Source organism: Saccoglossus kowalevskii, chromosome 6 (genome assembly GCF_978046115.1).
Source record: "Saccoglossus kowalevskii chromosome 6, keSacKowa6.1, whole genome shotgun sequence".
Taxonomy (NCBI): domain Eukaryota; kingdom Metazoa; phylum Hemichordata; class Enteropneusta; family Harrimaniidae; genus Saccoglossus; species Saccoglossus kowalevskii.
This window is the reverse complement of record NC_140646.1, coordinates 21,991,520-22,113,936: the sequence shown is the minus strand read 5'-3', so window position 1 is coordinate 22,113,936 and position 122,417 is coordinate 21,991,520. Positions and strand designations below refer to the sequence as shown.

Genomic DNA, 122,417 nt, shown 5'->3' with positions numbered 1-122,417 from the left:
TGAGGAAGCCGGTGTTCTGATTAATGCCACTGATGAAGCTGGTGTTCTGATTTATGCTAATGTAGCCGGTGTTCTAATTGATGCTACTGAGATAGCCGGTGTTCTGATTGATGCTACTGAGGAAGCTTATGTTCTGATTTATGCTAATGGTATCCGGTGTTCTGATTGATGCTACTGAGATAGCCGGTGTTATTCTGGAGGGCACTGCTGAAAGCAAGAGATCGCAGAGCAGTTCATACAAGTCTCACACAATGATGGTTAAAGCCTGTATCACTTGTCTCACAATATCACAGTAGCTACACACGGGATACTAAGTTGAAATAATGGACCCCAACTGTCCAATTATATGCATGAATGGCCCAGATTCAGGGACACCACCTGGGTTTCCACATGAGCCAATCAGAATGTGATCTTGCTAGCAGCTGTGTCACGCAACTCAGTAGATCATAGACATCTTTTGTTATTCAAATAACAGCCCACACAGCCCACCTGGTAGATTCCAATTGTCTTTCCATAGTTGTTAACACCCTTTGTTATGTAAATCACAAGCACACCTGGTAGAATCCAACTGTCCTTCCAAAGTTGAAAACAAGTATGACCTGTCAATCACCTTAATGACAGTTATCACACGGCAATGCACACCATTTCTTCCCATGATTCCATGCGCATGCTACTGTTGTTGCTAGTGTTCTGATTGTTGCTACTGTGGTTGCTAGTGTTCTGATTGATGCTACTGTGGTTGCTAGTGTTCTGATTGATGCTACTGTGGTTGCTAGTGTTCTGATTGATGCTACTGTGGTTGCCAGTGTTCTGATTGATGCTACTGTTGTAGTTGGTTTTCTGATTGATGCTACTGTGGTAGCCGGCGTTCTGATTGATGCTTCAGTCATTAGCACATATCACATATTTTATCAACAGAGCAAATATACGATTCCTTTGATTCCTGGAAATGTCAAAAAGGTACCCGTGCCCATTTACAAAAATAATTCGCAGTCCCAAAATATCAAAAAATATCATGTTGGCGATGGTTGAATGCAACATGCAGTTTATTGTGATAGGTACATAATTCAGGTGTGATTCAGTCAGGCCAATGGCCTAATATGCTAACGCTGTGACTACATGCAACTTGTGATGGGGCTGCAGAAAACCCATCTGAAAACTGCGAGAAATCTAGACTCTCCACTGACACAAAAGGTTTCAGCTTGATATCGGAGTGGCGACCCCCCCCCCTAATAATTGCTTCTTGCTATATTTACTAGTTTGCTTTTACCATGAATTAAATATTTATATATTGCAATCTTGGGAAGACCAAAATAGATAGTATATTAACGTTGAAACATATTATTCTTTGGTCAATGGGTGGTTTTCAAGAAAGGTAATGAAACCGGTATCTCAATCTGAAATCAGAAGATAACAATGATTAATCATGTGCACAAATGCCGATAATTCTGAGTTATGCCTGATTTTACAATCTGGAAAAATGTCCTCTTGATATTTCAACCAAAAATAACATATGATGATAAATATGCATTGTGCCCGGCAAAGAGTATTTGCATACGAATATCCCTAGGCTATTAAAGTAAATATCATTCCTGGATCCATGGCGTTGACATAGTCGTCGATATTTAAATGTTTTATTTTTTTCTTTGAGACTCGGTCGAACATATAATAATAATACTTGTGTTTGGGCACTTGAGTAGAATATAGAATTATTGGCAAACTACCAAAATATCAAACTACTAACAGCTTAACCGTTCACCCATGACGACATCACCTCCTTCCCCGCAGAAAAATAAATAAATTGATAATTACGATCGCATCTGATATGCGAAGAGAAAGACCCAATTGATATGGGTATGGGTATCAACAGATTGTAATTTTTTTGAATAAATATATAAATGGTTGGGAAATACGATAACATGTAAACGTATACGTCATAATATAATGGGAAATGAAATCCCTTAAATATTCCCTAATGGTTCGTGTTACCAAATTAATGCATATTCGATACAGGTATTCTAAACTCTGTAACTGACACCCATAAATATTTCCGAAATTATTATTTTATCAATATGAAACTATACCCGTATTTTACTCTAGCTGATTTTATTTCAATAACCAAGGAATACGTCATGAAACGTCGGCGTCCATTTTCATTTAGGATCTAATATTATTGGAAATTTAAATTGCTAAAAAAATGACAAACTATACATTTATGATGATTCTCTGATTTATATTTGCATGAAGTTTAATGGTGTGGTCAAGGTTAATATACCAACACCAACAAATAATCATTTAATTGTTATCATCTTTTGATACTGATAACTCATCATCTATGATCGCACCTGCTTTTAAATTACCTTACCAATATTGTCATTCTCGTGTTAGTAACAGTGGGGACCATCACCATGACTTGTTTCTTTTTACTGTAGAAAATCACCAGCTGTGACGCTATTACTGACTGGCTATTTGCGCTGTCAATCACTTGGACATTGTATACGACGAACATGACATAGTAATATACTAATGTAATGTAATGTACATGACTTGAACATATGAACACACGTGGGAACAAATGGACTAGCTACACGTCATGTCGTGACTTCTGTTCGACCACAATGTACCCCCTTCACGCCAATCTAAGCGACACATGTACTGCGTCGCCTGACACAGAAGCAAATGCAGGCAGGCTTGAATTTACCTGAGCTATATATTCCACCTCAACTGATGCTTCGATGTTAACATGCAATGGCAAATTTACAATCATTCATGTAGGCTTGTATAGTGTTTTCCATGCAGACACTGATAGATTTATTGAAAAAAAATATGTGTTGTGTTCAGTATTCCACCCTGGTGCAGCAGCCACTCAACTGCAAATTAGCAAGGTTTTTTGCTGAGACTTCAAATTGATCCTTTTTTTTAATCTAGTCATCACTCATATCCTGCATGGAAGAGACATTGGAGTTTGTTACAATCTCTGAGTTCGATACAGTGTATTGGACATATGTTTTGATCATACATTCTCGACAGTTCTCAAAGGAAATTGACATTACAACCTTCCAAGTTAAATCGCTCTCTGTAAAGCTTTGCATATAGATTTGCAATCAAGTTCAATGAAACAATTCTGTTTTACTGATTCACCAGATGTCTCAGTGGTGGATTGAGATGCTAATAAGCTTTTTATGATGCTATTTGATCTACTTAGAACATGACGAAGTCCAGCAATAGCATTTTAAGTTTTTTTGCCAAAACTACACAAATAATTCATCACCAGATCATTATCCAATGGGTTACCATCTTCATCGTGACTGAACGCTTCCTGTGGGAATAAATATGATTTTGTTATTATATTTGCATGAACGAAAAAAACACTGAATAACTACATACTTCAGTTACATTATAAGAAAACTGGTCTTAAAAATGTGTAACTGTTTGTATACTCAGATCATTTTGAAATGAAAGACTATAAGTATATAGAAACCAATGTTTTACGACACGGTGTATTATGGTGTTTGCAAACCAATTAGAGGAAGTACCTCAGGTACACTGGGTGTTAATAATTACACTTAAGTGATTCTTTTGCCCGGATTTCTTTCTATAGATCATTATATTTAAAGTACATGATTTGCATCTTTATTTTCAACCAAACACTTTTGGAAAACTAACAATAAAAGTACTTGACTACTAGTATAATATGGACAGTACACAAATCTTTGGATGAGGAAACAAAATCCAAACAATCATAGGTAAAATAAAAAAATCATCAAGATACATGAATTCTACATTATAAATTAACACAAGTTTTAGCAACTTACCACGATAACACAGCCGTGTCTTGCACTAATGTATTGATTTCCAAAAAAAAAAAAAAATAGATGACCGACTCTCTCTGAATCAAAAAATGTCCACTATCGTATGCAGTTTAATGCCTAATTTCATCTTTCATGTTTACATGGCGAAGGCTGGACGCGGACTAAGACATCGTCACGGTTTGATATCTGATTCGCGCGAAACATGAGCAGGCTTCTATATATTTGCGTGTTTGGTGTTGGCACCGTTGAGTGAACTCGATGTTGGTAAATCACGTGATACAGTTATCATCGCTTGTCATTCAAAATAACAAAACAATGATTTACTATTTTAGAATGTACTCATGGTGCTGGTAATATAACAGGCAATGGCGTACGAGTGAGCCCAGCTGAAAAGTTCATCAATTTACTAAAATTACAACTGATGTAACCACAGAAGGGGGGGTAGCTGGTACAGTTTTGCAGGAAATAAAAAAGGCTTTTTACAATTTACAAGGGAAAAAAAGACGTTTTTACAGTTTACAGTGAAAATTTAATGATTACAGTTTACAGAGAAAATAAAGGTTATTTTACATTTTACGGAAAATTAAAAAAGAAAACCTAGAAAATTCTTGTACGTACCGGAAAACTTAAATCATATATTTTCACAGTGTACGAACAAAATATTTGATTGATTACGTTGTACGTCTAGCCTGTGATTACAGAATTACGGAATATATTTTTTCAATTTACGTTGTACGAGCAAAAAAAATATTGCAATTACGTTGAACGAAAATAACCCTTGCCCCCCCCCCTCACAGAACGTTGAAGCGCGTGAACTGCGCACGTCGGTTTATTTAATAGTTCACGGGTGAGTTGTGCGAAATTCAAAATGGCGCCACGTACGACTCTCAATCAATCTCAAACAGGCAGCCTTAAATACTGTAATGATTCCCCTAACTAGGCACATTTTCTTCGCGGTTAATTTGCTTGATAAGGTACTACAACTGCACTACAACAAGTAAAAATGTTTAAGACAAATAACTATTTGTTAATTTCTGACAGGAGTGACATGGCACACGTCATACACCACAACTGGAGAAAACTGACGCTCTATTCAGGGCTGGGAAAACTGGTTTTACTAACGAAATGTCTTAAAATACCCGTTTGTCTAGATTTATTTGAACGGGTCGGATATTCCACGTCTAACACCCATACAATGCAAATCACTTAGACATTTATGAAGTTGGTCATTTATTGTACAATTATTATGTATTACACTGTTATAACGCCATTTCTGCATGTTTTATATATTTTAACATTATATTCAGATTTGGGAATAAATCGTTATATTAAACTGATTGAAGTAACTGGGCGATTTGAATATAACTGTGTTAACCGATATGCACTTGAAATGTTATCTAGAGCGATCTTTGCGATAGGTTCCCGGTCACCCCCGCTGTGCTCGCTATCAATATGTAAGTAATTAGCATATGACGACAGAGAGCAGCTGAGTAGTTTTGATTTATAAAAATAATCACAGCATAATATAACAAAACAAAACAATGGTGCCGTCCATGGACCGGAAGTGCACTATGTTCAATCTCTTTGGGTATTTAGATTTAATTCATACTCCAATGGAAATCTGCACATGTTAACAGAAGAATATTCGATTCAGTTTTACTTGTATGATATGTTCCCGATATGGTGCACAAATCACCTTTGAAAGTAGGCTCGTACAAAAAACTGCGTTTTCTATCTGAGATATTTTTCATTATTTTAGGTTTATTTTCTCCTCTTATAATAATTAGACTGTAGATGTCTTTGAATGACGGGCCGAGTGCATGAGAACGTATCAAAACCATTCTCTCAAAATCGGGTACAAGCCACGTCATTTCGGCTACGACTCATAATGTATCGGCCTTAAAGTTATGTTTTGCGAACATAATTAATTAACGTACATCGGTGACATTGCGATGGACAGTCTCGAATCCGACAGTGACACCGGGAAGTAGCGTCGAAAATTAATTGTATTGCAAGGGGTTTTTTCCAGTATTATTTCATCGACAGTAAACAACGTAAGACCACCCTAAATCAATAATACGGTCCAAATCATAACCACCATTTCGGATTTGTTCAACCATGTGACGAACAAATTGATAGTGCTCGAATAAAAGAAATACGGGAATGGAAACCGTGACGCGACCAGATCAGCACGTTGAAACAGGTGGTTCATTTTTTTGTTGCAATAACCAATCACGCCATGTAATCATGCTGAACTCGTTTGGTGGACTGTGCGTCGCCCACTTGTTTTATGACGCATAAACTACCAAAATCGTTGATTATCTACTAGTATTACGTACTAGTATGTGATTAACATATTATGAAACAGGATATTGCTGGCGATTGACGGAGCGCAGCTAAGCGTGACAATATAATTGATTTAACCTTAGGACATTGAATCATGTGAACTTTGTTTTATCACGAGTATACTGACACACAATTGCATAATTCTTTTTTTTTTAAATTTCAAGTTCATGGATATTTTGATTTCTCATAAAAGTGATTTGAACTAACGATTTCGAGACGAACCAGTCAGCAACTTAGATGGCTATGTTGCTGTTTTGGTGTTCGGAGCAATATGACGCATCGCGCAATAAAGGTATACAAAAGTATACAAGTTACCAGCTAGAAATGGATCGTGTAAAACGAAAGACAATATATTAAATTGCCTCATATTAAAAACCTTAAGGGAGCTAAATCGGCGAGACCCGATTTATTAATTCTAGATTTTTTTTTAAAATCAGTCGTAATTCTTTTACTATTGTTACATAAGAAATCAACCCCACTAAACCCGTGTATTACAGAGCGATCACATTACTCAACATATTTAGTAAACTTTTCAGAAACATTCTAAACAACCGTTTAAAAGCATGGGACATTTAAATTATCCAAGAATGCTAAGCTGGTTTTCGGGAAGCTTATTTCTACTGTTGCCTTCTTTTTAACACTCCATGCAGTTATACAGAAGCGCCTGTGTGTATGCAGTGTTCAGAAACTATATTGTCTGTTCGAAAACTTTTGAAAAGCTGTTGATTCTGTAAACAGCACAATATATAGATTGGCTCTAGGTGGTCTGACGGGAAAGGTGTTTTTGATTATAGAATCAATTTATTCCCACGCTAAAACATGTGTCAAGACAGAAATTAAATATCACGTTATTTTGAGCTTCAAAAAAGGCTTTGACGTGGCTGTATGTTCAGTCCAGTTCTTTTATGTAAATGCATTGGAAAACATGTTGCAAGATTGAGGTTACCGGGGTATAGAGATTTTATCGAATGATATGTATAACCTATTTATGTTATTGTATGCTGACGACATCATTATATTTTCTAATACGGTAATATGTTTAAAAAGATTAATCAATGTACTATATACATTCACTAAATACGGCCGAGATAGAAGTAGTAGTCTATATAGAAATTGACGACACATAGATAAATATGTGTGCAGGTATATATGAGAACAGTACATGGCAATTAAAGCAGTACGTAATGACGAGTAAGATTTTTTTTATCTGTTACTACAAAACATCTAGCTATGTCTATTCTAGGGAAATGTGTGCCAAATTTGAAATTCTTGCCCGAAAACATATATTTAACCTATTTGATATTCTAATTTTACCAGTTGTCTGTTATGGTTCCGACGTTTTGGGATTTCCCCAGAAATCGTATTTGCATGTTAGTCTAAAAAGTGTTGAGTCAAGATGTGCTCGCCGGTCGTAAAATGAGGGAAGATTGTTGATTACTGTTCTACTTTTAGTGTTAGTTTAGTGTATACAGCCCCAAAGGATGAAAATAATCAAAACGTCAAAAATAGTTGATTACACGTCATAGTGACGTCTAGATAAAAAAAACGACGCGGAATACCCGTGAGGAGGGGTATATATAATTGTCATGATTTGTACGTTTGTTCATTTATTTATTCAATCAATCAGTCATTTTTGCCCTGCCGTTTTATCTTGAACGTAAATGAAGTGATGGAGTTGCCACTCAAAGTTGTATTCGTTAAATTACTTCTTTTAATAAATAAGGCCTCCCAAATCGCCCCCCTAATGTATATATGCACTATAATCTAGAAAATGACTCGCATTGGGACAATAGGTCAGAGAATTCCCCGTGAAGCTCACGTGTAATATACATGTTGAGCGAGCATTCAAGTCATTACATTCCTGCTCCAAGTTTACTCATAGACACTCCAGTAAAGGGACACGAAACTGCGTTGTTTTCTTTGATGTTAGGTGGTTTTGAATATTGTAACGTTTATTTGCTCTCTAGTGGAGAGTCTATGGTTTACTCAAGATACTCAATTCTATGAAAAATATTTAACATAAATGAATTATAAAAATTGCAATACTTACTCCAATAGTATTCAAGAATAGTTGAATTTCAAAAATCAATTGTGTGTTCAAGACGTTTGTTGATTTGTGCATTCGAATTTTCTGCCAGTCACTGATGAAATAATCACGTGGAGTTAAAAATTGCGTTAAGCGTTGCAATATTGCGACGGGACACTTGAATAATATAGTGGCGAAGATTGCTAACTTTGAAATGCTACATAAGGCGAACCATATAGGCTGGTATTCAGCTAAGAGTAGTAGCTTATAAGCATGAATAACGTAATAGAAACTATGTAGCGAAGTCCCTGTTCACACTGTCCGTCCATGGAGCTAATTTAAATACCCCTCACTGTGTGTGTATGTATGTGTGGGTGTTGTGTATGGAATAATACCCTCAAACGCGCCTACTACGCATACTCGCCAATTATTCAGGGGGGGGGGGATAAAGGTATACAAATAAAATAAAATAACATTTCACGTTATTCGTGAATTAAAGCTTATATCTAGAAACAAACACAAGCTCACCTATTTTAGAGTCGTCTAAAGACTTGTCACATCAACGTCTCCAACAGCTTGTGACTGAATATATCATCCAAACTTATATATACTTCATTTAGAGTATTCTCCATTAACAAAAGATGGTGTACAACACTCGCCGAGGGCGGGCGATATCGATCGGGGGTCACGTGATAGGATTAATATGACTACAGCAAACTCTCAAATCTTTTGACCATAAACTGCGTAATATATATATATGAAGAATTGAAGATAATGATGGGTTATTTGTCGGGCCATGACAATTGGACAATCATATTCCACAAGTGAAACAAAACAAATAATTTCAATACAAGGTCCCTTGCATAATGATTTGTAAGATATTACCATTCAGTATATAAAACGAGCACTATTGATACTAAACTCGACCATATGTTCAGCGTTTCCATCCATTTCAAATGTTCTATATGACGTTATTACCGGGGAATAGATATTCTCTCCAATTCCCAGTGTCGATACGATGGAATACGTGCCCTCCAGGTCCTAACTTCAGAAGGCAACAAAATCCGAATTCAGTCAATTATGGCTTGTCATATACCTTATCTATTCGATTAGAAGAAATGCGATAACTATAGACGAGTCGAGCTACTGGTGTTTGTTCAGTCCCTGTCTCTAGTTTATGTTAATTATTCACAGTACTATGTAATACCATCTACATATGAATATGTGTGGACATTGGTAAAAAAAACACGATGGACATAAACCTGCACATACTATAAGATATCGTATAACAACGCGTATTAAGTGACCGATGTGACGTCATTCGCTCATCATAATGATGATAATATTTCCTGTTTTAGCAAGTAGTAAGTCATCTCATCAAATAATAATGGTGTTGTACGTTATATGAAAACACTTGTTTTGATGACTGTATTAACAAAACCAGTGTCATGTGGATCGAGTTAATCTATTTATACTAAGCACTACGAGAACAAACTGGCAGGTGTCTGTGTCGTTAAATAGGCGGGGAATTCATGATTTAATTCAGTATTCATTTGAAGACATGTCATCAACTAAACTAAACTCAGATTGTAAATTTTAGGAAATTTTATGATTTGTTTTAATGGTCATCCCAAGGGTGACGTTATTGCTAAATGTAGTTTCATGTTGGAATGGGAACAGAATATATCTTCCTCTACCGACTTCGAAACTATTTATGTATGCAATGTCTTCTGTCGTTCGGTCGTGAAATCGTTTAGAAAATAGCAAAACTCTAAAATAAAAATGTGTGCAATTTATATGGATATTAATATAAATAAGGTCGTTGACGCGGAAATTAAAGATGCACCGTCTCACTCAGGATTTTTTTATTGTTTGCTTTGTTCTGCTTTTAAATGGTACGCTCAATACGGCCGTTAACACAACGTTAGCCTAATTGGCGACGAGGTCCAGAAGGGTCTCATATAAGCAACTAATGAACACATGTGTAACAGCATTAAATTCTGTTAAATCATCTTTGAAAGACACTTTTCACACGCGAGTATGTCCTTGTGTGGGTGTTAAATATGAAGATTATAGCGCTTTATTTCCGCTATATAATCTCCATCGTACGTCAGGGTAAGGCATGTCAAACGTCAACCAATCATATTACGCCGGGCTCATTCAAAGTAAATTGGGGGTAAACTAGTGTCCCTAGTAGAAAGTGAACGAATGACTCATTAAAAATGTGTTTATTCACGTATTTATTTTTATTTGTTAGCTATGAACAACTTTCGATATAAGGGTTCACTAATTTTATTCGCAATTATCTAGTGCAAAGTCGAAATTCGTCTTAATTTTCCTTTCCCATGTAACAAATACTCAAATTGTCGGTTTTCAATATAGTCGACACATTTATTATATTAATATTATATTATATTATATTATATTAGTTTCTTTTCTATGCCGATAAGTGCAAAATATTAAAGTTATTTTCACGTCAATTCTGGAAAAAATATATAGATTACAAAAAATGTCAATTTCGATCAGGAATATTTTGGAGACTATACAATCACAAAAACATTTCGACTTGTAAAGATATTCGAGAAATGCTTTTGATTCCCCGGGAATGCAGGTGTTCCGCGTAAAATGTTGTCGCAATACACACTGTGTGTATTCATTTTAACGACTTTTGCAAATAAACGTTACGCAGGTAGCCGAAATCGCCCCCACGTAATCGTATTTGTGCTTAACAAAAACGCAACAATAAACAGCTACGCGTGTCTTTGTTTTCCTTCGGACCTCATTTATTCGTTGTCTGAGTTCAGACTTAACGACGAAATTGGTTATTTACAGCGGATTATACAAATCACTGCCTCCTTCCCGTTGATAAGTTCTGCGCATGCGCCACGCAGCCATATCATCAACAGCATTGCATCGATAGATAGTCGTTTCATCTGGGCAGGGAGTTGAGTAGTCTCCGAAAAATCTCTAAGTTGACTGTACGAAAAAAAACTACACAAAACAAACGATTGGTGCAACTGCAAATTGTAAATTGTAACAAGGCAGTTGCTGGTTGGCGACCCCATTGTCACTTTGATGTCAGTCCAGGAATCTATGATTCTTGACTACTTCCGCCAGGTTTTGAATTGTCGTATTTGACACGTGTTGGTTGTCTTTTCGTCTTGCGTCTATTTTGCGACGTCACCACCAGATAGCCCGATAAGTAATCGGGAATAGCACGACTCGATGACCACTGTATAACGACCATTTGGGTACTTTTCCGGGTTACGTTTCTGGTCGACAATTTTTTTCCCACTCAGCATCATTCAGATTGAAATCATCGTAGCAGGGAGGTAAAAAGAGATTGTTTAGCTCCATAATTGCAGCAATGCGATCCAAAAAATTAATGTTACACGAATCGACGTCTTTTTTTTAGTACAATCCATTTTGTAATTTATATTCGATGGCAGGCAGCTTACATTGGTGGCGCAGCGGCACATAGCTGTTTACACTTTCGATGGACACGACAAACCGGACGCCACAGGACCGAGGACTAGACAGGGTTTCCGGATCAAGCTCTATTAGGATTTCTCATATCATCCTACGACAAGACCAACGTGAATTTTTGGTTTAATCCCAAGTACCCATTACACTTTACGTCCAGATTTGAGATAAGATTAAATCGTTGTTAGTTCCATATACCTTAGACTACTACTACTATACCCCACTAAAGCAGTCAAATGACGCCATTTTACCTGGCGGTTTCCGAAAAAGTGACGTTGTTGCAATTGCATTTTTTGTCAAAATATCCGTCACAGTATGATTATTTTCGTTGATCAGAATGTCAAACGTATTCAAACGAATTGCCTTGAAAAAAACAAAACAATCGTTTCCATTATGTTTCATTTTGGCACCTCGCGCAATAGACGTTAACAGACGCCGAATGAATGGAACAGTTCATATTTTCACAGAAGATTCTCATCTAGCATACCAGTAAGTGTACGTATCGCACTTTGACTCTTATTTTAGTGAAAACTGGGACTCGACTTACAATCCGGACACTGTCTGATTCCAAGTTGCTGGCCAATTCATAAAAATTTACAGGGGGTATGCAACTTTGTACATTTTCCGTATGTCTGTTTTGAGCGAAAACAAATCAAAAAGTCATATTTTGAGAGAAAAACACGCATACAATTTCACACACAAAGCTAACTAAAACATATAACATGTAGGTAGTCAAATGATATCTTCACTATAAAATATAGGTTTAATGATCACGTGATCGAATGGTTCTTTTCAAATTTCATATAGATGTCATTCACTATCTGTAAATATCATCCTCTATCACTCTGTAGATGATTCCTAGCAGTACAAATACAACAAAACAGTAACAGTATAATTCCTAAACTTACTACTACGTACGCAGCTGTTATTTCTGGTTCTCTCTTTACAGTCACCATGACGGATAACGATTAACACGTTTGAAGTCAAAGTATAGCTCCTTTCAGTTCACACATATTATGTTTTGCCTGGGATTTTCCCATTCATATAGAAAGTGAAATAAATTGACCAGCTAAGCACCGGCGCTGAGCCTGCCGTTGTTCTGTCACACGTTTTTTTCCTTTCCTTACAACCAAAACGCCAATCAAAGAAATTAGTACAATTACAGCCGTTCCAATAATCGATCGACAATATTTACAAGACTTATAGCTATGGATTTTGGAATCCAAACCCCATGCTTAGGTTTGTTCTCCACAACAGTTATGTTGTAAGACATGTCCGTTCCACTGTACAATATTGGAGATTATTACACAAAATATTCACTCTGGATATTCCTATATATTACTGCAGCTTTTGAGGAATTATAAGAAAATAATGTATAAATACAACTACTTCTTATACCGTGGTTAATCATAAAGTAGTTCACATTTCTTGAAATAAACTCCTATTGACTCTGTGTTGTACGTTTCATTAGAAGACCCAATCGAATAACGGAGTAATCACGGACTATATTGGTACATCTTTACAATTACGAAATGGTGTAAAAAATAACAACGTTCTCATTAAAAAATAATCTTATAATTGCTTTCGCAACAAAATGCAACAAAATACAACCTAACAATACAACCCAATATTCTGGTTTGAATTTGATTGGTTAGGTCGTTTTATATCAATTTGTGTTAAATAATATTACAGATACGTGATTACGTCGTCTGGGACTGAATTACTTGAGACAGTGTGATCTAGACTGAAAACAACCAGTATTCAATCCAATAAATTCACTATGTTACTATACTTTACATTTCATTTCAAATTATATTAACCAGACCGTTTTATTTAGATATTTTTAAGTCCATAATAATCTAAATCTTCATCATAATATAACATTCTGTAATTCTCTGATTGATAGGTAATATAAAATTAAGTAAATCATTATTTAACTACAGTAACTATACAGTTTTGATCCTTAGAGCGACTTGAGTATTTATTTGCTGTGATGCCATGTTATTAATTTTGGCTTTAAGATTTCAAATAATCAAAGCGTAATTTTAGTCAATTTGTTTTAATATCATACTCACTGATTTGATTACAGAAATTGACGTCGTCATCAAACCATTTTTTTATTACTTGATTATAGCTATTATTATTGATATATGTTTGATAATATTATATTTGCAAGCAATTACACTACTTAATTATGTAATTAACTTGTCAGTTGAATCAATTGTCATTCCGCCAAATTATACATAATAATATATATGTAAACCAATTGACCATTAGTCTAATTGTCCACATCCCACAGCGGAAGGGTAGAAAAAGGAAGTGATCATGTGGGCCATTAATATCAAATTATCTTATCTACTTTGCAATTGAACTACTTCTTGAAACTCGAAAACAGTTTGAGCTCAAAATCTGAGGAAATATTTTGCTAGATTACACACAGTAATTACACGATATTTTACCATGCAGAATTCTTAATATTAGCATTCTTTCTTTGGAGCAAATACAAAATCCTTAGAAAACTAATTCTTAAAAACTCATCTAACGTTTACTATTATATCTTTATAAAATATTTCAATCATTCAAAACTGTATTGATGACGGGGAAGATTGCGTTACATATCATATCTTAATAATACCTAAAATTAAATTAGGCTGAGATTGTTGTTTCTATGGCAACCAACCAATCTCTATTTCTGTGAGTGTCTGTCCTTGCCTGGTTGTCATGGTGTCCATCCAATAACGTTTTTGCTCTTACTTTCGCCTCTAAGTTGTTTTAGGGCGCCCTAGTTTTCTACCTTCTAGTGATAGTGCGAGATCTTTATGCAATGGCAGTTATATTCCATTCTTAGTACATGGCCAATCCATTTCCATCTTCTGTATTTGACTTCATTGCAGATATGTTTTATGTCTTCACTACGTCTTGATAAAAGATGCTTTGTTGATTCTGTTGTTTATATAACCCCCCTCACCTCCACCACCACAGTCTTGGGGCGCCTAAATAGGTAAAATGATTCACTTTATTTAACTGGTTACCGTCCATGGCGTCTACTCTGCAGTTGGATTTGCTATTTAGTCAACACATTTGTTGGTATTAAGTTCAATCTTGGTTGCAAACTTATTTTATTTTAGCTTAGATACTACAGACTGCATATGTTTAGGTTTGATGAAAAATTCCAAATCTTCTAATTTTGACATGAAAATCCATCCCGTGTTATTTCTCTTTGTGACATCCTTCGTAATTCAGTCAGCTACAATTAGGAAGATGAAACCAGACATGACGTCACCCTGCTTCACTCCTGTCTTTATCCTGGCTCCTCTCCGTCATCTAATACATCATACTTTGTACAAGATTGAAATCATATTGATTAATTTTGGTGGAACTCCATAGCTGAACATTGTCCTGATGTATGGAGTCAAATGCGTTTTCCAAATCCACAAATGTAACATATAAAGTAGACTGCCATCATCCACAACTTACTCGATTATATTGCAAAGCATGAATATCTGTTCCACTGTACTTCTTCTGTCCTCTTCTCAAAATATCAAGCTTGTTCATCTCTCAACTTGTTGTTCACTCCACTTCTGATGATATCAGTTATTACTCTTCTAAATGCTTGAGACTGATATTAATGTTATGCCTTAGATCGCCTTTCGTAGGTAATTCAACAATAAACGCCCGTTTCCATGCCCTGGGTACTTCTTCCTTGTTTCAGATTGTGCCAAACAGATCAGCTAGCCAGTAAAATGTGGTGTCTATGTCCATCCTCATCTATTCGGTCGTAATTTCACCTTTTTCACAAGATTTTCAATTTCAATCTACTGATTGCGGCTCTCATTCCTGCTTTTGAGATCGTGGCTTTTAATAATGGCTTAAATTACGTTATCAATGTCATTACAAAGTATACTTTCAGTCTCAAACAATTCTTTCATTCGCCCATTCCGAGTAACCTGTTCTGCCCAAGATGCCAGATCATCGGTCCATTTTTTTTATCCTTCCTCATACTTCTTTTAACTTCCTTATCCTTTCCCCGGTAAGCTAGATTCTACAAAAATTCTGCCTCCTCAATATTAGTCTTCAGTTTCTCTCTCCTCAACCAGGTTCCATGACTCTTTACAGCTGATCAATGGTTTCTGATCCTTTTTTATATCCTAGAACCTTCTGTACAGTTTCCTTGTAAGCATCCTCCAGATGTTGCCATTTATTTTCAATACTGTCCTCAATATTTTCATAATCTTTAAGGACATCAAATTTATTACTTAATTCAAGTGTAAATTTTGCCTTAGTTTGAGACTGCTGAAGCTTGGCTGTTTTCTTCGATATGTTTTACATGTTTTATTTTTAATTTCACGTTTTTCATTGTTCCTTCCCCTGGAGAGACCCATGTTAACTTGTGTATTTGTCGATATGAAAAGATGGTAAAAATAAACACAGTATTGAGACTGCAGAACTCAATTAATCTGTCATCATTTTAGTTTTCACTTTAATTCCACGCTTTCCCCATGACGCTTTCACAGGTCCTATTTCCATCACCATTTCGACGTAGTTAGCCGTTGAATGTCCTTTTGGCTTTGGTTCAGAAGCGTCATGATATCTTCCTCGAGCACCTGGATCGTCGCCTCCCAAGAACCACCAATTCCATTGTCAACTGGTGTTTGATTATCCTTGCAGTTTCGGTAACAATTGATTGAACTATGAGAGGAGTTGGCCCTCCACAACAGGTTTCTGTTCAGCTTTTCAGGGTTTTGCTTCCTAGCGTACTAGTTACAAAAGTACATTACATTAAAAAACAAGGTTACTTGGTAATCCAAATATGTCATATATTTCAAGGGCGTTGATGGTATACCCAGATGAAAATGTTGTAAAAGATATTCATGTCATTATCCCGAGAAATGCATAGGTTTAATGGTATGACTTATGTCGCATACGACTTGTTTACCACTTCCGTGTGACTGAGAATGTTCTAGAACCGTACTGTGTCTGGGTGGAATTTTTAGAAGTTGGTTGAATAGGTAATAGGGCACTGTAGAAGGTAATGGAACATTCTAGAAATTTGTAGTAAGTTCCAGACTCATTATGTATACTGATGTAATGATCTATTTATAGACAGTGTGGGTATATATAGGGGAGTTGTTCAGCACTGAGATCAGATCGGAGATCTCGTTGAATTGTATTGGAGTTTAAGTATCTAGTTATTGGAGTAGTGGAGTTTTATCGCGTTATTGTACTTGATGTTTGCAGAGTATAATAATACCAGTACCAGTTGAAACCTCATCTGTTGGCTCCGTGTTCGTATTTTATCACCGCCGCCAGGGAATTCTTTTTGTTACTGTTGCTATTTTGGTATTTGAACCATCACACCTGTACTATACCAATTACGGTAATATTACGTTGCGTGTGACAACTTAATGTGGATATGTTGGTATAGATGAAAATTCGAAAAAAAACACAGAAAAAACTTAGATTGGACCCCTGCCAATAATTGAAGAACCATCACATGATTTTAATACATTAATGAGCAACTCTGTTGTAGAAGAAGATACTTGTTCCAAGCTAAAGTAACTCTTTAGCGTAGAATAACCACATTGGTTGTCAAATGTACATGTTTTAACCAAGAGACCACCACCACCCCTTTCACTATAGGGAATTTAATTGCTGAAGTCATCCGTAAAAGAAGGATCCTAACACCACCCCCATTCAGCAACATTTTTACAGCATTCTGGTTAACTGCCAAAAGATGTTCATGCTTTTGCATAAATCTTCCCTGGGTTGGTGCGTTTCCTGGTTTCATTTCAAATGAAACAAACCAATTAAAAAAGTCTTGATATCCTAAGATGTATATGCATTTGCACTTTAAGTTTTCTTGGCTGACGAAAAAACTCAATGATGTCTCTGGCGAGACTCATCTTGCGAAAATCATAAAACCACACACAATGTTGTACGTATAGAAAAAACATAAGCACAGATGTACTAGAAACTAATTTTATTACATATACAGAATATATAAGCAAAGTGATACAATTATGTAAATGAATAGGAACCTTGAAACCGTTATGGTTTAATGTACCCAAGACTATAAATGCAATCATTATTCATACTGTCAGTTAACCACATTCCTTGGAATAACAAATCATTCATTTCTGATACAATACCCAATCATTGACAGGTTTACCTGTGTTCAGTCAAATATAAAGAGATATTTTTTTTAAAAGTAAGTTCAATATAAATACATTATCTCAGAAAAAATAGTTAATATTTACAAGAACTATTATCCTAAATGTAATTGTATATAAGTTGTAAGTCACAATCTTTTTTTCGAAATTATCTGATTTCCCGATGCATGCATATACTGAAGCAAAGTATCAAACGCATAAATGACACATCTAAAATAATATGATACCCAGAATACCAATATTAAATTTTGTTGTTAATAAGAATCTGAAATGCAATATTAACAACAACATAGCATACTAAAATACAATTGTTACGTACTGCAACCTCGTGTTCAGCATTAAGATATTTAAAAAAAAAGAAGTCTATGACATTGAAACACAGGCATATTTTATACTAATATACGTTAAAACGACATGCTGAAAACATCTTAACTGAACACAGTTCCGCAAAACATTGTCAAACCAGGACAACTGAATTAATACAATTATTAAGTACACAAGTTAAAAAACATGTTTGGGTTCAGAGTGAACCATACGACAACAAGACTTTGAAGGAAATGCGCAGTAATTTACAATGCTTGGCTGGACCACTTATTGGCACATTGGCATCCTGAATACATTTAACTTTGACATTTAGTCAAAATGTTTTTCCCTTTCACAGTGACCTTCGAAATATTTTGTCATTATAGTCATTTTCAACTTTTTACTTCAATGACTATTGGTATGTTTTATTGCATTAAATCGTCAAATCAAAACAAAAGAACATCTACATATAAATAATTCAAATGACTGCAATACATGTATGTTACAATGAAGAAATGTATAAGCATACAAATATAAGAATAAATCTGTTTCTGAACAACTCACCCTGTGTTTGGACTATATAATTATGTTTATATGAACAGAATTGCTTTATTTTAATTAAAGGCATAATTTTGTGTCACCAAAAAAAAGGGCGTTGGTAATCACGCAGTACGTGTTCGTATTTCATTAAACAATGTATTTGACACGCGTTCTGCATTTCACTATAAGACCCATATTAAACAGGATGTGGCACAACGACCACAGCCCTTTAAACCCTGTGATGTACAGGACAGTGTCAGGTGCAAATTTATCGAACGTTCAAATTAATGAATGTTAATTTTAATAATTGAAGAATTGTTAACACGATTAGGTAAAACATTATTGTTGTTTTTTATTAATGGCAAGATCCAAGAGGTGACACAAACTATTATTTCATATTAGATGCTCTGAATTTTCTTTTTTTTTAAATGAATGAAGAAGATGTCATCTCCACTGTCACAAAAACTAAGTACTTTTGCACACCATCCAAACACAGGCACAGTCCCTGCCATAGAAAATCCTTGCACAAACAACATTACTTGTTGTATCTATATAGTATCCTATGATTTCTAAGAAAAGTATTTATCTATAGAAAAAAATATATATTCGTCACTTTATACTATTTTTTTCATATTTCGTTTCTTTTAGCATATGAAAACAAAAAAACTGGCATTGAAAAATTAGAAATTATGATTTCTGTTTGTAAAATGATGATTGAGAATGCAATTATTGGTTAATATTTAGTCAAAAAATTAAGAGCTACAAATTAAAGCAACAAATACATTGTATGTAACTACTTCATCATGATTATATTAGGCAATATTTATACAGAAACATTATAGCAAAATATTTTTTTATCACATTTACTGTGCCTCACACGAGATATAAGGCTACAACATATAATCCATGTACAATGTGGGGCACACCAATATATGGATACACTTTCAAAAACTTGTTTTCTTCAACATTTTAGATACAAAAACATGAGCGATACATTACAAGAAAATCATTTTTCGTGTTTGGTATATAATAAAAATGACAAGACACACCAAATTTAGTATTGATAAAATATGGTTAACAGGATGGACAGGACAGTAGAGTAAATGATAAATGTCACATATCCAATCATTTTGGGTTTGGAGCTGGTACCAGAATAGATACATCCGTCACAGTCATCACAGACATCACATATGTTGGTGTTTTGTAATGTTTCTGAGGAATACATTTGGGCCACGTTTTTCTCTGTAAAATAAAAAAAAAATGCTATTATTACCAGACCACTTTTTCTATGATTATATCTTGTTATGATAAGATTGTGATGACACAAACCCTGATGGGTCAACCAGTCAATCTATGGGTTCCAAATGTTTCAATTAAAGAACTGAAGATATAATTAGAAAATGAACTAATCTGAGAGTGGGCTACCTGTAGTACCTATATGTGTAATATTGTTTTCAACAAGAAGTCGAAAATATCAATTTTCACCAAAAACGACAAAAATATTCATCAAAATTAGAGAATTGAAGAAGTCATCACGAAATGAACAAATCTAAGAGAGGTCTGCGAAAGGTACACATACACCAAGTATCAAAGTAATAAGATGGATGCCGGACGACGACGGACAATCACTCATATGATGAGCTCCGCTTGACAAGGTCTACAGCGGAGCTAAAAAGTTGAGTACACCACAAAATGGCCGACATAATAATATAACATGGAACTTAGGTTGAGTGTTAAATCAAATGTCTAATGGAGCTGCATAGTTTCAGGGCTCTGCAATGTAGCAGGGATATAAACAGTGCTGCTTACCAGGCTTATAATAATCAAAGATCTCTACAGCAGCTGGTTGACTGTTAGCAACGGCTTCACTTCGGCTCATTCCAACAGTCACGCAAGTCTGAGTCTTGTTGAGAATCTAGTGATATAACCAAGAAATGAAGGGGTATTAGATATGACTAGATGATGCTCAAAGTTATTTTATGTATAATCCATTATATCACTTCCACTGACATGTCAACGAGTTTTTTATAAACTTGAAATGATGTATACTTGTGTATAAATTATTTATTTTCAGCCGTTACATTTACCTCATCAAAGTAGAAAACGACCTTGGAGCCATCTGCATCAAATCTTTTTAATCCAGGGGTAACACCAACCATATTTAGCAGATCATCCTCCTTAGCAAAAAATCCTGATGGTAAGCCCACCTGCATTACGGACATACCACTAGAGCCTTCACCTAAATAACTAGTGCAACAAAATAAAACAAAATCAGTATCAACATGAAATGGGTTTTAACTAACAGATAACGGAATGTAGTCAACCTAAACTATCCACATAGATTTTGCAAACTTTAGTTTGTTTTCTAGTCGTTTATAGTGTTTTTTTAACTGACAAATTGGTCTTTTTCAGTGTAAAGTTGTGAAACTCTGGTAACAGAAATTAGTATTACACAGAATTGAAAGTAAAACTGTTCGTTTTCTTAAAAGTCATGGAATAAATGAGGACATACAATACTGCCAATACATATGACGAAATGTCATTGTATTACCGAGATCCATTAATTAGAAAAACTTTTTTACTTTGAATAGGTAAATTAGTAACAAGATATGGACAATTTGGTTTACTTTTTTACTTATTTGATATGTTTAATATTTTGCTATAGAAAATGTTCACAATATATGAAAATGTATGAAGATATAGGCTAAAGAAGCTAAACAATACATACAGCAAACCCGAAAATATGCAGAGTCATTAATCTCAGAATGTAATTCAAACAGACATACCTTCCACATGCTGCAAGTGAGATTCTGTTCTGGTCTATGTCAGATACAACCACGACAAGATTGAAAGCATCATCCCCTCCAGGTTCTTGCATGTTGTAGTCCACTTTTAATGATACCATGGCAACACCTGATCCAATACCTCTGACTATTACATCACCACTAATGTCCTTCAGCTATAAAAGATAAAGCGACTTCCAATGATTAAAACAAAGCAATCATACAATCTTATTGAAGAAAAGTTGAGAACAATTACAACAAGACGTAAAAGCCTTTTGTATTTAAAGACCCACGTGTTCAGCGTGGGTACCATGTGACATATGCAACAAGTGTAAAATATATTCATTACTTTGTTTACAAAACTAAATGTTGTTCAATAAAAGGAACATGTAATATAATTTTAATCCATACCAAATTATGGCAACTTTGAGTGGCAAAAAATGTCACAATTTACTGTAGAAAAATACAACAGAGGATGATAGAAAAATTGAACTTCTTGTATTATAACTTTAATTCATCATATATACTTGATAGATAGAAACAAATCTGTGTTATTCATCAATCACATAGGTTCTTGATAGTGGCCTATAAAATAGCTTCTTGATAGTGGCCAATCACAAAACTCTTTGTAATTGGCCAATCACATAACTCCTTATCATTGCTTAATCACATAGCACCATATGATTTGCCAATCACATTAAGCTCCTGGTTATTAACCAATCACATAACTCCTTGTTATTGGCTAATCCCATATAGCACATTGAATCACATAGAACCTTGTTTGTAGCCAGTTACATTGTATCTTCTTAGTGGCCAATCACAGAAGAGAGACGTATGATATCATAAAATGTAAACAAACCTGAATTTGCTGGAGAACAACAGAATTGTCATTATTGACAACCAGTGTATGCTGAGAGGTGGACAATTCATTTGTTTCAATGACCAGGGTAATATCCTTGTCCCCAGAGCCTGTCATGATTGCGAACTCGGATAGTGCCTCGAGCGCAATAACAGTGTCCTGCAGACAGAAGACAAATACATCCATGCTTACTTTGTATATAAAATAATTTAATGAGAATGACAAAAAATAGAAAACAATCAAAGTCATAAAAATGTGGATAATATTATTACAGGATTAACTGGATTAGATCAGAAGCAAACACATGCAAACCATTACATCTCGTCTTTGTATACTAACACAGCAAGTTCAGTCAAAGAGTGCCTGCCATAAAGATGTATGAGCTTAGAATATATATAACAGCTAAATGTTAAACCAAATAGACACTTTGCATGTTATGAGTGCTCCACTACGTCATGTTCATGCATTTGTATAGAGAACTTTTGCCAAGGCACCAATATAGTCACCAATATCTAGGCAATAGCATTCAAAAAACCAAATATATAAACAGTATATTGGCCAATATCAGGATAGGTTTTAAGTTTTTTGCATTTTTAGAAACAAACTGGTCATTCGCTATGTTTGATTAGCTGTGCATATTTATCAATTCTACGGTTAACTTGTTTTTACAGCATGATACTGTACAATGACAAATTTTCAGTGGGTTTAAATTTCACTGATTTAGCATTTCAGGCATATTCAATGCGTTTTAAATTCACGGTTTTATCATTTAGCTAATGTGTTTTATGCTCAATTTTACATATTCACTGGGTTTTAATTTTGCTTATTTCGCTGACTGGAAAATGCGTGAATACAATGTAATTAACCCTTTTACAGTAAGCAGACAGACTTTGTTAAAATGGTGACTATTCTATTCAACAAATAAATGGATGTTCATGGCCAATCACATTAAGCTCCTGGTTATTTACCAATCACATAACTCTTTAATATTGGCTATGTAAATGAATGACTGACTGATACCTGAGTTGAAGAGTAACCACCATATCCGTTGCTTTGTTTTGTCAGCCATCTTACAATGGGACCAGCACCATCCAAATCCCTTCGGAGATTATACGTCAGCAAAGCATACCCAGTGATTTCAATGTCTGCAGAGGGTGGCATGTAGTACCAGTAGTTCTGAGGTTTATCATCAACTGGTCCGTTATTCTCACTCCAGAATGCAAGTCCATCTATGCAAAAAAAAATAGAAAATAAAAAATTTCTTTTATAACCACGTTATGGAGAGTTGTCAATAATATAGACAAATCAATAATTCTATATTATACATTGTCATTTATGCTCCAAATCATTTGGCCATGTATTTAAGATCGGTTATTTAGGTAAGAAATGAAAAGTATTTTTGCTCTTGTTATAAAAACCTGGAATGAAATTTATGCTGTAAGGGTTTACAAAGAGAAAACATTTTTTTCAAAATGACCAAAATAGGGAAAGTCACAAAAGTCATTGTTTCCATGGAAATTTAATCTTTGTCATTTATTTGATAGAATGTTTATCTCAGCAAAATGTAAAGAATTTCACATTTTTACATTTTCGTTGCTAGCTAAATCCATAAATGTGTTATATAAGGGTAGAAACATATGTCAATGGAAAAACAAGATGGCCGCACATTTGCATTTCTTGTATAATCTTTTAACGCCAAACCCAAGTTTTGTCACGTTTCACATAGAAAAAAAAATGCGATCAATATACCAGTAGCAAATACCAAATTATGTTCATTTGGTCTAAGATTATAAGCAATCAGAGAAAATTACATAAAATAAAGCAAGTGTGCACCAAAATTATTGAAATCTGAATGACATCCCTCTCACCTTGTTCTGTCTTGAAAGTATTGAGTTTCTGGAAAGCCATATCCCTCCATGAGCTCTGAACAAGATGTAATGCATAGGACACGATAGCAACAGAGTACAGATCATTGAGGGAACTGAAATGACTCTCCAGATATGATGTGGCGCTGTTCTTTGCACGAGTAATGTCACTTTTCAGGTCCTACAGAGAATTTATTTAAAAACATTCAAGTCTGGATCATTAAATGGTTCTTCACAATTTGGTGTTGTGAAGAACATTGTGTTTACCATGAATATATTCACCTTGGAATAATCACAAAATGTATTTAATTTAATTCCAACATTTGTTTCAAACATAATCTGTTACTCATCTTGATATAGCACTAACATTACTTTATAACTAATTTTTGAAACTATATGAAATTCAATGAATATTTTATGATGACAACAATGACAATGACAGACATTTTCCCCGAAAAGTAATTTGGAAAAGAGACCAATGAAGGTTGGAGAGTGTGACCCCTAAAAAAGTATGAACTGTTAACACTTAAATTTACCGGTACATGTTGACAGTACTTTGTTGACGCCCGTTCAATTGTAAGATTACTTGACCAAAATCTAGAATTTCAGTGACTGAAAGTTATTATTTGCCTTCACTACAGTAATTCATGTCAGGCATTGCAGTCTGATTACTGCTATAGGATTGTGCTGAACATAACTATAACTAATAATGTTGTATGTTCGCAGGGGAGACATGAATAAAATTGTTCTGCTATCAATGAAAGGAACTTTACACAGCTGTACAGAAAACAACTCAAAATCTGGTGTGAAAATCATACTATCTCAGTGGGAATCGATTTTGTATTAAATAAAAGCCATCTTTGATCATTATACAGAGGTCCCACGTGTGATTCGGTTACTTGATGACACCTTCAGTAGGTGATTTTCTGCTTAACTGCGAGAACTCGCGTATTGTGCGAAAGACGTGGACCAAACGTCTGCTTCAAAAATCGAACTATTTGATTTTGAACTTGAATTTCCTCTCTCATAGCTCAATTTCGAAGGCCAATCCTTGACTGGGGAATATTGCGTTTAGATATCATTACTTCATAGAAATTGACCATCATCAAATGTGTACAGCACATTATTATGCGTGGAAATACCCCCAAAAATACTTTTTTCAAATCCCACGCGATATTTGTCATCACTACAACGCTATGACCTTTATTTGTCCTGTTTTATGCTCGATTTCACACATAACGCTGGATCCCGCAGTGAACAGAAAATGATCTATTACAAAGCTACTGCTCCGTGATGTTTGGTTATTGGCCAGGAAGATATCCGATACCGTAGCTGTTTTTATTAACAGAACACGCATATAACAGTCAAAGCTTTCAAACAAAATTGTGCTGACAATGCAACTATAAGATATATACGCTCAATGAAAGATCATAGTAATTAATTCCTTGATGTGTTTTCAATACTTACCGCAGGAATTTCGCCATCCAACATATCATTCTCTTGCATCAGCGCAATCAGTATGTACGCTGTGAGTGAAGTTTTACCACTTATCCCACCCTGAAACACAGAATAACACAACTATAAATAATCTGATCTAATCCAACCATACAATACGTGAACATGAATATGAAGTAGTGGTGTTCAACTTACAGGTAAAATAAAAATGATAATATATTGATTATTTTTTTATCAACAACTGTCAAAATATGCAAGTCAGGACTAAAACAAAAATTAAAATTATTGTTAAGATTTTGATAAACTGTATTTTTATCTGAAAGATCGCCCTGGGTGATGTTTCATATAATTGATCATATTTTAGGAGTGGTGTTTTGGCACTCTTCTTTTCACCCAGGAGCTGACACATCGCCCATAGTGATTTTTTGTAGTAGGCAATGTTTCATATTAATACAGTGGTATTAATATCTGTTATTAATAATAGTCTGGGGTCTAACAATTAGAGTCATAAGGGTCCATGGGCCAACCACAATGACAAATTCTGGAAATGTAATAGCACATGTATATATCCAATTCACATGGTTTCACTTAAGCATCTTTTCATAGTCATTCTTAAAAATCTGTGCGTGATTGTGTTAGTAAAAAGCTGTATTTGACCTCAGTTAAATTGAATGATTTCATTGGGCATGCCAAGAAGCTGGATCCATCAATCAGTGTTTTTGTAATAACAACGCAAGTCAATTCAATTTTGAATTTAACACTAGAATTTGTCAAAGGATAGCTTAACTGAAAAATTAAACAAACATGCGACTTTGTGTTTGATTTCCAAAGGAAACACATCACAACACAACTTTGTGTTTGATTTACTATGAAAACACATCACAACAAAACTTTGTGTTTGATTTCCAAAGGAAACACATCACAACACAACTTTGTGTTTGATTTCCAAAGGAAACACATCACAACACAACTTTGTGTTTCATTTACTATGAAAACACATTATAGAGCATGCCATTGTTTATTTCGTTGGCGGTGAATACAGGTTTACAGTGGGAATTCTGCCAAGGTATAATAGCGAGCTGAATAAATGAATCTTGACTGGTGAAGATGTTACATATCTTACACAAATAAGAATTTATAAAACGGGGAAATGCAATGTCATATGAGTATGAAATGGATGTATGGAAAGATTTGCTGGCTCAAACAAAAATGCACATGCCGGTACCTTTAATACAAACAAAAACTGAACAATACGACCACAAATATTAAGAATTAAGTAAAATGCCAGATATGCACAAACCTGAATCATGGCTCCATCCACCACTTTGCCGACTTCAGGGAATGAACCATCGTTGCTTTGTGTATCCACCAACCAACTAGAGGCATCAATAATAATCTTAGGATCGATAAACACGAAATCCATTGCTTGCACGAAAGATTTGACAACAAATGCAGTCAGCCAATTACTGCCAGAGTCATCACGAGCACCAAAAGCACTGAAGGAGCCATCTTCGTGTTTGTAGTTAAGCTCACGCTGGTAACCTGCCAAAATATACGAGATGGAGATGAAACCTTTACCTCCAAAATACCCCAACGTTTCAATCAATATCTTCTCATCAATTGGTTGTAAGATAATAATTGCCTATTAGAATCCTTTTCAAAACTCATTGGTGTAAGTATACTGTAGAATACTTTATTTTCGCTTGGAATTTATTTTTGCTATTTTCGCTGAAGGGATGATTCCGTGAAAATATAATCCAGCGAATATACTTTATTTTTTCCTATATTTCACATTCAACTCATCAAAAAAATCAGTGAAAATAAATTCCATAAAGAATGCCCAAAAAGCCTTTTCAGCGAAAATTAATTCCAGCGAAAATAAAGTATTCCACAGTACTTAAAATATACTTCAATATTTCAAATTCAATGTACTTAAAGAATATTTCACATGATGCAGCAAGTATACTTGGTGGTCGTCGCGCAGCGCGTGTTCGAATTTCATGTAAATAAACAATGTATTTTACACGCGTTGTATACGTCGCTATGAGTCCCATATCGAACAGGACGCGGCACGACGACCACCGCTCTTTAAAGTATGTATACTTTAGTTGTATTTATCGCTATAAGTATACTTCAAAATAATATAAATTTTGATAAGAGAATACATTTATGGATGGCATCTTCACACAGATATTATTTTTAATGAGCTATAGATACATAACAAATTACATGGTTGTGGTTGTTTTTAAAAAATTACTTGCGTATATCGAATCACTCAAATGAAAATCCAGAACGTGACTGTCTCATGTGACCACTGTCACATCACCTACAGTTATATATAGTCACCCCATTCTTATGCTCCCTAAATAGATGATATAGTAGAAGCCCCCCACCCCCCACCCCCACTTCCCAGGGACCACCGATAATAATAATATAAAGTTCATTAAGCAGTTGCTTGTTTAGGATTCCAGAGATAGAATACAATGTAACACCAACACACTGTGAACAAGATGCGCAACTTAAAGCTAGATGAATGTGTTGTTTTTTTTAATTGACTGAAATTTACAGATCAATGCGTTAATCCTATCATAAAGAGAAAGATATAAAACCACTTCATCAACTCATGGTTTTGAGTTTCTATCCATCATATTGATACATAATTATAAAGTACGAGAGTATCACATAACAACATTGACTCGTTACTTTATCAGAAACCTGCATCCTACATTACCCTTAAGAGTCATCAAATGCTCACATTAACTTACAATCATGTCATAGTTACGTAACAAATTAACAAAATCAGTGTCTAACCTTGTGTCATAAAATTAAGCGCTTTCTGTTTAATTTCATTATTGTCCTGATTGGTATTCACCAAGTATTTATATATGAACACGTCTGGTGCAAATCCAATCATGTTCTGTTCACCACATCCAGTCGGCATTCGTAGTAACTGTTCCAAGTTATTCATAGCTACTCCTAACAGATCACCTGAAAACGACAACAAATAAAATTATTATAAGTAAATGAGGGGGGACAGTTGCATTGTTTCAATCTACATGTGATCTAATCCAAATGATTTATACTAATTTCTGTAAAAAAAAATGACTCAATTTGAAAGCTGAAAGGCAAAAATTAGAAAGTTAAAATTAAAACATTATAAGGTTAGAACTAGAAAATTTGAGGCCACAACAAATGTTTAATGATGGAAAACATCGTGTAGACAAAAAAAGAAAAAAAAATCTGTCCAATACCAAATTACCAAATACAGAATGCTGAGATACTATTTGTGAGAATGTTAAGTGAAGTCATTACTAACATCAAAATTGCAGAATTCTGTTTCGACAAGAAAAAAAAAAGTGTAAATGACAGAGTTAATTCAAAACAAGCCATGCATGGCACAGTCCCCGTTAGTTATCAAATTTAAGATATATAGTTTTGTTTATAGTAATATAGCTGAAATATAACCATGTCAGGAATATGATTTTTTTAACATTAAAATGATTGACATTTGTATCTGATCGTCAAAAAAGTACTTGTCCATATTGAGAGATATTGCTCTGGAACAGCATTCAAAATCAGCCATTTTGAATACATGTGTATATATATATAACATGATGTATAACGAATATATAAAAATTTGAATATAATCAGTCAAAGCATATGGCTCTAGAAACCCAATCATTAAAACCAAAATGGTCACCAGTCGGCCATTTTGTATCTTATCTTAAAAACAAAATGATGTGCATCAAGGTCCTATAATGTCTAATGTATATACCAAGTTTGAACAAAATCCATCTGTAAACAGCCGAAAAATGCTTGATTTTGATGATTTTGAGCACAAAAATGGCCGCCATTAGGCCATCTTGAATCATATCGTGAAACAAATTGATGTGCATATGTATAATATCATGTATGATATATGTGTGAAGTTTGATTGTGATTGGTCCAGGCATTTCTAAGATACAGGTCCGGACGCTCGCACGCACACACGAAGGTCAAAACATAAGTCCTCGTTTTCGAACTGCATCCAAACGGGAACTAAAAATATGAAGTTCTTGGTGGTTGTTATTTTATTCTGACATAACTAAAATTATTACATATGTAAAATTATTACATATGTTTATTTTGATTTGTCCCTGAAATCAAAATCAGTATTTCCACACCCCATATGAAAATGAGGTCTGAGAGCAAAAAAAGTAGTCCCTTCAGGAGTACTGGTTTTCGAAACATAGTAGCAATAAACAATCTTTTGAAGAACAATATTTTTCCCTTGGGGTACATGAACAGTAATGGTACTTTTAGGCAGTCACTTATTTTGACTAACTAATTTTCACGGTCAATATGCAAATGAACATGGTATTTCCAGTGGCTACCGAACTATTTTTATTTTGTAAACACATTTTCGTCTGCTACTTTTATCCGGTTCAAATCGTTCAATAGGTGTACAGCACATGGAATAATACAATTAGGAGAACTTTATGTATGTTGACAAGCTGGAAACTGAGTTTTATAAACCTTGAAGGGCTCTTGGAAGATCCACGCGCAGAAAAATCAGCGATTACTATGGAGCCGCAACCATCAACATTGAGATACAAGGAGGTTTCTGCTGGCGATATTGCGGCGTTACTCAGTTACTCGCCAAATGAGCAACATTTTAACTGGTAACCAAGACTCATTCAATCCACAACCAGCAAGCAACATCGCAAATGAAGTTGTAGCGTGCAGCTCAGTGACGACCGTTGTCAACAAAAGTCATCCCGTCAGTGGAGTACCGCAGTTGCATGGCATGTTTCTCAATGCACAATTCTGTGGAGCAACTTTTTACTTCAACATAAACTGTGTTTCATAGTCATCCAGTTCAAGTTCTGGTTCTGTCGTGGCCTTAACTAAATGTCCACAAGTTATTTATTCGGACAGTGACTCAGATTAGAGGTTTGATTATTTTATTTTCACACAGACAGCGACACTTGTCCTACATTGACACGCGCTGCTAGGGCGTGACACTATCTTGGAACATATTAATGGGCAATAATGAGGTTCCCCGACCTAAATTCCATCCTGGTTTGTTGCACGTTCTTCTTTAATATAAAATAATCAAGTATGGAACATATGTAATAATAACAGAACCCTAAAACCTCCCTGTGGCTTTCGTTCCATATGGAAGTTATTTTCACTTGAGATGCGGTGTATTCTGCTGCATTTTCACTAGCTTCACTGGTGACAGTACGGCCAAGGGATACACCGCTTCACTCGTGAAAATAACTTCCATATGCAACAAAAGCCATGTGTGAGGGAGTGTATTATTTTAGTATCACATACCTGTAACTAAAAGTTCAGCTCTGACGGATCCTTCTACTACACCAACAGGAGGTAAAGATATGGTGAAGATTTCCTCAGTTTGGTCTGTAGTAATCAGTTCTATCATGGCCGATTGTGTACTTGACACTGGCACTCCTTCAGGCTACAACAAATTAATTAAAAATCCTAATTATCAACCAGTCACAAATATCCTATACATTTACATACTAGTACATTTCATAAACTCTGACAAGTCATCCTTAATTTGATGATTCATTGCTTATGTGTGCAATTTTTTTTTTTATCATGCAGGTGCCTAATTTACTAACACAGCCAAGTTGCCCACACACTTCTTTAAGTCCCTATTGTAAATTTATTTTTTAATAATAATTAATTATTTTTGCTATCACTTCTTCAAACGTCATACAAAACCTTGTGCTTAATCTCTCACTCTCACGTATTCCCAACCGTTATGAATTATGATTTGCGATTCGTGAATCACCCTAACCCTAGTGTACTAGTTCCCAGTAATATATTTCGAGACGAGGCTCTTCATAGTCTACTAGTAGTTGGACACTAAAAGGAGGGTCCTCCGGAACGTCTGAAAAACACGAGTATCGAGTTCATGGTTTCCCCGGGTAATGTACTCGTTCTCAGTTCGTACGTCCGTATTCCATTTTCTCATTCGTGTAGCTTAGTGGTGTAGGCCACAGTGGCTCGTATATGCGGGTGCCAGCTTATACCAAATTTTCAGTTCATCGCCATTTTGACGATCGTCTTCACATCGTTTTTTATAGGGTTGACCCTTCTTGGGTAAAATCTGGGTTAGAGCTGAATCATCAGACAAAACAACATGAATATTAAAGTCCCTGTGTTTGAATGAGTGTTTTTTGAAATGAAAATTAGAAAAGAATATCCACATTTATATGCATTTATACAGCTATCTTGTATAACAGTTAGTCTGCAATGAAACTAACATGATTCTGAATTCTGAATATTTAAATAGTCGTTTACCATGAATAATGAATAATTGAATAATTATTATTCAATATTTTTAAAAATGTGTTCACCAACACAAATCAACATGAAAGCGCATGTAATATCCACCACCATATATGTTCAAATAAGCTCTATCCTGCTATGGAAAGTGAATGGAAACTGATATAATGTCATGATGAATATGGTCACAGCCAAAACTTGTGGGATGTGGGCTCGGTGGCAATATGCTCTGAATGTCGGCAGTCACAATTACCACATAAAAAAAGTCGATACAGACAACAGTTATATTCAATGTTCGAAAGTGATATGTAACAAAAAAAAAATTGAAAAAAACAATTGTGATAAGATATTAATGACCATGTCCATACAAAATCCTGAGGGTCTATAATGGTTCATCACATAATACAGACCAGTTACTTGCAAGGATAACCAACAGTTTAAATCTTACCTTAACTAACAGAAGCCTAGTGACTGCGTCGGCAGCATCAGATGACTGTGCAGAGATCGTCACCTCAATGAAGCCAATATCACGTGGGGTTATTGGGAATGAAAAGGACACTCCTTGTCCGGAATTCACCATTTTTGTATAGGTCTGTGAAACATACAAGAATCAGATTGCAAGTAATGTACATGGGAAATGTATTACTGCTAGATTTGTTATTGGGTCGATGTTTGTTTGGGAGCAGGGTCACCAACCAAATCCAAATACGCAACAGAGACAAGGATTTCATGAACAGATTAGAATTATCAAATTTACTACACGATAAGATGAGATACAAATATGGGTCAATTACTGATGTCCCAAGGCCACCTGTGGCAGTTTGATAATGCATGCTTAATTTTTAATACTTGTTATAATCACAGTCAAGTCAAATCGTAGAAAAATCAAAATTTGAGAACCTGTTACTATTCCAAGCTTTTATAATGAAGAATAATCAACTTCTACTTTACATGGTGAAAAATAAAATCTAAGTTTTGTTAGAATAATGACAAATTGATGGTTTGTACCTTATCTTCTGATGTGTACTGAGGCTCCAATTCGTTACCAGATGTAGCTGTGTATTGTATATTGTCATACTTATCAGATTTTGCCAGCGTCACTACAACCTACAGAGAATGGAGAAATATGCCCATTTAATCCAAAATAAACAAAAAAGTTATAGAAAGATACATAAAAATGTGCAAAATTTGAACATAATCAGTCAAAGCATGGCAGAGATATGGCGCTAGAACTGCATTCATTAAAACAAAATGGCCACCAGTCGGCCATTTTAAATCTGTTCTGAAAAATAAAATGACATGCATCAAGGTTCCATAATGTTCAATGTATGTACCAAGTTTGAACAAAATCCATCCATAAATGCTTGATTTTGATGATTTTTTAGCACAAAAATGGCAGATCGTTAAACAAATTGATGTGCATATGTATAATATTTCATAAACATGAAATTTTTGTGATTGGTTGTGATTGCCTAACAAATTTGTTAACAATAAATAATAAACACAAGAAAAAATGAGAAAAAACAAGCAGCCTATCGGCTGAGATAGCTCCGCTGTTAGCAATGCACATTTCAATTAAAGAACTGAAGACATCATTAGAAAATGAACAATATACATAGTATCAATGCAATGGGACTTACAGTTTTTAACAAGAAGTCGAAAATATCACTTTTTACCAAAAATGACAAAAATATTCACCAAAATTAGAGAATTGTGGATATCATCACGAAATGAACAAATCTGCGAAAGGTCTACATGTAGTATCTATATATGTAATATCAAAGCAATTGAATTTTTGGTTTTTAACAAGAGGTCGAAAATATCACTTTTTACCAAAAATTACAAAAATATTTACCAAAATTAGAGAATTGAAGATATCAACATGAAATGAACAAACCTAAGAGTCTCCCCAAGGTACATATACACCAAGTATCAAAGCATTCAGGCTTGTAGTTTTCAAGAAGAAGTTGAAAAAGTAAAACATTGACACAGACGACGGACAATCACTCATATGATAAGCTCCGCTCGACAAAGTCAACAGCAGAGCTAAAAAAAAATTTGTCAAATTCATTTTGCATACAATATATTCCTGAGAATCACATGTTTGAAATACTGAAACATGATGCAGCACAAAGACTGTGGTGTTTTTGGAAAGAACAGTGTATGTATATTAATGCAAATATAGGCTGCAGTTACATGTGTACGACTTTCCATATACCAAAAGAAAAACAAGCAGCCTCTCGGCTGAGATAGCTCCGCTGTTAGCAATGCACATTTCAATTAAAGAACAGAAGATATCATTAGAAAATGAACAATATGCATACCAGGGTAGTATCAATGCAATGGGACTTGCTGTTTTCAACAAGAATTCAAAAATATTATTTTTCACCATAAATGATTGTGGTTTTTAACAAGAAGTTGAAAATATCACTTTTTACCAAAAATGACAAAAATATTCACCAAAATCAGAGAATTAAAGATATCATTACAAAATGAACAAATCTGAGAGAGGTCCACATGTAGTACCTATATATGTAATATCAAAGCAATTGGACTTGCGGTTTTTAAAAAGAAGTTGAAAATATCACATTTTACCAAAAATATTCACCAAAATTAGAGAATTAAAGATATCATTACAAAATGAACAAATCTGAGAGAGGTCCACATGTAGTACCTATATATGTAATATCAAAGCAATTTGACTTGTGGTTTTTAACTAGAAGTCGAAAATATTACCAAAAATGACAAAAATATTCACCAAAATTAGAGAATTGAAGATATGATCATGAAATGAACAAATCTGAGAGAGGTCTACCCAAGGTACATATACACCAAGTATCAAAGCATTCAGGCTTGTAATTTTCAAGAAGAAGTCGAAAAAGTAAAACATTGACACGGACGACGACGGACGGACAATCACTCATATGATAAGCTCCGCTCGTCAAAGTCGACAGCGGAGCTAAAAATGCATAGCATCACCCAAAGTCAGTCGTATCACCAAAAACAGCTACAGCACCCCAAAGATAGCTGCATCATCAAAGAGCGCTGCATCATCTGAAGACAGCTGCATCACCAAACACAGCTGTAGCACCAAAACACAGCTGTAGCACCAAAACACAGCTGTAGCACCAAAACACAGCTGTAGCACCCAAAAACAGCATTTAATTAAACACTAGGTTTTGTGATGTCAACTGCAATGTAAGTGATGCATACCGATAAGTCTTTGCTCATATAGTTGAACACCAAGGCTTGCAAAACTAGATCTTCACCTCGTACCACAGAATACGGCATATTCAGCGTGATGAAGAACGGTTTGAACACTCGTAACTGCAAAGTAATAAACAATTAGAGCATTGTTGATATCATATAATGATATTATTTCCAAGAATATAATTAATTATTTGCATACTGTATGTAGTAATAATTAATTTTCACTAAAGGAATGATTCGGTGAAAATAAAATCCAGCGTATATACCTTTTTTCCTTTATTTTACATTCAACTCACCAAAATCAGTGAAAAAAGGTCTATTTAGCAAAAATAATTCCAAAAAGTATTTTACAGTATTTATGCCAATGATCATAAAGAAAAATACATTTATATTATTGTTAGATTTCAATACACATTTAATATTAAAAGAGAACTATTACCGTAGCTGGGGATGGAACCACACCGATTCCATTATCTGAGGACACAGAGAGAGCACTGGTCACCCATGAAGTGATGGTATCTGGAACAGTGCTAGTGAAGACTGCTTTACCATCATTTCTAAAATAAATGTAATATTCAAATTTCAAGAGGAGAAGAATAAAATCCAACAAGGGCTCAAATGTATATATACATTATTTTTGTGAACATGTGGTGTAGTGGTATTGGGTTTTACTTAATATATATACATGTACTTGTATGAGAGTTGTTTACACACAAAAAAGCCAAAACAGGCTTTCTATTTACATGTACATTATAGAGCAATGAATAATGCCTAGATGTACCACAGAGATGTAATTGAGGAGAAAACCATAATTGAGAGGGGTAGGAGTGTGAGTTAGTTATGAAAGTCAGCAGAATTGTCTGCTATTATAATAAATAGGTATAATTAATTTCACTGCAAATTAATTACATTTGGAGCATATACACCAGTCCCACATACTCGATCTAATAAGTATTGTAATTTGGCAAAAGAAAAAAATGTTCCACAAGACAAACTTTCAGGGATTCTTAAGACAACAAGACTTTGATAAAAATTTGCTGATACGTCTTCTCTATTTGTATCTTCATTTGATTTCTTCATGTTTTTATTGTTCATAAAGCCACCACGTTATCTCTATGCAAAGATACATTAACCACTATAAATTCTGGGAAATATTGAAATAGTGGTGTTCACAGACTGAAAGTTAAATGTTTTCAAAATGAAACTAGTATAATAATTAAAAGAAAAAATAACAAATCAAAATTTGTCAAGCATTGGAGGGTTCCTTGAAAAATTGTAATGGTATTTTTGTTTTCTGAAATGTTAGATCAGAACATGACCCCAGAACCACAAAACCACAGCTAATTTTACTCAACTGATATCTTCAAAATTAATATTTACAAAACAGGTAAAAAGAAAATGCATTAAATACTTTGAGAATTACTATACAGTACAAAGTCAAATACCCATCTTACCCTGTGATTTTATCTTCCCATAGCCATGTTTCTGGGAAGAATTTTCGAATTCGTTCTACTTTTTGCAGTTCACCACCACCACCATCTCCTCCTGCTGCTGCCTCTACTTCCGCTGTGTCATCCATCACACCATTGGCCATTTCAGGAGCCATGGCGAACAACATATCTTCGTCAGACCCTAAAGAGATAATGATAATGATAGTGACAGTTATGACAGTGGTCTGACTAAAGCCAGACAGGGGCTATGTGTTCATGATATGACAGTGGTCTAACTAAAGCCAGACAGGGGCTATGTGCTCATGTTATGACAGTGGTCTAACTAACGCCAGACAGGGGATATGTGCTCATGTTATGACAGTGGTCTAACTAAAGCCAGACATGGGGTATGTGCTCATGATATGACAGTGGTCTAACTAAAGCCAGACAGGGGCTATGTGCTCATGATATGACAGTGGTCTAACTAAAGCCAGACAGGGGATATGTGCTCATGTTATGACAGTGGTCTAACTAAAGCCAGACAGGGGATATGTGCTCATGTTGTGACAGTGGTCTGACTAAAGCCAGACAGGGGCTATGTGTTCATGATATGACAGTGGTCCAACTAAAGCCAGACATGGGGTATGTGCTCATGATATGACAGTGGTCTAACTAAAGCCAGACAGGGGCTATGTGTTCATGTTATGACAGTGGTCTAACTAAAGCCAGACAGGGGATATGTGCTCATGATATGACAGTGGTCTAACTAAAGCCAGACAGGGGCTATGTGTTCATGTTATGACAGTGGTCTAACTAAAGCCAGACAGGGGATATGTGCTCATGTTATGACAGTGGTCTAACTAAAGCCAGACAGGGGATATGTGCTCATGTTGTGACAGTGGTCTAACTAAAGCCAGACAGGGGATATGTGCTCATGTTGTGACAGTGGTCTAACTAAAGCCAGACAGGGGATATGTGCTCATGTTATGACAGTGGTCTAACTAAAGCCAGACAGGGGATATGTGCTCATGTTGTGACAGTGGTCTAACTAAAGCCAGACAGGGGATATGTGCTCATGTTATGACAGTGGTCTGACTAAAGCCAGACAGGGGATATGTGCTCATGTTATGACAGTGGTCTAACTAAAGCCAGACATGGGATATGTGCTCATGTTATGACAGTGGTCTAACTAAAGCCAGACAGGGGATATGTGCTCATGTTATGACAGTGGTCTAACTAAAGCCAGACAGGGCTATGTGCTCATGTTATGACAGTGGTCTGACTAAAGCCAAACGGGGGATATGTGCTCATGTTACAATGTATGACAGTGGTCTAACTAAAGCCAGACAGGGGATATGTGCTCATGTTATGACAGTGGTCTGACTAAAGCCAGATAGGGGCTACGTGCTCATGTTATGACAGATGACAGTGGTCTGACTAAAGCCAGATGGGGGCTATGTGCTCATGTTATGACAGTGGTCTGACTAAAGCCAGATAGGGGCTACGTGCTCATGTTATGACAGATGAAAGTGGTCTGACTAAAGCCAGACAGGGGCTATGTGCTCATGTTGTGACAGTGGTCTGACTAAAGCCAGACAGGGGCTATGTGCTCATGTTGTGACAGTGATCTGACTAAAGCCAGACAGGGGCTATGTGCTCATGTTGTGACAGTGGTCTGACTAAAGCCAGACAGGGGATATGTGCTCATGTTGTGACAGTGGTCTGACTAAAGCCAGACAGGGGCTATGTGCTCATGTTGTGACAGTGGTCTGACTAAAGCCAGACAGGGGCTATGTGCTCATGTTGTGACAGTGGTCTGACTAAAGCCAGACAGGGGCTATGTGCTCATGTTGTGACAGTGGTCTGACTAAAGCCAGACAGGGGCTATGTGCTCATGTTGTGACAGTGGTCTGACTAAAGCCAGACAGGGGCTATGTGCTCATGTTGTGACAGTGGTCTGACTAAAGCCAGACAGGGGCTATGTGCTCATGTTATGACATAACAAATCAAAGAAAGCTTAGAAGTTTTAGAGACGTATACAAGTTTAAGATTAGCCAATCAAACAAGAAGCTTGGCTTCTAATTTTGTCTGCTATTTGAAAAGCACAACATGCAAAAAATGTGATCTATATCATTGAAGTTTATAAAATAAATTTGATTTTACACATCTGTGGTTTTCAGACAAATTTATTCCAGAGCACCTCTACCACAAGTTCAATTTAAATCTTATTTTTTGAGATACCAGAAATTATCTAATAAAAGTTAAAGATTCAATAAGAATGTTTTTCAACATTAAACTAATTATGTCTGATTACCCAGAGCATCAAATTTCAATGAAATATGATGATTATGCACATTAGCAATTATACTAATTGAATCTTTAGTATTGTTCCCAGGTACTTCATATACCAATTCTTATTGAAATGCAATAATTGTTTTTTGAGATATAGGTAGAAAATTGGGTAATTATGCAAATTAACTAATTATTATGCATAGATATCTTAATAGTACTTGAGATTTTGTTTGGAAAAGCCAAAATTATTACACAAATTAGGTAATTAACATGCATAGAATTTTACCTAAAACTATTCAGGTCTGCAAATCTTTCCAAATCATCTATGTATCCAGTTTCAACATAATCTATTAAACCGTTCTTAAAATGTCAGTGGAACAGCTAAAAATTATCATGCAAATTAGGTAATTAATATGCACAGATTTAAACCAAAAACTAATCAACAAAATCCAATAAGACATTCAAACATACATACAGACGCATTAAACTGCAAAGACAAGAACAATAATAGCAGAAATAATATGTATGAATACATAGGAGGAAGGGACATGCAAGGGTGTCAAACATGACGCAACATACACAAGAGGTATTTTTCCCCTTCAATAAAGCTGTAAGCGCTACCACATTGCGCTGTGCATTTCAAAATGGACTAGTTACAATGAGAATTATAAGTATTCTGGCCATAATTACACATCAAGTTCATTGTCTGTTTACATAATCAGTGAAACGTAACAATTCTCTTTTATCTTGCAGCAGCCATTGCTACCTACTGGTGATCCAGGCCTTGAGTTTGCATCGAATGGAGATGTATCAATAAGGAATATTGTATGTACGATACATTGCAAAAGGAGCCCAAAAGCGTGGCTTGGAACAAAAATTAATCAGCAATGATCACTGCATAATAACCGCAAATTTGTTAGTATATGTCACAAGGTCCAAAAATAGGTGATTTTCCGTACAATTGCGAGATCTTGCGAGATGCATGAAAGACGCGCGTCGAACGTCTGTCGCAAAAATCGAACGATTTGATTTTGAACTAGAATTTTTTTATTTCGTAGCTTACATTCACCGGCCGATCTTCGACAGAGGAATATTGCTTCCGAATACCCTTACTTAATCGAAATTGCCTATCATCAAATGTGAACAGCACATTATTAAGCATGGAAATGTCCCCGAAATACTTTCGCGTTTGTCGAATCCCACACGATGTTTGACGCGACTACGACGCTATGACCTTTGTTTGTCCTGTTTTTATGTTCGATTTCACGCATAATGCGTGATTCTCGCAGTGAACGGAAAATGGTCTATTGAGAAGTAGGCATGCTAGTGGTTGAAAAGCATGTAGATAACATGTATAAAATCAGAAATCGTGTTGGGTACAGTGGTCATGTAGTTTATTTGACACCCTTACAAACCTTTATAGGACTTACTCCAATTATTTGTTGGAAATGCATCATACACCAAGGCATCTGACAGCACCAATAAACCAGCATTCTAATTAGAGATAATAATTCAGATAAAATACAGTCATTATAATTGTGTCAAGAAATTTAAACAAGATATTAACCCACCTAAATATTTAACGATAAAATGTTCAAAATTCAAATGAATATTAAATTAAAATTGAAAAGCGATTATAAATTGATACATACTATATGCAATTTGAAAAAAAATTGGACTAATAAATTTCTGGGAATATCATTAATTAAAGATGTTAATGACAAAAACATCAGCACACACACACATGTACAGTGGCAGATTTATTCAATTTGTTTTTGTATGATATAAAAAAATTATTAACTTATCTGGCGATTTTAAAGTTTGGCCCTCCCGATAAAAAAAAAATCCTGTATCAGCCCCTGATGCAGAACCCCATGCATTAATCTATTATCATATCAGAAAGCGTGAATAAAAAAGTAACCTTATTAACCTATTGAAACCACTGAAGCATATAGAGACGAAAGAAACTAACCGCCAACTTACACTGAATAAAGATGCAGCATCATTTCCACCCGGTGACCAATAACCTGGCCATATCATTCTCTTGCTTCTCTTCAATGCAGATCTTTTCTTTCTTCTAAACATTATCATATCATTCATCGGCATTGGTCCACCACCACCCCATCCTAGTGTTTCTTCATCTTCATATGTCCTGATTTCATCAATTACCTGGAAGTGAATACACGTAGGACATTTAATTTACGTCAAAAAAATGGAACTAATAAAAACAAGATATTTTCATATCATAAATAAGGATGGTGCATTTAAGCAAAGAAAGAGGATATGGTGACTATACATAAATGACAAACCTGTTGCTGTGTAATGTCATTGCCGCCTCTCAATAACAATACACTTTGATCCACAGCTAGAATAGCAACATAGGAATTGGGGCTGGAGTTCACAACGATGTTCACTTCATCAGCCGGCAAGGCTTCATCTGTACTCAATTCTAAGGCAACCTAAAGTTGAAAAAGAAATAAGCAGTTTAAATAGTAATCAATATATGTAGCTAAAGGACACTTCACTGAAGTGTTTTGATACGAATGTGTTGATCAACAAATATTACACCACAAAGCCCTTAGAGCAGGATGTTCACAAGTAAATGTTTGGGGAAATCTTGAGATTGGACTCCACAATAGAGACTATATCTGAGTGATGATGAGTGAAATTACACAGGTGAAAGATCTATGTAATAAATATGACAAGACATGAATGTCACAGCATAGAGTGGAACAAGTCATTGAAAATGACACAGTCCCCGTTAAATTTTTGAAAGTTCTCTTTGTGCTCGTCATATTAAAGCGGAGGGGTTGTCGCGAGCGTGTCCTTTAAACTTGAGTTGAAAGTGCAGTGTTCTCCCCAAAGCGTTTTAGCGGGGCCGCTACTCTATTATTTATGCCGCTACTCTGAGAGATTGCCCACTACTCTGAGAGATTGCCCGCTACTCTGTGGCATTTCCTGTTACTCTTTGTTTTAGCTTGTAAATACACGTGTGAATCTGTTAGTCAGCGTCATCAGCGTCCGGTACTGTGAGCCAAATCAGGTGTGAATGGAAACATGTCAGTGATTACGCAAAGACAATGGACTAATACAGCTTCGTACTTTGACAATAAACACTTTCGCCCAATTTAATTGGGGTAATAGCGAGTATTTTCTCAGTAGCATATTCGGCTGGAAGAAGCAACGATGTCAAACAGCAAAAATATTACGTCGTGGTTCCGCGTAGAACGCCCTGCTGGGCCCCTGGTTGCGAGCGATAAACCCACCAGCAACGCGGTCACCGGTACCCCTGTCGGCAGTGGTACTAAACGTGTCCAAGATGATGTTACAACGAAAGGTGCAAAAAATTAAACTCTGAATTTGATGCACAATGGACAACAAAATATACGTGGCTGAGAGAAACATCCGATGGCAAAGGTAAAAAAAAGTATTTATTTGTAGTGTTTTACTTGGAAGCGTATTTTGACCTAGTTTAGTAAACTTTTGTATGGCTTCATTTTTTGCCGATCGTCGAAACATTTTTTTGAAAATGACTTTCTTTCTGGAAGTTCAAAAATTGTTGGCTACGATTTATCAAAATAACTACTAGTAGTATTGTGTTTTGAAATAGTTGGGTAAATTTTATCGTGGCAATTTTTTAGTTTAGCGACTTTTCAAAATGGCGGCAATTTGTTTATTTTCGTGTTGATCATGACGATATTTTTTAAATACAAGTATTGACTCGCTCCTATTTCTTATCTTTTAGGAATGCTGTGTCACATATGTGGAAAATTCAACTTAAAAACATCCAGAAATAGTTCTTTGGTATGGAATTCTATGCCATGTATAAATATTACGAAATATGCTATCGATAAACACGCACACTCGGAGATGCACAAGAAGGCCATGTCATTAGAAGTGGGAAGCAAAGAAAATCACGGCGTTCTCAAAAGCTGCAGATCACTGGGCTTCCATGAAAGTCCGAAGAATCAACATTACATAGAAATCACACAGCAGCAGATTCATTTAATCTTGTACATAAATTTGTTAAAAAATAAAGACACATTTTCATCCATGCAAGCCTGTCATTATTGTTTTCTTTACCTCCAGACATATGCTAATGATATGTAAATTATATGCAAATTAGCCGCCACTCTGATACATTTTTCTGGGGAGAACACTGAAGTGGCGTATACAACAGATTGTTTATTTACATCAAAACACATGTTCCGTGTAGTAGTAATATGGCCAAAAATAAAAACAGCCGTTAATCGGCCATCTTTGATCTGATTATGAAACACACTGATATGTATGATGTATGTGCCAAATACGGATGAAAATGGTACATAAATTGTGGAAATATAGTAGTAAGGCCAAAAAGTCAGATGGCTGTCAATCGGCCATCCTTGACCAGATTTTGAAACAAATTGTCATGGACATGCATCCTAACATGTATAAAGTACATGTATGTGCCAAATTTGACAGAGCACATCCAAGATACCACATAAAAAAAAAACAAGATGCCTGCCAATCAACCATCTTTGATCCAATTGCAAAATAAATCGTCATGGACATGTATCCTAACATGTATAATCTATGTACCAAATTTGAATGACAACTGACAAAGCATGTCCAAAATACAACATTTTCAAAAAACAAGATGGTTGCCAGTCGGCCATTTTGAATAGAATCGCTAAACCACTGCATGTGCATATGTCCCACATAAAGTACTAGGCACATGCAAAGAATGAACTGAATCGGTCAAAGGGATTCTGAGATACGACTCCGGACGGACGGACGGACGGACGGACGCACAGACACACAGACGCACGGACAGAGACCGAATTATAAGTCCCCGTTTTCGGACTTCGTCTGAACGGGGACTAAAAAGTCATCTATGCATACAGCAAAGCATATGTACCAAGAGTAATCATCTAATTAGAATGTAGAAAAAAATATGGAAGTTACTTATAATGACTCTTTAAAGAAACAATTTAAAGGAATAATTCAAAAACAGATGTAAAGTAGAATATGCTGAAGTTATTCATGCAGTTAATTTATATTGAATGAACTAACTCTCATATTCACAAAATTTATTTTATCATGAACTTCGAAATCGACTTGCATATCCCCCCTATTTTGATGAATGGTTTAGCCCTAATTAAACATAAATATGATTTTGCAGAGGGTGAGAGACGTTGGCAATGAAAGATTTGACAGTTTCTCAGTTTTCATGCTTACCTGATTTTCAAATGTACCTTCCACATTAATATTCATTGTGTCCACGACAACCTCTCCATCATTACGAACATAGTAAACGACAACTTTGGCGGTAGGAGCCATTTCGTGAGTGGCAGTCAAATGGAAATCCATTGTTGACGCGCCAGCTGCATTGACAGTACCTGTTGTGACAATGGTACCACGCGACTTGACCTGTAATAAACAATTATCACTCTAATTAGAATAATTATTCAAGGGCAAATAAATCTGGGGTCTACAATTTCAGTGTGGGGATATATAGTAAGCTCTAGCTTAAGAACAAATCTTATGTGACATTACATAGGTTGGTTCTACTAAAAATAACAATTTACTGAAATCATACTTGACACTATCGAGGTTACAACATTTACACAATATATTCAAATACAGTAACTTTACCTCAAAGACAAAGTTATAAATGGATTCTGTTGCTCGAACGGTAAATGCGACATTATCACCAGCTGACAGACTGTCAGTTGCTGTCGTCAGTTGCAAGTAATTACTGCTTGGCGACAAGGCTTTTTCTGCATATATATTTGATCTCTGCCATTCATCAGTATTGTCATAGTACCATGCCTAGTAACAAAAACAAAACAAAACAAATACTATACACATAACCCTTTGAGCTCCTAATTTTTTTTCGCTTAGATTCATGTAAATTTGTTCACTTTTTTAGTAATTTTCACAGAAATCTATCTTAAATTTGGCCCAAACTGATAAAATTGCTTTACATTGCTTTTAGTTTTTGATAACAAATTTTGAAATTTTCGCAACAGCACCTGGCTTTTAACAGACATAATTTGTCAAGACGACAGAGGATAATGGGCGACTGAGGACATTGTAAAAAATGCAGACCCAATACAAGAGAAGTCAATCACTGGACAATGAAGTACTTTGAGACTTGTCACGAGTGTGATGACATGGAAATAAATATTTCATGACTAAAATGAGCACGCACAAGCACTCACAAAATGGTAATTATTCTGTCTGCACGACCAATAAGAAATCAATATTTGTGACTGTTAAACAAGTCGTCCATATGCATAGTTAGTAATACTTACTGAAACTGAAATAGACTGTGTACGAGGAGGAACATCAGGAATGGTAATTGTGACGAGACCAGTGTCAGGAACACTCAATTCAAGTTCGTTAGCGGAATTACTATCATACTTAGTAGATACTTGCACCTGTCGACTATCAGACGCTCTTAATGGGGTACCATCTTGTAACGTGACAGACACCTATGGAGAAATACATTAGGGATGGAGACCACAATTTTGATTCAATCAAAAAAATGAAAAAAAAAAAACGTAATGTCCACAGCTTAGAACTCATTGTCCAATGACACACTTACAAACAAACGAGAGTTAACCAACTGAGTATAACAACTCTATGCACTGTTTTCAATAACTTGTATATCTTCTATGTCCAGTTTTACAAGAAAAATCACAAACTTACCAATTCTGATTTTCATCTTACATGTATATACTTTACCTGTGATTTAGAAATGATTCACTTTTCGTAAAAAAACGCAAATTTGTATAAACACTTACAAAGGCATTAAATGTTAGTCCGGGTTTAAAATTGTCAGGAGTCATCTCCAGGAATTCCACTTTAACTGGCTTATTATGACAGGTTACAGTTGTTGTCGTCTCCTGGCTTAGACCAGTTAATGTTTCCGTTACCACGGCAGTGACAGATAGTTCAGATGCATCAGGATAAATGCCATTGTTCAGGGATTCCAAATCAGACTTTTTAATCTCAAAATCAGCGCTGCCATCCAGCTGTATTAGAAATTAGAAATTATTATAACCCAAGCATGTGACAGATAGTTGCAGCATCCACATGACTCCCCAGTCTAAGCAGAGGACAGTAGAGCTTTGTAACACAAAAGTTTACAATCAATGCTTAAAGCGAGAGGGTCGTCACATGTGCATGTGCGGGAATCGAGTCCCAAGCGACGATAACAACACACGCTAAAAACGCAAAGGCTCATGGGTAGACGCTTGTTTTTAAACAGTGACACGCTATGGCCATTTGAAGCATGGGCAGGTGACGACTCCCCCGCTTTAATCAAATGGGAATAATCTCAGTGTAAATCTGGAATTTGAATTGAATTTCAGGAAAGTCACATGAAAAAATAATATGCAGTGTACACACATGTTAAATGATTATACCTTCATATACAAATTTTCCAATTAGCAAAAAATTGTCTCTCAGAAAATTAAATTGATTCACAATATTTTTAAAAAGTACGACAGTTTTAACAACATCGTTACCGTGGAAATGGTAATTTCTTTACTCCTTCCATTATTATATGATTCCTGCATGAAACCTCCATACAAGTCAACCAAAGACAGAGTGATTAGGACAGAGCCTTTAACTGGTTTTCCATACGTGTATCTGAAATATAATACACAATTTAATCATACAAAGACACATAGGACAAGAATGAGACTTATAGACGTATGATTATAGTCCATTATAATCCTGACTGGCATGTGTAAATACAAGTTGTTCCCACCATAAAATACATGCCATCTTGAATTCATAAATAATAAATTCTGTGTATTTTTGTCTTGTGACCCGGGAATGGTGATGATCTGAATCAGATAACTAAAAAAATATTTGTGTCTTGCCCAATGAAAAATGGTTGACACTTTTGCAGCTATTATTGGATAAATTTACATTTATTCATCAAAATCTTTCCTTGCAACTTTTGAAAAAAAAATTTTTTGAGGGAAAATTGCTGATGGCGGTTGTTGTGGCTTTCCTAACAATCATTAGAAAGTAACAACTTCAGTTGAAATGAAAAACCCAGTGTGCTGTCTAACGGGACTGATTTTGTAAGGATCCTTAGTCAAAATGGAACTCCCTAAAATCAAGATGACTGAGTTCGTTAATTGACTGCTAGAGAGAACGGACTTCAAGAAAAAAATAAAATTGTATGTGACTATATACCGGTAGATGACTTGAGACAGGAATAAAAATCTTGCGGCTCCCGATTTTCTACATTCTTACACTTATTTTGTATATAAAATGTGAATTTCATTTTACTAAATTACAAATTCCACAAAAATAATAAAATGTTTTCAAACTCACTATAACAATTTACAATTTTTTTTTTGCGTCAATGATGCGCCGAATTAGTACAAATACATATAGTTGCATCACAGCAACTGTTTACGCGACAGTTAGGCGTCATATCAGCTTAGAGGGCACACTGGAAGAAACCATACAAAAAAGATCATAAACAGCAATTTTTCTTCACATCATCATAGTTACTATAGTTACTATGGAAATCAAAGTACCAAGTGTCACATCACCAACAATGTTTGTAGGAATATTGCAATGGAAACCAAAAATCAGCAGTTTTAGTTCTAGTAAGCCCAATGTAGAGAAAAGTTTTTTTGCTAGTCTTCCAAGTTTGCTACATTTTAAGTCAAAATTAGTGGTTAAGTCACAGAGCTTGGCATAAATAAACAACACAAGCATCAAGAAAAAAAAAAGTTTTGGTCTAGTAACTTATAATAAGTTATACACATCGCTAACTAAAAGCCCCCGTGGATTGCCAAAATAGAGAAAAATAATGTCAGCAGTCCAAAAAGTTGTTCCTTGATGATTAAAAAAATTCTAGTTTATATTTCACTATTTCACTGGGAAATTAGCAGCCATCACAATTACACAATGAGTAATTAGCTGATGTAACCATGGCAACATAATATTCAGCTATATATTGAAATACTCACTCAGCTTTGACTGTAGCTCCAGCGATGGGGACAGTGGCGTCCAGGAATGATGGCAACGTCAAGCTCACCTCATACTTGGGTAAAACTGCAGAAGCAAAGAGGGATAACAATTCAACCAGGCATTAAAATTAAAAACAATATCAGGATGTCAATTGAGGAAAGTCACCCCACTCTGAAAAACTGGATGTCCACATTAAAATATGGTTGTTACGTTTAACATGAATTTGCATTACCTTTCTCAAATAAACCTAAATAATATTTACCAAACAATAAGTCCAGAAATTGACTATTACTATGACAACAGAATATAACACAGTGATAAGTGAATTTAATTTCACGGTTGTTTCAATGAGCAACTGGGGTTCATATTTGGTTACTCCATGTGGTTGCCCCTGACAACACTATCAATTTCAGCCAGAAATAGACATTTGTTTATTACACTCAGTTGATGTCATTTTTTAAGCATCCTTAGTTTCTAATTTGAAAATGTTGAACAAGTTGAACAATTAAAGACAAAACATACCATATTCGTCGATGACAAACTCCTTTTCTTCAGAAACACCCTAAAAAGAGAAACGGAACAAAACCTTAGATACTAGTACACTGCTATCTTACAACCTACTTTTTACAGGATAATATCATCTGACCATAGGGGGCGCTGTAACCCAAACTAACCAACACATAACAGAAAATATTTTTTTATTTTTTTATATTTTGTTTGAAGAATGCATTACCCACCAGCAACGAGAAGAAGCAAATCTTGTAATAATACATACACTTTCTGTCGCAGTTACATCTATTATCCATGTGCCAAGTACTGGTTCTTTTGACGTAACCATTTCGTTCTGAATCACACCAAATCCATCAGAATCCTCAAGATCCTTCCATTGTTTAATGACGTTACCATTGGGATCCTACGGATGTGAACAAGGTCGGAATTACCCTGTGGCTTCAAGCAAGGATTAGATTGGATCAAAAGGTACATGACTTCTCCGATTCAACAAGGTGGCCAATAATAATGACCATAATTAAGATCCCTGAGACCGCACCATGGAATCTTGGGATACTATTGTTACATTAACAATGTAATTAAAATGATTCAATGTTCCCCTATTAAATGCAATACAGTGATCATATGACAACTGTATTTACAACTTTCCCTTGGTTGTCATGACAACTCAATACAACATACATGTGCATACAGTGAATTTCTGACGTAACACAGTGTACATGACAGAGCCAATTACATGTCGCTATAAGTGGATGAAATTAACACCTACAATTTTGGGTAATTATTCTCTTTAAATATTAAAATTTGAAAAAAATGTGTGGATACTGGATTTTGAATGTTTGGGTTCAATTCTCAATTTAAAACGGTTGCCAGGGTCGGGGCTTCAATGCAATAGGAAATTTACAAAGTCATTGTTTAAATAGCAACATCTTTTCAACAAAAATATCAATAATTTGAAGTGCTGCGAAACTGTTTGCATTGTTTAAATAGCAAATAATTAATAAATAAACGCTGCTCGGACTGATAAATATGATATATACATTGTAGTAGATATGGCTCTTTATCGATAGCATAGAAATAAATGTTTAAACGTATAGGTAAAACATAAGAACGTAAATAGCAACATCTTTTCAACAAAAATATCAATAATTTGAAGAGCTGTAAAACTGTTTGCATGTTTACAAGATGGTATGGAAAATGAAAAGACAAAATTCTGATATTTTGCGGAGATAACAAAAGAAAATACTAATTTCAAAGCTTGTTTCCATGGATACTGTAATTTGGTGAATACTCCATATTGTTTACTTTGGTAGCCATGGAGATTGAAAAATTGGTCCAAATTGCTATTAAAATATAAGGTATCCCAAGTTGTTTATGTCAAACAGTCATACACATCAAAAGTGAGATATAGATACCAATGGTTCTGAGAATGTCAAAAATAATAAATATAAGACAGACAAACAAATGTACAACTATAGAGGAAACACAGGTTATTAAGTTACATACTACCCAGTAGTAAAATTATAGGTTATCAATACCACTTCCACAGTCTGATTTTATCATACCAAATTTTTAAAGTTTTATCAACATTTTGATTTTCAAAAAAAAGTCTATCTTTAATAGTCAAAATTGTTAAACATTAGTAAAAATATCAGTCAAAGCAATCCTACCTTTATCTGTACATCAAATGTTCCAGTATATGTATTCAAACCAGACGGAGAAATAGCCAAGGCACGAAATTTCACTGTGGATAAAAAGATTTAAAAAAATTTACTCAATGTGCAGCAATTCATTAAAATAAATAATTGATTTAATTTGGTTGTTTGTTTATGTACTCTGTTTTGAACTCAAAAATTAAAACCTGATAGATATAAAACTATAGAGTGATTTTTCATAACTATTTTTTTTTTTAAATGTTTTAGTATCTATTACAATTTGGTGTGCATTTGTTAAGTAGTAACATTTTTTAGAATGCAGAAATTTATCAAACATCATGCACTGACTGAGATATACTTCATTTATACCATGATATCTCTGACACAAGTGAAACAAATCTGGTAAGTTTCCTCTGCGTAGTACTGATTCGATCTTTATTTTTTGCTTTCTGAATTAGAATAAACATATACACTAATTTGCATATTGATTGAGGGATAGCAGGGCTACATTGATTTGGTAATTTAAATGGTCATTTTCTGTGATGAATATTTTGATGTAAAAAACAAAACAAAGATTTAGAAAGTGTGATTTAATAGTTAATTGAAATTAATGTGAATATGCAAACTTAGTCTGAAATTTATTCTGATAATTTAATGGAATAATTAGAAATAGCTATGGATTTTTTACTGCTTATCCGGTCAAGTCAAAGTAAAAACAGCTGGGGCTGGCTGGATAATGGATAAAGTATGAAATGTCCATTTTAATTAACAGTTCCTAAAAAGAGTCAACCGCATTAACGTAACAATAAAATACATGACGCAGTGCTGTTTTTTCTGTTTTCAAACCATATGCTCAGTGTTCATTCTCAGATTTTACATTTCCAGTGCGACGGTGCAATTACCACCCCAGTCGCGACGCTAACAACAAGGTCAGTGATCAAAGATGGCACCGAAGCCCTGAGGTGTGTTTAACAAAACATTTTAATTCAATAAAATAAGTATGTAGCTGTTCTAAAAACTGGGCAAAAGTTTTGAATGCCTTTGAGTTTTTATTTATCTTCAGACGTTGATTCAGAAGACAAAACATTTTGTCAAAAACAATGCTATTTTAATCTTTCCTTTAGGTGATGACGAGAATAATCTTACAAGATCTGCGCCTTTGGGTATACATATAGTTATGTTCATGGGAAAATGCCAGGAACATTAGACAGATTAATTTGTTGCACATACAGGTAGCTAAAAGCTAGTATTTCATGGTATCAGTAGGTGATATTTCTTTAAGTTGGAACTTGTTTTTATGGATTTTTTCGTATCTGGTCTATTAGGTACAGTACAAGCACTTACATAAATAACAGACGTATTATTTACGCACACTGCACATATTTACATGAGGAGTGTTTGATTCATACGTACAAAATGGTTCTAATTTGAGTGTTGCCTGTTTATTTAAAAAAAAATAATTCTCGTATATTTTTTAAATTTTTATCAAAATATGTGCGCATTGTAAGGTTCTGTCTGTTTGGTCAAAAAATAACATAATATTGATAAAATCTGATTTTTTACAAGAAATTAGGGTTAAGCTAAACATTTTTTTTTCATTTGTTTATCAACTTGAAACAGATACAACATCTGATCTTGCACCATTATTTATCAACAGGTTGATTTTTCACAGAATATATATATTTTCAGTGAACATCGATAATAATCAGCTATGGATATAAAGAGTTGAAAAGTTTAACATGATGTTGTTCGTGCAAATCGGAATAAATTAAAGCTCCTAGCAAACTGAAACTGGGATTGTATGAACGCTATACAAATTGCAGACAGTTGAGTTCATAGCTCGACCTTAAGTACGATAACCGACATATGACAGAAGAGAACAATTATGTTGTCATGGTGAAATACACCAACAAAACTTCACCCTTGCCTCAGGCACAATAGGTTTTCAGATCTATGACATTTAAGGCAATCTATTTATTTTTCACCTTTGAATTGAACGTCAACTGAACACAATGAAGCAGCCTATTGACTGTTTTTACATGTTGTGTGCTGGCTAAAATCAAAACAATTTTTTTTATTTTTTCCAATGGTGCCATCTTTATTTTATGCTGTTGCTCAGGGCATCCAGATAAAAAGTATGGTCACCAGACTAGTTTCTGCACAAAAAATGGGTTGAACACCCAGGAAAATGTCCATTTTTATTTTACCATTGGTTCCTATAATAAATAAGTATCATCATTAAATTTTGTTCACGTACAAAAGAAGAAAAAACCTTGAAGTATAGTATAGAGATTTTATGAAATACATGACATGTAATGCTTTAACATGTAAAAAATTATAAAATGACAATTTTTGCAAATTTTCAGACAGTTTTTCGCCAAAAATATATTTCATAATGGGTGGTATACACTTGCTAACACCAAGAAGACATGCACAAGAAACAGTACTGTGTCAAATAATACTTTTTCACACTTTCTTAAATGTTTCCACACTAATGTATACACGACCATTGCAGAAAATAGAACGTTAAATAGTTACTCAAGTTGGTATAACCTCCAAAAACGTTAAACATGAAGACGACAAAAACGGATATTTTACTCTTGAAGATTGTTTGCCTACCCGTTTGTCCTGGCTTGTAGATCCCTTTATCAGTCTGAATAAGAACTGACATACTCTTTAAATCCACAGTCACCTGTGTCTCATTAAAAAATGAGAGACCTCCTCCAGATCCAGAAATATAGAGATTCATCGGGCCTTGGCTCGGGTTATATTCATAGTCGGCAGGAAGCTACAAATAGAAAAATAACAAAATTTGTAAAAAATTTACTTCACTAATTATTGATTTAGATATTTCTGTTTCAAAAAATGATATTGTTCCACACAAACATATTTTTTCAACCTGTGCACATGCAGGAGTTCTACATAACCATAACACCACATTCTAAAAATGCAGAGACTCATGGGTAGACATTTATTTGTAAACAGCAATATGCTATGCCTGTCTGCACGCGTGTAGCCGACAACTCGCCGGCTTTAAAACAAGTAACTGATATTATATTTTAATGTCACAGTATTTTTAAACTTTGTGTATAACCGTGCATGGTGTATGGTTGGTAAATAGCATACAGTTTATTAACTTACACTTAGTTCCAGCTCTTCAGGTATTCCTTCCATGCAAGATGCTGTAGTTGTATCAACAGGATTATTTTGGTCAGTACCGAGAGATGCTGTTACTGCTACCGTACCAGTACTCTCTAGGATATGAGCGCTAATAGTTATCGGAACTCCCGGTCGTACTTTTTTAGGACATAACACAACGTACGAGCTGAAACAAAAAGACACAAAATGTCAACATCACAATAAGCAACCTAACAGTCAAAATAGCTCTGCTGTTTTTGTAGAGCGTCCTCCTTGAAACAAAGTTGATAATGTTATGCCATATTTATTAGTGTTCCCGCAATGTTGCAATAGCACAACCATGGCAGTTTCATCTTGTTACAAATCTCATGGAGGTCAACCCATGGAACACACATACCAAGTATCAAAGCAATTGAGCTGGTAGTTTTCAAGAAGAAGTCAACAAGCCATGCATGGCACAGTCCCTGTTTTGTAATATAGTTTGACCATAGACATGTCAGAGATATGGATTTAGAAGCTGATCCTTGATTATAATGATTTTTTAATATTAAAATGATTGACATTCAGTCATCTTGAATCTGAATGAGTATTTGTTCATATAGGTAGATATTGCTCTGGAAAAGCATTTGGCCATTTTGAATCGGATCATCAAAACAATACATCTCTAATGTATGTACAAAGCTTGAACGAGTTCCATCCATAAACGACCGGTTCTGTAATGCCTAAAATGCTTGAATTTCGATGATGTTTTAGTACAAAAATGGCCGCCATTTGGCCACCTTGAATCAGATTCTAAAACAAATTGATGTGCATACCGGGGTATGTATAATGTATCCATATCTCCACCTAAGCTTCACACAGTGTCTCGCTCATGCACCAACATCACATTTCTACACGAGTTTCATTCAACAACTTTGAGAGGTTGTTGCATAATCATTGCATCTCTGAATGGTAATTAAGCCCAGGGATAATTTTGTTATACTGAAAATTCTGAAGAAATCAATATGGAAAAAAAAAACAGTGCATGTCTATCTAAAGAACCCAGTGGAAGTGGGTTCCAGTTAAAGGCACACTCATACAAGTGTGGTGCTTTAATTTTCCAGACCTATCGTATTCAGTTGACAGTAAATCATGTCTAATTATTACAACTTGAATACATCAATGTAGCGACAGATCATGAAATTAATAAACATACATATATGTACCGGATTTGGCTGATACCCCGCCCATTCTAAACCCAGCCCATGGGTGGTGTTTCAAATAGTGGGCGAAGTTTTGGTCCACACATTGCCTGACTGAACCAACAAACACTTTAACAGAATCCAATTTTGCCGTCCGACATCTTGCACGCTATTTCAAATTTATGCTAAAAATAATAACTGTTAAGTAGCAACACATTTGAGAAAACATGACACAAAAAAATTTTTCTTAGTATACACTTTTGTAGGAAGTATTGGCCCTGAAATTGGCCATTTGGTTTGATTGGTAATAAAATTATAGTATATATACAGAGTAATTATACGATGATTACATCAAATGAAGAGTTTCGTAATATTGCTCGGATTTTATATGCCTGAGTCTTCGAATGAAATCACAAAGCGATCAAGAGAGACGTAGAGAGAGGTATATCTTCAGTTAAAAGTGTGACATAATATGGTACATCATATACATCGATATATTTTTTATCATTTCATGTTTGATTTGTAAATATACCAGTAAAACAGAATCAGTCAATTTTTCGAAATTAGAATACAGTTTTTGTTAACACATCGAAAGCCGCTGTTGACTTGTTAATAACGATGTCAGCGGGTGATGCATAAATTTAACCTAGTTATTAAAATAAATTATTGATAGATGGTTTATTTGGAGAAATTGTTTAAACAATAATGAGCATTATTGACATGCCAAGATGATTAATGTTTCATGCATTATTAACCAGAGAAAGTTTGATTATTGAAATAACATTTGTTTTGAAGTAATTTCAATATTCTCGTGTGAGTTTTATAATCAATGTTTATAGTAAAATTTGACTAATACATTTAAGGTGAATGATAAGAATCAATTTTAACCAATGACTAACAACTTTGCAAAATAAATTAATATAAAGTTAAAAAGCTATTTTGCTGAAAGTATAAAATTTTTGTACAGCATTAGAACTTACTTTGTAGCAGCAACTGTACTCATCCATAGCATACAAAACAATGAGAGTGGAATCCAAATGGATACCATTTGTGTTCTGTCCATGATGCCACCTGCAAAAAAACATAACTATTAAGACCTTGTCCATTGAGAATCTAGATTAAAAAACAAATGGTTGGATGGATACAAACTAACGATGCATAAAGGGACTAAAGTGAGTATAAATACATCTGAATATTTTGTGTGAAAAATACTGGCGAACATTTAGGTGCGAACTGAAAGCTATAAGGACAGGAAAGAGGACACTGTTGTTCTCCCATGTTCCATGATCACTTCAATTTATTCAAATATTCTCATAATTATGTGAATAATTAGCATTAAGCTCGGAAGCAGTCAGAGTTTTTCCAAAATCACACAACATGACCAAATCACAGATCCTTGTGAAATAATATTCTATGCAGGCTTCTAAAACCATAGTTCACACACAATGCGTATTTAGAAGTCAGTTTGTCACGAATTGATCGGTAACAAAAAGTCCAAAATATATTGCGTAAAAGACACGTTTCAGACATGTAATCGACTGAGCTTATCTGAAAGTGTCTGGTACAAAGCCCCACTTAGACCTTTTCAAAAACTTTATGAGACGACCTGAAGTGTACTTATTCATTTTCAAACTGAAACAATTCTACTACAGGAACGAAGCAGTCCACTTACGGTCGAGATTGGTTTTTCAGTCACAGAAATTGTGAGTCTAACCTGTTTTGTTGAGTAAATAAGCGGAATAAATGATGGGTTGAAAGGAAAAATAGACAATGGCGATACGACTTGAAACAAAGGCTTGAAACAATAGAAACAAAAGAAATAAATCAGATTAAAACTCGTCTTCCAGGGTTGGAACAGTTTGAATCGAAAATAGACAAGAATAATGAAGTCATCATAATTACATAAAATAATATTGTATAATAATTCATGTACTGTATTAATCTTGATGTCTCGTATAGAATAATTAATGTGAATGTGTAAAAGTTCCAAAGACAAGCAAAGCAGCCAGTCGGCTGAGATAGCTCCGCTGTTAGTAATGCACATTTCAATAAAAGAACAGAAGATATCATTAGAAAATGAACAATATGTACAGTATCAAAGCAACGGGACTTGCTGTTTTCAACAAGAATTCAAAAATATCACTTTTCACCAAAAATGACAAAAATAATCATCAAAATTAGATAATTGAAGATATCACCACGGAATTAACAAATCTGAAAGAGGTCCACATGTAGTACCTATATATGTAATATAAAAACAATCAGACTTGCAGTTTTTAACAAGAAGTTGAAAATATCACTTTTTACAAAAAATGACAAAAATATTCACCAAAATTAGAGAATTGAAGATATCATTACAAAATGAACAAATCTGAGAGAGGTCAACTCAAGGTACATATACACCAAGTATCAAAGCATTCAGGCTTGTAGTTTTCAAGAAGAAGTCGAAAAAGCAAAACATTGACACGGACGATGACGGACGGCGACTGACAATCACTCATATGATAAGCTCCGCTCAACAAAGTTGACAGCAGAGCTAAAAAAGTGCAGTCACATATACATGTACAGTGTATAAGCGAAATCAAATATGGCCAGATTTGAAAAAAGCGTGAAACTACACTTTTCACTTTTTTTACTTATACCCATAACAAAAACAACATATGGGTGTACTACATCTGTGTACACTTAACTACTTCACAGATCTAAGAGAGCATATTACTAACATCTGGTTTGCATTATCAAACAATACAACTATCCACTTATTTCTACATCTAACAAATGTTTTATTTCAGTTAAATTATATCCCATTATTTGCACTTGTTACACCAAAATTGAATTTGGTTGACTTTTTATACTGATTGATAAGGTTCCCAAATTTGAATTTGATCAGATAAAAATCGTTTTAGTTGCATGTATTGGATGGACCACAAGAAGAAGACAATTTTAAGTGAAATTTAATCAATATCTTGAAAAATACACCATAGAACATGAACAAAAATCAAACTTAGCCGACATTCCAAATTGGTTAATATAATATCCAGGTTTGAAAGTAATTGGATAAAAGCTGTTTGAGTTATTGTAATCACAAGAAAAGTTGGTTACCATTAACATTTATTTATCATGACTTTTATTATATGGCTTTAGCTTATACACAGAATCCTGATAAAGAATCAATTAGCAAAATTACTATTTCTAGTTACATACCATTTGTTCCTAATATAAAAAGGTTTGGTCATATCTTAAAATTTTGTTTTGGCACATCCAGTGAAAAAATACAAGTAGTTGATTAATCATGATTATTTCCAAATAATAGGGACAATCTGTTGAATACTAAGTTTATACTATTTTTTATACATCTGACATATGGTATTTACCTCAAGTCTGAGTCGTGAGCGAGTTTTCTTATTTCTTATTAGGCAAAAATTGGAGGATAATTCCCCCGGGCAATCACGACAATTTCAATTCATACAGTTCATGATGGGGAAAAATAATAAAGTTTTAATAAATGACATCATTTGACATGTTTTAACCTTATTCTTATCATTTGGTTTTATAATTTTTAGTTAATTTTGGACTAAACAGTCATAATTTCCCAGTGACTACAGGGGTTGATCACAATTGTTATACAGAAGTAAATTATGCAGGCTTAATTAGTGGATGGTGACTTTGACATAAAAAGGATTAAGCTGAGTTAAATTAATTAGCACAGTATGCAGATCAGCCGTTACAAAGCGGTATCGTTAAAACTCTATTAGAAGCCGCATCCCTAATATAAGTCACACCATTTCAAACAATTGAGAAGCAAAAATTCATCATTTCTTATTTGTGCAGCTGCTCTAATAGGAACCGCATCCCCTCAGTTACATTGCGTCATTTTAATAGAAGCTGCAGCTTCTAATACAGATTTTACTGTAAGTAAAGAATAAACCACTCATTCCCTGCAGATGTACATGTTCTATTGTGGAATCTTTTAATAATTCCATTTTATGGTTGTTGTGTATGTTCTTACGTCATTACGTTCTACTTCTACCTAAATATTCAAAGATTTTCTTATATGCTACCAATAAAGAGACATTGCTCGAAACTTCTAGCTATTTTTTAATAGTTACTTAGGACTACGATTACCAAATATTATCTACTATGTATCACTACCACAGTCGGTTAATATCATGAGATAATGCACACCTTTTATAGCAACTTTATAGTAAACAGATTTCTGAGACATGAACATAATTTTAAAGCACTAAAAAACAAATGTGACAAGCATATTAAAACTGTTCTACTTGCACCCACAGTCAATTTAAATGGAATCAGCATACAATGAGCATGGTATGGCAACGTATGGCAACGCAAATGCCGAATAGTGCCATAAGCCTGATTATGTTTTGAGAATCCCTGCAAGACTGCAATCATTTTGTTGGCGTTGTTAGTGTAACTGAAAATTTTGTAATCTTATGAATCCAAATACAAAGGTCACAATGCTTTTCATCAAGATCTATATGTCTATAAAACCAACATTTTTTTAGCTGATTTCATTTCATGATTTACTCCTACTGTTGTCTACTCATGATTTTGACTTTATGATGTTGACTTTCACGATCTTTCAATTCCTTTCATGACTAATAAATATTCTTTTTAAAGTTCAACATTTATATTATAAAAACTGACTTAAATTTTATTTACATTACATTAATTAATTCACAATTAGTCACCATGGAAACCTGGTCATCACTGACGTACCAATCCTTTTATGCCAGAGAAAGAAGCCTTACACTTACCCTACAGTTTTTTTTTTAATTTCAGATATCGTTTTTTTTTTCAATATACAGCAGCAGTATTCAAAGTTTTTTTTTTGTAGTAGTGACAATTTTGTTGGTGTATTAGCATTGCTTATGTCAATTACAATATAAGTAATATTTTAATGATTCTAAATATAATTTTGGGTTTATATACACTAATACTAATAAACTACTTCCAATAGAGCCAATACAGTATGATAACAAAGCTTGAGTTTTATATGGGCCTCAAAAAAACCCCCAAAATACAGATTATATAGGGAGGCCCCAGTGGTTGAAATTAAATCCGTTAAACTTTCACTGCATTCAAGTTTCAAGTCTTAAGGGTGAAAAATTTTTGTCAAAGTAACTGCGATTGTCACCAAAGTGACTGCTACACCATCTTGCAATTTCTTAGTAAATATTTTTCAGTACCGGTAATTCGAATTGACAAAGATAGATATTTTAACAGGGCAGTTATGGCCAGCAAGTACCAGCTGTCCCCTAAATAAACCACATGTGTGCATGCCAATCATTTGCTGTAACATTTTTTTACACAAGTTATTATTACAAATTTGTTAGTGAATTTTGGACCAATTGAACATAATTGAATAACCCCATTGATTTGATCAATATTTTTGAAAAATATAGAACAAATTTATGCAAGTTGATGTTCCCACTGTAGATTAATATATTCAACTTTCGATTTAAACAACTCACATTTCGGGGAATTGTCAGCTTACACAAATAAAACATAGTGCTGTTTATCAAAAAATGTAAACATGTAGGTGTGTATTTGGGTGTTGTTTTGAACAGGAAGTGACGTTGCTGTCTGTCAATGATACAGAACCTGAGGATTAATATGGTTAATTCTCAATATTACATACATTTTCCATTTGAAATGTTTCTACTGAACAAAACACACTCTAATAAGTAGTCCAGTCGGAAACATTTTTTTCTTCTAAAATTCAGCTATCTGCAAATATAATTATTTGTTTATTAAGCAAATAATAGAATAATAATGATAACTTGTAACCAGGATGTTCAGTGTAGGATGTAAATTTGAGACATGTATATAGTAACCAAAGTTAGAAATAACTGTTAACGTATTGTGCGATTACAATGATATCAAGAAAACATGGGGAAATGTCAGAATGCTTACAACAAAAATTAGCACAGCACACCAAAGCACTAGTAAGTCGGTAGGGATAGGGATGGTGGCTCATCTCCATGATCAATGCTAATAAATGTAAATAACCTTTAACCTGATATTCCATGTGACAACAAAATAGTTGAAAATTTTCTATTTCTTAAAAGGCAGTGGGAATGGTGGCCATTTCATGAGGGTAGCTTTTCTGAATCTTTAGGGTGGAGTATATCTTTCTAGATTTTCTGAAACACGCATTTTAGTTTGAGGAACCTATTTGAGACTGGTGAGAGCTAGGGTAAAGCATGAATTGGGAAGGGGGGTCATTTCTGCATTTAAAATAACAGACCAATATACTAAGATGGAGAGAAATTAACAGAAATATTTTGCGGGCAGGGGAATAAGTTGCCAAAACGAAGGGTCTGATAAATTCTCTAACGGGAGGGCAGGTTATGAACGGCTTACAATTTCCCCTCTTTAGTAATAGTTTTTCTAGAACTAGTATTTTGTCTTGATAAGAACACATTTACGGTACAGGACATGATTGCTGCAATATAATCTAAAGCTACAGATAGCCCACAGCTGTTAATGTCTACACGATTGTTTCCAATGAGCCTGGACTCAATGCCTGGAAGACAGGATGACCTTATTGCATCTCATTTCACAAATACGCACCCTATACGTGCATTGTACTGGACTCCCCAGACAGATACAATAGGTGTTGTCATTGGTACCATTCAGTGTTTGGCACCGCTGAACAACACTTTCCATAACAATGATATATAAGGCTATTGCGGTCACCTATAAAATAATTTAGGAATATATAGTTCTTATTTATTTTAATATTTTCACTTAGTATTTATTTTTGATGTCGCTGTCATACTTGCTTCACAGCAGTATTCTTGTATATAACAATCCTTATAGTTTTTTTTTTTTAATATTTGAACCTGAATTGAAATTGTCATCAAACATAAATTCTACTTAAAAGTTAAAAAAAAAAACAGAATGCCAAAACTAGTGTTAACGTTCACACACACACACACACACACACACACAAAAAATCAAAAAAATTTGTAATCTTTCAAATTTTTGCTCAAATTTAGTAAAGACCAAACAAAACAAAAAAATTTGGGGAAAATTTACAGATAACATCAATATTTTGAAGGAAATATTCAATTTCCGATATTTATCAACTGGCTTAATAAACAATTGTATAATTCAAGAATAAAGTTTACTTTTAGAATTCAGAACCTGATTTGCTACAATAGATAATGTGCTTAGCCAAGAATGAAATGAAGTGTAGGGTTACTTTATTTATTAATTTGTGACACCCAATACTGAATGCAATTAACTGAGGGTAAATATTTTAAGGTCAAAGCTGTTAATTTATGTTTATTGTTTACTTTTTGTTTGGCCAATTGACTATCTATGTGAATTAATATAAGATGATAGATGTAATGCTTTGTGATGCCATTTGTAACTCAAACTGATCTGCCAATGAACCCCCACCCCCACCCACCCCTGTTGCTGATAGTTTAGTATCAACTGTATAAAATAACTTAATTTATTTATTTAATATTAATATACCAGACATGGCAGGCCTACTACTGTCAAACTATATAAAATTGAATATATCAATCAATGATATTGATAAGTAAGTGTTTTACATTTGGAAGTTATGTGAAAAAGCTGCATTACATCAAAATTTAGCACGTGTTTTTCAACAACAAAAATTAAAATGCAGATTAAATAACACCAAAGTCTATTGAGATTGACCCTTGAGGTACTACCCTTTTCACCATCAGTTACTCTTTTCATCACAAATTCACAAAATAGTCCTGTATATAGTCTGTACTCTCCTTCAGATGATTGGAACAAAAATAGCCAAATTTTTTTGAGTTAAAACTTAAAACTGACTCAAATTTTGTCTGTTGGCTCCAGAATTAGAGTTCATTTCCAGAAATATCGAAGAAAATAAGAAAAAAGTGCAAAATAATTTGGGCGAGAAATTCTATTCATGTCACTTCAATGTAAAGTGTCAGTTGAACACAATGAATTGTTACTACCTGTACCGGTACCATTCCGTGCATAGGTACAATAAACACTTTTGCTAATTAACTTATTCAAGCATGAAGACATCAAAACTCATTATTTTAAAAATACCGAACTTAAAAGTTAAACATACTATGTCTGCCCCCCCCCCAAGCCTCAATGAGTTATTCCCCTCACACCTGCAACACTACTACTTTCATTAGGATTGTTTCAGAGAGTTTAGGTTTTTGAAAAGGATACATATGGCAGAAATAGTTTTTAAATCTGTTTAAATTTTTTTTGTAATCTTGGCAGTTTACGGCAAAAGCTTCATGAAAAGGTCCCTGGGATATCCCACTTTATATTCCATGTATGATACATGTTCCATGTGCTACAGCACATTAGATAGTTTTGATAATGGGCAAGATATGAATCATGACACTGGTATCAAAAGATCACAGTTGGAGATCTGTACATGAAAACTCATTGAAATGTGAGGTTCTTTAACTATGAACCACTAAGATATTGCCATTGAGATTGCTCTTGATGTTATAAAATTAGAAAAAATGATTTCCTATTTTGCTTCTAAATATTGTTGACTACCTACAGACTTCTATCTACATATTTACATTATTCTATGGTTTTCACTGTATTATATTGGTGGTTAAAAGTGGAATGGTTGTTTAGTGTCCGTGAATAACCCGACGAACTAGAGGAACCATGGACAAAACTACGCATGGGGTTACCAGTAATTTGACGCAATATTGTAAGGTTATATGATAGTGGTCCTTCGAAAAAAAAAAGACAACAACACGTGGAACTAACAGACCAAGAACAATTGAAAGATATGTGCCACAGAGACAGCGTTGAAACTAGAAACAATACTTGTGTACAAGGAGTTGAACGCCCAACTCTAAACTTGACCCCGAGATCACAAACAAACAAGTCTGACAGTCAATGTTGTATAATAATACATGTACAAGTGTTTGTGATATTGCAGCCTATCAATCAACGACAACCGAGGTTACTGTAGGATACGCCTTGTAAGCGGATCGTCCCGTTCAAGTACATGGAGGTGAAGCAAAATCGAACTTGAAACATAATTATTTGCAATCAATGAATCTGACAATGTTTAAAATTAATATACCCACCTGAACTAAATTTTGCTGTGAAAAAACGCCAAGGTTGCAGTCTACAGAACAACGATATATAACTGGCCAACTTGTCAGCAAAAACACGCAGTTCTGACTGATACTGCGACGCGATGCCAAGGTGTATTTGAGTGTTGTTTCCGGAAGTGACGTTTTAACATTTCAATAAAGACCGTGAAGATTAATAAGGTTAATTCTTAATTTTAGTTGTGTAAAAACAATGTATTAGCCTGCCGGGATCACAAACACTTGCAAGGGCGTGTTGGGAGTTTAGGAGCTTAAGTCAAAATAGTTTGTGGTCTGGGGTTATAAATATTGATGGGAACTACAGGTGATATGTGAAGTTATTTTATTATTTACCACTTTATATGTACATATAAAATGAACATCAGGAAAGAGTTATTGAATTATTCTGCAGATATAGGTAAAATATAGGTAAGGCTTTGGCGAAATTTGAAAGAGCAACTAATATTCTTCAACCTGGTATTTTTTATAGATTTTATTTTTCATTCTATTCGTCTGTTTTTTTCCAGTTTAAAAAATGTGAGCTGGCTGGAGCCTTCATTCCTTGTCTATTTCTTACACTAGATACCAGCCGATACCCCCCCCCCCGCTCATAGGGAGTGCGTACAGTTGGCCATAGTTCCTGTGCTTCACTGAGTCAACTGAGTCCTGTAAATTAATTTTGCACAAAATTCAAAATGGGAAAGCGAACCATACCCCAAATGAAATATGATATAAAAGTCCTCGGATATTTGTTACGCAATGCGAGCATCAGTACACGATTACGTGAGCGTTGATCTTTCCGAATCTGTGGTAATTGTTCTTGAACAATATTAGTGAAATGAATGGACAGTCCAAAAGCAACAATAATCCATTTCATCATAACGATTGTTTTTCATATTTCAATAAATTATTAAACTCAAATGTTTCGAGTGAAAGCAACAAAGGCGACGCAAACTTGAACTTGGATGAAGAAAATAATGTTTGCAATAATGGGTTGGGCAGACCTTTATCATGATGAATACAATACAATCTGCGAAAAACAATGAAGCATCAGCGGAGAATAAAATATGTACCGAAATATTTAAAATTGGTCAGTTTTACCTAATAGTGCCATCCTTAAAGGGCGGTTGTCGTCGCGCCACGCTTGCGCGAGATATATGAGTCTCATATAAACAAAAATGTTACCAAGCTTTAATGAGATACGTTTTAGGTGAATGGAAGGTATCGAAGGAGTCACCGGTGGTAATTGGTGCAAGTCGCGCCCAGGTCAAAACTCGCATTTGTGATTTTCATTAGAAGAGCGCATTGGATTGTGGGAAAATCAATGTTATCAACACAAATGTCGCACATGCGCAGCGCGATGACCACCGCCTTTTAAATTATTCAACACTGTTTATGTGTCCAATAGCTCCCAAAGTCTTGAAGTCCTGTTATACTAGTTCCATTTATCGTATTTATCTTTGAATACTATCTGTATCATAACGAATCGCGGGGAATTGAAAATAACATGAAAACAGAAGAGTGGGAAGCAAAACCTACTTTCTACATACTCCGTGGACCTGACCGCGTCTGGTACGACGGTTTATTCAAAAAGTTATTAAAATATAGCTTTACAGGCAATATGTATGAAACAATACTGTAACAGTGCACAGTGATGCATGGAAGGTACCGTTAGTACCGTTAGTACTTTCCATGGTTACATACTAGCACAAGGTAATAAACCAAGGTAGAACTAACAAAGAGATTTCATCCCCAAACAGGAGTAAAACAAGGCTGCAAGTTAAGTCTAACATTATTTAATCTTTTTATCAACGATCTGCCAGATATCTTTGATTCAAACACATGTGACCCTCCAACTCTCAAGGAAACACCAGTCCGCTGTCTTATTTTTTTGAAAGCAGCGAAATAAACCTGACTAATATAAAAACTATTTACTTAACTCGGAGTCACCCTGAGCTCTAATGGAAAATTTAAAGAAGCACTAGCAAATATAAACAGAAAGAGGCAAAAAGCTGAAAGTAAAATGTGGATATAAACTAAATATAAAAATAACTCCATTACTTTCCCTGATTGATAAATTAATCCGGCCAACTCTACCATAGGACAGCAAGGTTTGGGACATGAATGCTCGCACAAGTCTGCCATTGAAGGGATCCATACAATCTACCTCAGATATCTTCCAGGTTTTCCCAAAAATACACCAAAAATGGGCATTTGTGGAGAATTGGGTTGATATTCGTCGGAAGAGTTCGTGAAAGAGGTCTAAAAAGAATCATTTAATTAATTACAAACAATTTACTACTCCAAGAGGCAACAGCTGGGTCGGCGAAGTAAACCCCAACTAGTAACAAAAATAATTCAAACTGTAATTGTAAACACTGATAAAAAAAATGTCCAACGCAGGAAAATAAAAAAAAAATCAACTTGGGGGTTGAGAAAGAATACAACAACTAGAGGAAAAGAAAAATGAGTCATAGGATTAACAAAAAAATAAAACCACAAGACAGATACACCATTACATCTCCCTGGATACACCGACACAACCGAACACATTCGCACACACATAGACAAGCAAAACATAGAAAACGGTTACCTGAGATTGACATTGATGCAAACAAGAAAATTACTCGAAACTAATTCTGGTAACTAACCTGGCAAGTGTGGATTTACCCCCCCCCCCTCAGCCCGCAAACAACAATTGACAAATCAATTGACAAACCCAGCCCACCTGAGATACGCGGACATGGCATTCGGCCACGCCACCCCCTACCGAATTTCTGGATTCGCCAGTGCCTTGGATATTTGGTATTGGAATTATGAAATCCTAGTATTTATTGCATTTGATAAGAAAATGGTTTTCATTTAACCTTTCATCGGGTTTTGATTACACAGATTCATTCATAGGGATTCTCTGGTGGCCACTTCAATGAAAATTAAAAATAAAATAAACTGCTGCGTGTGGCATGTGAGACTTTCAGAAATGTTATAACATGACGGATTTAATGAATTGAAATTGTATTCATGATGGTAACTAATGTGTTTGTATTATCAGTACTAACAACAATCCAAGTCATCCACTCACTTATAAGTCAACTGGCCATACAGATACGACGGAGTGCATGCTACAAACAGCCCACAAAATAACTTACTGAACCAACATCGTTCTGTGCATTCAAAAAGTATTCACAATAAAGAAATAAATGGCAATATGTCAAATAAAGCATTATGAGTATTTTTTAGTTGACTACAAATAAATTCTAAAATGGCAAACAACTAAAGCTACTTTAAAATCGCCTTCCTGATTTTCTGCCGAACAGGCATTGACAATAATGCTCATCACATCAATTAACAGGTTCACTCAGACAATCACTGGAGAATCAATCTATTTTTAATGTTTGAGAATCTAGACGGCAACACCTTCTTTACCTTCTCCCTTTGATGACCATCCGAAATCTTGATTTTCTCTGTGTTTTGACAGGACTAACGTTTCTTGAGAAACCGGAACGCTTAGAGAAAACAAGTAAGAGTGCAGTAAACGAAGAATAATTATTTTCGCGACCTCGCGATCGAGAGGCTGCAAATTCGTTCATCTATAGTTTCCGCACAAAAATTACAAACGATATCGACTCCTAAGATCCCATCGTGTTTAATAATGGAACGTAACTTGAAAAGGGCGATAGATGACGTAATTTCGTTAAGGATCGAGTCCTATCGAAGCTCAACTCCGAGATTTGACAGTATCCGATCCATACCGAACGCGTTTACACGACGATTTTCAATTAGCTGGCTCGAGCCGATTCGTACATTAAATACTCTAGTATTTAGTTAGAAATCTCGTCTAGTATCGTCTAATATCTAAGTTAAACTGCGTGTAGGGGGAGTGTTTCCCGCGTACAGCTGGCTCGAAAATCTCCGATATTATCGATAATGTCGTCTAGTATCGAAGTCAGACTGCATTCAAATGAATGCCAGGGAAGTTTTTTTGCATACATCGGACACTGAACATCTCCTGTAATATCCGATATTATAGAAAACCTCGTCTGGAATCGTCTAGTCTCGAAGCTTGACCATGACTGCATTCAAATAAATGCCAGGGAAGTGTTTTCGCGTACATCGGGACTTGATATTGAAGTCTCCCGATGACCATCCTAATGTTCTGTCATGACAGGGACATACATTCCCATTCTGATTAAAATAAGATCCAGGTTTGGGCTTTATTTTTTAATATGTTTTAGTTATTTATTTATTTTTTATCATACACTTCTTTAACTTTATTTTATTTTAATTTATTATTAATTTGCTGGTAGTTTTTTTAAAACGTTTTGGGAATCGCGAAAGCCCACGTGATGGGCATAGTTAAAGTAAAATAAGATGTACGCAATAATAATAAAAGCAATTACAAAATATTAAAAATATATAATAAAATTTAAAAATGTAAATATATAAAATATATAAAATATATAAAATATATAAAATAAAATCAGAATTCCTTGAGAAAAATGTACGCTTGCTCTGCTTACTAAGTATGTACTTTTCATCGAAACACTTGAAAACAGACTGTGTTAGAATCCGAGGAGGGTAACTAGTTCTGGTAAATAATAAATAATTGCAGGTGAACGAACGTCTATTAGATAGCTGTAGTTGCCATGGGTTTTCTGTGTATGTGTTTTTTTAGCTTTGCCATTCCTTTTATTATTTTTTTCACCTTAATTCAACCTGTACTTACCTATGGGTCTGCAATCTGGGGATATGGTCAATATCAACATTTAGAAAGTGTATATATACATCTTATTGTAGGCAATACCTCGGTGTAGGTAAAAATGCTCCAACTTGTACAGTATTAGGGGATTGTGGGAGGCTACCCTTATTTTGTTACCATGTTAAAAGATATGTGAAACATTGGTTAAAAATTACTAGCATGGAAGAAAACAGATTACCCCAAAAAGCTTACCGGATGCTACCTTCACTGGACAAAAAAGGACAAAGGTCATGAGCCACATAAATTAAAGAATTGCTATTTAAATATGGATTTGGTTATGTCTGGTTTAATCAAGTGTTTTTTAATCAAAGATCAAATGAGAATAACCTAATAAGTTTGTATGCATCACATTATTATATAGTGGTTATATCATCTATATTTTCATACATATTTTGTAATATAAATTTATTTCTTGTCAATAATTAATTTGTATGATTGTAATGAACCGGAAGCCACTATACAATTAATAAAAAAAATATTATTACTATTATTTTTTTTCATTCACATTCCAAAAAATGTTAAATAAACAATCAAACGCAGTGAACAGAGGGGGGGTATCTAAAAATCTTTGTATTGCCGCAATGGGGGGGGGCACTTATTATGTCGAATTATATATCTAACTATGAATACACTATTCACAAAATATTTCTTGACGTAGATGGCCACAATGAGGGCCACTTATTATGTCGAATTATATATCTAACTATGAATACACTGTTCACAAAATATTTCTTGATGTAGAGGGCCACAATGAGGGCCACTTATTATGTCGAATTATATATCTAACTATGAATACACTGTTCACAAAATATTTCTTGATGTAGACGGTCACAATGAGGGCCACTTATTATGTCGAATTATATATCTAACTATGAATACACTGTTCACAAAATATTTCTTGATGTAGAGGGCCACAATGAGGGCCACTTATTATGTCGAATTATATATCTAACTATGAATACACTGTTCACAAAATATTTCTTGATGTAGACGGTCACAATGAGGGCCACTTATTATGTCGAATTATATATCTAACTATGAATACACTGTTCACAAAATATTTCTTGATGTAGAGGGCCACAATGAGGGCCACTTATTATGTCGAATTATATATCTAACTATGAATACACTGTTCACAAAATATTTCTTGATGTAGACGGTCACAATGAGGGCCACTTATTATGTCGAATTATATATCTAACTATGAATACACTGTTCACAAAATAAATCTTGACGTAGATGGCCACAATGAGGGCCACTTATTATGTCGAATTATATATCTAACTATGAATACACTGTTCACAAAATATTTCTTGACGTAGATGGCCACAATGAGAGCCACTTATTATGACGAATTATATATCTAACTATGAATACACTGTTCACAAAATATTTCTTGATGTAGATGGCCACAATGAGGGCCACTTATTATGTCGAATTATATATATAACTATGAATACGCTGTTCACAAAATATTTCTTGACGTAGAGGGCCACAATGAGGGACACTTATTATGTCGAATTATATATCTAACTATGAATACACTATTCACAAAATATTTCTTGACGTAGATGACCACAATAAGAGCCACTTATTATGTCGAATTATATATCTAACTATGAATACACTGTTCACAAAATATTTCTTGACGTAGATGGCCACAATGAGGGCCACTTATTATGTCGAATTATATATCTAACTATGAATACACTGTTCACAAAATATTTCTTGACGTAGATGGCCACAATGAGGGCCACTTATTATGTCGAATTATATATCTAACTATGAATACACTGTTCACAAAATATTTCTTGACGTAGATGGCCACAATGAGGGCCACTTATTATGTCGAATTATATATCTAACTATGAATAAACTGTTCACAAAATATTTCTTGACGTAGACGGCCACAATGAGGGCCACTTATTATGTCGAATTATATATCTAACTATGACTACACTGTTCACAAAATATTTCTTGACGTAGATGGCCACAATGAGAGCCACTTATTATGTCGAATTATATATCTAACTATGAATACACCGTTCACAAAATATTTCTTGACATAGATGACCACAATGAGAGCCACTTATTATGACGAATTATATATCTAACTATGAATACACTGTTCACAAAATATTTCTTGACGTAGATGGCCACAATGAGGGCCACTTATTATGTCGAATTATATATCTAACTATGAATACACTGTTCACAAAATATTTCTTGACGTAGATGGCCACAATGAGAGCCACTTATTATGTCGAATTATATATCTAACTATGAATACACTGTTCACAAAATATTTCTTGACGTAGATGGCCACAATGAGGGCCACTTATTATGACGAATTATATATCTAACTATGAATACACTGTTCACAAAATATTTCTTGACGTAGATGGCCACAATGAGGGCCACTTATTATGTCGAATTATATATCTAACTATGAATACACCGTTCACAAAATATTTCTTGACGGAGATGGCCACAATGAGGGCCACTTATTATGTCGAATTATATATCTAACTATGAATACACTGTTCACAAAATATTTCTTGACGGAGATGGCCACAATGAGAGCCACTTATTATGTCGAATTATATATCTAACTATGAATACACCGTTCACAAAATATTTCTTGACGTAGATGGCCACAATGAGGGCCACTTATTATGTCGAATTATATATCTAACAATGAATACACTGTTCACAAAATATTTCTTGACGGAGACGGCCACAATGAGGGCCACTTATTATGTCGAATTATATATCTAACTATGAATACACTGTTCACAAAATATTTCTTGACGTAGAGGGCCACAATGAGGGCCACTTATTATGACGAATTATATATCTAACTATGAATACACTGTTCACAAAATATTTCTTGACGGAGACGGCAACAATGAGGGCCACTTATTATGTAGAATTATATATCTAACTATGAATACACTGTTCACAAAATATTTCTTGACGTAGAGGGCCACAATGAGAGCCACTTATTATGACGAATTATATATCTAACTATGAATACACTGTTCACAAAATATTTCTTGACGTAGAGGGCCACAATGAGGGCCACTTATTATGACGAATTATATATCTAACTATGAATTCACTGTTCACAAAATATTTCTTGACGTAGACGGCCACAATGAGGACCACTTATTATGTCGAATTATATATCTAACTAAGAATACACTGTTCACAAAATGGTTCTTGACGTAGATGGCCACAATGAGGGCCACTTATTATGTCGAATTATATATCTAACTATGAATACACTGTTCACAAAATATTTCTTGACGTAGATGGCCACAATGAGAGCCACTTATTATGACGAATTATATATATAACTATGAATACACTGTTCACAAAATATTTCTTGACGTAGAGGGCCACAATGAGGGCCACTTATTATGTCGAATTATATATCTAACTATGAATACACTGTTCACAAAATATTTCTTGACGTAGATGGCCACAATGAGAGCCACTTATTATGTCGAATTATATATCTAACTATGAATACACTGTTCACAAAATATTTCTTGACGTAGATGACCACAATGAGAGCCACTTATTATGACGAATTATATATCTAACTATGAATACACTGTTCACAAAATATTTCTTGACGTAGAGGGCCACAATGAGGGCCACTTATTATGACGAATTATATATCTAACTATGAATTCACTGTTCACAAAATATTTCTTGACGTAGACGGCCACAATGAGGACCACTTATTATGTCGAATTATATATCTAACTAAGAATACACTGTTCACAAAATATTTCTTGACGTAGATGGCCACAATGAGGGCCACTTATTATGTCGAATTATATATCTAACTATGAATACACTGTTCACAAAATATTTCTTGACGTAGATGGCCACAATGAGAACCACTTATTATGACGAATTATATATATAACTATGAATACACTGTTCACAAAATATTTCTTGACGTAGAGGGCCACAATGAGGGCCACTTATTATGTCGAATTATATATCTAACTATGAATACACTGTTCACAAAATATTTCTTGACGTAGATGGCCACAATGAGAGCCACTTATTATGTCGAATTATATATCTAACTATGAATACACTGTTCACAAAATATTTCTTGACGTAGATGACCACAATGAGAGCCACTTATTATGACGAATTATATATCTAACTATGAATACACTGTTCACAAAATATTTCTTGACGTAGATGGCCACAATGAGGGCCACTTATTATGTCGAATTATATATCTAACTATGAATACACTGTTCACAAAATATTTCTTGACGTAGATGGCCACAATGAGGGCCACTTATTATGTCGAATTATATATCTAACTATGAATACACTGTTCACAAAATATTTCTTGACGTAGATGCCACAATGAGGGCCACTTATTATGTCGAATTATATATCTAACTATGAATACACTGTTCACAAAATATTTCTTGACGTAGATGCCACAATGAGGGCCACTTATTATGTCGAATTATATATCTAACTATGAATACACTGTTCACAAAATATTTCTTGACGTATATGCCACAATAAGGGCCACTTATTATGTCGAATTATATATCTAACTATGAATACACTGTTCACAAAACATTTCTTGACGTAGATGGCATCATTTCGCAAGAGGGCGCTTCTCTTATACGTGACACATCACACGGCGTTATTGCTGGCAACATGCGTTGTTGTCATTGTAAATATCTGTTGTTTTTAAGCGTCAATGGGGTGCACATGAACGCCTGAAGAGTGACTATCGAAGGTGCACACTGCTTTAGAGACGATGTCAAAAGATCGATGTCGGATAAAAAAACTTATTTGCTTTAGTTTGGGTGTGGGGGGTGTTTGACCTCAAAAAGTTTCCATCCTACAAAAACGATTTTATTATTTAATTAAAAAAAAAAGTTATGCAGATGCAATTTGGATTTCTATTAAAAAATATGAAAGGTAATGGTGACATTTACTACATGAGAACATGCAAACAATGTGTAATGACAATTTCATTGTACTACCTACCTTTATAAATTAAATGTACTTCTTAAAAGAAAGGTACAAATAAAGCTTGTTTTTCTTTGTTATTGGTTCTTTTGTAAAGTCTTTTTACACCCACCCGACAACCAACTGCTATGCCATACTACTGTCCAATTACCAATTTGTATTTAATGATGAATGTAGTCTGCACCATATTATCAATTAAGTTTCAGTGGGGGGGGGGGGGCTAAAGGAAGTAATTTTTTATCCTACATTAAATTGAACTTTTGATGTTGTCCCTTAAGCTAGATGAAATATTCAATTCCGAAGAGAAACGGCAAACATTTTCATTACAATCCCGAGACAATGACTGATTGAAATAATTAAAGAAAATAAATTATTTATCCAAGAACAAATGGGATTCATGCCAAAATGCAGCATTCATACAGTCAGAAATGTGACAGAACTCAGCAAACACGTCTGGTCACTCAAAGAAAAAGATATTGAATATAAAATACAATTGAAAATTCTTGCTCGCGGTAGCCCGTATAACAGCTCCAGTATGATGCCGACACAGATCAAAAGCTCTAATATGTAACAATTAAATTTGCTATTTAATTTTAATTAATATGTTAATTTGCGAAGCTTATAATGTATGCTCTTTGGTGCAGTGAATTAATAAACATAAAGCTCCTGATGAGTGAGGTACTTTACGAAACAGTGCTGTCGAGTTTCAATATTCATGTAGTTGTGTATTAATAATTCCTCTATCACCGTATTCACCCGCTCTACATAAACTTTGTATTGAGCACTTTTGTTTTGGAATAATCGACTTTCGTATCTACACTATATATACATATATTATAGTATCAGCGGGGCAATCGACATATAACCAACATTATCATGTAGTACTAGTATCTCGTGTTGTCCAGCCTCTTAACGCTGTAGAAAGTGCGCCCTCATTTCAGGGCAATAATCTCCGCGCTTGGCTTTCAGTTTCAGTTTCATGCGTCATTCTAAAATACGTCATGTGTTTGAGGGCACGCCGCGGTAAAAATGTAATTACTTTCATTTGAGACAGCGCTTCCCGTGACGACACAACGCACGAGTCAGTCTCCTGGCTGAATATCACAAGTGTGCATTGACGCTGCAGTTCGGCGTCTTCTACACCGATCTGACGCATATCGCGCTAGGTGTGCCGGGAGTTTGTTCGAAATTTCGAACGTTTCGAAGTCAATTGTCGATTGCCACGTATTTTACGGATATATTAAATCGTTTCAGAGACCTGTTTACTAAATAATGATAAATGAAACTTAGAAAGCTTGTAAGAACAAACTGGGCCCAAATCGCGCAAATTGCAATAAGTTTACGCTGGTTCGGATGGAGTTCTACACGTGATTTTATTGCGCTCAAGGACGTTCTATTTTCGAACTAGTTGAAACCGGAAATAACGCAACTACTTTCGAACTTCAAACACAAATTTGATTATCGTTATTATGTGTTAGTTTCTGTTGTTTCAAAGATTGAATTATGTATGACAACAATATTTCACTAAAATATGTGATTCAAAGGCAACCCAAATTGTAAAAAGCAATATCAAGTTCCGCGTATAAACACTGTTGTAAAGAGGCGGCGGAGCGGAATTTTAGCCAAAATCGGCTAGTAAGGCGTCATATGACACAGGTTTGTGCTGGGACAGCGCTTCCGGTGACGCGCCATCCTCCGTGGGGCCGATGGTAGAGAATGACTTGTGCATTGGCACAAGTCATTCTCTACCATCGGCCCCACGGAGGATGGCGCGTGACCCTTGTTACGCAGGATGCGCACAAGTGTGATGACAGCGTACGGTACGATTCGCATACAATTGACGTTCGATTCGCATACGATCGGTGTACAATTGAAATTGCTATAATTTACACAAATGTTTATATATAGCAAACTTTGTCTAGAAAGATATGGATCAATAAAAAATTTTTTGGAGAAAATCATGGTTAAAAATAGTCTCACAGTCTCATTCACATCGGAAGTCACGTGGGCTCAAACAAGTATAAAATAACCATAGAAACAGACGTATAAATATGTTTAAAAGAACATGAATCGTATGTAAAAAAAATATAGTTTCAAATTATCAAATTATTTGAAACAGGTACGTCGACGATGTTTTTATTAATATTCATTGCCCTTTGACCTTCCGTGCATTCGCAAACTGGGCGCGCCAAGGAACTGCTATGCACACTATAAAAGTATTTATAACTTATTTATAAAATACTAAATTAATTCCTATTTTTTCGCAAAAAAAAATATTGTTAAATTGGCTGAAATTTCTATATATCAACATTCGCCGGAATTATAAGTATTTCAATGGGAGTATCAATCAAATCGAACGTGAATCGTACGCGAATCGAACCGTACGCTGTCTTCACACCCGTGAATAGACACAATCGTTATAATATTCTGTTGGTTCACTTTGGCATTGGCAATGACATTTTTTGGTGATTTGTAACAACGAATAACGTGGTTGAAATGGATAAGTCATCACCAATATCGGGCATTCCAGATGAACTATTGGCTCATATACTGTCATTTGTACCAGACAGTGACCTTTCGGCGTGCGTCCGTGTTTGTAAACATTGGTGTAAAGTAATTCAGCTACCATCTTTCTGGAAAATAAAGTGTTTGAAATGTGGCCGAGACATCAAGGAACTAGTTACGATACCTTCGAGGGAATGGAGGATGGTTTACTTCAAGAACCCGTATGGTAGAAATTTGGTAAAGAATTCATGTGGAGAAAGTATGTAATTTAATTAAATAATTTAAATTCATGCAAATGTTGGATGTGCATATGTCAGAGCGAGACTGTGATGGGTTCATACTTATATAGTTAGAGGGTTCCGGGGTCCGAAGGTACAATTTTAATTTAATTTGGTATAACGTTAACCATGGTGACCTCAGGAAAACTATTCTTTCTTTTTTGTGAAAGTATAGCTATCACAGGTCTCAATATTCAAAATGTCAATTTTAATAATAATATTTTTTTATGATCACTTTTCACAGTATACAGTGAAGGGAAGAAAGCCGGGGATGCTAGAAACTTTTCATACATAATATCATTATTAAAAGTCGGTAGTTGTTATGCCATGTATGCGTGAGATATATGGGTCTCATATAAACAAAGATGGCAAATTTGACTGTAGCACAGATCAATTAACGAGTACAAACTGAGATGTAACCAAACTTTAATTAGGTGTTTTTTAGGTAAATTGAAATGTCATTGGTGGTAATCAGTGCAAGTCACCACAAGGTCAAACATCATACTTGTGATTTCCATTAGAAGAGCGCATTGGATTGTGGGAAAATCAATGTTTATTGTCACAAATGTTGTACTTGCGTAGCGCAACGACCACCGCCCTTTAAGTTTTTTAATTTGAATGAATGCTGATGATGAGCATTTACATTTATAAACTTAGGTATTAACAGCTTTCTGGCTTTAACTGTATTAATTGCAGTATCTTTAAGAATACTGTTAAGTTATATAATTAAACACAATTGAATCCCCCATGATGCAATATTGGATGATGAAAGGGTCTATGGTAAGATAATGTGTTAGACAAAGCCAAACACATTATCGTATCTAGTCCTTTGTTCAAATCCAATATGATGCTGTGGGGAATTATTGTTGTTATAAATCATCACAATCAGAATTAAGGTAACGAGACTATTATTTGTGTTGAAAATTATGATTTTCACATTTATTTATTAATTGATGAAATGCACTATAAACTTTCATGTGATAAAGTCAACATAACATAGAATGTCATGTAAGTTGGTTAAAATGTAGATTTTCTGAAGGAAAGCAAAGCAGCTTCAGTAGTGTTTTCCAAAATCAACAACACAGGTTTAATCTGTGTGCCTATAAGTTTCAAAGATAAACTCAAGACAAAGCAATGATAGGATGTGTTATCAGTAGCTATCTGACACACAATTAGTGTTTCCAAACATTTGAGTGGTTTGTCTCCGCCCCGATTTGTTTCACAGATTAGTTATTTGCATATGAATGTGTCAGACACAAGGTCACACAGCCACTGAAAAAATCATTGATTTTGGTGTTTTCATCTGCCGATTTTATCCAATTATAGCTACTAGTATCCCATTCCTTTATTTTTTTGGTTTCCAATAGCCTTACACATTTGGATGTCCCTACACATGTTAAAACAGACCTTGATGGGAAAACAAATTGATTGTGCCGATAAACAAGCTTGAAAATCTTTGCTGTTACTTCATGGACGTTTTCTAGGAGTTTATGTTTTTCAAAATACAAGGTCTTTAACAAAAAATAACGTATACTTATTATCGTTGGATTAACACCAAATTTTCACAGCTTTAAGGTGACAGTGAGAGGAACTTGAATGTGTCCAGATAAACTATTTCATCGATTATTTACCAACGAGTTGTGGTTTGAGTTGGGGGCAATGCGACTAAAACAGTAATTGAAATTCAGCACACTATTTTTTAAAACGCGTTGCTTGAATAAAACTGACCAGACACATTCAATTTACTAGACTAGGAAAAGTGAAAAAAATACTTCTTATCGCCAGCATAAATGCGTAATTATTTTTTTTACAGAAAAAGTAATTTTTCACCTTTGGTTGAGTAACGCGTCGTAGATTGCAGATACGGGCATGCAAAATACACTTGTGAAAAGCTTGAAGTCTGGCGATTCTAAAAATATATACTTTCCTGGGTCTATTTGTAGTCATTTAGTCACAATTAGAAGATGAAAACAAGTATGCAAATAATTTATTTATTTATTTATTTATTTATTTATTTATTTATTTATTTATTTATTTACTTATTGACTCTTGCACAATCCCCGGAGGGAAAGAAAATGGTCACAAAGTACAAGGAGAAATATATATATAAAAAAACAAAAACAAAAACACAATATACTAAATAACAAATAACAAATACAATCACTAAATTACTAAATAATACAAAATCTCTAAAATACAATCTAATATAAAATTACAAAATTGACAGCAGGCATTAAGATGTCAAGTAAGACCCTGCTTCCTGACTTCAAAGCTTTTACTTATGAACTGTGCTACTGGTATAATAATGTTTTCATTCTGTAACAATTCCATGAATTTTTTCTCTGCAGGTTTATTTTCAAATGCTGGGATCATATCCTTAGCTTTATTGAACAGTTTGGCACGCAACTCATTATATTTGTTGCATTCCAGCAGAAAATGCATTTCATCCTCAATTAGACCTTTGTTACACATGTAACAGTCCCGCTACCTTAATCAGATTTAGTTAAATACCATTCACAGCTGGCCCTTGAACTAAAAATATATCCAAGACTATATACCAGTAGAATATATCACTCAACCAATACATTATGATGATGGGGCGTCATGTTACCATGGTTGCTGTTATGACTTTTTTAATTAGACATATGCACATGCAGTGGTTTACTGATTCAATCCAAGATGGCTTACTGGCAGCCATTCCCTCTTTTGAAAATGTGATATCTTATGATATCATGCTTTGTCAGTTTTTTGTTTAAATTTGGTACATACATTATACATTTTAGGATGCATGTCTATGATAATTTATTTCGTGATTGGATCACAATATGGGAACAACACGCTAATAACCTAGCCACAAAAAACCTGAGTTGCTGAGGCAGTTACTTGGGCGCGATAAAATGTCAACGTCATCCGGAGTTTGTTTACTTTTTTTGGATATGGGTCGTAAAAAAGTTAGATAAGCTAGATTAGAGGGCAATGCCTGAGACGAAGTACTCATAAATACTTTCTTACGCGTGGAACTATTTTTTTGTTTTTCACGATGTGTTCTTTATATACTCTATATTTGTGACAATAAATATACTGTTGAAAATGTTATTTAGTTTAGAGCTCCGTGGAGTTTTCATTATCGTCATATTTTAACATGAGTATTCAATCTGGAACGGCCTCTTCACTTCGCTCTTACGCGTAGGGATATGCAAATGTGACCTTTATGCAGTCTTAGTCTTATAAAAACAACTGGTGTCCAGTTGAATTTTCAGTTACGGCATTTCGTCGAACTTTATAGAAGCGTACATGATTTGCTAATTTTTCCCGTAAATGTATCAGTATGGCCACTTTCACATATAAACAGGGAGACATCATCGAGCTGGCGGGCAGTCGCCAAAGTACGACAAATCCAGGCAGACGATAACACGAAAGTGATTTTTCCAGGGTGGACGAAACGTTATGATGTGTCTCGCCTGATATGGTGCGCCAGAAAACTCTTGTAATTGAGAGTAATACTCGTACTCTTTTCCGTTTATTTTGTTCTATTGACTTATTTTACATGATCACGAAAAATGTTTATGATTACTGTACAATCGTGCTATAGTAATACAAACGCGTACTCCACGTGATTTTCTAAACTGGCAGGTCAATCGATGTCTAAAAGTAGTTTCAGTCAGTACACATTTGTTTACACATTGTTATGTGGCATAAGATAACAATCGTTATAACTAATTAAATAAGACTAATGTCCTGATCATAAACTGATAACCAAGTGAGGAAGTGAAGTTACACTCTTTTAATGGGTTGTTCCCGTAATGAAAGATTGCCGGCCGACTGGCAGCCATTTTGTGTTTTGAAAATGTGGTATCTTATGCATGTTTTGTCAGTTCAAATCAAATCAAAGAAGGCGGCCATATTGCTTTTTGATCATACTGCTATATCTCCAAGGCTTAAGGACCATTCATATTTGGCACATATATCATACATATAAGAGGAATACATTTCCATGTCAGTTTATTTCATAATCAGTTAAAGAATGATCGATTGGCCCCCATCTTGTTGTTTGAAAAATGTGGTTTCTGAGACAGGATTTGTCGTTTTTTGGTAAAATTTGATACAAACATTATATATGTTGAGATACATGATCATGATGATTTGTTTCCTGTTCAAATCCAAAATGACCAATTTGCAGCCATCTTGTTTTTTGACTCCCATATGCGAAGCACATAATGGGAGTCTTTGCAATTAGTGTGTCTGTGTGTGTGTATGTGTGTCCGACTGTTCCACTGATATCTAAAGAACCACTCATTGGATTTTGATGAAACTTGGTACATAGATGCTCTGAACATATGTGCAGATTTGATTAGTTTTTGATAAAAATCCGTGCATATTAATTACCTAATTTGCATGTTAATTAGCTGATTTTTAGCTGTTCCATGATTGTTCCACTGATATCTAAACAACCACTCATTGGATTTTGATGAAACTTTGTACATACATGCTCTGAACTAATACTAGGTTTTGATTAGTTTTTGGTAATAATCCGTGGATACTAATTACCTAATTTGCATAATGATTAGTCAATTTTATAGTTTTTTCCACTGATATCTCAAGTACTAATTATCACATTTCAATGAAACTTGGTACATAGATGTCATATGACACTGAATAGACCTGATAGTTTTTATGGTAATATCAGTTCATATTAATTACCTAATTTGCATAATTAATTAATTTTCAGCATTTGATATAAGTACTAATCATCACATTTCAATGAAACTTGGTACATAGATGTCTTATGACACTGCACAGACCTGATAGTTTTTATGGTAATATCAGTACATATTAATTACCTAATTTGCATAATTAATTAATTTTCAGCATTTGATATAAGTACTGATCATGACATTTCAATGAAACTTGGTACATAGATGTCATATGACACTGCACAGACCTGATAGTTTTTATGGTAATATCAGTACATATTAATTACCTAATTTGCATAATTAATTAATTTTCAGCATTTGATATAAGTAGTGAGCATTACATTTCAATGAAACTTGGTACTTACATACTCAAGGACTATGCAGAGATTGATTGTTTTCGATAAATAATTGTGCATATTAATTACCTACTCTGCATAATTAATTTTTAGCTTTTCTACTGATATCTAAAGTACTAATCATCACATTTCAATGAATCTAGAATTATGCAGACCCAATTAGTTTCCGGTAAATATTTGTGCATATTAATCACCTAATTTGCATATTTAACCAACTTTCACACTGATATCTCAGGTACTATACATCACATATCAATGAATGTACATGGATGCTGTAGGACAATAGACAGACCTGAATAATTGTGGGTTAAAATCTATACATATTAATTACCTAATTTGCATAATTAACCAATTTTAAGGTTTCACACTGATATCTAAAGTACTAATTATTCAATTTAAATGAAACTTAGTACAAAGATGCTCTAGGACAATGTACAAACCTAATTAGTTTGGGGTAAAAATCTGTTCATATTAATTCCCTAATAAGCATAATAATTCATAATTTTTTGGTTCTAATCACATTTCAATTAAACTTGGAAACATAGATTTTCTGTTACATTGCGCAGACCTCATTAGTTTTACACTCAAATCTGGTCATATTAATTTTCTGATTTGCATAATTAGTTTTCAGTTAAGTAATTTCGAATTATATTTAATGTGTCTCCAATACTCTCAGCCCAAGAGAGTTCTTTCTAAGCTTTCTTTGATTTCAAAATGTTGACATTTTAGTCCCCGTTTGGACACAGTTCGAAAACAGGGACTTATGGATTGACTTTGTGCTTGCATCTGTGTATGTGTGTGTGTGCGCGCGTCTTGGCCTGTATTGGCCGACTGGCAGCCATTTTTGTGCTGAAAAATCATCAAAATCAATCATTTTTGGTATTCCGGAACCAGATCTTAGCTGTTTACAGATGGATTTTGTTCAAACTTTTATATTTAATTAAATTATAGGACCTTGATGTATGTCATTTTATTTTTCATATCGGATTCAAAATGGCTGACTGGTGGCCATTTTGTTTTAATTAATGCAGGTCTAGTGCCATATCTCTGACATGCTTCAAATGATTATGTTCAAATTTTGTATATTCATTACACATCATGTCGTAGATGTACAGTTGTATTGGTTTGACGATCTGATGCAAAATGGCCGAATGGTGGCCATTTTTGTGCTGAAAAATCATAGAAATCAAGCATTTCTGTCATTCCAGAGCTGGATCTTGGATGTTCACAGATGGATTTTGTTGAAACTTGGTACAAAAATGTACATAAATTGGACATTATGGGACCTTAATGCACATCATTTTGTTTTTCCGGTGGGATTCAAAATTGGTTTGATTATCTGATTCAAAATGGCCAATTGATTTAATTAATGCTGTTCCAGAGCAATATCTCTCAAAATTTTAATGTTAAAAAATCATAATCAAGCATCAGCTTCTGGATCCATCCATCTCTGACATCTTTATGTTCCTACTATATTTACTGTAAACAAAACTATATATCTTAAATTTGATAACAAATGATGCATGGCTTGTTTTCTCTTCAAACTATACATGATACATGTCCATGACAATTAGTTTCACAATCGGGTCAATGATGGTTCACTGCCTGCAATCTTGCTTTTTGACCATACTACTATATCTCTGTACATGAGCCCAGACAAATGAAATTCAGTTTGGATACAAAAAATGAATGAATAGCATATGCTGTTTAATTTTTTACCGTATATTGGGTTTTGGAAGAGTTATTTAATACATCTAACAGCCTTTTTTTCTTAAAAAAAAAATTGGAAGAGGGAGCACTGCAATTCAGCCACGCTGGCACGTTCTCCCTACCAAGGTAGGAGTTTTTGATAATTCTAAAGTAAAATGGAGCAATCAAAATTACTATCAGACAGGTCACAGTTGAAGACTGTGGCCATATGTGATCCCTGGTCAATCAGAATTTTAGCATGACAGCGCCTCTGTTTCCTTATTTAAAAAAATCCCTGCATCTAATATCTGTTGTTACTGGACCAGCCATTTATTCACAATATGTAACTGTTAATTGGTGAGGATGATGTGAAATAGAAATTGCCAATTTTAAATAATTTGTTTTTGAAGTTTCATAACAATGAGTTTTATTCTCCTTCATCATGTCATTCTGAAAATAGACAAATTGCTATGGTTACATCTGTTTTAATGACATATACAACTAATAGTATTTTGTTTAATATTGTCAATACCATAAAAGGTGATGGTAAGTCAGATCGCATCCTGTTCGATATGGGACTTGGCAACGTATACAATGCATGTCATTCCCAACATGCGCTTTGTGATGACCATCGCTCTTTAATTGACTTCTATCTATACTGTTCTTGTGGGTATATGCCTCTGCAGTTTCAGCCAGGACTTGACAAAATTACTGTAAAACATATTGAAATAGCTACATGCCATTTTAGTAAATTTTATTATATTAAAAATATGCTTATTAATTAGCTAATCTTCATTTTTTTTCATTTATTCACCTCATTTTGGTGTAGAAGGAGCAACTGATCACTGGAGACTGATTTTAAACAGAGGAAATGGCATAATTGTTGAAAACATAGACATCGGATGCAAACCCAAACCTGTGGAAATGTTGGCAGAGATGGGGGATACTACGAAAAATTTTGCAACATCTTATGGATGGAGTCGTAGAATTCAGATTATAGACTTGATAGCAGAGGGATGTAGTAAATACATTCTTGATGAAATGCGTCCAGATGTTGTAGTTTCAGAGTGGTAAGTTTCAAAATTCTTCCTTATAAGCTATCTGTAATATTTGATGGCATGATGGCAACAGTTTACAATGCAATTTTATTTATCTGTAAAACAACTAAATCACTCACAACAGACTATATAATATACAAATATTGACTCCAGTCAAAAGTGAGACACTGATTTGTTTGTCCCAAAGGGAGCACTGTTGACAGAGGCAAAGCCAAGCGACAAATCTGACCTGACTGACAATAGTTGCGTTCACGCACAGCTCCTTAGCACAGGCTAAGAGGTCAAATTCCTTAGCCCGTGCTAAGAAAACGTGCATGAACGCTTAGCACGGGCTAAGGAATGCTAAGTACGGGTTAAATCTGATCCGAATTTAAGACGCGGTCTAGACCTTAGCACGGGCTAACGAAATATGCGCAAACGCTTAGCCCAGGGCTAAGCGCCCTCTGCGGCGGCCTTTGGGTGTGAAAATTGTCCCATGTTCGCATAACGACACTATTCCACCAGTCATTACTCCGCGCTCACTTCCACACTAATCGGGTCACTGTAGTAGTAGAGCGTACAGCAGCTCCAATCGTAGACAAAATAAATTTGGTTCGCTGTCTGCGACATGCATTAATAAAATTCTGTATTCTGTTACGCCGTTGTATACTGTTTCTGTGCATCCAAATAAGTTGGGTCCGTCTTCTCTCGCGTTCCTGTGCACGTCGCTTCAAAATTAGAACAAAACATGTCAGCAGCAGAAATAGAACCTAGCGCGTGTCATCCATTTTTCGTTCGTAAATAGCGGCTTACCAAAGGTCACCAACTAATGGCATCCCTTAGCCCGTGCTAACGACTGGCCCTCCCTGTGCGTGGACGCAATTGGGTCTAGCCAAAATGCAAATATGCTAGATAAGCCTAAATCAGCTTAAATCTTAGCCCGTACTTCGTGTAACGTGAACACAACTTATATAACATATTTCCAGTTAAATAAACAATTTATACTAACCTATATGAATGTGCAATCAAATTACCCTGATGAAATAAAAAAAGAACTAAACAACATTCTAATATGTCTACAAATCCTAAAATGGCGTACAATGTTCAACTTTCATTGCTATCCCTGTACACAGTGTGGCGACTACAACTGACCCACCGTGACCCGATGATTATCTCATAGTTACAAGTATTCATATAATAATGCATGATACAGTTGTTTTAAGCTGTTCACAAATCATTAAAACTAACCTGTCTCATGATTGTCTAATCAGTTTAACACTGACAAAAACAGCTATTTTTAGATCTATGATAATGCCTGCACAAGCGCAGAAGCTGGTATGACAGCGTCAACAGATGGAAAAGTTAATATTGGTCTATTATGTGAAATTATGAAGCTGTACCATGAAATAACATTTTTTTGTGTGTTACAGTAACATATTTTTCAAAAATCGCTATTTTCAGAACAATTCCATAAAGCACAAAGTTAAAGACATTTTTTGACATTTTTTGTTTCCGCATTCATTAAAATATATTATTTTTTCAGCCAATGTCACCAGGCTACAATTTGAGATATGGCATAATATCACTGCCATAGGAACCTATGATAAAAGCATTATAATACTGCCAAAATGGCAACATCCACTAAAATACAACCATCATTTTCTCAATAATTAGGCTGTGCCAAGTCAACATTCTTATAATGCCTGCAAGTACAATTTATTGGAAAATGTCTAAATTCTGAATGTTTGCATTCATGAGTAGACTTCTCCCTTAATCATGATAAAACTGTTAACGCAGGTATGCTGCTCGAGCAGACTGTGCCAGTGTTTGGGAGATGAGGGTGACATTATGCCGAGAGAAAGCGCACAAGGTTGAACGATATTTAGATGAGTATGCTCAGCGATTCAACAGAGATTCTTGGAATGCCCATAGCGTACTGATGCCCGACGATTGGAAGCATGGAGACAGTGACCTTGTCATAGAATCTTATAACTATGGTCCACAAGAAACGCCACAGTGGTCAAATTCTGATTGGACAAAGGTATGACACAACCTTTTTAAAAAGATCTTAACTTTAAATTTGCAGACTTTCTTTCTTCTTTTCGTTTTAAGTAACAGTGTCATTCTAATTGCAAATACTAGAATTCATCTTTGGGTACTTCTTAATTGATATTTAGTACCATACGAATATATCAACACGAAGAAGCATGCAATGAAACATTCAATCTACTTATTTTGACTTTGACAAGTTGGTAATTGAAAAAATTAAATATTCAAAGCGAGGGAGTCACTTGCGCGTGCGTCAGATAGCCATAGTGTGTCATTGTTTACAAACAAGCGTCTACCCATGAGCCTTTGCATTTTTAGTGTGTTCCCGCAAATGCACAGGTAACGACCCTCCCGCTTTAATCAACATGTTTTTCATACTTTTTCTCGTTGGCAAACTGTTAAACAAATCATTGTAAAAAAGCAATGTAGTAGATTTTAAATTTAGTGCTTGATATCAGTATGATGGAGGTGGATGATGAAGTCTCACAAAGGGGCGTGGCCGTTGTGACCACATGTTTGATATTGTTTACAACGTACACTGTAAACCGTTTAATTTTAAACTGTGTCCATCAATCACTATTTAATTGACCAATTTAATGTAAATGTCTCTGTCCAAATTCTGTTTTACACCAAAAGGTCAGTCACACATTCCAAGGATGTAGTCCAGGCTTGAGAACCATCATCTTTGAAGATGCTTCCAAAGACATGCAGTTTTGGGCCGGACACTATGGTGGGAAAATGAGTGCCGCTTCAGTCTTCGTCAGGGTCAAGAAATCTTGATGTTGTTAAGCAGACATATTTCTGAAAACCTATTTACATTTCCTGCAAAATTGTATTTTTAAGGTTATTACTGTATAGCCATATTACATGTACATGCTCGTTTATTTATATGTTAGCACATCATATATGGCATGTCAAGTATTGGTTGTATTGTACATTCATATATAGACAAAATAGTGTAAAATAATTTATTTTAGCTGGAATTAATTTTCGCTGAATGGACATTTTGGGTGTTTTGTATGGAATTTATTTTCGCTGATTTTTGACGAGTTGAAGGTAAAATATAGGAAAAAAGGTAGATTTGCTGGATTTTATTTTCACTGAATCATTCCTTCAGCGAAAATAGCGAAAATTAATTCCAAGCAAAAATAAAGTATTCCACAGTATACTAGGGATTAGTAGTAGAGAATCCTGTTATCATGGTTCTTGGTAATTATTCAATATAACCAGATGCTTTGTGCAAAATTTATAAATGAATAATCTGAATTGAATGATAGATTCTAGAAAACAGAATAATAGCACACACAAAGAAATCACCAGGGATCATGTAAACTGAGTATTCACTAAATGATATTGTAATTGGGTTTTGAATATTTTCTCTGATTTTATTTCACAACATCATAATCCATATTAACAAGTTTCACTTAAATCTACCAACCTGTGAAATTTTGCAATTGACACTGTACGTGTGTCTCCATTCCATTAGTGGCATTGGTTCATGAGTTGATGCAGCATGATAAAGTAATGCAGTGTCATCAGGCACATTAATTTCTTGATGGTTTTCACAATAGATGCTGCATCATGTCTGTTCTATTAGCCACCATGTTTAAATTTGACTGATTGTATATTTAATTATTGTGAAATCACCTACTTCAATATTGATATATCTGTGCTTAGAACCATCAGATTTAAAGGGCGATGGTCGTCGAGCCGTGTCCTGTTTTACATGGGACTCATAGCAACGTACACAACTCAAGTAAAATACATTGTTTGTTTACATGAAATTTGAACACACACTTTAATGTGTTATAGTAACTCTAATTACTTAGGGTTTGCAACGCGCATAGTACTGTACGGTGACATCATGCCAAGATCCCATTCAAGTCTCATCTCGTAGATAGCGAGACTGATGCTACGACCTTCTGACATGACATAGGCGATTTGTAATAAAACAATAAAACATGTATTACCACATTCATAGTGAAAAAATGTAATACATCGAAAATGTACAGAAAATATAGTTATTGTAATCCGTCATATCGTGAGCAGCTATTTTGATCCACCTGGACATCCCAGTATCCTAGTTACCTCGGGCATGCGCATTCTCATTTTTCTGAATTGGAACACTTATGCAAGAGCGAGATTGAAACAGGATCTTGGTATCATGTCACCGTAGTTGCAAACCCCAAGTAATGTACCTCTGATATATATTATTCTTTATCAAACTGTAGTGTATTTGTTAGTCCCCGTTCGGACGCAGTCCGAAAACGGGGACTTATGTTTTGCCCTGTGTGCGTCCGTTCGTCCGTGCATCCGTGATCACCTGTATCTCGAACATGCATGGACCGATTAAGTTCAAACTTCACTCATACATCACACATTATATGGGACATATGCACATGCATTTTTTTCATGATCCGATTAACGATAGCCGAAAAGCGGCCATTTTAAGGCCGAAAATGCATCAAAATCGCACATTTTCACCATTCCGGACCCGGATCTCAGTTATGCATTGACGGATTTTGTTCAAATTTGGTACATACATTAAACATAATAGGACCTTGATGCACGTCATTTTTTTTTTTGGATCGGGTTCGAAATGGCCGACTGGCGGCCATTTTGTTTTAAAGAATTCAGTTCTGGATCCGTATCTGAGACATGCTTGGATTGATCGAGTTCAAACTTCACACACACAAGGTACATCATGTCACAAATATGTATGTGCATTTGTTTCATGATCTCATTAACGATAGCCAAATGGCGGCCGCCTTAAGGCCGAAAATGCATTGAAATCGCACATTTTCACCATTCCGGACCCGGATCTCAGTTATGCATGGACGGATTTCATTCAAATTTGGTACATACATTAAACATAATAGGACCTTGATGCACGTCTTTTTTTTTCGGATCAAGTTCGAAATGGCCGACTGGCGGCCATTTTGTTAAAGAATTCAGTTCTGGATCCGTATCTAAGACATGTCTGGATTGATCAAGTTCAAACTTCACACACACATGGTACATCATGTCACAAATAGATATGTGCATTTGTTTCATGATCTGCTTAACAATAGCGGAATGATGGCCATTTTAAGGCCGAAAATGCATCAAAATCACGTATCTTCACAATTCCAGAACCGGATCTCAGTCATGCATGGATGGATTTTGTTCAGATTTAGCACAATGTGTTGTACATATGCAGGTGCATTTCGGTCATGATCTGCTTTGAATGTATATGTCACTCAAATATGAACGGAACGGGGACGTGTCATTGACAATAACTTGTTCAATAAGAGCTTGATCGAAAAAATTCATCAAGTGCAACGCGTATACAAGGCAGATTCCAGTGATTGCACATGAAATGGAGGCAAATCAAATATAAATATGAAAATTAAACATTAATAAATTTCAATAATATCTTGAACATTGAACAAACGGTACGCCAAATACAATTGTTGAACGTTGCCTTCGTATTCACAGCCCACACATAAGTGACGCTACCAGATATATACAACAGCTAACAAGCCAGCAGCTGCTGAGAATTTGTACACACTCCCACCATGTCATACACTGTAATATGCAATGACAATCCTGGTTTCCCCATAACTCTGGATAAATTGCTATAGGTCTTATACAATTTGGTAACAGTACCTTGAGATTTATTGCTACATAACATGCAATGGTACAACAAGTCAAGATAATAACTAATAAGAAAAAAAAGAGTATGTCAATCATTTTTTGCATAATGAGAGATGTAATAACACCTGCAAGCACTTCTGTATTCAAGAGCTTATCTTACAAGTGAAATGTACAATAACATTTGTAACATTGTTATGTTATTTCCAACGGTTCTGTGAATAAATTAAAGCAGAGGAGTTTGTCGTAATTTTGAACTATACAGGGTGATATACTAGCATTCTGGCTCAACTCGCATTCTTAATACACACACACACAGTGTTCGAATTCCATGATGCGTCACTGGTAAATGAATGTCAACAGATTTTATGTAGGCAACCTACTCTTAATTTGTTTTGTAAAAAGTGTTGAGCCATCACGGCAAGTGCAACCTCGGGCAGCCCCTCGGAGTCTGTTCTTTGTAATGACTCTGTGAGCCACGCCGTGGGGGGGGGGGAAACATTGATTCTAGTGACCCGATGTTCAGACCCCCGTACCCACCCCACCCTCGATCCTGAAACAGTCACTCTCAGTAGGACTGTCTCTTCCGGGATCCAAAGCAATACCAACTGCAGGACTCTCCTGGTCTGGCCGGGTGATGGACGTTGGGGGGGGGGGCACAGACGGTGTTGATGGGCGGACCTTGGTCCCCCACAATTTTATGCTCAACCCTTTCTGCTGGACCAAGCGCTAACGATTGAGCTGTGTTTGAGACCGGAGCCAGCAGAGTCTAAAGTCAAATCTCGTGCCCCGATCAGGCAGCACGGGCTGCCTCTGTTTTGGCTGTTTTCACTAGAGACATCACTAGCTCAGTTACACAGACTGGACCTCCCCCACCCTCTTCTTTTTTGAGGATGGAAGGAGCAGTCTCAGTGCTTCGGGATCCCACTGACCAGTTGGTACATGTGAGACTCGCAAGCCAAGGGCAAGCGGTGAGGACTCCAAGCTGAGAAAACGTAACAACCAAAGTCGGCACCCACTGGCCAGAAGTAGCCAGGAGGCAAGCGTCCTGGCTCTTCCGAGGAGGGAAGAGTGGCGATGCGCCCCCAGGAAGAAGGGACCAGGTGGTGCAGGTTTGAAGCTTCCGCTTGCGACGAGGGGATAGGCATGTTGCATGAGTCTCAACCTATCGACTTCTACAGACCTTACAGGGTCTCACTTCGGCAGAGGAGAGATCTCCCCCTATGTGGAACCGCTGAACCCACACATCTCTGTTGCACTGATTGCACTGGTGTATTCCAGTTCGGAGGAAGCGCATGACCAATCCCTGGACTCTCCAGGTGGCGATACACGGTTACAAGATCCCGCTGCCATCTCTACCCCCATGGCACCAGCCCTCGTTAATTTGACAGGAGGTAGATAGTTTGCTTACAAAGTGTGCTATACACAGAATAGGGGACCTGGAGTTAAGTCTGGGCTTCTACTCACGAGTATTTTTGGTTCCAAAGACTACAGTTGGCTGCACCCCGTTCTAGAATTAAGTAGACTAAGTCAGTATGTGCTTCCTGGAAACGCTGAGCACCGTATTATTCTTCGTGTTCTGTTTCTACTGGTTAGCCTCGCTAGATTTGAGCGATACTGAGCCGCACATATCGATACACCCAGTGAGTCAGTGATTCTCTCGATTCACCCAGTTGGGCCAAGTAGTCAAGTGCAGGGTGCTCCCGTTCAGGTATTACATGGCTCCATACGCATTGACCGGAGTGTGGAAACAGGTGGTGCTACTGCTGCGCCGGTACACATCACATTGGTACACATCAACGTGTACCTAGATGCCTGGATGCTACACAGCCCAACAAGGGGTGGATAGTCAAACAGTAAGGGTAACACCAGATTTTCTAGACCAGTTGGGCTTCCTAGTGAATCAAGCAAGTCCCACCCTCAGCCAATACAACAGTTGGTGTTCCTGGGCAGGGAGGTGGGCTTGGTACGGTCACCACAGGCCTGTTGCCTTAACGACCCAGCCAAACGCCTAGTCAGTGTTCCATCTCTGTTCCTCTGCGAACTGATGCAGATCATCGGAATGTTGCAATACTGGGCTCACTTACGGGAACTGTACCAAGCGAGGGATGTCTTGCCCTGATGATCGGCAATTGCCAACCTCAGACAGGGGGGTCCCCTTAGACCCACTCTCCATGGCTATGACTCTGGAAACAGATGCCTCCCTCACATGTTGTGAAGCGCACCTATTGGACGAACAACCCCAATGGAAAATATGGCTCCTGCGTTAGATTCAGGGCTGCCAAATCAACTGATTCGAACTGAAAGAATGTGCTTAGCACTGATTCACCTACTACCCTTAGTTCGAGACCACAAAGTCTTGCTTCATACGAACAACACATCAGTGGTCTCCTATAGCGACAAGGGGGTAGATCCCCATCATCGTCAGTTCTAGCGGAGCAAATTCTCTTTTGGTACTTGGAATACATGTGGAGCTAGCCGCACACCACCTTCCAAGACAAGAAACAGTCAAGCGGACGCCCTCTCGTGGCGGCTCCATCTCCAGAACACAGAGTGGTAGATACCCCAATGACTGTTTTGGCAGTGGGGCGGCCCAAGGTTAGACCTTTTCACCACACCCTGCACTTTGACGCGGGTGGCGCCCAGCGGGCCAAGCAAGGTCTGGTTTCCACTATTGTTGGAAATGTTAGTCAAAACACCAGGGATGCTTCCGAACTTCTGGCCTCTCACTGATAATTTTATGTGTCATTTTCTATGATTCCCATCATTTAATTGATCTCAACGAAAAAAAAAAAACGACTACTCGACCTTCAGTTTTAACATCGCAATTCATGTGGCATTTAGCCTTGTGTAGGGTGATTTTGTTCATGCAATTGTCTAAACAATATTTTGGTAAGAATTGGCCAATTTTATGTAGTTCTATTGCCGCTTTAAAAATGGTGTCAAATTACTGCTGATTAATTCCCAAAATTTTACAGCGAGTATTGATTCAAGCGGGGGAGTCGTCGCCTGCGCATGCTTCAGATGGCCATTTTGTGTCATTGTTTACAAACAAGCGTCTACCCATGAGCCTTTGCGTTTTTAGCATGTGTTGTGTGCGTGCGCAGGTGACGACCCTGCCGCTTTAAAAATTACTGTGACTTATTTCATGGTCTTGGCGTGCATAGTATTGATATACAACTAATATCATATTGTTGTTACACGCTATTGCGGTAATGGGGTTGATATGTACTGATTTTAATGAAGGTAGTTCACAAAACAAGGGCATAATAAATCAACAATTCTCAATTATTGTGTGACAGAGACAGAACGAATACAAGTGAATAATAATTAGTTTGCAATTAATAACGTACAACGTTATATAAGCATATTTTGTCAGGGAACTTTGGTGTGGAGAAATACGAATGCCTCAATTGCTTGTTGGATAAACCTAGAAAAGACTAACATTTAATTCACAATCGAAGCCGTCGTCCGTGTTTCGTCATATTATATTGCTACGTGTTTGCAGGTTCACTACAAAGCAACATGTATCAGGTTTCTCGCATTTTGTTTGCTCAATATCCTGCAACAGAATCAAACCTGTATGAAACATGCACGTTTTGGCCATTCTGCGCTGGTTTTATATGTCTGTTATCAGTCATTACAAGAACTAAATCAATAGGATAAACAGCCAATGTAAATAGAATAGCCAAGCTGTTAACAATTGATTTACTACTGCATAGGTATGTTTCTAACGCATGTTTTATTTTTTTGGCGGGGGGGGGGGGTATATTTAGTGTAAGTTTTTAGACTTTGTAGCCCTCAAAACCTAATATTTTATATAATAACATAGATAATTTGTCGAGTGGTCACGTTTCCAACGTAAAGACTGTTAGCTCTAGACACCAGAGAAGATATTTGCTGTTGTACAAAAGAGGAGTTAAGCACTGAACACAAAGGGGGAGTTTATCATTGGAAAGCATGATTTAGATACTATTATAAATCTATTATAATCCCCCACTTACTTATATAACCATGGAGGTATAAACAGGTTATAACTTAGTTATAACTGTTACCGACGCTCGCGAGACTGCGTGGTTGAACAAGGTGATGGATCCCAACGGGTCTCTACGTTCACGTGGCTAAGTTTCTAATAATACCACAAGCTTCGGTTTATGGCCTTTACTACCAGTGCATTCCAATCGTGAAGCAGTTGTCGTTATCGCTGTTATGCTTGATAAAATATCTGAAGACAGTTCATCAATTTCCATAACTTTATTGTCTCTTTTACCAAAACATGAGAATAACTGAATAACATGTAACTCAACTTCACTAGATAAAATCACTACTTAGCTGCATTGTCCTGGTTCACATTCAAACAGGTTGTCAATCTGTTGTCATGAGTAGCACTGGTGTATTCGTAAAAAACGTATATCCCTTTGCTTGGTGTCCATCCAAAATGTGTTTTCTGGTTGCCTGCTTGTGTTCGACTAAACTCACTAACCTGACCTAATTATGCTACAACTTAGTTGCTAAGCAATGGTGACTGTTGCTGGGCAGACATACTATTTTGCCCTATATGTAAATTAGTTGGGTTTTGAGGTCAGAGACCCAATGGATGTACTAAATTTTATAAGCTCACAATATTTTAGTCCATGTCGGTCTTTAGACTGCATCAACACCAGCCTCAAATTGTCTATATAAAAACTTGAAAAAAACAAAAACAATTTCCAATCTAATAACAATTACGGGTCCAACAAATTACAAACTATCAAATTTGAATGAATAAAAGTACAGTACAAAAAATCATGTAATTCGAAAGTCAAAAAACTATACTGCAAATGTCTTTGAGACTTTGTCTTAAGTATAATATATGATCTGGTCTTTTGCCAAATATGACAATCTGATATGTTGATCTTCATTCACTGTCAAAGCTGAACGTAGTGGGTTTGACTGTCCACTACTTGAGAACGTTGTTCACTGCCTACACTGAGCGTAGTTGATTTTACTGTCCACTACTTGAGTGCATTGTTCTTCCGCTTCCAGTAATGTGCATATTTTGACATGTGATCTTGATATGATCCTGCTTTGAGTTTTCACCAACACCTTTCTTACCAATCTACTGGCGCCAGGTGTTACTTGTAACACTTTTCCAAGTGGCCACAAATTGCGTGGTGTGTCTTCATCTTTAACTAACATGATGTCGTTGATTTTCAAATTTGGTTTCATATTAAGCCACTTTTGTCGTCGTTGAAGCGACAGTAGATATTTCTTGATCCACCTTCTCCAGAAAATGTCAGACATGTACTGCACCTGCTTCCATCGACGTTTACGGTGTGTGTAACTCGGTACTTGCCATGTTCAGCATCATGCTTGGTGTCAATGCATCGAAATCCCTCGCGTCGCCTGTAGTTAGCGGTCGACTGTTAATAGTCATCTCCACCTCACACATGATAATTCTCAAGCTTCCATCAGTCAGTATTTCTTGACCAACTAATATGCTCAGAAGCTGCTTGATCATGCATATCTGTCTTTCCCAACTTTCTCCAAAGTGTGAACCATAAGGCGGGTTAAACTTCCAGTTGATGCCCTTACGTAGTAGTCCCTCGTTTATCTGTGCATGGTTCCACTTGCTAACGAGTCCGTGTCCATTGAGTCTGCAATTTCTATGTGAACTGCTCTTATTGTTAAACATGTAAAAATCACACAATAGCGTTTGATTCGACTTCTCTTTAATTTCATCGCTATTGGGTCAAAACAATCTATGCCCATCCGTGTGAATGGGGGTTCACCAATAGCCAGTCTGTCCACCGGTAGATCTGCCATCATTTGTTCTCTTGGCCATCCACGTTGTCGCTTGCACACAATACATTTCGATATTAATTTTCTAGCTGCCGATTTAGTGTTAACAATCCAGTACTTTTCTCGTAGCTGAGACAGTATGTACGAATGGCCAAAGTGTTGCCCTTGTTTGTGTATTTGTCGTATTATTATCTCTAATATTATTGAGTCCTTCGGAAGTAGTATAGGACGTTTTGATTCATCAGGTATTTCCGCAAATCGCAAACTCCCACCTACTCGCAACAATCCGTCAGTTCCAATAAAAGGATCCAATTTTCTGAAGCTGTGATCTGAGTTGATGTGCATTAGATCATTGATTTCTTCTGAGAATGCTTGGTGTTGAACCTTTCGTATAATCATGTTCTCTGCAGACTGTAGGTCTTCTACGAACATTGGTTCGATGGTATATTTATCACCTTGCGATTGTTGTAGTAGTGCATTCCTGATTTTCTGTATCCATGCCACAGCTTTTTTTAGTCAATGCCAACTTGAGTGGTGCGTGACTAGCCTGCCAATGAACTCTCTGAAGTCTCTTTTGTAAATGATTGTGTGCACCTCAATATTTTGCTTAAGCTCTAAGTCATTGTCATGTATTTCACAGTCTGATTTGTTGACTGTCCATTTGTCTTGTGTTTCCATAAAAAGGTGGTCCTCTCATCCAGCGCTCATTCGCTAGCAATTTCTGTATAGATTGCCCACGTGATCATTCATCTGCAGGATTCTCAGCGATGTTCACAAATCTCGACTGATCTTCAGTTGATCCTCCATGAATCACTGCCAATCTGTTAGCTACAAAGGTGTGAAATCTCATAGCTTTATTCATGATGTACCAAAGAACAGTTTTACTGTCTGTCCAGAAGTATGAGTTATCTACAATGACGTCTAATTCTCCTCTTAACATTTTGTCCAATTGTATAGCTACTGTAGCCACAGTTAATTCCATCCGCAGTATTGTTATTTGCTTGAGCGGTACAACTCTAGCCTTTGACATAAGTAAGGCACAGTAGATCTTATTGCTGTGATTGATTATTCTTATGTAAGAGACAGCTTCATAACCACTTGTGTCTGAAAAATGATGCAACTCAGCACGTTGTGCTCTGCCGAAGTCTATTGGTTTCATGCACCTGTTGATTCTGAATTCTGATTCTAATTCTGGTAGACTTTCTAACCACTTCTTCCATTGTTTATGCTGTTTTGGTGGTATGTCAACATCCCACCTTTCTTGGCCTTGTATATTCTTGAAAGGTTCTTCGGATCGGTAGTATAGCAGGTGCTGCTAGCCCTAGTGGATTATAGATGGTGCTGATAGTGCACAGCATCCCACGTTTTGTCGCTGATTTCTGTTTGATTTTAGTGCGAAATCCCAATTCGTCCGATTCTATGTTCCACTGCATGCCCAATGCATTTTCTGTTTGCAAGAAATCAGGGTTGAATTCAAGTTATTGAATGCTTGTGTTCTATCTTCTTCGGCTATAGCTTCTAATGTTGAACTTTGTCAGCTTGAAACCTCCAGTCTTGCAGGTTTTGATCAGGTTGCCTGCAAGTTGATGCCCTTCATCTATGGTCACCACTGATTTTAATATGTCATCAACGTAGAAGTTTCTTTTGATGGTATTCTCTATTGTCTTCTCATTGCTCTGTTCTGCTGTCATCTTCAATGCATTGTTTGTGCAAGATGGTGAAGATGTTGCTCCGAATATGTGCACTTTCATGCGATATTCCCTCAGAGGGTTGTTAGTTTCACCATTGGGCCACCACAAAAACCTCTGGTAGTCCATGTAATTCACTAGTATTCTTACTTGTGAGAACATGGCTTCAATGTCTGACATAACTGCAACTTTCTCTTCTCGGAATTGCACAAGTACCCCGACTAGCGTATTTGTCAGATCTGGTCCTTGTATCAATTGACGGTTCAATGAAGTCCCTCCATACTCAGCAGCACTGTCAAAGACAACTTGTAGTTTTTTTTGTGGGTGATAAACTCCATGGTGTGGTAGGTGCCACTTTTTTCCCTGGTGACCCTTGACAGCTGAGACTGGTATCATTTCTGCGTAGCCCTTATTGATGGTACTTTTCATAAAACGTGTGTATTCTTCACGGTATGATGTATTCTTGTCAAACTTGCGTTTTAGTTGCTTAAGTCTCATTTCTATATTGGCTCTGTTGTCCATTCTTATTTCTGAATGGCAATGGAACATTGTAGTGTCCATCAACAAATGTGGTTTTTGTCTTCACTATGCTCAGGAAGTGTTTGTCTTCAACCGAATATTCTGGTTTGTCTTCAACTGTATGTTCGCTGAATTCATGATTATACATGTCTGCTATCATCTTTTCCACAGTCGGTTCTACCCGAATATTGTGGAATACTGCTGCATTGTGATTGTCACCATCCCTCATAGACATTCCCTTTACTGACCATCCTAGCGACGTACGAACGGCATACGGTTCGTTACAGCCAATAAACTTAGTTTCTAGTGGTTTGAAAGCTGTACTTACGTTGCTGCCTATTAGCAGTCCTACTTCATCTGTCTTTGAAGGTGTAGCCATTTTTTTCAGATCCTCCTCTTGTACAGTGTGTGTTGCCGATAATGGTAGTTCATTTCGGGTATAAACCTCTGGTAGGCTTATAAAATTCTCGTCATTCATGTCCGACACTTCAAGGCACTTAATACGTTGGGTATCAGTGACTTTGCTTCTGCTTACCATGTGTAAGGTTAGTTTCATTTTTTCTCCACGAACGTTCAATGCTTTCCGAACACGTTCTGTGCATATCACAGAGTCGCTTCCCTCCTCCAGAAATGCATATGTGACTACATGACCACCTGTAGCTTTATATCTTATTTGAACTGGTATCAATATTGGTCTGCCTTGCAGGTCATCATTGATTGATTCGTTTGAATTATAACCCACAGTCGTTGATGCGATGGGTGTATCATTAACCAGGTGTTCTGCCTTGGAAAGACATCCAAAGCATAAGCCTTTCTTCAGTATCAGTTCTTTCTGTTCCTTGTAGCCCTTTTTGGCAAACGTTTGGCATTCTGCTAATTGATGTTAAGTGCCTGAACAGCCTAGGCACCCAGTTGTATCTTCTTCTGTTGCAATGGTGTATGATACAGATTTCCTTCTGCGTTGCTCTGTTTCATTAGCTGTTTTCATGGTTGGAGATTTCGTATTCAGCTCCAGATGCTTCTTCATTTACAAAACACATCTATGTTATTTCGCTTTATTCTGTTAAAAATCTTTCGCCACCGTGCCCTCTGTTTATAGGGTAACTCTTTAGTAATGTTTCTAAAGTTACCGGGTGCATCATGATTTTCCTCACATGTTTATCACCTTCCATCGCGTCTTCACATGCTGTTAAGAATAATGCCAAGTCATCAAACGGTTCTTCATCTTTTGCTTCGATCATTGGCCATTCTTCTGCTTTTTTCCATTAAGCATTTGCTAATGCTTGCGGTTTCCCATATTTATCTTTCAGTCGTTTTCTAGCGGCTGTATACCCCATTTCTAAGGGCATGGAGAAACCCTGGATCAGCTGTCACAGCTTTCCTCTGGGGTACACCTTTAAAAAGTGTAGTCAAAGTCTTGATATTTAACTGGGTTGTACTCATCTGTGTGTATTGCTGTTACATTGGCCACTTTCGTGACCGTCTTTGCAGATGTCACAATATCCTTTTGTGCATTTACTGTTTCATTGACCAATACGGGCTTTTTGAACAAGTTTGAGATGCCAGACATTCCGCTTGCAGTTTCAAAACTTTTACCTAAGTATGCTTGCTCCTTGGCAGTTTCTTCTGCAATGCTTGTCTCTTGTTGAAGCTCTTCTCTGCGTCATCGGGCCTTCATTATCTCTCGCTTGTATGCTAATTTACTCATCTTCATATCTCATAATGATTTTAGCTTCCTCATCGTCAAGACCTGTTCAAGTTGTAGGCCCTTCAGACGTGCCAACATGGCTTCTTTACTTGCTAATGCACTACGCGCTGAAGCGTCACTTCTTAGACTCGAAGTACACGACATGATCCTGCTGTGGCTTCTCGATGTCTGCTCTCCTACATTGGAAGCACTGTCTGTCGGGTCAATGCATGGTTCGTCATAGTTTAGTAAATATGTGCGTAGTCTCTCGCCCAGTTCTTGCATGCTCTTTTGTTCGCAACCATGTTTCATTTTCATGCGTAGCTTCTTCTTTGGACAGTGCATCATGGTATTTTTATCGGCACGTTCCAAATTCTCTTTTGCTTTGTCATATTTTTTCAATTTAATTATTACCTCTAATACATTCGTTGGGTCACATATTAGCGGTTCGATTCGGTTTGTGATTCGAGTTATTACTCCACTTTCGGCTTTTCGTAACAATTTCAACCTTTTGCAAGAAGTGGATGGTTGGTCTGCCATCTGTTCACCTACATTATTTTTGTCAGCCATTTTCTTTCGACAGGGATATTTTTTTTTATATTTAAGATGTTTTTTTTATTGAGTCAAGTCTCCTAAAAAATACATTTCAGTTTCACATAAATTCTATATGAAACACCTTTACACAGTCAATACAGTCAGAAATTCACCCCATTTCCTAATATGTGCATTTAATTTCCCTTTTTTTTCTGAATATTTTGAACAAACGGTTTAAGATGTTTGAAATGTGGAATTTTTTCCTTTATATTTTCAGATATAGATAAAACGCTTAGTTAGCAATAGTAAAAAAATTGAGCAATAATAACTCATGTGGATCTCCCATTAGAATTGTTTCATCAGATAAAGTATTTCTCAACCCAATATGTTTTCCCCATCGCTCAGAAAATGCCTTCCAAAACAACTGAACAAGAGAACACCTTTATCATAAAGTGCATAATTGTTTCCACTTCCGCTTTACAAAATGTACACATTTTAGATTGGCAAATCTGGGGCAAAATTTTATTTAGTTTTACATTTGTCATTATTAAGTTGTGGTTCATTTTCTATTGAAGCACCCTCAATTTAGTATCTATTGTTATTTTGAATGGTAACTTGTAGATAGCTTCCCAGCCATGTAATCTCTCTCCCAGCAATTCTGAAATTACCTCCTCTGAGCGTGGGGGAATAAAATAATACCCTTAACAACTTGCTTTGCTGTACATTGATTTAGGTGAATAAGTGAACAACAAACTTCACCCCAATCATCTGTTCCTGTCTTTCCACTCCTCCCTTTAACCCTGAAGGTACTGATGATATAATACCTCACCAATTCAAAAACATGTGCTTTGGGACACCTTTGTTCACCATTTCTTCCCAATCCATTATAAAACCCATGTTACTAAAAGGTTGCCCCACATAGTGATCCCCACATCATCAAATTCTTTGTAATAAAAACTTTTATCAGCAGTCAAAACGATTTTTGTTATTCCATATTATTTGATTCAGGATATGCACTACTGACTGACTGCCAGGTTTTCAGCATACTGTGGTGGAAGCTGTTAAGTTGTAACAGCAACATATTAATGTCAAAATTACCCTTAACAAGCAGCCTGTCGGCTGTTAGCAATGCACATTGCAATTAAAGAACAGAAGATATCATTAGAAAATGAACAATATGTATAGTATCAAAGCAACAGGACTTACTGTTTTCAACAAGAATTAAAAAATATCAATTTTTACCCAAAATAATCATCAACATTCGATAATTGAAGATATCACCACGAAATTAACAAATCTGAAAGAGGTCTACATGTAGTACCTATATAAGTAGTATAAAAACAATAAGGTTTTCAAATAGAAGTCAAAAATATAACTTTTTACCAAAAATGACAAAAATATTTACCAAAATTGGAGAATTAACGATATCATTACAAAATGAACAAATCTAAGAGAGGGCCACATGTAGTACCTATATATGTAATATCAAAGCAATTGGACTGGCAGTTTTTAACAAGAAGTCAAAAATATCACTTTTTACCGAATATGACAAAAATATTCACCAAAATTAGAGAATTGAAGATATCCTTACAAAATGAACAAATCTGAGAGAGGTCCACTTGTAGTCCCTATATATGTAATACCAAAGCAATCGGACTCGCGTTATCTAACAAGAAGTCAAAAATATCACTTTTTACCAAAAATGACAAAAATATTCACCAAAATTAGAGAATTGAAGATATCATCATAAAATGAACAAATCTGAGAGAGGTCTACCCAAGGTACACCAAGTATCAAAGCTTCAGGCTTGTAGTTTTCAAGAGGAAGTCGAAAAAGTAAAACATTGACACGGACGACGACGAGGGACAATCACTCATATGATAAGCTCTGCTCGACAAAGTCGACAGCGGAGCTAAAAAGTAGCTCAATATTTCCCACTTTCACCAAAGTATTTGTCAAAAACCATTTCCACGGATGAGGTGTGGTTTCATCAAAATAGCGGCGCATCCAGTTTATACGTTGAGCTTTATGAATTGAAAATACATATGGGACATTTAAACCTCTCTTTCCAATACCAACAATTGCTGTCCTCCTGGCAATCGTATCAGGACCTCTCCACATAAAAACACAAAAATGAGCTTGTTAATGTCTTTAATAATTTGCACTTTACCTAACAGGCTTAAATTTCTCCTTTTCAAAAATTTAATTGATGACTTTAGAGATTCTAATGGGGAAGCCCAATTCATCCTGGATGTCATTTTTTTTATCAAACGAAATGTAGATTCCCAAAATGTTAATGGGAGTGTTAGGCCAACTAAGACGTAGGAGTTTATCTATTCTATGTTTCCATTTGGCCAACCACATTTATTTACTGCTAAACCTGAGATTATCCGAAAGTGTTTAAAAGTTTCTCAAACAGGCGATGACAGGATGGTATATCCCTTAATAAGCAAGTAAGGTAATCTGCATACGCAGCTCCCTTAACCTCCACCTGGTCGGGCACTTCCAACCCTTTAATATTCGGATCATCATGCATTCAACTCATAAAAATTTCTAAAGCCAAAATAAAATGCATGGGTGATATGGAACCGCCTTGCCTCACACCTCTGTGAAGTGGGAAATAGCCAGTGCTTGTACCCTTGTGCATGACACTAATAGAAATATTTTTGTACAGTACTTTGGCTTTCTGAATGAAGTCAGTTCCAAAATTGAAGGCTGCCAGCGCTTTGTATAGAAAATCCCATTCAACTGTGTCAAATGCTTTTTCTATATCAATAGTCAATAAAATGCCCAGTATTTTTTGTTTATCTGAATAATCTAGAATTTGTTCAGCCAATATCACCCCATCCCCAATGAATCGATTTTTCACAAAGGCAGACTGATTTTCATGTATGAGTGAAGGAAGAATTATTTCCAATCGCTTGGCCAGGCATTTTGTACCAATCTTGTAGTCTGCATTCAGCAATGAGATTGGTCGCCATTTTTTAAAAAATCTCCTGTCCTTTCTTTTCCAATAAAGTGATTACCCCTTGTTGTTGTGTTGGTGATAGCTTGCCCTTCTCAAAAGCAGTATTCAATGAATTAACCACAAAGTTTCCAATAAGACCCCCAAAACATTTGTAGAAGTCAATCAGCATTCCATCATTTACTGGAATTTTATTTGCAGGAAACGTCTTGATTGCTTCATGGGCTTCCCCATAAGTAATACAACCCTCACAAACTGTTGCTTGGTCCTCTGAAAATTTTTTGATGTTAGGGGTTCTGAGAGGTTCCTCCCAATCCCTCTCCCATGCCTTATGGCCTACAACACAACGAACATGCCAGCCCCAAACGACTAAACTCAAGTCTGCCATCACCGATGCACACGAATGCTACAGCCACCCCTTTGAGCTAACCTTCTAAATCTAAGAATTCATCCTTCCCAATTTTCCCAATTTTCACCCTCCCCCGGATTCGATATGCGTTTTCCACGGTCTTTGGATCTATACAAAATTTTTCACTCACCACTTCCCACACAGTGCTCAGAGCATTTTCTTCTTCTTTCTCTGTGATTCCATAAAATCTCAAACTGAATGTCTTTCATTTCTAAGACTTGATTCTTTTTTACGTTTATTTTCAGTTTCTAGCTCATGAATCTTTTTTTTCAGGTGGTCAATTTCCTGGGCGTTTTCCCATCCGGTGTTCGCATTGTATTATACCGTTTCCTCCAATTCACTGCACTTTTTCTTCACCTCTCCCATTCGTATTAACATTCCTGCTATGTCCCCGAAACCTGCCTCAGTGCTTTGTTTTAGATCAATGATCAGCATAGTGATAGTTCTCAGAGAATAGCTCGAGACTTCATCATTTTCGGACCTCGATTCCTCATCATCCCCCTTTTTGGCCTCCTTCGCGCTTGTCTTTGATGCCATGTAGGCTTCCATAAGTTTTTGTTCCTTGGTTTCTTTTTCCTTCAGTTTTTTCATCTTTTCCTTTATATCCTTTGATGCCATATTGTCAGCGTGTTCTCTGTACCTTTACACTTCTATCTCACATGTTTCCAGTGGAGGTGTCTTCTATTTCCTTCAGCAACTGTTTAACAAAGCGGGGCCGATGTAGCATGGTTGCTCACCCAAACATGGTTACGTGACTCCCCTTCGAATTTTGGTTGTTGAGTAGTCGACGATAACTGTTGTCACTGAATATTGTTTACTTTTTGGAGATCAATGTTGTCAACAGTCTTTTGTCACAGATTAACTGATAATAATCGTGAAGCAGACAAGGTTTCTACAAGTCGTTATTTATAGGACGTTTTTTACTGTTACCGACGCGCTCGCGAGAAGTTGATTCATGGCGCGCAGACAAACAAGCCAATCAGTTAAACTATTTCAGAATTTCACAGATTTTCAGATCTAACATTTATCTCCCATGCTGTGGTTAGGTAGATAGATGTTTGTAAAAAGGATTTTAGTGGTTATAGGTGATTTCTTGCATTTTCGGAATACATGCCATGGTGCTGCTGGCCATAATTCACCACTGCAATCCTAAAAGCAGTTGGCTTGGAAGTTTCAGTGCTTAGTACTTAGTACTACCTTGCTTAGTACTTCAAAAAATGTAGCTAACACCACGGTGCATCGAGGAGTTGTTGGTCCCATGGTATTTCCTACACTTATTACAAGATCGGCTGCTAAGAAGACACCAGACATACATGTACTCCGTCAAATATACCACCTGAGATTGAACTCCGAAAGTCATCGATTGCAATAAATAAATATTGAAACGTTAACAAGGATTATTATTCTGTAAATGTCCCTTTATATAATAATAGGTTAAACGGAAACTTAACACTGGTTTATTTATTTATTCGGCTATATGTAAATGAAGTTGTTTTGAGACTAGGACTAGAATTTTCACGAATGAGTAATTGTACTTGTGTACAATATTGACACAATTCATAGTCTATATAAATGTGCGGGATTTGGTGGTTCGGGGGTCATTTTGTAGCGAAAAATTAAAATAGGGGTAATGCAGTCAATTTAATCTGCAATGATCAAGAGCTCTGCTATACATCCATCGACAGTCAGACTTAGTTGAAATCAAGAGAATATTCGATCTCTAGCAGTGTAGTGTACTCATTACGACCAATTTCTGAAATACATTAATTTAAAAAAAAACGTAATTTATCTACGTTTGGAAATAAAATATATAACAAAAACAAATACATCAATTATACATAATATAATGAATAAATGAGTAATATAAACACTATTTAGTTATTAATTACCTTCTCTCCTTATGACCCTTTTACGCCCTGTTTCCAAATTCTCTTGTTTCATGCCATTAAAGTCAAAATTATATCTGAAAATAAGGATAATGTGTATATTTCACGTTGGTAAAACATTAGTCATTTACAAACTAATAATCTATCTGTTCACGATTTTGCCACTTTTAAATATTTCGATTGAAAGGAGAACTCAAAACACGCCTTCGTCAAGTCACTAACTGCTTTGGTGATTTTTTTGTTTCTTACCCAAAGTCCCCCATTGGGAGTGTGATGATGCTGTGACTGTCTTTCTGGTAATGGGTTTCTAACTCTTCCGCAATATCTTCCTCAAACAGTCTCCATTGTTGGATATCATCCATCCACCGCCAGCATACGACCATTTCATCATCTCTGTCATCAACTATAACACAATTGGAATAAAGGTGTATATAATGAAATTTAATTATATTATGCAAGCTGGATTTTCAATTTTCATTTATTTAAAGTTTGAAATCACACGAATAGATTCATCCACGTTAACTGTTGAAATATTCCCATACATGTGACAAATAATGCTTAATTACCCCTATCATCATCATCATTATCATCATCATCTTCGTCATCTACCCCTGTCCAAGTTCGTTTCTCATCTTCGTCATCCGCATCATCACCATCCTCATCATCGATTCTACGGAAGCTTGAAAATACTTCAGGTGCGGTTTTAAGAGACTCGTCATCATCATCTTCTTCGTCGTCGTCGTCAATATCAATAATTTCAGGTCTGAAACGAAAATTTTAACACTTATAAGAACTCTCTCACATTAAGTATATTAATAAGAGATCGTCACGCTGTGACGTTATTTGTTCACAATATTAACGCCCTCTATGAGAATGTCTAATAACAAAAGTCGCTCACTGACGAACATTTTTTTACAATCTGCCGTCACGGTGACAACATAACCCATAATTTGTTTTATTAACGTCGACACATACACGTATATTTAATAACAGAAAACAACGCTTTTATTTTATCTTCGGATGCGACCAATGGGTTCTTTTAACAAGTTACTGGCACACAAACATGCGCGAAACGCAGACAAGTACGACGGCCTATACCAGTTAGAGAAGATGTATTCAACCCGTTGTGTGATTTAACAATTATGTGTACATATATGTTAGACTAGTTTGCTCTTACCCCTCTGCTTTCAACAGTTCCGGTGGATCCATACACGCACTATCTGCCACAATCCGACCATCTTCTTTGTCCTAAAATGGAAAGAATATAGTGTAATGGATAACGCCTATGGTTACAGTGGCGATGCTGATTCGCTGAGTTGAATTTCGAATCTCGTGTTTCATGTTTATATATTCGTGTATATGACTGTATGTGTTATTACTTACACTTAATAGGTGTTTGTTTCCGCTAGTGGACGTAAAGAGATTGTAACTGTTCTCACCATGATTACACTATGCTTTTTTGTGCACAAAATGAAATTCGGGATGCTGTTTTTATTTGACACATACTTCAGGAATATGTTGACCATGTCGAGCGTGATAGGGCTCCCTAACGTCATTTGATCAATATTGTTGTGCGGGGAGCATAAGTTTTTTGTTTGTTCAAAAACATTAATAAACGTGACACGATACAGAGAATCAATAATAAATATATGTTTAGAAGAGTACGAGTAAATATTCAGGGTGTTATACTTACTTTATGAACACATTTCAATTTGGACTTCATTATATCTGATGTTTTAGAATCTTTCCACTGTAGAATGATTATGCAACAGAACAAAAAGTTACTCGTACAGGTTCACCTAAGCAAAGCGGACGGGAAATAAAATGCAATGTTTTTAGATGTCACCACCTATTTTTTTCTACTCATTGTTTCTAGTGGTATTAAATCAAAACATTAGGTTTGTTATGTTATAGTTGATAACACATTTAAAGCGCGGTGGTCGTCGCGCAGTGCGTGTTCGAATTTCATGTAAATAAACAACGTATTTTACACGCGTTGTATACGTCGCTATGAGTCCCATATCGAACAGGACGCGCACGACGACTGCCGCTCTTTAATTATTTAAATAATGTGTCTAATATACGGTCGATCAATTGAATCTTATATAGACACACAATGGGTATTGTCGTAATTTAGTAAAATCAACTTACTAATTTATCCTGATCGACGTCCGCTTTACTGACAATCACTGACTGTACCATGAACTTATCTTTGCCACTACGAGCAGGATCTGGTGTGAACTCACTTACTAACACCACTGAAATGATGCAATATGCTAATATGAGCTATATAAACATAGAATAACACCACACTGAAACATCATCCGGGAAAGTAAATTAAGATTCTCAATGAACAACAAAGATGACCCCGGGGAAGGTTACCCAAACATCATAATCCATAAGGTTAAATTAGAAATTAAAGAACATTAATGCCTGTATGTACTCATTACGACCAATTTCTGAAATACATTAATTTAAAAAAAACGTAATTTATCTAGACGAAATTGAAGATGAAAAACATTTTCTGCTTATTAACTGCAAATTATAATGAAAATGAAAGAAACCAACTAAACACCGAGTCAAAAATGTTACTCCAAAACACGACACATGAAGAAAAAATGATAGCTATGATGAACAACAATGAAAATAAAACAATTATAAAACTAGCTAAATACATATACGAATGTTTCAAAATTAGAGAAAATAACATGAAAAAGCCTTAGTTCTCATTCAAATAAACAACAATATTAATATCAAGGCATATCTGCAAGGTTTTTTTTTGTTATTATCATTCTTATGATATTTTATTTTATTGTCTTTCTTGTTTTTCCTTTCATCCACACTTTATTGTGATTTAACTCAAGATCCTATAAAGGATACGATAGTTTATTATTAATAATATTATTATTAAAAGATACCAATGGCCCTGGGTATGGTTACTCAACATTTAGTTAAATGTATAGGTAAACAATGATGTGGTTTTCAAACAATAAAAGAGCTTTGATAAATACTGTTATTTTATAGTGATAATTCTTCCTATAAAATAGTTATTAAATATGAATTTTTAAACATTCTTCTGTTAAAAAAAAATGTCTTGTATTCAACTTGCATCTACGTGTGACCATGAATAGAAGAAAGAGTCATGAGTGTATGACGCCGACATTCGTAAAACAAAATGACGTCGTACGTCGATAGACACACTTGACCGAACATATCTCAGTGTTGAATACAAGTAAATGTGAGTTTTTTTCTTAACCATAGATATAGGTGGCGTTGCCAACAGTAACTAACCTTTGACATGAACGGTCGAATCGGGTTTTACGATCCCTCTGTTAGGATTCACAATATAGTTACGAGGGGACGTTGTCATCATCTTGAAGCACACGATTTCATCCGTTGGATTGGTCAATTTAATAAGTGACGTAACTTCATCGGTGAATGGACCTTGAATGTTTGCATAAAATTAGTAAGTAAATAACGTGACATAAATCCGTTTATCGTTCCAATAAAAGTACACCATAAAGCAATAAAGTAGGATAGGATAGGATAGGATAGGATAGGATAGGATAGGATAGGATAGGATAGGATAGGATAGGATAGGATAGGATATTTGGAACGTACACAAAAACAATGCTTGAGTAAAGTCCAATATAAGAAACATAAAGTAACACAACTAATCTAAACTAATTTTAAAATCTGAAAAACAAAATTATCTAAAATACTACAAACATATTTGTCTACACTTGAGAAAACATTAATAAACAATTCTCCATTTCGTAAGGTTTGATAATCAGATGAGTATGAGGAATTCACAATAAAAAAGTAATGTTTTTCATCGCCCACATCATTAGAGTCACACTTGTTACATACCCTGTCAATTTTATTTATTCCCTGTGACGGCCTATTTCAATTGGCAAGAAGTGAGCTGAAATACGGAATTTGGTTAATGCTACTAACGTTTTTTATATCATCCAAGTATTTTTCAAATTTATAATTATTTTTGAATGTTGTACAAGTACTTAGTTTATTATGACCAGTTTTGTTCGACTGACTTTCCACATTTGTTGAGTAAATTGGGTTTAACCTTTCTTTAAACAGATTGCAAAAACTGACCTGATTAGTATCCGTGTTTGTCATATTTGTAATTTGTAGAAGTTTTTGGACAAATTTATACCAAGGATCGTATTTAAACCCACTACTTTCTTTAAAAGCATCTTCGATAATTATATTGTTGTTTTCTTACATGACAACCTTTGATAAAATGTTATGACAGTAGTACACACATCAATCACAAGTGGGGAACGACCAAGTTCACTTCTACAAGCAATATTTGATGCCTTCCTGTGTACTCCCAAAACTCTTTTACAAAACTTTATATGAAGTTTTTTTTCTGGTAATATTTTGTCACAAAATAGGTTTGATACAAAAACAGTATTATAAATCTCTCATTTGCTATTGCCAGTTCCGCTAAATAGATTAGTCAGAAAACTACCCCAAACTTCTGACCCATAAAGAATAACCGGTTTAATAACAGAATCAAACAGTTTACAGGCTAGACTCACTGAATGGCATTTGAACCCCAAAGCATTTTATACATTTTAAATGATGCTTTGTGAGCTTTTTTTATACAACCTTGCTGTGACTGCACAAAATTTCTATTTTTATTGAAAAGTGATGTCAAGGTAGTTATAAAAATTCACACATTCGAGTTGTGTTCCATTAATGTAGAATTGAAATTTGCCTTCAAGGTTTTCACCAGTGCTGTTGAAAACTATAATTTTAGATTTGTTTATGTTAACTGTTAACTTGATGTACGATAAACTCCCAGCATGCATTGGGGTAAACATCCGGTTGACCTTTCATGTAGTGAACTGCGCATGTGCAGTACTTTGAGTCACATGCTCCGTGTGTGTTTTCTGGAGCTGTGCAGTCTGTATTTCTGTGAACGGGATTCTAATAAAGATGAAACCGTTTACCGATATTGCTGAGTTCTTACTTTATTAAATGGTAGCAGAGCACGGTTGACAAGATGTCACAGAGTACGAGCTACAAAAATCCTCCGAAGCTAGGAGTGGAGACCGTGTATGAAACATGGAAAAACGAAATTGCCGTGTGGCGTTTGGTAACCGACTTAGACAAGAAGAAACAAGCATTGGCTGTTACGCTGTCTTTGTCGGATCAAGCAAGAGCGAAGGTGCTCGAAATAGATGTGACTGAACTGAATTCGGATACAGGTATGGATGTTCTGATTCAAGCATTGGATTCATTGTTCAAAAAAGAAACTGTCGACTTGGCGTATGAGACGTATTCTAATTTTGACTCGTACCGGAAGTTGCCCGACCAGACGATGGCGGACTTCATCATAGAATATGAACGTCGATATAATCAGTCGACGAAATACGGTATGACTCTTCCTGATGCGGTTTTGGCTTTTAAATTGTTGGACAGTGCCGATTTATCCAAAAAGGAAAGGCAGCTTGCTTTGACCGCAGCATCGGACTTGAAATTTGCGACGATGAAGTCAGCTTTGAAGCGTATTTTTGCTGAAAGTCACGTGACCAATGGCGGCAATTCGAGCGAAGATGCGTCTGGAATAACCGTTAGAAATGAGTCGGCTTTCATAACACAGAGATTTAATTCTGATACTAGACGAATGGTTCGTCCAACTCAACGTTATGGAAATCCTGGAAATGCTAATGCTCCTAAAGGTACGAATCCCTTGGACAAATTTGGTAGACGTACAAAATGTGTGATATGCCAGTCAGTTTTTCACTGGGCCAAGGACTGTCAACATAGATCCGATCCATCTGTTGTAAATATGTCATCACATGATTCTGAGCCCGAAGTATGTAATTTGACATTATTAACCAAAGAAGAGAAATCCATTAATGAAATTTTCATGACTGAATCTTTCGGATGTGCAGTTATAGATACTGCTTGTACTCGGACAGTATGTGGTAAACGATGGTTTGACAACTATATGAATGGTTTAGATGATAAGCAAAAATTGATGGTTAATACAGCTCCAAGCAACAAAATGTTCAAGTTTGGAGATGGTGCTCAAATTAGGTCTACAATCAATGCAATACTGCCAGTCAAGATAGGTGAAACGTCATGCAGAATTGACACAGAGGTAGTGGAAACAGATATCCCTCTACTGCTTAGTAAGACTTCACTGAAGCGGGCAGGTACAGTACTTGATTTAGCAAATGATGAAGCTGAAATGTTCAGGCACCCAGTAAAGCTACATTTCACATCTAGTGGGCACTACTGTGTAGATTTACAGAGTCGAAATATTACATGTGAACAGAAAAGTAATCCTGAAGAGGAAATTCTTATTATTGATGAGAACACAAGTAAAGTAGATCATGAGAAGATATTAACTAAACTACATAGTCAGTTTGGACATGCTTCAGCTGATCGTCTTAAGAAGCTGTTAGAAAGTGCAGGTACACATGACACAGAAGTTTTTCGGACATTAACAAAAGTCGTTGACAACTGTACAATATGTCAGAAATATAAGAAACCTGTACCCAAGCCAGTGGTGGGCTTTCCGCTTGCCACAGATTTTAACGATACCATCACGGTTGATCTTCACGAGTTGGACAAAAACTTGTGGTATTTGCATATCATGGATGAATTCACTCGGTTTAGTGCCGGAGCCATAATGACGAGCAAGCAGTCTTCTGTATTTGTTGATAAGTTTATACAGAAATGGATCAGTATCCATGGGTCACCCAAAAAACTCTATAGTGATAATGGTGGTGAATTTAATAGTGCTGAAGTTCAGGATATGTGTGAGAACTTTAATATTGAACAGAGAACCACTGCAGCATATTCTCCATGGAGTAATGGATGCCTTGAAAGACACAATCAGACACTAACTGAGATTGTAAGAAAAGTCAAAGCAGAGAAAAAGTGTAGCTGGGAGACAGCTCTGAACTGGGCCTTATTCGCTAAGAACAGCCTTACTAACATCCATGGATATAGTTCTTATCAACTTCTCTATGGAAAAAATCCTAACATGCCATCAGTTCTGGTAGACAAACCACCAGCTTTAGAAGGTACTACCATGAGTAATATAGTTGGTAGTCACATTGCTTCAATGAATGCTGCTAGGCGATCGTTTACTGAGTCAGAATGCTCAGAGAGAATAAGAAGAGCTTTAAGAAAGCAAATTCGTCCATTGATGGAGACTTGTCAACTGGGAGACAAAGTATACTACAAGCGCCCTGATAGCCCTGAATGGAAGGGTCCTGCTACTGTCATAGGACAGGATGGTACTGTAGTTTTTGCACGACATGGTGGTATGTTGGTCAGAGTGCATCAATGTAGACTCAGAAAAACAAGCCAACCAGAGACTGTTACAAGAGAAAGTATCAGTAACCATGACAGATCTCAGCAGTCAGAAAGTGTTAGTGAAGAACCTACGGAAATTCAGCATGATACATCTATAGAATTAGAGACTGAAAACAGAGAGACAGGAGAGATTCAACAAAATACGTCTGGAGACCAAGAAAATGATAACGGAGAGACTGGGTTAGGTATTAGAAATTTGGCAGATATTTCAAAAATTAAACCAGGAAACACAGTTAAGTATACTAATAGACAAACTGGTGATACACTTACAGCCAAAATTATTAGTAGAGCTGGCAAAGTACATGGCAAAAACAGAAACTGGTATAATTTGGAATATAACGAGCCTGATGAGTTAGGTGGCATAAGCCAGTCAGTAGATCTAAGTAGAGTTGATAATCTTGAGATTCTAGAAACTCCTCCGGTTGATGTAAACATTTCTGATGAAAGTGTCATGCTGTTAGAGGACATTTCAATGACTGAGGCAAAATTGACAGAGCTAGACAGTTGGAAACAAAACAAAGTGTACAAAGAGGTACCAGATGAAGGACAGAAATGTATATCTACGAGATGGGTATGCACCTTAAAAGCTACGGGTGATAGTATAAAACCCAAGGCAAGATTAGTAGCTAGGGGGTTTGAGGAGATAAATAATGACCAAATTCAGAAAGATTCACCCACATGTAGCAAAGAGTCAATGAGACTTATTTTGGCTATCATGGCTCAGAATAGATGGAAACCTCGATCCATGGACATTAAAACTGCTTTCTTACAGGGTAAAGAAATAGAAAGGGATGTTTTCATACGTCCACCTAGGGAGGCAGATTGTCCAAACAAATTATGGCATCTGCAAAAGTGTGTATATGGGTTGGGGGATGCTTCTCTCCACTGGTATTATCAAGTGAAAGCTGTTATGATTGAGACTGGAGCGCAGATGTCCAAAGTAGACCCTGCTGTATTTTATTGGGTAGATGATAGTGGGAACTTAATTGGTGTATTAGCTTGTCATGTAGATGATTTTATGTGGGCTGGTGACTCTAAGTTTGAGGAATCAGTGATTAGTCAAATTCGTTTACGTTTCTGTATTGGAAAGGAAGATAGTAATGCTTTTAAATATGTCGGGATTGGGTTGGTGAGCAAAAAGGGCCAGATTTATCTTGAACAAAGTGATTATGCCAACAACCTGATTCCTATTCCGATAGCCAGAGCCAGAGCGTTAGAAACAGAATCACCACTGACTGAAAATGAGAAGGACTTACTGAGATCTAAAGTAGGACAGATACTGTGGATAGCACGTCAAAGTCGCCCAGATGTACTGTTCGATGCATGTAACTTGGCCACCAGCATAAAAAATGGTCAGGTTAGAGATTTGTTATGTGCTAACAAGGTAATTAGAAAACTTAAATCGGATAGTGTACCCCTTAAGTTTCAGCATTTGGGTGATGGTGAATTGTCCTTAGTAGTCTTCAGTGATGCCTCACTGGGTAATCTTCCTGATGGCGGTAGTCAAGGAGGATATTTGATTTTTCTCATGGGGGAAACTGGAAAATTCTCACCGATCTGTTGGAATTCAAAGAAGATTCGCCGGGTAGTGCGTAGCACTTTAGCTGGGGAAACACTTGCCATGGCCGATGGCATCGATTCTGCAATGTTCATTTCGACTTTGTATTTGGAACTGACAGGTAGTGATAGTAGATATACCAAGTTGCCACTTATTTGTGTAACTGATTGTAAGTCTGTGTATGAAGCTGTTAAATCCACTAAACTAGTCAGTGAAAAACGACTACGTATAGAGGTTATTGGTATTAGGGAACTGATTGAAAGCAATCAGATTAAAGAGTTCATATGGTCTGAAAGTAAAAATCAACTTGCAGACTGCCTCACTAAGAGAGGTGCTTCTCCGCTGGTGTTATTGAAGGTACTTCAAGAGGGGATTTTGGACATTTACTAAATTCTGTGATTTTGATCTTGTCAGATATTTGTCACTGTGAATTTATGTTCTAAACCTTTTGCTATACTACTGTTTAGTTTGTAAACTTGCTTCTTTAACAAAAAAAATATAGAGGAGATTGTTAACTTGATGTACGATAAACTCCCAGCATGCATTGGGGTAAACATCCGGTTGACCTTTCATGTAGTGAACTGCGCATGTGCAGTACTTTGAGTCACATGCTCCGTGTGTGTTTTCTGGAGCTGTGCAGTCTGTATTTCTGTGAACGGGATTCTAATAAAGATGAAACCGTTTACCGATATTGCTGAGTTCTTACTTTATTATTAACCTTTAATTTCCATTTCTGGCAGTAATTTTGAATGGCATCAATGCCCTTCTGTAGACCATCATGACTAGTTGATAGCAACAGAAGATCATCTGCATATAAAATACAGTTAAATTTCACACCATTCAGGTCCACTGGGTCAAAATTGTTAACAACATCACAAATACCATTGCAGCCTTGCTTTACACCTCTATTAGAATCAAAGTATGGTGTAATTCCCCTATTCATTTTTATGCTATAGAATTATAGAAGTTCCCCCCCCCCAATGCCTATATGCAGTAGTTTATATAGTAAGCCCTCACGCCAAACCAAGTCAAAGGCTTTGGAGAAGTCAATAAAGCATAAAAATAAATAATTTTCTGTCTTTTTACGTTTGTTGTTTACATATTTTGTAATCAAGGATCTTAAAATATAGATGTTATCTGTTGTCCTATGATTTTTCCTAAAGCCAAACTGGTTGTCCCTGTTTTGATTATTTTCATATAGATAGTTAGTTAACCTGCTGTTTAATATCATGGTATAACGTTTGGATAAACAGCTGGAGATGGCAATGCCTCTATAATTATTGCAATCCGCTTGGTCCCCTGATTTAAAAATGGGGATAATTAAACTGCAGTTCCATAATGCTGGTAATTTGCCAGACTTTAAAACTAAACAAAATAATTTGGCAATTGAATTAATGAGATATGGTGCACCATGTTTTACCATTTCATTTGGAATCATGTCATTACCTGAGGTTTTACCTAATTTAAGTAATTTAATATGCTTTGATACTTCATCACTTGAAATTTCATAATCAAGATTAATTTTATTTACATTCTCCCTCTCCAGTGTACTGACACTATTCCTAACTGTATGGGTAAAACTACTCTCATCAACATTAGATTCACTGTTTAGACTTTTAAAGTGATCTAACCAATCGTTTACATTAATGTTGTCATTGTTACTATTTATTTTGTCAACATTTCCAAGTTCCTCTAACAGTTTCCAGAATAATTTAGGATTTGTTTGTTTAAGTGCCATAATTTTGTCACACAGCTTATCTTTATATTCTCTTTTTTTAATTTTGATTATTTTTTTGTACTTTTTGTTGATGCTGTATCTTTCCTGTCTGATAAGGTTATCTCTTGGAAATTATTTGAGATAGCCTTGACAACATTTCACGCCCATTTTCATCCCAGATAAATTTGCCTGGTATTGGGAAAATGGTGCTATAGGTATTGTTAATGTCATGATTGAAGTTTGCAGTGTGAGACAAGAAGATAGGACAGTGGTCTGAAAGGTGGTTAAGTGGCCAAACTTTGAAATACTGTACATCTCTAAATATGGAACTGCTAATTACTCCATAATCAACAAGACTATTAGTATAGACATTTCAATGTATGGAATGATTGTTACTATGAGGAGTCTCGTATATGCACGTGGGTATATATACATCATGTACTATACATATGATTTATGGAAAATTACTGTAATTTAGTTTAATTACTGTATACAATATTAATATACGGTATTATTATGCGAATTCCAAATATGGAATGATTACGCGCGTAAGCGTCCTATAATAATAAAAAAAAACATGGCTGCCACCAGGGTTCAACTGAACTCCACACAAAAAAGTTCGCTGATTCTGTTCTAAACATTTTGGAATTCGGCATTCTCATGATGTATCCTCGGAAGGAAAAGATGTATAATAATAAGGTTATTTCGAGGATACCTCAAAGTATGCACTCAGACAGTACGCCATCGCATCGACCTCCGCTACGCGTCGGTCGATACTGCTGCCGTACTGTATTCGAGCATACTTTGAGGTATCCTCGTAATAACCTCATATTATATGTAGTAGCAGCTTATATAGCTATGGACAACTACTTCCGGGATCTTGTACGCCCAGCACGTGGCATGCCTTATTCTCATTTCCTTAACCATTATAAATAAAGTTACAATTTGGATGATGTTATTTCTACTACTCTGATGTTTTCATGAAGTTAAATAGGTGATTTTCCGAACAATTGCGAGATCTCGCGAGATGCATGAAAGACGCGCGTCGAACGTCTGCCGCAAAAATCGAACGATTTGATTTTGAACTAGAATTTCTTTATTTCGCAGCTTACATTGACCGGCCGATCTTCGACAGAGGAATATTGCTTCCGAATACCCTCACTTAATCGAAATTGCCTATCATCAAATGTGGACAGCACATTATTAAGCATGGAAATGTCCCCGAAATACTTTCGCGTTTGTCGAATCCCACGCGATGTTTGACGCGAATACGACGCTATGACCTTTGTTTGTCCTGTTTTTATGTTCGATTTCACGCATAACGCGTGATTCTCGCAGTGTACGGAAAATGGTCTATTCAAACGTTTGGAGCAACTTCTATATGGTAACGTGATTAGTAAATAAATAAATCTTTTTTTATTGGAGATTCAAGTACTGTGTATAAATTAAAGGCGTGTCACATTTTTTTCTTGAAAAATGTAGAATAAATCATGCAAAACACAGCGTCACAGGGATTTTTGCATAACGTTTTTTTCTATTTATTTAATTTTGTCCAATATTTTGAGTCATTTATCATACAGTTCTGAAATATTGATAGATTAATTAGATATACCGACGGATTCTATATATAAGTATAAAAAGTTCATTTTGATTAACAAATGCCAAAAGACTTAAACTTTTACTTCATCCTAAGAATAAGAACACAACCAAATAGAGTTGCAATTTATGAGTTTAATTACATTTTTATTTAATTGCATTTTAGCACGCGATTACAATTTAAGTGAGTTTAAATAAATAAATAAATATATGGAATTGTAATTTAATTTAATATAAAATCTAAAATCGTGGTTTGGTGGATTGCCTACGTTTATTTTACAATCCGTTCCATAAATATATAACATCATACGAACAAAACAAGTGTATGTTCATTTTAAATTATTAAAACAATTATTATTACATATACGCATCTGTCCACTGCTGTGTTTTGAATTGCCCACCCTCCAAGTTTCTAATGTCGTATCTCGTATCGATTGTTAAATAAATCGTAACACGGAAGTGTAAATAGGTAGACGATCGACCTTCGATCGCACAAAAAATACTTTGCGATTCACTTATGAATCCAATGTGTTGTCGCCGCGGCGAGTGTGTGATTTTGACCCACAATTAATAATAAATTAAGTGTCCCTTGAAGGTGACGTTTATAGCAAGCAACAACGACTAACCCCCACAAGGGCGCTCTCATTTTCACAGGAAGTGTAAAGCACATATCTACACGCGAACGCTATGTATAGGTGACGTACTCACCTCGGAAGACTATATTTTCCCTCGGCTCTATACTCAAAACCTGTTTGACAGCCCCAGTCGCCATGTTTCCGATGTTGTGATAACAATATTGTCCAGCGACGACTGTATTCGGAGAAACGGTTTCGTGACGCAGAACTGAGCGACGGAATTCCCCTACACGATATTGTTTGGCGCAAAGCAGCCTGGGTAAATGCGGTTCCGGGAATTCCCAATGAATTCGCATTACTATGACGTCAGTTGTATTTGAGCACCTTGTGTAGAATAAAATAGCAACACAGTTCACAATTATCTCATCAATAATTCTCTGATATCATCAGTGAGAATCATGACAGTGCTACCGTGGTTCATCTCTCATTACGACAGAAAATCACCAGCAGTGGTGCTGTCAATCATTTGGCCGGATTCTAAAGATTACAATACATTTCAAAATAGAATTGCGATTTAATTATCAATTTGGACACCTGGTATAAAACTTTCAGTAGCACCAATTGTTAGATTTGAATAATTACCATAACAGTTTATATGGAAGGGGTATTTTAATAAAAACATTTGGACACCATGACAACCATTAGTATTAATATATAATATGACAGTTATCATAGTTGACAGTTATCACACTGCAATGTTTCTTCCCATGATTCCATGCATACTTCTACTTGCAGGGTTTTAGGTAGTGTATAAAAAAACGCAGAATAAAGGATGCTGACACAAAGACACTAGAGAATATAGGTATGGGCAACTGCGGTATTTCCTTTGATGTGTCGCACGAAACTACTTTCCATTTCACAGTTGCTTGACCCTGTATTCCCTAGAGTCCATTTATTCTACTTTTTACTTATTATTACTTATTCGTTTTAATTTTATTGCATCCGTGCATAAAATAGATTGTTTAATTACGGTTTAATAAAAAGCATTGTCTTAACATTAACATGTTTTTTTTTCTATTAGAATTATCCTAGTAACACTGGAGTCAATATAAGTACGTTTATAATTATAAATATATTTAGAAAATTTTTTAACTTATAGTCGTTTTTATTTGTAATTAATATCATGCAATTGACTCAGTCGATACACACATCTGTTATTATAAAATGTAATGTAATGAGTTCATAAAATGTGTCATCGTCCGAGTCGCACGGTTTGTTGGTGCCAACTCATTGCCGACTCCACCAACCCGTGCGAGATTAGTACCTTCCATGGTCTGGGTAAACGCGTATTTTATGTTAACAAATGGCCAAGTTTGATTGGATGCGCCTGTTGGAAAGGCGCCCAATCATACGTTGTCACAGTATAACATTGCGCGGTAAGCTAAAACGTAAAATGTTGGAAATGGCGACGTGTAGCACGGTTACTTTAAAATTGTTCTAGTAATCGTGCGTGTAGAGTGTGTTTAGGTTGTTTGCTAAACTGCGCTGCGTTTTTTTACCCAGTTTTCCACAATTTGTTATGCCAACGTCGCAGGCTGTTTGTGCAAAGTGACAAATATTATGTCGACCATGTTTTAACAAAGTAATAAAATTGTCAACTCAGAAATCAGAAACTCCACTCCACAGAGTTGAACTGTTGCAAAATTTTCGAGATTTGCCACTCCCTGTTCTATTTACAACACCTCTTCTGTTTTCAGCCAGTAATGCCTCAGTTGCATGGTTTTGCATTGGTGATCGATGCGGATGTTTATCTTGTAACCACTGACAGCAGACAGCTGGTTTAATTTACGGCAACAATACTTCACAGCTGGGTTGGCATAGACGATTGCCATTTTCAAAATAAACAGGTGATACAAAGACTAAAGTACAGTCGTCATTCTTCTTTATGGAATATCTAATATGCTCAGTCAGCGATTGTTTCAATGGAAATCACAAGTATGAGGTTTGACCTGGGCGTGACTTGCATTAATTGCCACCTGTGACTCCTTTGATACCTTCGTATCACCTAAAAAATACCTAATTAAAGCTTGGTAAAGTTAAAGTTTGTACTCGTTAATCTGCGCAACAGTCAAAGTCGCCATTTTTGTTGATATGAGACCCATATCTCGAGCATGCGTGGCGCGACGACTCCCGCCCTTTAAACTTTTAACTGATCAATTTGTGACCGATACTAAGAAAATTTGTAACTAAGATATATCACGGATATATCTCACGTACGGATGCACGTCAACTTTGTTTTGGGATCTATGCATGTTAAGTATAGTTTACTACAAAGGTGTATCACTAAAACGTACATATGAATATCAATTTTATTTTGCGTATTAAGTATGGTCTTATATGGTATAACCATAGCTATTTTGTATACAATTATATGGTTACCTGAAACTTTTTTTTATATTAATAATTTACTATTCAATAAATACTGCACAAATATTTGACTACTTGTGGCTGTCTATCGCACACATTCGATCAGGTCCAAACAAACTGTGAGCACTGTGTTTGTGTAATGGTAACACATGTAAGAGACTATGATAGACTGTAATACGTATATAAATTATTATATCGTTTATTTCGGTAGAGAAGACTGGCATCAATGTACAATGAGAACAATCCACTCTAAACATGCACTGAAACACCCTTTATATAGGGTTAATTGGATTCACACTTCGGATTTTAAAATTGGAGGGAAACACTGTGATTGGTTTGCCATGTGAGAAGGTCACTATTAAGTATACACTGCGACTTCATCCGCTACAAAGTTGCGACTTCTCTTGCGTTCGCAGTGATAAGAGTGTATTTGTGACCATTACGTTAATGGCTTACGTAAACTGATTTGTGTTTCTTTTTAATAGAGATACATGCATTGTGAGGTGAAATCAAACATGAAACGAGTTCTAACGAATATATCTCAGTGAATAATGCTTGGAATCGAATAAAACGAAAACAAACCAATACAGAAAATCATTGTCTATCGATACAAACTAAATACGAATGAAAAATAACAATTACAATTAAACAACAACAAATATGAATGAATCACGGAACACACACGTGATTAAGCATCCACGATACTACTATACGGTAATTTTGTTAGCGAAATTAAAAAAACTTTGAACGTGGACGTGTGGTACACATGAATGCTTATATCAATTACCGTCAGTACCATCTTACTTTTTTATATATTAATAAATTATTTATTACTATATTTATTCTAAATTTAATATATAACATTCGTAGGAATAATTTTGGTATGAAAAATAAAAAATGTTTGTACTGTATGATAATTTTAATAATAATAATAATAATAATAATATGAGGCTATTACGAGGATGCCGAAAAGTATGCACGAAGACAGTACAACGAGAGTATCGACCGACGTACTGTCTGAGTGCATACTTTGCGGTATCCTCGTAATGACCTTATTATTATACATCTTTTCTTCCCAAGGATACGTCATGGGAATGCCGAAATCCAAAACATTTAGAAAAGATTCAGCGAAAATCTTTGTGTGGATTCCGGTCAAACCCTGGTGGCAGCCATGTTTGTTTTTATTATTAGAGGACGCTTACTCGCGTAATCATTCCATATTTGGAATTCGCATTTCCTCTAATATGGTAGGATGAAAATATCCCGTAAAATACAGCAAAATTACGGCACGCTGTAACTTATGGCGTTACGGTGACAGATGTATAATAATAATAATAATAATAATAATAATAATAATAATAATAATAATAATAATAATAATAATAATAATAATAATAATAATTATAATTATAATTATAATAATTGCTTTTGTATCCTAATTTGTTTAGAAAGAAAATAATAATAGCTTATTAATTAATAAATAGTTTATTAATAAATTGACAGGACTGAATACATTTAATAATTAGCATGTAATTAGCCCGTCTCGATATTTTACTAAACGTATATAATAAATATAGCAATGAATATAGAATTCAGTAGTGTAGTTAAATACCCATGTATGTGTATTTTCAAAAACTTACAGAAAACTAACATTTTTCGTATGTTATATTCATCTATATTTGCAAGATTCACACACATAACTCACTTCTAAAAGACATCTTTCCGATAATATATACACTGCATAGCGCAATGGGTCATACAAATGTGAGTTGTTCTGTCACCACTCTAATATAAAAGAGAACATGGTGGCACAGTTTACACGAATTTGACAAAATATGAGTTTTAATTTAGAAGAGAAATATTACATAAAATGTAAAAAAACACATAAAACTTGTTTTTATTTAAGTCATGTATCCGCTCCTGTCAGGACTGGAGATTTGGTGTGGTTATGGGTAAATACGATGGGGACACTTAACCTTTCGAATGTTTATTAACCGTCTGATCATTTTAACTTGAGGTTATGAGAAAAACAAATAAAACAAAAAACAAAAAAACAAAAATGCCGCGCAGAAATGGCACTCTCCGATTACACACGCCGCAGAAATATCAATATCCCCTTAGCTATGATTTAACACGCCTCCCAGAAATCTTGCTTGCCGCTGAGAAGTTGCACCTGCCGTGGAGTAATCGTTGTTTCGGCATTATTCCATTGCGTGTTCGCTTTTCATTCGCGTTATA

The 122,417-nt window shown here is 35.6% G+C and overlaps 6 protein-coding genes and 1 long non-coding RNA gene across 8 annotated transcripts; 2 read left to right on the top strand and 5 right to left on the bottom strand.

Annotated features, from left to right (window-relative positions):
• Positions 1-17,632: 17,632 nt before the first annotated feature.
• On the bottom strand, positions 17,633-63,573 carry LOC100375357 (CD109 antigen-like). 2 transcript variants are annotated; one of them, XM_085500190.1, is made up of 32 exons: positions 63,448-63,573; positions 55,324-55,414; positions 53,166-53,349; positions 52,644-52,812; positions 50,040-50,113; positions 48,635-48,772; positions 48,382-48,421; positions 47,859-47,943; positions 46,389-46,512; positions 45,663-45,893; positions 45,171-45,350; positions 44,509-44,685; positions 44,092-44,283; positions 41,181-41,330; positions 40,855-41,040; positions 40,287-40,365; positions 36,604-36,781; positions 35,589-35,706; positions 35,153-35,266; positions 32,948-33,046; positions 32,388-32,531; positions 30,962-31,103; positions 28,454-28,630; positions 26,943-27,184; positions 25,655-25,744; positions 24,191-24,368; positions 23,343-23,551; positions 22,323-22,481; positions 21,467-21,639; positions 20,768-20,927; positions 20,490-20,595; positions 17,633-19,922 (listed from the first exon to the last, which is right to left on the bottom strand). In XM_085500190.1, exons 2-32 carry the CDS (start codon positions 55,404-55,406, stop codon positions 19,735-19,737), a joined length of 4,569 nt encoding a protein of 1,522 aa, XP_085356316.1. In that variant the 5' UTR covers positions 55,407-55,414; positions 63,448-63,573; the 3' UTR covers positions 17,633-19,734. The 2 variants fall into 2 exon arrangements, with proteins under 2 accessions (XP_085356316.1, XP_085356317.1); XM_085500191.1 differs by having other exon boundaries at positions 40,302-40,365.
• Positions 42,228-42,930, top strand: LOC144347725 (uncharacterized). Its single transcript, XR_014929812.1, has 2 exons — positions 42,228-42,288; positions 42,617-42,930. It is a non-coding gene; the product is annotated as an uncharacterized LOC144347725 (long non-coding RNA).
• A 12,060-nt stretch (positions 63,574-75,633) lies between the features above and the next one.
• On the top strand, positions 75,634-87,629 carry LOC102802918 (F-box only protein 6-like). The gene is made up of 4 exons (XM_085500803.1): positions 75,634-76,001; positions 83,589-83,829; positions 85,594-85,837; positions 86,482-87,629. Exons 1-4 carry the CDS (start codon positions 75,734-75,736, stop codon positions 86,623-86,625), a joined length of 897 nt encoding a protein of 298 aa, XP_085356929.1. The 5' UTR covers positions 75,634-75,733; the 3' UTR covers positions 86,626-87,629.
• Positions 87,630-95,067: 7,438 nt separating this feature from the next.
• Positions 95,068-95,691, bottom strand: LOC102802808 (uncharacterized). Its single transcript, XM_006812948.1, has one exon. It carries the CDS (start codon positions 95,689-95,691, stop codon positions 95,068-95,070), a length of 624 nt encoding a protein of 207 aa, XP_006813011.1.
• Positions 95,692-96,001: 310 nt separating this feature from the next.
• LOC102802694 (uncharacterized) lies at positions 96,002-96,418 on the bottom strand. The gene has a single exon (XM_006812947.1). The coding sequence runs from the start codon at positions 96,416-96,418 to the stop codon at positions 96,002-96,004; it is 417 nt and encodes a 138-aa protein (XP_006813010.1).
• A 337-nt stretch (positions 96,419-96,755) lies between these two features.
• Positions 96,756-97,343, bottom strand: LOC144345224 (uncharacterized). Its single transcript, XM_078006787.1, has one exon. It carries the CDS (start codon positions 97,341-97,343, stop codon positions 96,756-96,758), a length of 588 nt encoding a protein of 195 aa, XP_077862913.1.
• A 7,115-nt stretch (positions 97,344-104,458) lies between these two features.
• Positions 104,459-118,062, bottom strand: LOC102802130 (uncharacterized). Its single transcript, XM_085500802.1, has 9 exons — positions 117,886-118,062; positions 108,239-108,391; positions 107,099-107,205; positions 106,641-106,697; positions 106,125-106,195; positions 105,514-105,710; positions 105,197-105,350; positions 104,951-105,024; positions 104,459-104,814 (listed from the first exon to the last, which is right to left on the bottom strand). The coding sequence occupies exons 1-9, from the start codon at positions 117,947-117,949 to the stop codon at positions 104,753-104,755; spliced, it is 939 nt and encodes a 312-aa protein (XP_085356928.1). The 5' UTR covers positions 117,950-118,062; the 3' UTR covers positions 104,459-104,752.
• Positions 118,063-122,417: the final 4,355 nt, after the last annotated feature.

What these genes read in the sequence shown, in the direction of transcription:
- LOC102802918 (XM_085500803.1), top strand. Translation starts at nt 75,734, where the DNA reads ATGGATAAGTCATCACCAATATCGGGCATTCCAGATGAACTATTGGCT. An exon ending in AAAGAATTCATGTGGAGAAA is followed by an intron (nt 76,002 to 83,588) that starts GTATGTAATTTA and finishes ATTTTGGTGTAG; the next exon opens with AAGGAGCAACTGATCACTGG. An exon ending in GATGTTGTAGTTTCAGAGTG is followed by an intron (nt 83,830 to 85,593) that starts GTAAGTTTCAAA and finishes CTGTTAACGCAG; the next exon opens with GTATGCTGCTCGAGCAGACT.
- LOC102802694 (XM_006812947.1), bottom strand. Translation starts at nt 96,418, where the DNA reads ATGAAACCAATAGACTTCGGCAGAGCACAACGTGCTGAGTTGCATCAT.
- LOC100375357 (XM_085500190.1), bottom strand. Translation starts at nt 55,406, where the DNA reads ATGGACAGAACACAAATGGTATCCATTTGGATTCCACTCTCATTGTTT. An exon ending in CTGAAGAGCTGGAACTAAGT is followed by an intron (nt 52,813 to 53,165) that starts GTAAGTTAATAA and finishes TTCTATTTGTAG; the next exon opens with CTTCCTGCCGACTATGAATA. An exon ending in TGGGAAGATAAAATCACAGG is followed by an intron (nt 35,707 to 36,603) that starts GTAAGATGGGTA and finishes CATTTATTTTAG; the next exon opens with AAATGATGGTAAAGCAGTCT.
- LOC102802130 (XM_085500802.1), bottom strand. Translation starts at nt 117,949, where the DNA reads ATGGCGACTGGGGCTGTCAAACAGGTTTTGAGTATAGAGCCGAGGGAA. An exon ending in TTCGACCGTTCATGTCAAAG is followed by an intron (nt 107,206 to 108,238) that starts GTTAGTTACTGT and finishes GCATCATTTCAG; the next exon opens with TGGTGTTAGTAAGTGAGTTC. An exon ending in ACGTCGATCAGGATAAATTA is followed by an intron (nt 106,698 to 107,098) that starts GTAAGTTGATTT and finishes ATCATTCTACAG; the next exon opens with TGGAAAGATTCTAAAACATC.
- LOC144345224 (XM_078006787.1), bottom strand. Translation starts at nt 97,343, where the DNA reads ATGATACCAGTCTCAGCTGTCAAGGGTCACCAGGGAAAAAAGTGGCAC.
- LOC102802808 (XM_006812948.1), bottom strand. Translation starts at nt 95,691, where the DNA reads ATGTTCGTAGAAGACCTACAGTCTGCAGAGAACATGATTATACGAAAG.